The 144179-nt window shown below is 41.5% G+C and overlaps 4 protein-coding genes and 1 long non-coding RNA gene across 6 annotated transcripts; 1 reads left to right on the forward strand and 4 right to left on the reverse strand.

Moving 5' to 3' along the window:
* Positions 1-5974: 5974 nt before the first annotated feature.
* MOS (MOS proto-oncogene, serine/threonine kinase) lies at positions 5975-7024 on the reverse strand (the record flags this gene model as incomplete). Its single annotated transcript, XM_084282359.1, has 1 exon — positions 5975-7024. One exon carries the CDS (start codon positions 7022-7024, stop codon positions 5975-5977), a length of 1050 nt encoding a protein of 349 aa, XP_084138485.1.
* An 11829-nt stretch (positions 7025-18853) lies between these two features.
* On the reverse strand, positions 18854-22620 carry PLAG1 (PLAG1 zinc finger). The gene is made up of 2 exons (XM_084282966.1): positions 22357-22620; positions 18854-21782 (listed from the first exon to the last, which is right to left on the reverse strand). The coding sequence occupies exons 1-2, from the start codon at positions 22596-22598 to the stop codon at positions 20519-20521; spliced, it is 1506 nt and encodes a 501-aa protein (XP_084139092.1). The 5' UTR covers positions 22599-22620; the 3' UTR covers positions 18854-20518.
* A 20-nt stretch (positions 22621-22640) lies between these two features.
* Positions 22641-66286, reverse strand: LOC311207071. The gene is made up of 3 exons (XR_014618248.1): positions 66158-66286; positions 26416-26515; positions 22641-22715 (listed from the first exon to the last, which is right to left on the reverse strand). It is a non-coding gene; the product is annotated as an uncharacterized lncRNA (long non-coding RNA).
* A 205-nt stretch (positions 66287-66491) lies between these two features.
* On the forward strand, positions 66492-71232 carry CHCHD7 (coiled-coil-helix-coiled-coil-helix domain containing 7). Of its 2 annotated transcripts, none has more exons than XM_084306930.1 (4): positions 66492-66695; positions 69248-69321; positions 69904-70002; positions 70829-71232. In XM_084306930.1, exons 2-4 carry the CDS (start codon positions 69268-69270, stop codon positions 70928-70930), a joined length of 255 nt encoding a protein of 84 aa, XP_084163056.1. In that variant the 5' UTR covers positions 66492-66695; positions 69248-69267; the 3' UTR covers positions 70931-71232. The 2 variants fall into 2 exon arrangements, with proteins under 2 accessions (XP_084163056.1, XP_084163055.1); XM_084306929.1 differs by having other exon boundaries at positions 66493-66690.
* A 22091-nt stretch (positions 71233-93323) lies between these two features.
* SDR16C5 (short chain dehydrogenase/reductase family 16C member 5) lies at positions 93324-104990 on the reverse strand. Its single transcript, XM_084282816.1, has 7 exons — positions 104918-104990; positions 102016-102359; positions 97084-97215; positions 95991-96090; positions 94802-94946; positions 94415-94540; positions 93324-93887 (listed from the first exon to the last, which is right to left on the reverse strand). Exons 2-7 carry the CDS (start codon positions 102334-102336, stop codon positions 93794-93796), a joined length of 918 nt encoding a protein of 305 aa, XP_084138942.1. The 5' UTR covers positions 102337-102359; positions 104918-104990; the 3' UTR covers positions 93324-93793.
* Positions 104991-144179: the final 39189 nt, after the last annotated feature.

Consider the following 144179-nt stretch of genomic DNA (forward strand, 5'->3'; position numbering starts at 1 on the left):
GCCTATGTTTAGATTATAATCATAAAATAGATGAAGGTAAAAATAGGGAGTGTAAAAATAACTCTGGATTGTGATTGCTGAAATTATTTGCATTTGGAGTCTGTGGTACATGATATGAAATGTGGTCCACCTCAGAAAGGTCCAGAATTTCTTACCATTGAATACAAAACCAACCCAATAATCTTCATGCTTCCCATCCTGTATTAATGATGCCCCCACCTCCTAGTTATATAGCGTTTTTATTACATGAAGATAGTGTTGTTACCTCTTGCTTTCTGGGTTGAGGTACAGTATCACAGCAGAAAAACAACACAAAACAAAAAAGGAATATGAAATAAGTGGACACAGAAGAAGCCTCTAAGGAAAGAGAAGCAAACAACAGAACATGCCAAGAACGGGGCTACAGGGGCTCCCTGCTGATGGGAAGCCAGAAGCTATGTAACGGTGAAATAGATAACCATTGCCTGCTTAATTAGCAAATTTGTCTAACAGTAATGCTCCCACACCCCCCTAAGAGAGTACTATAGTAACTGCAGTTTATGCCTTTTTAAAAAATAATAAAAAAAAAATGGTTATGAAATATCTGTAGATATATCTGCTTGGAAACTAAAGGTCTTAAACCTTCAGTAATAGCTTATAGGACTGTAAGATAAAAGTAATACAGAATAGTAAATTTACATTTCCTTTTTTCTTTTCTTTTTTTTTTTTTTTCCCTCTCTTCCTTTCTCATTCTTCCCAGAAATTGGTTATCACGCTGTGGAACTTAGTTGATGGTCAGACATGAGACACCTGACACTTACCCATCAGGACAACTGAAGCTTTGTTCCTTCCTAGTCACAGTCGGGACGATGTGGTCACACTCATTTGAGGAGAACTATGCTAAACCAAACAGGGTGTACCTGGCTGGCAGGAGGCTGGAGGGCACAGCCTCTGGATGCACCACAGTGCCAGTGATGCTGCACTGGCTGAATCCGTGCAATGCGGGGTCCCAGGCTTCCCAGTTTGCTAGACCTTACAGAGGTGATCAGGACAAGAATGCTAGTTCAGCCTTTCAAGCTCATTATACCTTTATATAGCCTGCTGAGGCATCTAGTCCACAGATAGAAAAAGCAACGTCCCTTTTTATATTTTACGTTAGGACAAGGTGACACTGATATCAACACTCTGCTTCCACCATAAGCAGTAATAAAAAATTCCTCCCTCCTTTGACCTCCGCAATCCAAACTGGAAATGGACAAATGAGCCTGGGCACTGGCTTCATGAGTATTTCATGCTCAGAAAGTACAGAAAGACGTTGGTAAACTACAATTAACTGGTTGTAGCACTTTCTCCAGGCCTTCAATAAATCCTTTGTTATGGTTGATAAGCTGCAGGTGATCAGTTTCAGGAACGAGGAGAACAAATGAGGGATGAGATATCCCTAAATTCTGTATCTCTTAAAGTTTACCTTGACTTGTAACTGCGACTTACTAACCATTTGGAACATCACATGTTGCATACATACATACGGGGAAGGAAAGAAAAAAAAATCAGCTTGGGGAAAATTTCAGATGAACAGAATTCCACAGGAGCTGTAACACAATCATCTGAAACAGCGCTCTGCTAGCATCATGTGTCCTCTGCTAGCGTTTTATACAGAGGTATGCAAGTGTGAGAGAGCAAAGTGCAATGTGCAGCTCCATTCATTGGCTTTTATGCCAGGTTTAGAAGCAAGAAGGCATCTTCTAGAAATCTGAAGCTTGAAATGAAGAAAACAGAGGATAAGACTCTGGTGGATTAAATATAAAAATATAAGAATAAATGGAAAAAAAAAGTCTTCAAGGAATTAACAAAAAGTTAATTTTTTTTAAACGAATTAACATTTTATAATTAATAAGTAATAATTCATAGTTTTCAGAATATCAAGAATGAGAAATCTGCCAAAACTTTCTGGTAGGTCTACTGATATTAACGCGTGCAGAAAAGAAAAAGCACAAAATTCCAACCTGACCCCCCAAGACAACAAAGGCATTGCTAAGAATCAAAGTGTGCCTTGCATTTATGATGTCCCTAGAGGAAAGAGTATAGGTTTTTGCTAGAAATATTTTTGTAGGAGGACTCAGGAGCTCAGCCATCTATAAGTGTTATTATAATCACAGACTTATTGAGGTTGGAAGGGACCTCCGGAGATTGCCTATCCGATCCCCCTGCTCAGTGCCATGTCCATTTGGTCTGAACAAGGTCTCCCAGGTTGATTCCCCAACCTCTCTGGGTGACCCATTCCAGCATTCGACCATCCTCACAGGAAGAAAAGTTTTGCTTAAAATTAAGTAGAATTTTCTGTACATCAGCTTGCGCCCCTGGCCCTGTCACTGGGTGCCGCTGAGAAGTGCCTGGCTCCATCTTTACTCCCTCCCAAGCCTTTACACAAGCAGGTAAATCCCTCTGAACCCTCTCATTTTTGTGCTTAGCAGCCCCAGCATCTCCCCGAGGCCCTTCCCCATCTCAGCGGCCCCTTGCTGCACTCCTTCCAGTCCCCCCATGCTCTCCTTGCTCCAGCGGAGTCCCGAGCTGCCAAATCAGCCCCCCAGACCCGTCCCTGTAGGGCTGAGCAGCGAGGACACCCTTCCTGGGGATGCCCTGGAGGAGCTGGGGCTGTCCTTGGCTGCCACGAAGATGCTCGGCTGCTGTTGGCCTCCTCTACCACCAGGGCGCATCGCTGGCTCACGGTCAGCTCGGGGCCTGTGCTACAGACCTGATTTCCACAGCCCCCTGGCCCCACTGCGAGTGCCTGGGGTTCTCCTGCCCCACTTGCCAGGCTTTGCAGGTCCTTGCACGGATTGCCATCAGCAGATTTCTCCAGCCTGGAAAGGTCCCACTGAATAACTACACAGCAACCTGGCGTATCACCAGTATCACCTGCAAACTTGCTGATGGTGCCCTCTGTCCCATCATCCAGGTCGTTAACAGAGATAATCAACTGCACCAGCCCCAATAATTGATGCCTGGGGTGCACCACTGATGACTGGCCCCCAGCTGGACATCATTTTACCTAAGGATGTAATGGGAAACAGTGCCAACAGCCTCTCTGAAGTCAAGATAAGCGACAACTACTGCTTTCCCCTCATTTAACAAGCCCATAATGTCATCAGAGAAGCCTACCAGGTTGGCTGAGCATGATTTCCCCTTCTTAAATCCATGCTGACTACATCCAATTACCTTCTTGTCTTTCATGCATTTGGAATCATTTCCAGGGTTATTCATTCCACCACTTCCCACGGGGCTGAGGTGAGGTTGACTGCCTTGTAGTTTCCCAGATCTTCCTTTCTGATGATCTTGCAGATAGCAGAGCCATTTGCCTTCCTCCACTCCTCAGAAGCTTCCCTCACTTGCCACAACTTTCAGATATTACCATGACCTCACAGTGACATCGGCCAGGTCCCCCAGAGTTTGTGGGTGCACTCCACCAGGTCCCATGAACTTGTTGTGTGTGTCCTGTTTGTTTGGGTGTTCCCTAACCTCTTCCTTCCTCTACCAAGGGTAAGTTATCCTTGCTCCAAACTTCCCATTGGTCTCAATGGGCCCAAGATTCCTGAATGCAAATCTCACCATTAAAGACTGAGTTGAAGAAACAATTGACCTTGGTCTTCTCCACAAATTTTGTCACCAGCTCTCTTGCGTGACTCATCAGTGGGCCCAGATTTGGCCTGGTCTTCCTTTTGCTGCTGATATGCCTGTAAAACCTTTCCTGTTGCTCTTCACGTCTCTCACCAGATTCAGTTTGAGATGGGCTTTGGCTTCTCTAAGCCCATCTCTGTGTGTTTTGACAGTGACTCTATATTCCTTCTGAGTGAAGCCTATAAAAAAAAAAAAAAAAGAGAACATTGTTATGACAGGAGCTTCTGATGTTCCTACACCTTCAGTACCTTGCAGAGTTGTTACTCCAGCTTGAAAAAGAATCCAGTAAAATCAACAGAGACATCTGCACTGCTGATTATGCTTCAAGAGTGGCTCTTGGCCATCCAATACGCTTCTATCAAGAATAAGAGACAATTTGAAGGGCACTGGGTTTTTCACAGACTCAGTGGTATCAATAAGCACAAAGCACCAAGTTTCTGTCAGCTTAATCAGTATGTTATCTAGACTGGCAAAATAAACACAACACTTGTGAGCATCTAGGAACTACTAAAAACTTTTTTTTTTTTTTTTATTTAATGGTATTCTTTTGAAGACTGGATAAAAACCTCTAAGGTTTGATAATAACATGAGGCGTGCCAATGGCTTTATCTGACAGTTTATCTTATGTGCCCTCAGCTAATCATTTTAAAAGGTAACTGGCTTATTATGATAACTTTTATAAGATTTATTGCTTATTAAAAAAAGTTATGCAACATGAAAAACAAGTTCTCGTTTTATAGCATAATCATTTTGACAAAGAAAACACAAAGGAAGGTTATTCCAACATTTACCTTATTTTTTTTTTCTCAATTTGGGCAGGCATTTTATAGTTCAACTAAAGAGGGACAGAAGAGCAAGAAACAGTTAAGCTTAGATATGCTTTATAAAACATTAATTTCAATGAATGAACAACCCAAATACCATAAAGACCTACAGAATCATCTCAAATTCACATAGTTGCTCATTTCCAGGATTTCACGGGGCTGAGAACAGATGTGTGTCAGAAACCAGGAAACTGGCTCAATTCCTTTGGGATTTTTTTCCAGAATGGAAGCAAGGGGGAGGAAGGGGAAAGAAGAAAAACAATTTGACCAAAACATCACTCTTGCTCTTCTGTCTTAGAAAGCAAGAGAGTTTTTGAGCAGAATGACAACATTAGCTACAGCAGTCAGATCTTCATAGTTCCAGACAAGGGCTGAGATCTAGACAGATCTATAATTATTGGTTTTGATAAATTAAGGATCAGAGCTCTCTGTCTCTAGCATTGCCTAGAGCACTTCCTCTCCCAGACATGTTACAACCAGATTAGGAAAGACAGTAGATAAGACAAACAGTGCAGTCATGAGCAGAGGATTGTTCAATGGTGTACGCTTCAAGCACTGGCAAAGTATCATTATCGCTGCTTTAAAAAGTCTTCCTTTTCACTGCTTTCAGTATCTTACCTGGTACTGACCCATTAAGAAGGGAGCATAATTTTTCCCCTCATTCAGTTAATTTTTTTTTTTTTTTTTTTGTATCTATGCATCTCCCTTATAACTCATACATATATATTTTTAATTCCCATTTTACCTCCAAGATCTAAGATTTTTCTATTCCACACAAGATGTTCTTGTAATACTTCAGATACTGCAGTTTACAAAATACCAACTAGCAAGTCACAACAAACACCTGGTAGCATGGAGAGTTTATAAAAGCACAGGTTGTTAATGTGTCTATCAACTTATGCTCAGGAGTCTTAGAATGACAAGAAGGTCTCTTGTATCAACAGGGAGATCAGGTAGGTTACGTGTTCCAATTCAGAAACAAAACTACTTCTAAGAACAGGAACAGGAAAAATAAAAAAACACACACAGACACTCTGCAATCATTTATGAAGAAAAGTTTAAATACAAAAACTGAATTAGTCTAAAGAACAATTCGTATTTCATATTTGGAAACACCAAAAAACATTAGGTACAAAACCTCCCAAAAGCAGTCTTTTTTTTAATTATTATTTCAAAACAATTATTTCTTTTGCTTGTCCCATTCCCCATTTTTTCCCCTTAAATGAGGCAGTGCACCGGAGATCAACCAGAGTCATATTCACCAATATCTTGATCCTTGCCTCTCTATTCCCCTCCATGGTTTAAAAACCCCAAAGTCTAGTTAAATGTCTTTATTTGTAATCTTCTTATAATAAACTTTTTTTTTTTTTAATATAAAAAGAGCAACAAAGTCTTTGGATCACAGAGGGGCTAAACCCATCACGCTCACAGGGAAGGTGAAGGGAAAGACGAGCTGCCAATAAAAAAAAAAAGGAGTCATCTTCAGTTTTTTCCTAGAGGCTCCCCTTAAGGGCCCTGAGGCTGGGCAGCAGCTGGGCAGCACTGAGGCGCTGCTCCACGTTGGCCTTCCAGCAGCAGCTAATAATGCTCCGTAGCCTTTGGCCCGCAGGCAACTCATGGAAAACTGCAGCGGCCAGAGAAGGGCGCAGGTTGTAGGCCACCACGGCGTAGAGCACGTGCTGCCGCTCGCCCAGGTAGGGCTGCTCCCGCATGACCATCTGCCAGAGGGTGACAGCAAAGGAGTAGATGTCCGCCTTGGCGGTCACCCTCTCGCCCTTGAGGAGCTCGGGGGCACGGTGCGTGTAGGTGCCCCCGTGCTGGGAAACGTGGGGGCTGTGGGACAAGCCGTCCTCCAGTTTCTGGGAGCAGCCGAAGTCTCCGATCTTGCACACCCCCTGCTCCGTGATGAAGACATTGGCAGGCTTCAGGTCCAAGTGCACGATGCCCTGCGCGTGGAGGAAGGCCAAGCCCGTGGCGATGTCGCAGGCATAGCGCACAGCTTCCTCCATGCTCAGAGCCTTCCTGCTGCACCCACCTTCCTCGTCCTCCCCCTGCCTCCACGCCTCGCCGGTGCCATAAATAACGTGGTGCAAGGTGATGTTGCCCACGTACTCCATGATGATGGTGCCCAGGCTGTTCTGGCTGGCAGGGGCACACGTGCTGGCGGCCACCACGCGCACCACGTTCTCGTGCTGCAGCCAGGCGACGTTCAGCTCAGCCCAAAAGCTCTGCCGTGACGCCAGCCGGTTTTTGCTGCTCTTCTTCACCTGCTTCACAGCCACAGTCGCACCATGGTAGGTGGCTTTGTAGACGGACCCAAAGCCCCCAGAGCCCAGGGGCTGCAGGAGGCAGAGCTGGTCCCAGTCGATGGAGCACCAGGCCAGGCGCGGAGGCAGGCGGCGGACCCTGGGCGTGGGGGTTCCTCCCAAAAAGGCCTTCCCCTCTTTGCCGGGGATAACTAGGGGGCTGCTGCAGGGCCTCAAGTCCACAGATGGGGAGAGCTCCAAAGGAAGAAAGCAATTAAAAGGAATAGGTGAGGGCATAATACGGTGCAGAGCACAGCAGGAGGTTACTTGGACAAAGACTGGAAAGCTTCCCTGAGAGAAAGAACCCTGCACTGCCTTCCAAAGCCTCTTTTATCCTCTCCACAATTCCCCCTCCCACCCCCAGATGAACTGCATCTGTCACAGCTAGCTGAACCCCAATCAGGCTCACCTGAAAACATTCTTCTCTGACCCTGAAGTTAATCTCTAGAAAGTCACGGCATATGGATTTTAAACTAAAATATATTAACTCACGTGTATTTCACATAATTTCTAATCTCAAGAGAAAAGACGGATGTTCTGTCCATTGAATGCCTGTAGCGAAATGCCCTGGCAGTAAGTAAACCAGTGACTGGTGAATGCGTTTCCCCTGGGCTCCAGGCAAAAACAATCATCGTCAGGTTGCATTATCACAGCATCGCTGAATGGTTTGGGTTGGAAGGGACCTTAAAGATCACCTAGCTCCATTGAACAGCTCACAGTCATGCTCAGAGGAAGCAGCTGAGAAGGTGAGTGCTAGCATTTGATTAGCCTGCGCAGCCACAACTAAATTTAAAAGTGCACTTAAAGAGACCTGTAACTTAAACATGACTGGAGCAAGGGGACTGGTTTGGCTGCTTATGTGTGCCTACACAGGGCAGCAAGCCTGACAGCAGCATAAAGGCAGAAAGCGCTCTGTGCCATCCGTGGGGTACAGCAACTGCCATTATACTCAGGGGCTTGGGCTTGTCTTCCTGTCACACCCCATGCAGTTTGGACAGATGTCTTTTATTTCTTGATCCTCTGTAGTAAACTCATCACTAAATTTACAGAGCTGTTCTGGCAGAAATCAAACTTATTTTTGCCTTGTTGGTCCCGGTGCTTTTTGCAGAGGAGCTGTTTACTCTTTTCACCCTGTTTTCACACATTCACGGTGCTTACACTAATTGCCTTAGTGTTTGGTGCCTGCTGTACTGCCCCAGCACCACAGCATCCCTATGGGACTTTTACAGCCGAAAGCTCTTGAATATCCCAGCAAGTGTCTTTCTGCACTTGCAGACAAGTATCTTGGAAAAATAGGTCCCTATTTTGGATCTCCTTGCCCTTCAAAACTGTCATCTTGGATGTCAGCTTTGCCAATACAGACCGTACTATGAGATTTCAAAGATAGGTCATGCCTCTTTCCCCAGAGCTTAAATCTGGGCTTCACTGGCTCTGCAGACAGCTCCTGTGGCATTTTCCAGGTGCTTTGTTCCTTTTGGTTTGCTCCCTTGCATATGATGCAGCACAGGTGCTCTGAGGGAGGAGGTTCCAGGGGTGCTCAGAAATCTGCAAGGAGATCTGGAATCTCCTCCACCATAAGAAGGGTTTAGCTCTTTACCTAAACAAGCAAAAGTAATGTCCCAAAGAGGGCTGACCCTGCTTGAACTCTGGATCAGCTCAGCCAGGTGTCAAAGGCATCACCCTCTAGTGAATGAGGGACAAGATCTTCCCTGGTACTCGAATTTGTTATCTCAGTTCACAGGGAAGCCAGCTTGGACAAGAGGTGAATAAAAATGGGAAACTTGGGTTATCTTCTAGCAACGTGAAACAGATTGGCTGGGGAAGATTTAGATAAATAGGTGCTAATGCATGGTAGGGGCTGTTACTGAGTTAGAGAACAGCGCTAGGGATGCCAGAGGTGGCCTGGGGCACTGCTCCAGTGACGATGATGGCACATCAGTTGTGCAGGGACACCTTGGGGCAGTGGGGGCAAAGACCCGAGGAGCTTTAGTGTTGTTTTAAGCATGCCACGATGTAAGCAATGTAGACAACAGGAATTTTACGCTCCTTTCCCGAGCAGCACAGTGATTTTATGTTTGCATGAAAAAGTCTTCACTTAGAATCCACACAGGAAATGTATTCTGTGCAGGTGAGTTGTGATGGCAACAAAACGCTGCAATGAGCAGATCCGTCTACGCTGGTGAGAGAAAGGATTTTTAGGCTTATTTTCCAAGCCATTAAAGCTCTAATTCTGGCACAGACTTTTGTGCCGTAGAGTATATAAAAACAGCAGAGAGACAATCTTTGCTATTGCTCCATGAACTTCAGACTTATCATGGGAAAAGTGAACTTGTCACGATCTCTTTTCAGTAGACTGAGGTTGCAGAGAAGCTTAAAGGGGAAGTTGGTTGAGGGAGAGGCATTGGCAGAAGGAGGTGTGGACAAAGGGTCTGCGAGTGGACCTGTTAAGCAGGCAATTATAGAAGAATAATTACATGAGATTTTGATTGTTGCAGAAAATGGTAACAAAAATATGTTCATAAAACTGAGGGTTGGTATTAGGACTGCTCCCAAATTTCATTGCTTGAATTCTCATTTGGAATAATAGGGCAGATCTTCCATATTTTTTTTTTTTCAAACTCCATGTCCTTTTTTAGTAATTTTCCTGTTTTCCTTTTCTGCTGAAACTTTTCTATTTCTCCCCTCTCGTGGCAAGGTTGTTGTATTGTTCTTTGGGAACCCACTGAATTTCTGAGCAGGAAGAAGGGCATTTTGGGGTCAAAACAGACTTACTGTAACAAACTGCCTTGTCCCAAGCTGGCTGCTGAGGGGAGTATCCAATCTCTTCCATTGTGAACGCAGTTAAAACAGATTTAAAATCAACCAGGCTTTTATTCTTAATAAAATGTCTTTTCCCGTGTTCCCACTGATGACACAGCCCCATTGCTTCCTGTAAGACACAATCTTTGTGTCTTTTGGTGTTACCAAAGTAACACCAAAACACATAGCCTGCATCCTGAGGGCTGCGATGTGACAGCAGCAATAACCCATGGCAGCTACCGCTACGTGCCAGGCTCGTGTGTTTTATTCTCCAATAAAACATGGCTGGGCGTCCGGTGCCGCAACAGCTGCCCAGCCTCATCCATGCCTCGAGCTGAGAGCCCACCCGCTTGCGTTTCAGCTATATATCAAGAACTCTTTGTTTGCCAGCACTGTCAGTTGCTACCGCTCTTTGGGGATCTGCAAAGCAGGAGGCAGACACCGAGGGCCTCCCAGTCTAACGCGCGGGTGCGGATGCGACACACCACAACAGATACGGACCAAATACCCGCGTCCCTTCTCGCAGAGCAGAGCTTGATTTTGATCAAGGTGCATCGCTGTTGTGCTTCTCAACAGCCACCTTTTTTTCTAAACCATGAAAAGGACCGGGGGTCGGCACTGATTTCAGAGATTTTAAGAGAATATAACTATGTTCCTCTCCATGATCACTGCTTTATTTATTTGTGCATTTGTTTGGGGTACAATGCACCAAACCCTTCAAGGCCTTGGCATTCAGGGGACGCTAAAAACTGTTTTACAGCATAAAGCTAGCATGGTGTTTCTACTAAATTACTTTCTGATCACCCTAAGGGAGACAAATTTACCTCCTAAGTACTTAAATTAGAGTCCTACTCTGAAAGCGACATGGTTCCTTAGCCTGTGTCTCAGTGACTTCTGAGAGTTTTCTTTACCGGTTCTAAATCAAAGTTTTCTTTTTTCTTTTTTCCACTTACTGTCAGTCTCTGTGATCTCAGTTTGGGGTTTGGTGATGAACCTACATTCTTTCTCACTCGTTTCGCATTTTACAGTCCCAATGTTGCTTCCAGTCACACCCCATCAACCTCAAACCATACTCTGAGTTGCATGAAAGCAGTTCTGATACAATCAATTGCGCAGGTGGAAGCGGTATCATTATTTGAAGCCAGTCCATACACACAGCTTGCTCTGAGGGTAGGCCACCGATTAACCATTTTTTTTTTTTGACTGCAAGCAGAAGCCAGAAGAGAATCCAGTTTGTAATTTAGAGTGTGCTTGTTTTGGTGTGACAAATGACACCTCGGAGAAGCAAATACGACCAAGTTTCCATTAAAGCAGTCAGAGGTAAACCTAAATGCCAAGAGCAAATACATCTGCAAGAACTGTGGTGCTACTCTACAGCACATCTTTAGAGCCATAATAATAAACATTTAAAAAGGTTAAACCCCAGTTTATAAATAATAAGATCAAGTTTCAAACACACATTGCCAAACAGTTGCCTGATACTGTTTTTTCTTCACAGTATGATTACTCTGTGCTCAAGCATGAAGCAAAGGCTCTCCTTACCAGAAAGCTCCGAGGTTTTAACCAAACTTGCAAGGCAGGTGAGGTTTAGGGTAATTTACCCCAATATCCTTGACCATAAATGGATCAGGGATAACAATTGGGGACCTGTTGCTGTGGATTAGTATCACAACTGCAGAAGAGCACCTCGAGACAAGCTAATCTTAGGTACGAAGATGATGAAGTGTGAAATACCAGCTCTGACCTGTAGCAATCAATAGTTTCTGGCAGTGCAAAGATGGGTGCCTACCCTGGCAGGTTTACTGCTGTCATATGGCAGGCCCCTTATGCAGTGTTTTCAGTCACATTGGCCAGGAGCGTTTTTGCAGTCTTGCCCCTGTAGCAGTGCTGACAAACATCCTTCCCGGGTCACGGGGAGACAACAGAGAGCAGTGGTGGAAATTGAGACTTGTAGCTTAGGGACTAGCAACACCCAGTCATAGCAAACACAGCAGCTCTGCAATCACCACATCATCAGAGAGCTGCGCAGAGGGGCAGAGGCGGGAGGATCAGCTAAATCCAGCGGCTCTGAATAGATGGGCTCAGCACTCTGGTGGGCCACAGCGAATCATCAGCAGTTGCCCTAAGTTAAGGGGCATTAAACTTGCCTGATTAAAATGGTTCATACAGTTTAAACACATATTATGTGCTTTGTAGTAGTGAATAAGCAGAAGCTTCTTGCAAAAATACTGCTGAATAGAAATATGCCTAGGCTGAACAGAGCACACAAGCTATCGGGCACTGATGTAGCACTTCACTGGCATAACACTCCAGGCACTGAAAAAGGAGACATTTTTTAGGTGAGGACAGACTTCAGTGAATTTTGGGGCTTAGTCTATGCTTACATGTCATTAGTGTTTGATATCCCTACATTAGAGCTTTACATTTCTCATTTACGGCAAGCCCCCTTAACCGTACAGAGTCTACATTTTATTTTCATCTTCAGTGTAAGTACTTGTGAGGGAATTTACAGATTTGCCAATGACCACGCGTGTAACAATTTAATAAAAAGGCAAAAAGCCAGATGTGAGCTTAATTTCAAAGGCACAGCCTGCACAACTTTTCTACTGAAATTGTATCTAATACTACACAAGGATAGCTGACAAACACCTCCCTCATGGGAGTCTGTGCGCCCTGCAGATAAATTGCTGTCTCTCGTAGATTAATCAAGTATTTGGTAGAAGCTCTTCCAACTTGCCTGGGAAACCAAGTGCTGTGTTAACCAGGAGATACCTTTACAAACCACACGATTCACTTTGGACTTGAAAAACAGAGAAACTTAAACTTTTTGAAGGGAAACAAAACAAAATAAAATTAATTTCTCAACTTTTCCAGGTTTGATTGGCTCCCCCCATGCATGCATACCCATACATACATACGTGTACACACACACACGTTTATATACGTATATGTATATATACAACAGTTTAAGCAATATGCTGATTTTCAGAAACTGTCACTATTCTGGTACTCTGCATTATTTTATACCCATCAAGCAGAGATCTGGCTGATTCATATGAAAATGACACTAAACCATTCTTCTTTGTACAGTGTAGTTCAGTGTGACAGAGAAAATCAGTGCCATGGGCAAACCATCAATTCAAATGATTTTCAAACCAAGCACAGCATGCATTATAATCCTGTTTTCAGAGCGCTCAGCTGTTAGCTGATGTCTTTTCAATCCGCTGTGAGGCAAACAAGCTTTGTAGCTGGTGATTTTATGACACAAACATCCCTGAAGGAGACAAAGCTGCAGAATGACAATGAAGAACACAACTGTTAATTATATTTTTTAAATACTTATTTATCAGAAAATATTGATTTCTTGAAGACACACAGGCCATTACAACAACAACAAAAAGTATGCATATATATAATACACTGGACAAGGTGTTACACACTGTATTTATTGTTAGTTGGAGAAGTTTGTAGTGAATTACCTGGGATACAGCACGCGAGCAGGAACTTGTTACTTCATACTACTGTGGTCTGTCATTCTCAGCATCACTTATCTCCGCTGTTGTTCCAAAACTTGTAACAAAACATTGCTGTTTATGTGCCAGAGGCCCTAGCCAGTACCGATAAGCAGCAGCTACTCCTCTACTACACATCTCAAACTTTTAAGCACAGACTAAATTTTGTAATCAAGCTTATCTTGCTGACCTACTTGCTGCCTCTTTGTGATGGCAAGCCCTTGCTGTGCCAACTACAGCAAGTGCCACTTTGGAAAACTTAATTTCTATCTGCCTTAATACAATGTTTTGATTTGCAAAGCAGGGAAGCCAAAAGCATGTAGCTGCTCAGTTCTTGCTAGTCTAAGCTCTGGATCACAGGTTTAGATTTCTCTGCCAAAAACATTCTGTATGCTAGGGTCAAGAAAGAAAAAAATAAGTGAATAAACATAAAGTGAAGAGGGGAACTAGCATAGTCTTTTTCTTCCACTCCTGGAGGACAGAGAGGCCAGACATGCAGGGCATACTGAAGGGCCATCTTTATGTACATTCATACATGAGGCTTGGAAAAAGGTGGTTACAGGAGAGAAAGAAGGGATGGATGGCTGTGTTTTTGTACAGCTCCGGTGATCTTTCTGAATGTCCCTTTCCACAAAGCATAATTCTTTTCCTTGCCAAAGGAAGAAGCGAGATAAGAAAATCAAAGAGCTTGAAAGCCCCTCAGCACTAACTAACGTAAAATCCTTAACTTCCACCATTTTGTCTAGCTCTGCCCTTCCAGGAATTGATACGGGACACCCGGCCTTTTTACCCACATGGGCACTACAGAACAAAGAATTTACTCCCTTTTTTAAGGTGCAAGAAAATGCTGGAAGGAAAATTAAAAAAAATAAAAAATCCCCTTCCCTGTTGAAGATGTGCCAGTTCTCATGAGACATATTAAAGAACAAAGGTTCTGGCCATGCTGAGAATATCTACTCTTTGGTTGGTTCGAGCTAACATCCAACTCCTCCAAGTCTTGGAGGAAACCCCTGAATTTAACAGGGAAATGTTTGGAGGGACTGTACCAAGAGATGCCTGAATGCAGCATAGATACCATCCATGCAAACACGTCCCACTTATCAGGGTTTTTAGAGGGTGTCAGTGTGGAAGGACATGTTAATCCAGTGGTGGTGGCTGACACCATCTACAGTAGTGAAAGAATTGGGTGGTTTTCTCTCAGGGGAAGTGGTGGAGGCTTTGCAGAGTATTAAATACATCAGTAGCCTACTATGGATCACGTCTTCATCTCCTTTCTACACCTTTCAAACAAATTTGGATAATAAACAGTTGAAGACAGGAGCCTCCTCATCCTGCAGCTGTACAGCTTTTGATTCTCAACGTAACACAGCCAATCCTCCCAAGCAACTTAGAAACCTGTGACACAGAAGTCATTAAGTCAGCTCAGATGAAACAGGTAGGGATCACGAGGAAGAAGAAATGTCTGTGTATGATAAAGCCAACGACTCTGTAACGATCATTTCTCTCAGACGGGGGTACAGGAGGAAATCTAAAAATTAAAGAATTGGAAGAGAGAGGAACCCAGGAGCAGGAAAACACAGACAATGCTGAGGGTATTTCCGATATACATTCTGAAAAGCAATGAAATGTGAATTTGAAACAGCTACATAGCAAATGCTAGTCGTTTACTTTCCTGGCAAACAGTCCATGCTAGGGAAACAGCTATATGGAAAAAGAACAGAGGCAACTTTCTGCAATTGTGGGTAGGCTGCTTGTCTGGTTTCGTGGTACCTCTTCCCCCAGTGCATTAGTCAGGCTTCTCAGAGAGGCTTCAACAGCAAGGTCACGGGCAGACAGGAGGTCTGTGGGATCAAAACAATGAAGTTTCTCCTGGAAGCATTTCAGAGAGACAACCCACATACTGTGCCTGTAACACACACCACACCCTTAGAGTTTACCCTAAAAACTATAACAATCAACGCAAATTACTTGCATTAATCCGAAGTGATGGAGAATCACTTGCCTGCTTCTCCCGCGTGTAGTCCCACCATGAAAACCCCAAACTCACCTTCTGGTTTCTGACAGCATTTCAAAGCGCAATTTGATGGCAAACAATTGCTTCCTTCAAGTCAGATCTGCCTTGTCACAGACACAGTAGCATCATCCAGCCTGTTCCTTGGTGAAATCATGAAACGCAGACATTTATGCTTTAAGATTTTTCTGAAAAACTGACATTTTACCAGTCATAAATCAGAAATAGTTATACCTTTGCAAGATCAGAGTAAGTACACCCAGCAAAACTAGATGTATTTAAAATTACTTACTGTAATCCCAAACATGCAGACCGAGATTATCTATTGAAATGCCAGGCATAAGGTATTCATTAACTAAAACCATTCTGTAATTTTATTGATATATTTTGTGGAGTTCACATATTTTTGTACAGCAAACATAACACTGTAGGCCACAAGAAGCTGCAGCACTATTGTTTAATAGCAGCAAGGTATATTTTATAATCAGGGTATGTGGACAATAAATAGTCTGTTTCTTTGGATGTGAATGTTTAAAATGAAGTTCTGCTGCAGCTTCATAATGTGATTGCTATTTTACAGAGCTTATACACAAAAATATATATGCAATCTTTTTGTCTATATTTTATACAAATACAACAGTAGTTTGTGAATACATTTTAAAGTACATATACATGATAAGCAACTCGATTTCCCATATCACAGGATAGCAAATTTTAAATGCAAGAAACATATACAAATTCAGTCTGGAATGCAGGGTTTTCTGTGTTCTTTTTTTTTTTTTTTTTTCTATATTTTTGACTCAAAACTTTTATCATTAAAACATTTTAGCATACAAGTCCAAACAATTTTTCCACTAGCTAAAAAATATAATTTCAGCAATCCGAGTCAGGTTTGGGTGTGTCATCATTCCCCAATATACTTTTTTTTTCCCCAGTTTTTGTCTAAATTCAAAGGCTTTTAGTAATATACGGTGTGTTCTTCACTCCACACCGTACAAAAAGCCCACGTTTAATTTTAATTAAGTCATCTATTTTTGTGAACAAGAGCTGGGCTTGTCAGCGTTTAAATTTGCATGTCCAAAATTTTACTTTTGCAAGTGCATATGAATACATTGTGGTGTTGTACAAAGTTCATTAATGACAAATTAAGTCACAGTATAAAAATATATCATACAACTATAGGTCTAGTATAGTCCTTTTTTCTATGGGTAAAAATACATCTGAATGAGACAGGGAGGTTTGTAGCACCATGAGAGGAGTTGTATCCCAAGTTACATTAGCAGCATGATCCAATATAACAATATTGCAGGAGTGTTTCTGAGGAGATAAACATTCACTCTGGTTCAACTGTACCACTGAAGCTTATACTGAAAAGTGTTTACATATGATTAGCAATAGTTCTGTGTCACTTCCAGGGCTAGATAACTGTTATCAAAAGACACTGCCTTCCAACAAAGTAAGACACCCTTATTACATAAAAAGCTTTGGGACTATCCAAACACATTTTGAGCTACTGTGGCATTATTTGCATGGTGAGGGTCATGCTAAGTAGGCTATGGTTTTAATGGTACACTGGGAAGATGCAGGATGGGCAGCTAAGTCTATACAGTTTACTACATAACAGGTAAGTACATTTATTTCAGAGGCTTATCTAGAGACCGAGAAGAATACAGGACAAGCTGCTAAACCAGTGTATGAGACAGACATAACGAAGGATGCAATCCTGCTCCCCTTGACGCTTATGGATGCAGGATCAGGCCCTAAGTTAACTTCAGACAGCAGCATAGCGTTGATAGCATAGGATAAAAAAAATCTGCATCAAATACTGCATGTAAGTATTTCTGCAATAGTTTACCATCCAGAACTCCAGAGGACACAGTTTACAATTGGTGAGGACAAACTCCTAATTTTTCTTTTTTTTTTTTTTTTTTTTTGACTGGTATTCAAAATGGCAGTAGAAGACAGTGTAGTTTGAAACATGTAAACCTAGTAAAAACCATTGTAAAACCCTTAAGAAAGACACACTGGTTCTGTGCAATATAGCAAATTGATAAGAAAACACTGTAAAAATGTACCTGTTTAAAATTACAATGTCTACCATTTTGTACACAAAGCATTATACCAAAGGCCTACATATATGTAATCTAATGGCACTTGAAACAAATTATAATAAAAGGTTTTATAATAAAAAGCATAACCTGTAAGAAACTTTCTTAAAAGGTTTAGGTTTTTCTTTTGAAAGTGCTATATCTTGTAATATGTGTAACATAGAGGTTGACCAAGCTTTATTTTAAAAAATATTGGCCTATAATACATGTTTAGCTCACTAGGCAAATGATCCTGAAAATATGTACTCTTAACATTCATTATTAGCTTAATAAAGCAATCAGCTCTGGCTCATGTTTCAGTCAGTATATGGTTTTTAAAAACCGCTACTGCCAAATTAACAATAAATCACTCTATTCCACAATTTACTACTAAATAAAGCACAAGCAACAAGTACACAAAAATATATATATTAAAGAAAAAAAAAAAAAAAAAAAGACCTTACTAGAAGAAGTTGCACAAAGAGTGGTGCATGATCGGCCAGCCCTCCCCCCTCCCTCAAAGCATCAATTTGAAACCTAGAAAACAGGGTTTAAAAACTGACATTTTAGTAGTGGCCAATAACGACTCTGCCTGAACATTATTCGAAAGCACGAAGGTGTTAATATTGCTTACAGCGTCAAAGCTGCTTCCACGTAATCATACATCCTCGTTCAGCGGCACGCTAACCTGGCCGACTGAAGCCCTGACTGAATGAGGTTCAATATCTTGTCTGAGGTCCCTACTTCTCGAGTGAAATGTACGTCTACCTCTGAAGTGAAATGTCAACCCCTGCTCAGGAAGCTAAGGCACTAACCAAGTGGTAAGGACTCCGGCTAAGTACTAAGAACTGGGTGTTGGCCGAGTGTTTGTTGTGATGTGTGTGTGTGTGTGTTTTTTAATCAAGTCTAATCAGAAACTGAGACTGATAAGCAGGTGGCACTGCCTCTCGCTGAGTGTTAGATGGGCCACATCAAATCCCTTCCGCCACTAGTCTGGCAGAGCATCTGGCAGCAGCAGGTGAGATTAAACTTACTGGCGACGCCTGAACGAGCAAATTCCTCCATGCCATACCAAAAACTTCAGCTTTGAAGCTCCTGGTGCCTGCACATTTCTGCTGCCAGAGCTGCCCGTGAGATGCTGAGCACTCGCAGCTTCCCCCTGCCAAGGGGAAGCTCCACGCGGGGCACAGCCCACCAGAGGAATGAAGTCCACTGATCTTCATCCCTAATTGATTTAAAAGACTGAGAGTGAAGCCAACGTCTCCCTATATGCATTGTGGTTGCTGATTTAAACCAGAATTACATTCTGTTGCATTCACCTTGTGCTCTGTTCACCTGTGTTTTTCTTTCCTTTATAAAGGTGACGAAAAAAAAAGCAATATTGAACAAATCATTCAACTAAAGATGTAAGTAAGCAAGCGATCTGTTTCATAGAAACCAGAGGAAGCAGTCATGAAGCAGAGCTAAAAGCCCACTTTGAGATAACATGCTCCTAAACCCAAAATCTAGGAGTAGTTTGTAGAATTTCAAAAGGTATTTTCCTTATTAATACATCCTTATTTTAATGCCTTTGGAACACAAACACATTTATAAAAATGTTATCTTTCAGTAATAAAATTTAAATACACATATGTATAAAATAGTAAAACTACACCTGCATATTGCTCCTAGAATTAAAAAAAACAGTAGGAGCTACTGATAAAACATCTGGAGCATGAGCTCCTTAAATGGGAGCAACTTTTGTTTCTGTGAAGTATATTCAGTTTAACCACTTAAAACCTTGTATGAATCCTCATTATTGTTTGAGAGATACTAATGTATTTGATTTCTATTTTTTAATTCCTTGTGCAAAAATGACAAGGAAAAGCGCGTTATTGTTGAATTACAGCAAATCTAGTTTGCTTTCATGCATCACAGGTTTGTTTTTTTTTTTTTTTTTCTTTTTCCTCTTTTGGTTATTAGGGGTTGGGGAATAGAATATATTGCATTAGGTAAAAGTGGTGTAAGCAATATGCTTTTACTTCACTCCTAAGAGTCCTGTCTTTAAATCTTGGCAGTGGGCAAAAAGTCCCTAACCAAGTACCCAGGTGTAGAAAGTATGATTAACATCTAACTTGTTGCTTAGGAGGACATAACACACCATGTAACACAACTGAAAAGTTCATTCCAATAAAAAAAAAAATATTAAAAACTGGTATTTGCAAATTTACATTCACTCTCTGACTGCACACTAATATTGAACTGAAAATAGATACACACTTTCTGGCTGGACTCGATCCACCCTTTGGCGGTGGCAGCTGGGAGAAGACTGATGCCTACAAATGTGAATACGCTATTGGAAGATTCCTATGCAGTATTCTTTCTATGCTACTAAAGAGAAAAAACAGCAAGTTAAGAATTAAAACAAAAACTGCGACAAAATATTCTGCATTACTAAATTACAACACTTTTATATTTCAAGATCAGCCATTAATTTTGCCTGTTTTCCTCTACCAGAGTCATGAAAGCACAACACAGTTCCAAATTCAACTTGAAACTTTTGTCATTTAGGCAAGCAGAGATTCTCTGTTGAAATTCTGTTCAGCCACGATTTTACAAAATTAAACTATATTTTTTCTTCCAATATTCATAACAGGCCACAACAATTTAAGCCAGAAAATGGCAAAATTTGTAACACCTTTTATAATGACTTCAATACAAGTCAAAATGTTATATATATGTACATGTGTATATATGAACTTCTATATATACACATACAAGTTTTCAGAAAAAATCTGAATTCTATATTTATTTAAAAATTTAGAATTGTCATTATAGAACAGATCAGATGTCACCATTTGGGAAGAGGTTTTTTTTTTTGGAAAGGGACTAGGCATTTTTTTTTCCCAAATCTTTAGGAATCTTTGCAATACATGTTTGAACTGGATTCTTTGCAAATGCTATAATATATAAAAGGTAAAAATGGTAGTTCCACCACTGACATCAATAAAACAGAGTGGCTGGTACGGTTGAAAAAGTTTATAAAAAGGGATGCGTGTTGAAAGTTTGCTTGGGATGACTTTCTAGTGAACATTTTAAATGTGTCAATTGGCAGTGAAAATGAAAACAATATAATGAGACTTTAAAAAAAACAAACAAACAACAAAGTAAACACAGCTGAGAATAAACACTTTCAAAACATTAAAAAATTTCTTACTGGCTTCATGAGATTGGTACTGTACAAAAGCAGAGAATTTATAATGTCTTATAGTAGGCACTAAGTTAAAAATGGTCACCTAAGGCATTTCTACAAATAGACAGTAACAAGCCAGCTTTGTACATCCTATTGGAAAGCTTGATGAAATCGTGGTAGGGTGGTGGTTGTGCTTAGACTGCTCGTGAAAGCTGCTGACAATGAGTGCAGAGACCCAAGACCTATACTATTGCTAGGATCTTGTGGATCCTGTGTTTGTGGTGGAAGTTGAGTCATAGAAGAATGTGCCTCCTCCTGCGTATAACTCATTCCAAGGTTTCCCACTGAAACAGAAGGATTATAGGGAGGGCCATTTACAGGTATGAAGTTGAACAGCTGAGAAAAGTCCAATGATGGGGTGTTTAGAGGTTCACTAATAGGAACAGAGCCCTTGGAAAGGGAAACCTCCCCAGACCCATCATCTAGTGGCCCTACTTGTGGATCCAGCCCTAGTTTTGATGAAGATGCTTGAGAATCCTGGGATGAAGAAGGCATACCACTTTGCAACTCCATTAAGTAACTTTCGATTTCCCCTTTCAATGGCTGTTCTTTTTCAGGCATAGAAACTGCGTATGAGGTAGAACTGAGCGGATATTTCAACGATAGCTGGTGAGAAGGGTGGACAGACTCCATATCTATTGGACAAGGCATTCCCAATGGTAATGATGTGGCAACCATTTGGTGTGCAGATGCAGAACTCTGCATGGACTGAATCTGAGTGTTGTAGAGATTTAATTGCAAAGTGTTTGTAAATGGCTTTGATGTCAGTTCACTGGAAGGTAAAGACATCACTGGAAGCAGCTCATCCTTAATAGGCACAGAAACGTTGCAGGTAAAGGGATCTAGAAGGTCCATTGGCTCTGTTTTGACCTTCAAAAGTTCTTGGTTGTGACTTTTCTTCATGTGGCGCGTTAGGTGATCCTTCCGCCCAAATCTCTGTGCACAGTACTGACAGAGGAAGTCCTTTCTTCCAGTGTGCACTACCATGTGTCTACGGACATCCTTTCGGGTGTAGAACCGACGATCACAGTGTTCACACTGGTGTTTTTTCTCCTTCACTCCACCCGATGACTTGCCTGCATGAGTTTTTAGGTGCTCCAGCAGCACTCCTGTGCTTTCAAAAGTCTGCAAACATACCTTACAGGTGAGGTCACCGCTTGTTGCTGCATGCAAAGCCAGGTGACGTTTGAACCCAAGCTTGGTATTGTAGTTCTTTCCACATTCTTCACACTTAAAGGCCTCTTTGTTGGGATTGTGTGTATGTAGGTGATTCTTTAGGTGATCTTTTCGGTGAAACATTTTCTCACAATAATTACACTTGTGGGTTTTCTCAGGAGAATGAGTAGCCATATGCCTTTAAACACAGATATATTCTGTAAGTAATTATTTTGATCAAAAAACACACGTGCTCATTTTTTAATGGCAGCTAAATACTACACTAAGGTTGCTTTGCAACAGAACCTTTTAACTGAAAGCATGACACTACAAAGACAGTTTGACAAATTAAAATATAGCAAAACACGAGCCATTTCTCTTAAATTGACACTTTAGTTTTGGTGGGTTTTAGCTACTGTAACAGGGGTATAAGGGCAAGTATGAAAGTACTTGTGTAAAAGTCCATAGCCAAAAAATTTCAGTCCATACTCTTTTCTTGTGACAATTCCTTATACAAATGAAAATTCTATTCTCATTAAGAAAACAAACAAACAGAAAACAAAAACAGAAAACAAATTAAGAAACAAAATCAAAGACATTAGCTTGCAAACTTATGTAATTTAGATTTCTAGAAACAATCCAATGGCTACTTTTAATTAACACATCCTCTCTGCAATCAGCTGAAGGCGTACACAAATATATACTTTTACACGGCTTAACACGGCCAACATAAAATAGATAATATAATCTGAAAGATAAATAGAGTTTAATACCTTAGTAATTTGTACTTAGAAACAAAGGCCTTGGTGCAGTCTTGTTGTGTGCACTTGTAGGGCCTCTCTCCTGTGTGAGAGTATGAGTGAACCTTTAATTTCTCAACACTGTTAAAGGCCTTGTCACACAGTTGGCAAGGAAAGTTTTTTCTTGGTTTGGTTTCACCACGCTTACGTTTCCCTGAAGGGACTTTCTGGGTATCTCTTACTTCTGACAAATCACCAGGAATGACAGTGGCCATCGCAGCCTAAACCAGGCCTTCTTGTTGGACACTTGGGAATTGCCCAACTCCACTAAATGATTTAGCTTTAGATGGCTTCTCAAGTTTCATGTGGTCGTAAAAGAAAGCAAAAGGGGACTGGAAAAAAAAAATAAGAAACAACTAGTTTGTAACTAAACTTAAATTTTGAAGTTTACTTGCTATGTGATGCTTCTGAATAAAACTTAAAAATAAAATTAGGTTCAGCTGGTCTAATGTAATACCTGTAGGTTTCTTTACACTATTTGCTGCAACTCTTAAAATGCATTGCTCAGGATGAACAGATCCACATATGCCCTGAAATTACACCTCACAACTTTCCCCTCAGGCATTGATGGAGAACAGCAAAGTTTCTGTCAGGTTTCAGGAGGCATCAGACAAAGAACTCACTTCAGAACACATGAAGATGGCTTTTGGCAGCTTCAGGTTTCAAAGGAATTAAAGCTGTGCCTGTGGTGTTTGTACGGACATACACACACATGCACGCACACATGCACATACACAGTTATCAGAATGAAAATCTGCATGTCTTGAGATGCAACTGGGTGTTTGAAAATCGATGTGAAAAGCAGCGTTTTGACAGCCTGGGGTGGGGGGGGCGGGGCGCAAAGCTCATATTCTCTGATATACTGGCTCATTTTGGTTACTGTCTGTGCGCCTATTCTAGCAAAACGCACACGTTTCCAATAATTTGTAATGCCAAGTGAAATTCTCCTCTGCTAATGGAGGCTCAATGTGTTAATAACAGAAACCTCACAGATTAGGCTTTTTATCAGCCTGGCACAGGAAACCCACATCCTCCTCACACCACCCTGCAAGGCACAAGGGTTTTAAGCGTTGAGGTTAGCTCGGGATGAAGGCTCCTGGTCCTCCAAGAGGACCCCAGCCCCTCCTGGGGTACTGCACGCTGGGAACTAAACCGGCAGCCTTCAGCTCCAGGAGGTGGGTGATGCTCTCATCTGAGCTGTTGCCAAGAGCGGCTTTAAACTCGCAATCTGGTAACATATAGTAGCAACTGGGCGCCTGTGATTACAGGGTACTCAACAATCCTCCATTGTCAGAAGCCGCTGACAGCTTTTATTTGATCGCTGGAGCGCAATTGCTACTTTAGATACCCAAACCGGTGCTACCCGTGATGGAAAGGGTCAAACGCGAGGTCTGCAGTGGCAGGGGCAGAGAGGAGGACGGCGGAAGGGCAGCACCCAACACAAGCAGCGGGCAGGGCCGAAAAGCCCCCAGATTTGGCCTTTCTCTGGCAAAAGCAGCACCCCCCCCACCACGCTGGTGTCATGGCCCTGCAGCTGCCACCCTCCACGGCCTCCGCTGGCACAGCTGTGCGAGAGGAGGCCAAGCCGGGCCCGACGGCAGCAAGGCCGGGGGCAGAGGCAGGGCTGGGGGCTCGGTGGCCGGCCACCCCCTGTCCCCTGGCAGCAGGGCTGGGGAAGCCGGCAGCTGTTGGGACAGGTGGAGCAGGGCGGCCAGGAGACAGGCAGGGAGCACCAGGCAGCAGCTGCTCCGGCCTGGTGCCACCTCCCCAATAAGCACAACAAACGCATCCCAGCTGGCAGCCAGGGGAGGCTCGGTAGCTCGGAGGTCCCTGCCATAGCCCCAGCGTGGCGCTGGAAGAAAGCGGGGAGGAAGGAAAGCCTGTGTTTATGTCAGGACGCGGCAGGACAGGACATGAGGGGTGGGGTGACAGGAGGGGGAGAAGGGGGTGTGCCTCTTTAATATCTGCATGTGCATTTTTAAGAATGCTTCAGATTCGAGATTTCCATTTGAAACGCATATACAGAGTATGTCTTTGTCTATGCCTCTTCCTCCCTCCTCCCCGTAACTTCTCTCTTGTCTTTGTAAGAGGAGAGAAACACTGGCAGAGCAAGATGGAAACCTGCTACCTTTCAACCCTACAGTCTTTGAATAGCAGATTAAGCTATACTATACTCTTAAAGCAAGAAGTTTTGTAAGACCACCTTTCCTCCCCCAAATTTTACATGGAACCACTAGCCTCTTTAAAGATACCCAGCAACAGAAAAGGTGTTTCTTTAAGGACTCTTATGATTTCAGATTTGTCTCTGGCCCATTCCCACTCATGGGACGAAGCGTGGGGACAACAATTCCACGAGTGGGAATGTGCACAGGTCTTCAAAGAATCAGCTTAATTTCAGTTTCTGTCTCATAAGTGACATTCTTGTTTATAAGTGAAAAAAATTACTGTTGTTTGGAGACTTGAGACCAAAGTACTTCTGTAACAAAAGTAAAAGAAAACCAATTCCAAACACTTCAATGGAGCTGCCAATGTATTCAAGAGGAGGATCTCATTCACATCAAGGTTGTGATAAGTTTATAGGTTGAAAGATTTTTCAGTATACACTTTAATGAGAATCTGGTAACAAAATTTATTGTGCCTTCCATAAACAAATACACCGGTCTTCTATGCACATTGGCCTGAAGATAGAATGAAATCTCATTTTAGCCTGTTTTTTCCTGACAACTGAAGTTCTGAGGGAGAAAAAAAATCCAGCCCCCTCTATGTTTACATACAGCATACCCATGCCTCGTGGGCACCTACGAGACCTGGTTCCCAGAGTGTCCTGAAACACCTACTGCCTCTCTGTGGGGAAGCAGTGCTACCACCTAGTGCCTCCCAGCCAAATCCCCATCTAGCCTGAGCTACAGGCAGTGTTAGTGACAAAGAGCGAAGGAACTACCTCTAGTGCTTGCTGTATGAGAGCATGATTAATTTGACCATGCTGGGTCACAGCAGCAAGTGGCTTCCATGCCAAGCGGATGACAAGAGGAGAAGCAGGCACAGCTGGCGGGATGCAGGCAGGGTGATACTGGGTTGAGACGGGACAGTGGACAACAGTAGGGGGGTGGGCAGACAGTTGTGGGGAGCACTTCATGGGGGTAGGAACATCTATGGACAAGAGGACAAGGTAGTCTGGTAATGCTGAGGGGCAGGTGGGGAGCTGAATGCATGTTGAACTCGGAAGACACAGCATAGCAGGCCATGCAGACGGGCGATGCGCAGGGTCTGATGCGAAGCCAAAAGCAGCGTTTGTTGTGGAACAGCATACGGAGTTTAGCTGTTAATTTAAACAACCGCCAGCTTCTCACTCCTGTTCTAAATGCAAGGATCACATCTCAGGCTTGAGGCCATCCTATATTCAGGCCAATATTATGTTACTTTCATCTTCTCCAAAATTTCAGGTGATCTAGTTGCTGAACCAGATGCAACTCAGCACATTCATATGGATGACGAATTCAAGTTTTGTTTCTTTATGATCAAAACTAATTAAGCTGACTTTGAACTGTGTTTAAGTGTCCTTAAAATGCATTATTAGAACAAATATAGTATGGATTCAATCTTTGGCAATGACAGTGTTTTATTAAAAAAAAACATGTAAGTACTATTATCTCAGTATCATTTCTCAACAGATGAGGCAATTAAGAACTTCAGTATTGATTTCTGAATAGCAAATAACCACTTTCATTTTTTTTTTCTTGTGGATATATAGACTGAGCAATGGAGATAAAACTTAAAAAAACACTGATCCTCAAATATTACACTTTCCAAAGACCAGCTGAAAGAATTTTATGAGTAATATTGCCTGTCTGTGTCTCAACACAATATCACTTAAAATCCTCATTCTTATTGGTGCTTTCACAACTGCAGGATGAGTGATTATATGCAGTATCAAATATAACAAACACATTACACAAAAGCTCATATATCATACTATTTTTAAAGAAGCATATACTTAAAACAGGAATAAAGCAGCCTCTGTTCAATGCACACCTGATGTTTGCCCACTAAAGTCCTCAGATTTTGGTCTTAACCAGTTCCGCTGACTCTTCTTGGAGGAAACCAGAATCCAGTACTTCCCATTTTTACTGGTCTGAAAAACAAAAGGAAGAATGGACTAGACTCTAGTGAAACCAGTATATTCAGAAAGTCTGGGATGTGGTAAGATTGGGGGTTGAAAAGGATCAGAAAGGAAAAGTTAAAAGGGAAAGAGCCAACCCATGCACAGAACATTAAGTACTGTTAATTATAAACTGTATGAATCAATTGCTCTTGCATTATCAGTAGCAATTAATGCACTTCAATTTCCAGCATACTTACATCATTTCAACTAACTCTACGCTGGACAGTAAAAAATAAATAAATAAAATTAGACAAAAGCAGAGGAGTTTTCAATAAAGTTAAAACAAACCAAGAAATCCACAGACCACAAATAATTTAGAAATAGCAGTGAAACATGTAAAACGCTGGGCCCAGACTTGAGTTTCTTACTCAGAAAGGACTGAATAAGAGAAGATTTCTGGATTAGGCCCAACTTTACTAGAACCTAATGCCTTCATTCTGCTTAATTATACAGGAAATAGCAGCTTAAAAGGTGACCTGCAAAGGAAAATAAAATTAATTTAAAAAAATAATAAAGCATCCTAATGATGTACGCGCTACAGGTAAATCCCACTAGAGGGCAAGTCTAGGTGTGCCTGAGCAAATCCAGAGGGCCTTTCTGGAATTTCCCTTACATCCCCCTTTTCCCTGCCACCATCCTTTTTAAAATTGCAGTACATCTTCCTTTTCTTGCCAGAAGGCCTCTTGGATGACACAGGTATATACTAAAAACATGCCCAATGCCTAATTTTAGTGGAGAGGTTTATCCCCTCCAAATCCTCCAGGTATGCAAGGGCAAAGCCCTGTATAGAGCACGTACCCTATGTGACCTATTCGGCTGAAGGTATCTGGTAGGAGCCCTGGAACAACACAATATTGCCCCCCACACAGTTTTCCCGTCTCATTTTCCATTCTCTCTGTTCAAGTTTTCTTTATTTTGATACCAAAAGCAGCTTTGCACAGCCCCAGCTTCCTCTGCTGGGAAGCACAAATGTAAGCAAACCAGCATGCTTGAACACCTATCAAAGGCAGAAGTGCTTCACAGCAACCCACTGAAGCTGTCTGGCAGCCGTGCAGCATTTACAGGGGGCTTCTTACATACAGGCAGGTGATAGAAACAGCTCCAGTACCCAAAACAAAACTGGAAGCTTTGTTTTCAACTAACTAGAAAGAGAGGAGACGCAACTCTCACCTCCTCTTTCAGAGGTCCCCCCATCACTCTGTTTTGGGGAGAAAATGCTGATGATTTCTTGCTCCATCTCCCAGCAAGACCATTATAGATTAGTTACCCTGTGATGCCTATCTCAACATATCCCACTGTCACAGCAGAAAGGAAGTGCTTCATTATCCAAATGTTTCTCCTAAAGTAGCTCACAATAAGCAGACAGCATTTCAGACAGCCACAAAAATTTAATGAATTAAGTCCTAAGGGACTTAGTCCCTTCACTATTGGTATTCACAGACTATTTCCAGTTTAAAAAAAAATAATAAAAAAGTGTAAAATAATATAATGAATATAATGCTCTCTCAACTGTATTCAACATTTTTCACTTAAATGCTTATGGTACCGAATTCTCACATCTGAAGGAGCTCTAGCAAAAAGCAGATGACCTTAGGGACAGGCCATCAGAGGCATGGGAAGACTATCCTATCAAGGGGAACTGGAGCAATGGGAACAAGTAGATAAGGAAGGTAAATGCCCGATGTACTTAAAATACTGAACAGAATGAAGAAGGAAAGTCAGGCACTCTTATTCATTACCTCACAAATATAGCTAAATTGCAATGCAGTGGATCCAGATGAGGGCAATGCAGGATCTCAACTTCTACAAGACCATTATTAAGTCAAGGAGTTCAACAAGATACATACAAAAGAGGAGATATTTGAATGAATGGCAAGAAGATCTGCCACATTTGATGAGATCAAACAAAAACACAAGATAAGAAAACTATGCTTCATGGCAGCAAGTCAGCTATTGGATAAAGGACTTTCTCTTACACACAGAATACCACAGGTGTCCATTATAATGCTGATTTTCAGACCACCTTCTTCAGAAGCTTTTGGCGCCAGAAAATCTCTGAGGCGGAATACTGAACAAAGATTTATCGTTCTTCTCGTAACTGCTTATAGTGTTACTAAGCCTTCCTCTCAACCAGGTGAGATAGGAACAATTTTTAATGAATATTAAAGCTCAAATTATTCTTCACGTGAAGCAGAGAAGCATCACAATGCAAAATGTACTGTTACATGCACATACATGCCTGAAACCCACGTGGGAATTTATAGCAAAATAGACTTCCATAATTTATCAGATTATAATTCTTAGAAATTATCAGATTTCTAGTATCCATGAGGCGTTAATTTTGCCAACCCTACAAACATTCAGATAATTGCCAGTTAGACAATATTTTAATTTACCAGATCTAAGGAGTCAAAGGGAAAAAAAAAAAAAAAAAAGCCCCCAAACACTAAAGTAAATCACTTGTTCCTGCTTTCGAAAATAAAAAGAGGGACATTTGTTTTTTCAAAATTCACAGGTCATCTTTAAGAATCTGAAAAAATAGCTGCACTTGGAAATGTTTTAAAACATGATTTGTATATGTAAACTAAAAGGATAATGAAGACATTAAACAAACACAACCAAGAATCCTCCCCCTAGCTTGCATGTCTTACATTTGTTGAGAGCGTCCAAACACAATAAAGGAAAATGTCAGTGTCGTGGTTATTTTCTTTCAAAATAAGGGAGTTATAATGAGAACACAGTATTGAGAACACAGTATCTGTCAGCAAGTGTCATTGCGTTTTGAATACAGAGCAGTGCATCAAGTTTTGATTCTTGAAATTCACCAGTTTGTAAAGCAGAACAAAGGTCCTAGAAACATTAGTGGTAATAATGACAGAATTAAATATTCAACAGCATTACAGAGTCATCTTGGGTTTTAAATATTTATTTAAGGAAACAAAATGAAAAGTGGTTACTTACCCTATGGAAACTGTGATTCTTTAAGTGCTGTCCGCACAGATCCCAGGTGAGCAAGTACTCACGTGAACAGGACCAAGTTCTCTGCAGACAATAATGTCCATCCAGGCTGTGCCTGTCAACCCTTACGACTGTTACCGTCAGTGGTGTAAGGCAAAAGACTGCCAAACTGTGCTGTGCACATCCTTACAACACCCAGCGTGGTGTGCAGCAAGAGCATCTCCAGACTCTGCTTTCCAGTCACGCTGTGGGCTAAGAGCCACTCTGTACACACTGCCACCAACACGCTGCTTTGAGAAGTGGCCACCTCCAGCTTCTGCATCTGCTCCTGGGTGGAAACAGTGTCTGCTGCAGCCCTGCCAGCCCCAGTCCTGTCTCAGGAGTTTGGATGCTGGGTGAGAGGGGGCTGGCAAGGTTTGCGGTGGCTGATGAAGGAGTCAGGCCCTAGCTTGTCAAGGAGAGGGAAATATGTGGCTGGAGGTCGATGGCCTAGCTGGGAGTGTGGTTTGAGGGCAGGAAAGCTGAAACACGGACGGACTTCCCAGTTTGGGAAGATGGAGGATGAATACGTGTAGCCAAGGAAGACAGGTGATGCTGCTGCTAAGGATGGCGATGGAGAAAACCATTACCAAGTTTAGGATGGCCCAGTCTGACCTCCCTCAGATTTGTTACTAAGGAGTAAAAAGATTCCTTCAGAGTGAAGGACAGATCGCTTGTGGTGCCTCTGTGGAGAACATGTCTGGAAGAACCACAGTTACTGTAGCATAAGAAGCCACTTTTCTTCTTTTCGTTAAGTACTGGAAGAGGAGCAAAAATATTGACTGAGGAAACCTGCTCTGGCACACCGAGCAGTCAGGCGATGGCAGTGGTAAGGGATAGCAGGGGGAGCAGAGCTGAGGAAGCATCCAGTGGTCGATGCAGCCACTTCCTTTGGTGCAGAAGAGCCAAGACAGCAGTCAGACAGCACCTCCACTGCCAAGCAGCAGAACTGAAATACGAAAGTCCTCACCAGGTCTGCCTGTCTCAGGCTGGGCCATCAAAACCATGCAAGCATCATCAGAGCTCCTGAAGATGAAGGAATCTAGTGCTGGGTTAAGGCAACTGAAGAAAGATCACCACTTAGCCTCCTCACGCTTTCCTTGCTCTGTGGGCTTGCACACATGTCTGTCATTAGGCAGTTCAGTTTGTGGAGGTGTGGATTTAACCCTCCTTCCATCAAACTCTCTGCTAGGCACAACAAGGGCGTGTAGGCACAAGTGGCAAAGTACTTGCAGTGTTCCAGGACAGCATGCTGGGACCTACAGGCCTGCAAGGCTCCGCCATCCTTCCTGGATCATCAAGGGTCACCACGCCTGCTGCACGCTTGCTTTGACCTCAGGGCAAGCGGTAGGTCTCAGTCCATCTGACTTGGTAGAAAGACGCTTGACTTTTGCAGGAGACTTGTCTTAAAGCAGATGTAGGTAGCAGGTCAGCCCCCAACCTGGTTCAACCAAGGTTGAACTCTTGGTCCAACCAAGAAGTACCTCTTACTGAGAGTGATCATTCAGTAAGGGAGGGTCTCAGCTGGAAAAGTTGATGCCACCAAAGGAAACAGTCAGGCACGTAAGAAAAATCTGGCAAATCTTAACTGGCAAAGATGCTGAAGTATTGATGAAGTATTGATGAGGGGTGCCTTTCTCAGTGTTGAACTAAAATCAGTCTTCTAATTTTATGCAAGGGTCTGAGACGCTCTTCATTCGTGGCAGGTGATCTGATACACATTTATTTGAACAGCATGTCACTTTTTAAAGGAAACAGCCAGTAAAGCCTGCTCACCTTTGGCACCCATGTTTAGAAGGACAATCCTGTCACTGGTAGGAAGATTCTCCCCAGTTTGCTCCAGTGAGACTGATATCCAGAAGGTGCATTAATCAGTGAGCTTACCGAGGCCAGGAGAGGCTCATTTCTGCATTTCCACAAAATGATACTTCATTTAATTTTCTGCTTGCTTTATTGTGTAATTTGGAAGAGATTTGAACAGCAAACAACATGTACGCACATGCTTCCCCCCTAAGCAAAGAAGACACCTGGCACGACGGTCTATAAACACGGCACTGCCAAATGGCAGGAGGGACAGCTTTCAAACCCCCAGAGCCCTGCCTTCAGCCATCGTGGCCTTTTGTACGGGATGCAGCAAGAGGAAGAGAGCCAACAGGTACATTACCTTGTAGTAACAGAGAACTGGTTGAGGTTTTTACAGCTGCTGTTCTCTCACAAGCCTACGGAAAGAAGTGAAAAGTCCAAGGGATCCACCCAGAGGCCCTCAGGGTTGGCAAAATGGCATTGACAGGTGGGTCTCGATGCCATCAAACTTGGCATTTTACAGTTTTGGACAAGATATCATAAATAATTGCTCACAGATGTAGACATTGGCCCTATTGTACAACAGCATTTCACATAAAGGGAACACACACACATATGCGAACTACTCACAAAAGAACTGATAAGTTGTTTTTTTTTTTTCTAATATATATACACAGCCATATTTATCTTATCTTGAACTTCTCCCCACAGCAGGAAATCAAGTTCAGAAAAACCCTTTTCCACAGAAGCAAATTCTAGTCTACTATATGCATGATCCTTCGTGGTGGGACAGCAGTGAGAGCAGGCATGAGCTGCGGTACAACAAGACAAAACCCAAGCGCGCACCAGGAGAATTGACCATTAAAGCTACTGCAGGAAAATGAAATGATGTGGGAAAAATAATGAAAATACCTACCCAGTGATCTTGGGTATAAGCACGAGAATGACTTAGAGATAACAATACAGAAGACTTCACCCCCAGGGAAACCGCCTAACAGCTAAAACATAAGGAATTAACATGAGCACTGAAACTAACACCAGGCAACCATCGCAGTCTAACGTTAGGGACAGCACACTGCTAATACCTAGCGTGTGTGCAACAAAGATCATGCTGCGAAGTGTACTATGCACAAGGCAGAAAAATACAAGAATTAAGATACTTCATCGAATTCAAAACTTCAACAAAGTCTTTTTTCTTTTTTTTTTTCCTTGAAACACATCCACAAAATAGAGAAATTTGCTGAAACTGCATAAAATTGAGTGGGGATAAACAAACATATCCTTCCAAACTAGTGTGAAAGATGGGTAGGCAAGAGGAACAAATGTGCTCACTAAGATGCCCAGACCCACTTCATGTTTCTGTGAATAAACAAACAGATCTCACTAGTAAACATTTGTTAAATATACATTTTTTTTCTAACTTAATAAAGGAAACATCTGGGAGAAAAAATCTAAATTGCTGTGGAACAATGGCCACTATATGAAGATAGCATTCATCTAGATTTGACTACTACATACATCGCTTTTTTCCTGATCATGAAACAATCTGCAACTCTTAAAAATCTGTACTACAGTCACGAAATATGGACAATCAGTTTTTTAATTTTAGAAAATAACTCATAACATGCTAGAGAGAGTATTATAAAACTTTTTTTCATAATATATAAAAAATCCTATCATGCTTGTCTTTTTTTTTTTTTTCTTCTTAAGTTTCTGGAAAAGTAGAAAACAAATTCACCAAAGTTTATTTTATCATGACTTAATAGTCTGTAATTTAAAAACAAAACAAAACAGAATTTCAGAATGCTAACCAGCATCTCTTTGTGGGCTTTCCATATTTTAAATTACTTAGGTCCACTTTAAATCTTGAGAGCTCAGTTTTGGTTACTAAATGTTCCAAAGGATTCCGAAGAGCTGCCTAGAGTTTAACCCATCTGATGCTTGTGGTTTTATGGGCTTTTTAAGAATCTCCATGGCACTGCATAGAAGTTTCTCTAAAAATTCTGGAAAGACTGTGACACAAACAATGTTGATGCTATAATTATTTTTAGAATGTTTAAAACCTGCAAAAGTACTTTTACGTATTTTGGAGTAAAAATACGTAAAACACACACACACACAAAACACACACCAAAAACTACCAGGAAAACGATCTACCTTCATGATGCTGATGGTGCTTATGTGAAAGCAAACATTGGAAACTACATAATCTGCACATAGGAATATGGCATTTTTATAATAAACCCTAATCAAAGGCAAATTCTGCATATGTACAAGCAAACACAGATAGGAAATGTGCCTGAAATCCTACACTAAAACAATTAAGAATTAATTGATGTCCATATAAAACATTATTTTCCTTTGTCCCAAGAGTAAAACAAGACGTTCTTATATCTAAAAAGATAAGAGTAAGTGTGTGGGACAGATTAATGGTACACCTAGCCCATTATTCTGTCTCCAGTAATAGCCAAAAGAACAGAACAGGTCACAACTGCGTGACATTTCTTACCAATACTCTTCTGACCTGCAACTATTTTCATGTCAGGGGCCTCCTGAACCATTATATAGTTTCTGTTAATTTAGCAACTTTCAGCACATCATTCTTCCAAGCAGTAGTTCAGGCTCCCCTTAGAAACCACATCCCTTTCTAATATCCACAGCATACTTTGGAAAAGTCGTCCCACAGGTCTCTCCGCTACCAATTTTATGGAGAACCTTTTGAAGGCTCAGGAGCAGCCTTCTCCCTTAGCTTTGTATGCTCTTTTTCTTGTCCTTCTACTGTTCTTCACAGCTGGCTCCCTTCTCCATAGTAAACTTGCTCACCCACTTGCTCATCCCCTAACTTACACCATTTATGAGTGTGATGAACAACACAGATCTCTGTGGAATCTAAGTGGGACACTCCTTTAATTGAGAATTGACTTTTTACTTCTACCCTTTGATCCTACCTTTAATACGTCATTTATCTGTGCAGAGACCTAAAGACACTCCCTCCTGCATTATAGCTCCTTAGTTGCCTTAAAAAGCCTTTGATATAGTTTACTTGGGAGTTTTGAACCAGAACATCTTTAATTCTCACTGATGCCTCCAAATAACTCTAACAGGACCTTAAAACAGGACCCTAAGAGTCTTTGACTCTTCTCAATTATACCTACCCAGATGGCCACCGATTCTATGCTTTATTGTAGCTTCTATCAAAACTGACTGATGGAAATTTCATATAACCTGCTGCAGGCCTGCCTGTCTCGGACCACCCCCAAAACTGTTTTACATCCTTACCTTTCAGAATTTTTTTCTAAACCTGCATACTTTAGGATATACCATTTAAACAACATAATTAGGTTGCAGAGCATAACTAGATAGACAGAAATTTAAAAGCTTTACTTTTCTGAGGTTCATCTGCCCTGAAACACAATACAAGATGTTTTTAACAGTTTCTATAATCTGTCAAGTAAAAGGGTTCCTGCTACTGTGGTCTGCCAGGTGGAATTCACAATGACACTGGTGAACTGAAAACAAACTCCACTCACATCTATTACCATACAGCATAATCTTGTGCAGCTAGATCTTGTCCGGCTCAGCCGGAGAGAGACAGACCAAACTGGAACAGCACAGAAAAAAAGCAGCCACCAGTCACGCTACTTTGTGCTGTGCTCATCATTTAAGCTGAAAATGTAAAACTTACCAAAGAGCTCAGCAATTTCACTTGAAGGTCTGCTATGCAGACAGCACAAAGGAACTGGCTGTACTGGAGAAATTAACAGGGTGCCAGAAGGCAGGGACAGGTTTTAAATAGCAAAGTCTGTAAAATAAGCATGGGCTAGAAAGTCAGAAAACATTGGACTACAACAGTCCAACCAGTGATTCATCGTTTGGGCTTGGAGAAATCCTCTACCCCACCACAATTTTTGCCTGTTGAAGGAAAAAAAACAAACAACACCTATCTCACTAACACAGGCTCAAGAGGGGCAAGGTGGTGGGAGGAAGTGTTTGAAAAATTGCAATACCATACAGAAGCTGAAGTGACTGCAACAGGGAGAGACCATTCACAGGAGAGTTAGATTTGCCTCATGAGGTTAGGTTAGGTGGTTAGGAAGCTCACACGTGGGACAGACAACTCCTAACAGAGAAATAAAGTGACTGAGAGAAGGGTCATCTCCCCCCAGTACCTATGCCACATTCTGAGTTTACATGGTGTGTTATGCAGCAGCCCAAAGAACACAGCAGAAACCCAGTCCTGTCCTTACTCACACAGCCTGAACAACAGGGGCTGGGGCTCAAAACTGTGACAGAAAAAGCTTAGCAGTGCTTTTTTTTCTTCTTCTTTTTTTTTTTTTTAATAACCTCAGATTTTTATATGACTTAACGGTGCTATTTCAATTAAAACATTGAGCACGACTGCCCCCATCTCATCTGCTTCTTTTCCCAGCCCCCAAAGTAAAGCAAAAAGTATGAAAAAGAGTGCTCAATTTCTAAGCAGCAGCAAATCCTCCAATACACCCGACAGTCAACGAACTGCTGCTCTATCTGAAAAGAAAATAACTTCATAGATCACCACAGCCTTACATTAAATAAAAAGTGTCACAGATAGTCAAGATGGCCTTTGCTACTGTTGCTATAGCTCTGATGCTGTGTGACTGTATCATACAACCTTATGAGCTAAAACACAAAAGCCTGAGGAAAGGATAAGTAAAGATGCAAAATACTTTAGGTAGAAACAAGACTTATATTGAGAGATTCAATGGGTTCTGCTGCTTGACATCTCAGGCGATGGCCTAATGCCACGTGCACGTGAATGACTTAAAAGAGCATGGAGCAAGGGACAATATGCAGCAACAAAGCAAATCCCTCTTCAAACTGGTCAGTTGTCTGCCTCAAAGCTGTTGTCAGTGAGCCTTTTGCAACCTGTGCAGCGCAGGCACTGCAGGTATTTTTGATTTGGTTCATACAAACCAGCTTCATCTACGCAATGCTGTTAGCATACACGCAACCAGCCTGCTCTGCTTATGCAGAACCCACAGAGTGCTTGCATGCTGTTAAGAGAGCATCCTTGCTAACGAGGTAAAGACATAGCCCTGCATTCGTTCCCATTTCCCATTTGGTGTGCTGAGCAGTTGGTTCACAGTGCTCTGCTGCAGTTTGTCATGCAACGTGCTTTGGGGTGCATACCTGAATCTCTAAGAATTGAGATGTGACGCCAGATTGCTGAACAATTAAAAGCACTCATGTGTAATTTAGACCTAGACAACTGAGTGCAGCAGAGGGAGGTGAAGCCAGGCAGTTAGTATCCAGAGCAGCCACCTGGAGAGCAACTTTTGGGATCAGGAGACTGGCAGCAACTGCTAGTTTCAGGCAGCAAAGGCAGAACTTCCCAAAAAGTCCATACAGAGCCTGCCCTGGAGCTACAAGACTAATCTGGGAGCTCCTATCAGTCTGATGAAATGTCATCAGCATGTAGTCACCAAACAGTTTTGCCATTAATCACCAGATAATCAGCTCGTTACTGGCAGGGCAACCAAGCCAGGAAGGCTCACAGCAGCGTGAGGAGGTTGCTCCACGGCCCGTCAATGCGCAGGAGGTCACGTACAGCTCTGGAGGGATAGGGCTGCTCGCTGGCACAGAAGCAGGTGGCGAGAGACAGACCTCTTCCCTGCTCGATGCCCATCTCTGCCTCCCAAACACACAGATTTAGGACTTCATCAAGACAGAGTATTCCCTCACAGTCCTGCCAGACACAGTTTATCACAGTAAGCATTCACCAGTACTAATATTAGGCGGTCTGTGGTGAAAAATCTGCATCCTGCAAAGTCGCTTTTGCTCTCCACAATCCAAGACACCGGTGTAGTCAAGAGTTCTCTATTTTTTTTTTAAAGCAACTTAGTTCAGCTTCCCTGATTTCTGAGCCTACGTGAAGTGACGGTAGAAACACACACACATGACTTTGCCTTGAACAGCTGCAGGCTGCCAGCAGGGCAGGCTTCCAGAAAGGTGGAAGGAAGACGGTGACAAAAAGGATGGAATAAAAACAGTCTTATGACTGTATGGTATGCAGCAATGTTTCACGCACGTTATGGGAAAAAATCCTGGAGGGCAGATGGAAACATGAAGTGGAGATGCTTTCGCGAGTCCCAGAGTACATTCCTCTAACGAGCTGTCCAACAAGACGCCTGAGCTCCTTTCCTGCTGCGGGAAAGTAGCTGTAAACTAGTGAAAAATTTGCCATCAAAAAGGTATGTTTTACTTTACTTTTATTTTTAAAATGTTGTGACAGGGTGAGCTTTACATTAGTCATGTACTCAGTTCGTGTTTCAGACGTGTTCAGAAAAGGATTTATTTACTGATTTCGCTGATGGTACTTTTTCAATAATAATAATAAAAACCTTTAAAAACAGTAGGTTGTGCAAGGAGTGAGATCCCAAATACTGTCAGGAAACACTCCTAATTAACTCAGCTAGCATAGTGGTCTCCTTATGGAGCATCATCTATGCTTTGCTGGGTGCTGGAGGTAGATGTGAAATGCTTGGTCAGTGTTTTGCTACAACTGTTTATGTTTAGCACCTTTGTATTGCCTGTTTCTTGTCCCCTTCCAGAACTGCACAATCCATTTCAGTCTTCGGGGAGTTCTCCAGGAAACCCTCCTTTCACCATTCTGCCTTTGCCACCTCCCGCTGAGCTGACAATTTCAAGGTTCAGATCCACCTTTCATTTATCTTCTGAAATCTGATGGCTATCTTTTAGCTAATAACTCCCCTCTTCACATGGGCTGCAGCTTTTTACGTGCTAAGAGAAATCAGAAAAAAATAAAGTTACCACTCACCCCACTTATTACAAGCTACTTCAATAATGCTGACTGGTTTCTTCCCTCTCGACCACATCCAAACTCTTTTCACCCCAACTTTTCTTTTCACCGTGTTCCCTTCAAACCTGCAAGATGCTTTCCAAATTACCTCCACATACTACATGTACATATGCTGTCGTGTTTTTTTTTTTTTTTTTTTTTCCTGGGGCATGAGGAATGGGTTAAGTTGGTTGCTATTGTTTCAAAACTTGAAATGGTCAGGCACTGCTGCATAGGCATTTGAATGTAAAGTTCTGATTTTTTATTATTATTATTTGTATAGAAAAAAAGACAGTTGGCATTTTATTTGTAACTGTGCAAACGTGCAACTAACTGTCCTTATGCTGAAGGGTATTACTCCCTGGCAAATTCCTGGGAAGTGCAAGGGCCTCATTTATAAAGACAACAGGCAAAGAGGGATAATGCACTACAAGGTTACCTGCTAACAAGATAAATGAACATTTCCTAGAAGGAAAAAAAAAAAAAAGGAACTCCTTTACCTTGCCATATTTGTGTCAACCCCCCCTCCCACACACTCTTTTTTTGTGGTTCCTACAAGTTACTGTAAAGCACAGTGCAAAATTAAGAGAAATCTGTCCTGGTTATTACGTTTCCACAAGCCCACTATGCTAAATAAGGTTTTAGAAAAGCAAAGCAGTTTGAAATTCCTCGGGCGCTTCACCCTCAGCACGCTAATGAAACTCAGCGACAGCGTGGCTTTAGATTTGAGGCTGCATTAAGATTTATAAACACTCTGAGCATGACTAAGGTCTGGAGCAGGGGGGCAGCATAACCAAAGCTGGGGAAGGCTGTGATTAGTGAGGAGGAAATGAGAGGAGATCAAATCAGCTGAGGAAAGAGGCAGAGAAGCGCAACTCGTGTTTGGGACTTGGCACAGCAAAGAAATGAATTGTTAAAGCTTCAACATCGGCCTGAGGAGGAGGATGCCATTTCAGTAGGTTGGGGGGCAGGAGCAAGAGAAAGAAAACCACACGATATGAAAAATGCACAAGTACCAAAAAGCGTGATCAAGAGCTCTTGTATTTGTGGGGTCTGGTACTGAAGAGAGAAATCTAATAATCCCCATGTCACCGGCACAGATCGTCACAGATGGCACTGACTAGGAGGAGGTCAGACCCACTCTTAGAACTGAAGGGCAGCTCGCATGGGCAGAGGTGAGGGGCGCAGACAGCAGGAGGCAACACAAGTCCCATGTAACACCACCCATCCTCTGTGACTGTGCCTCCCCCCAAAACAAGCTCCCCTCCAGCCCCCCAGTCCTCTCTCCTTCCACCCATGTGAGGGGCCAGGATGCTGGAGAGCACGGAGGCAAGCTGTGCTGCAGCTCAGCTGTCGTGGCTTTGCTCCTCACCACGTCTAGCTTTGTGCCTTCCCCACACAGCCAAGCTCCCCAGGGAAGGCAGGGAGAGGGCAGCGTGCTCCCAGGTATGTCAGCACCGACAGTGGGGTCACCCCTCTGGTCCTTCTAAACTCCTCCAGACAACAACCAGGGCAAGGTAGATACAGGATGGAGACCTGGGCAAAGAGGTCTCCATCCCACATCATGCCACTCCTCATGGGATGGGGCTCTTACACAGAGGGTAGGGAGTGTAGGTAATAGGGGAAGGAGAATTGGAGGTACAAGGAAGCTGAGACAGCAAAGCTTCCAACAAGTCCTTCAGCAAACCAGGACTGACAACTAGGCAAGGTTAGCTGAGTGAACGAGCCGAATTTACTGGGTTGGATGTGCAAGAATTTGGGGGATGGCAGGGAAGGAGCACCAACTGTAAGGCTGTTATTCTCTGGCTGAGGTGGTAAGAGAAAAGAAGACACGCAGGGGTCAGAGCTGAAGCACAGAAGTTTGGAGGTGGCCGGTGAGAGCACATACGTGTGGATGAGGAGCCCGCAGCTTATAAAGACACGTGCCTGCTCCGAGCTGAACGGCGAGGGGAAGGCTGCTACCTGCGCCAGGACGCTCCAACCCAGAAAAAGGAGTTTAAAACCCTGCTGCGAAACGATTGTGCAATTGGGCATGCAATACTTACTGGATCGGTTTCCTCCTCCAGCCTCTGCAGGATCCTGTAGCTGTTTCTTGAGTATTGTTCGCATCTGATGAGTCACAGTGCTTCCAGCAGGCCCAGGCCGGGCCGGACAGTGTGGCATAGGTGAGGCTACTGACCTTTATTTGCTGGGCTTTCACCTGGTTGCCTTGGGCCTCTGCTGTGGCATTGTGCACCATCCGGGGAGAAAAATAAATACATCACTCCTGGACTTGGTGGCAATGTCACCAGCAAAACCCCAGCCTGGGGACTTTCAGAGGGCACTCATTGAGAACCCCGCTGCGTTCCCTCGCCTTCTGACGCACCCTTTGTGGTCTTTTGCACTGAAGCTTCCCTGAGGCCATGCCCAGGTGTGCCCTCTGCCTTTCACTTACACGGGCAGTGACCTGTACCAGTCCATCCTGCAATGATCCTCCTCTGAGTAAGGTCAGACCGGAGGCCACATGATCCCAGAGCCTTTGCAGACCCTTCGTGACCAGTAACTCACCACAAGCAACCTGTTTACAGCCATTACCACAAGTACAAGCCAACACGCATGGTGCATTTACATCCAGACTGGACAATCCTGGAGCGAAGGAGGACACGGACAGGGAGCCAGGTGGGAAGGAACAGAGTGCAGAAAACAAACTAGCACATTATAAGCCAGTAACTCAAAGAAACCTCAGAGAGGAAACTAACTCACTGCTATGTGCATTTACTGCACCGGTAGGCCTTTTTGATACAACTTCGAGAATTAAGTTCAGCACACACACGACACTGACAGGAACTAGTGTGGTCAAGGTAACATCCTACTGCAGACAGAACCACAGTAGATTGTTAATTATTTCCCAGTGATCAGGAGTCCAGACATTCTTTCTCACTGCCTCGATTTTAAGGTTTACAAAGGGACAGTTCTGCACGTTATTTGCTTGACTGAATCCTACGTTTCCGTACTTAGGAAAGCAAAACAGAAGGAAAAAGAAAAAAAACAGTAAATTTGTCATGCCGTTTTGATTTGTTAGGACAAATCTTTATTGAACATACAGAAGAATATCATGCAGAAGGGAAAACAAAACAAAAACAACAACGAAAACCCAACCCCCTCCCCCAGATCATTCCTCATCCTCGGACTTTAACAGCCCACTCTAATAGGTAACAGGAACGGGTTCGGGCACCTGCACTGACTGTTTCCAAGTGTGTCTTCTGAAGCCACCGAGATGCCAAAAGAACAGGTCAGGTGGACACACATCTCAGGTCTGGTAGGCCCCGGTCCCGTTTCTCTGATACCACCTCTGTATCTTTGAGCAGCGGTGCTCGGATGTGCTGCTTATCAGCTGGTGCATTTTTATCAGCCTCCAATCCTCGCTTAAATAAAGGAACAAAACCACTTGATCGTCTGCCCCTCTGAGGAGTATTCCCTTCCCACGCAACCTGACCTGCCAATTCCTACCCCCGGGGCTCCTGCAGCTTCCCCAGCACAGCGCCACCATCCTCCTGCAAGGATTTCACCTCGAAAATGGTAAAACCTGAGCTTCATTACCAGGCTGCAAAAGCCCGTAGGCCACCAAACGTTCAAGTTTTCTGTTAGATACACAGGCTGCTTTTTATTTACGAAGGCTTGGGTGTTGAGCTGACCCCACCACAAACAAAAGGGGTATTTATTTACAGATATCACTAGCAATTTACAAGAAAAAGTAATAAACGGGTCGCACATGAATGTGAAGATGTCTGAGCAGCTGAAGCGCTGAACAGCTAACAGGACATTTCAGCTATCTCAGTCAACTTCAGTATTGCATCCAATGCTCTACGAGAGCGACAGATCGCTAATGCCAAGTTAGTCATTTTCAGTAACAGTTCTCATGGAATTTTTTCCTTCTAAATAATCAAAACAATTGGTCATTGGACCTTATAAGGGAAAGTGCCATCCCGAACGGAATTTCATCAAATACAGCTGGTCTAGCTTCGTGGTTCCCCCTCCAGCGCATCTGCAGCACCTGAATATTGGGGCTGTGTTTTATTTCGTGATTTAAACAAGATAACAAGATCATACTATTAAAATAATTAGCAGTAGACTAACTTGGTCACATAGTTTCAACTCTTCTTATGACAATGGGAAACATCCGATAATACCACAGCATAGCGATTTTTAATCTAGTAAATAAAAATACTTTATTTTTAACAGCAAAGTCTTAGCCTGTGGGATGTACTGCCAGGAGGCAACAACGTACAGTCAGGCAGACAACGCTTATCTCTAACTGGATCATCCCGAATTGTAATACGATTTTAAGAGGGCTTCAGAAAAAATAATAGCAACCCTCTTTTTCCAGGACGGGATCCAAACCAGCAGAGAGTTAAGAGAGGATTTGCTCCTCTGCGTCTTACGGTTATACCACCCCCTGCAGCATCTGATAGCTGCTAATATCAAGACAAAACACAAGGACTAGACAGAACGGTAGTCAGAATTCCTGCTGTGTCAGATCTAGAGAGGATAACACCTTTGTGAACTCCAAGCAGCAGCCTCCCATCGCTCCAGAGCGTCTCTTGAAACACGCAGTTGAGCTCGCCTCGAGTCTAGCAAAGTATATGTTTTAAGACCTCGGGCACTGGGACACCTGCCAAGTCACAACAAATATGTATACACAATCTAATCTACTTAAATTTTGAGTGGAAACTCTGTGCCCTTTAGATATATCCCTCAAGGCTACGAATAGCTTACTTGTTAGACAGGATGAAGTTTCCCTGTGTAAGTAATAACCCAGCTCGTCTGGCATCTAACCACGCCTCCCGGCTCCTTCCAAAATCAAAGATCGAGGAAGGAGGAGGGATGGGGATGAAGGTGAGGAGATAGACGAGGAGATAGGGGCGAAAGCAGAGTAAGGAAGAGGAAACAGACAAATTATAGGTGGATTAGGAACAACAAGGCTCCCGTAACAGAACAATCATAAGGAAGCAATCGCTTCCCTCCCCTTTATTTGGCAGATGACAAGTCGGTTAAAAAACAAAACAAAAACGAAACAGGGAATACTGTGAACGGGGGGAGGAGGCGGGAAGGGGGGGGACTAGAAAGCGAAGTGAAGCAAAGCAGAGGCAAGGCAGCAAGGTTTAGCTGCAAGGCAATGCTCACTGTCCAACAGATCTGAGCACAGAGAGGATTATTCACAGCCTTGGTATGGTCACCTTTTCTTAGGAAAAAGTGTCCAGAAAGCAAGCCAATGAAATCCTTGGGAGCCCGTGCTGGCTTCTGCAGCTAAAAATAAAATTAACAGAAGAATAATCAAAAGAGTTTAGTGTACAGATGGATGCAAATGAGCAGGGGCACGTCGCGCCAGCACAACGCGGTAGTTAAATAACTGTGGTGCTTTCTAAAACGAGCTAATACTACTGTTTTTCTTTAGAAGCAGGTGACCATTGTGTTTGAAATTTCATACAGCACTTGTTTTCATGACCTATGAACCCTCTGCTAAGAAAAGCTAAACAACTGGATAAATTTTAAATAAGGGATCTTTGCATTTGGACGCTCTGAGAAAGTTTTCACCGGCAGCCTTGTTTCCTACCACTGACCAATCCCTTATAATATAATAACTATTAATCCTTTAAAAACCTTGGTCTAATTGCACACAACAGTGGATGGGCTTATCTGAAGTAAACCCGGTGCGATTACACACTACTTGTTTTAGCAGGTTTTATTCTACTCTTAACAGATAACATTACAACTCCACGTTTCCCAGTGCAACCGCCCGGCTTACACAAATCCGAGTAGCAGAGGGCAGGTGAGGGAGATGTGGAGGCTCACGCCCATGCCACCGATGTTTGTGAGTGCACAAACCTGCAACCTTTAGGAGAAAAGAAAGGGTTCATGACAGCGAGCACTGGGTAATCCAGTCTGACAGCACGACACCCACCCAAGCTTTCCGTCAGCAGCAACACAGGAGAAAGTAACACACAGAGACTTGGCTGTAGAAATTAAGTTTCTTTCCGGCCTCCTATCATATCACAGAAATCTGCATGAGTAACGAAAGGTATGCATCCCCTCCTCCTGCAGAGAGAGCTGGAAGCTCGTCGGACTGAGCCACGCGTGCTACGTATTACCGACCACACGCGAGACACTTGTTTTGTCGTCCTCCTCACCCCCAGCTGCTGAAGGGATGGGTACGCAGCGGCCAAAGAGAGGAAGGGTTGTGTGGAGGAACGGCTAAGAAAAGCAGCTCAGTGCCGGGAAAAAAAAAAAAAAAAAAAAAAAAAAAGGTAGAAAGGCCTGATGATTTCCGTGTCCCCTTCTGAAATCATCTGTGTCCCTACAGCAGGGAGGTGCTTTTGGAAGGGCCTGTATCCCAAACGGGAGCTGAGAACATCAGACGTTTGTATTTCAGCCTCACTGTTGCATCAGTTGCCACCAAAACTTTGGGGTTTGTACCCGAAAGGCCGTACGTGCACGGATGAGGGCTGCTACTTCACTTCAAATGCAGGGCTGTGGGAACCAGCACTGAGACACCTCATGCTTTTTTTCCTTTTTTAATTTTCTAAAAACAAAACAGTGAAGAATCACTCAGCGCGGGTATAGATACGGTACAGATAATTGCTGGCAGTTAACCTCAAGGCCTGATTCCTCATCAGATTTGATATCTGACTTGGCAAGCAGCTTCAGCGGTTACGTTCCCCTCTCTGGAGCGGTCCCAAGAGCCGAGCAGCTACCTCCAGCATTAGGTAACTGCGCCCAACCAGCGCCTTGTTTACCGGGCCAGCCGCGGGCAGAGGACACGGTGCCCAGCCCGTGCCCCGGGCTGGCCAGACACAAGCCACCGCCTGGCTGCGGGCCGGGGCGAGGCAGCACCAGGCTGCAGGGACCGCAGGCGGCTCCGAGGACAGCGGGATGGGGGAGCAGCACGGTGCCTGCAGCTCAGCAGGGAGGATGAGAGGCACTGGGTGGCTAAATCCATGTCACCAGGGGCACAAGCACTTCCCTGAATGAAGCCGGCCTGCCAAACGCCCACAGCAACCTCTCACTACAAGGAGAAGCAACAGCAAGTGTTTCAACTGGCTACTCCCACTACAGGGAAAGTAAGATAGAGGTTCACAGCCCTCGGTTCGCAACCAGAGGCTGCTGCCAACCTCTGAGAGCAACACGGGGCCTTCTGGAAGGTGAATCAATGAAAGAAACCCAAGTATCTGGCACACGGCCGTAGCACCACCTCTGATATTTCAGCACTACCTTCTGATTTAACAGGAAGCAACACTCCCACGTGATGAGACGGGAGGGTCTCAGAACTTCATCAGATCCAGAAAGGCTTTATTTCTTTGGCCTCAGTTCAATATTGAGGAAAGGTAGAAAAAAGTTATCAGGCCATACTATACCTGACGATAGCACGGCCTCCTGCTTGGAGCATGTTTGGAAAGAAAGAATGAAAACACAAAGGTAGAGAGAAAATAGAATAAAACATAACATGATTTTTAAAAGCCGAACAATGTCAAACATCCAACTTTCCTTCAACATGCCAAAATACTCGTTACACAAAGGAAGCACAACAGTTGTAGTCTAACTCAGTCGGACAGCTGATATACCACCACCTGAGCTGCAGTTTGCTGAGCCGAGAAGAGGGGTTAGTTCCAGGATGGCCAGGCAGGAAAAGCAGCAGATCAAGAGGAGATGACAACAGATTTCTCTCTGAAAAGTGGAAGGATGTTATTTATGGAGTGCCGCCAAGACTGGTTGTCAGTCTTTTTTGATTCAACATTTTCATTTCCATATGTACTTTTTTTATGCCTGTACGTGAGCACTACCAAAATTTGTGGAAAATGCAAACCGAGGTACCAGAAGCTTAGTACAGACTGAAACAACCCATAAGGAAAAGTGCGACAAATCTTAAGGACAGCTGTGACAGAAAGGGGATGAAAAGTTGCAACAAAAGGAGAACTTAATGCAGTTAGAAACTTGTGACTTGTGCTGAGAAGTGAGGAGTCATCACCTGGAAGTAGCAGAGGAGGACAATGTCTGTGTATGACCATCCTATAAGCAGCTATTAAAAGACACTAAAGAGAGCTGTTGCAGAAGAAAGAAAATAAAATGATTCAAAAAGCATCAGTATGTCCAGTGCAGAAGGGGACATACAGACATTACTATCAGAAGCTTGCTAGGAACACCATGTACAAATCTGGTAATACAGATTTGCAAAAGATTTATTTGGGTAGCATGACAAGACATCTGACAAAAAAAAAAAAAATCACAAAAGGTCTTAATAATTACACCAAAGACAGTCAGAAGGCTTGGCATAAAAGATAAATATAAGCTTACCATAAGTAAGTCTAGGCTGGAAATTAAAAGGGTTTCTAGCCAACAAAACACTGCTTTTCAGTTTACATGTCGAAAGATGGAGGAACACATAACTAGTTTGCAGGTGGACCTACACCGGGTCACAGACAGACAGACGGATGTGATTCCTGGGACAGCCAGCCACTCATCTTAGCCAGGGCAACTTGGTCCAGTCCCACGTCCGAGGTCCCAGCACAGCATGGTGATGGACCCTGCAGGTCAGGCCAGGGGCCCTGCACCAGCCAACAGCAGGCCACGAGGAAAGGCAAGCACACAGTATTTTGGGGAAGTGTCACTGCTTTCTTTTAGCTTATTCTGAGCCAACCTCCCACTATTTCTCTTGCCTTCTCGATAGTTTTGCTCCTCCTTCATCTCATCTACCTCATTCATGATTCCTTTATGGCCTGTGATTTGAAACCTCTACTGTGTTTTGTAGTCTCTTACCAGGCTGAAAAATCCAAGTCTCCATACACCTTTCCTGTGTGGAAGCTGCTTCACTACTTTGTTCATATTTACCACCTTTTCCTGTATTTTCTCCATTCTACATCTCTCTCTGGAGTGGTATTCAAGACAGAGACACTGTGGCTTGCTGCCTGCTTTATGGTACATGGTCTTCGCATGCTTCTGCTGGGGAACGTCTTGCAGCAGGGTGCTCAGACGCTTGAGAGGCTCAAAAGGTCACAGGAAAAAGTTCATGGAAAAAGTCTAATAAGGGTTGGTAAATAAAAAAAAAACACCACATCTGGCCTTTGACCAGCAAATTACTGGAGACCAGGAGAATACTCTGGGAAAGCTACAGTGACGTGCTTGTTCCTGTGCCTGCCACTACACGTTTGGTTTTGCCACCGTCAGATACAAAATGATGGGCTTTGATACACACACTGGTGTAATCATTCTTACTGAACAGATTTGATCAGCACTTATCAAGCTGATTAAAAGCAGGATTCTTCATCTCAGGCCTGAGTTGAAAGCAAGACAATTCCTCTGTTAACTCACACACGAATTGACAGTGCTGTCAGTAGGTGCACGCGCTAGCTCAAACCCAGCATATTTTACTATTGGCAGAATTAGGAGTATCGCATTTCACGATGCTGCCAAACACTTGCCATCATAAGACAAACTTCTCTACATAAGACAACAGATGGCTCTGCCAAACTGCCGTTGTTTGGGCTGAAGTTTTACAAGTTAGTGTCTGCTTCAGTATTTTGTTTCTTTGCTTTTTATTCATTCAAAACAGTACAGACGTTAAAAAAAAAAAAATCTAAGGAAAAAAAGTTTTGCCTCCATCAAAAAGCTCTGACGGATTTTTCCTACTTAACCTTCTCCTAGAGTTTTGAACCCCTGTTCTTTGGGATGGAGACTTGAAATCAGACAGAAACAGTGGTCAAGCTGTGGTCATTCCTGTGACTTCTGCCCAAATCAGGCCAGACGGATTTTTTTTTTCCTCAATTACTTTTTCCACAACCTCTTTAGTCATTCAGAAACGAATCTTTTGAGTCGGATAATTGAACGCTGTCCTGGAGAACTCAGAACCTACCGGAGATCTCTGTCATTTAAATCGAACACTATAGAAGAGGTCATTAATTTTCCAGGTCCTTGGCATGGGTCTCCAAGGAGCGATTTGCAGAAATACTTAATGCCTGCAGTTGCAGTGGAAGGCAGCGAAGGCTGTGTTCTCAAAAGATTACGAAAACAATAGTTTTGAAAAACTAGGCCTAGTAATCTCAAAACAGGTTCTCCTGAAAAAAAAAAAAAAAAAACGCCACAGAAACTTGATTCTTAATAAACAACCCTCAGGAAAACCACAAGAGCCGTTTACTTTATTTTCACGCTGGATTTTACCCTGGCCACGCATTGCAGGCTGCCTCGTTTTGGTATCGAAGTGCCTAAGGTGCAGGTCCTGTGGCTCTCCACCACGAGAGGCAGAAACGATGTACCACCGCGTAGGTAACGTCGCGAGGGTACGGGCTGGGGCTGCAGGGCAGGGTTTCTCCAAGTATCCAGAGCCTGCGGCAAAACATCAAATGTGCTAGGGAGCATACCAGAACTCTGCATAAATATGTTCCATTGTCAAGATCCATGTATAAGTTTCCAGCCAGCAAACTGGCTTGTGAACTCCCATCTGCGGGATATATACAGCTCCGAGAACGAGCATCCCGCTGGGTACGTGCCTTCAGTGATCCAGGGCCTGAAACGCAGGGCAGCCCCGGAGCGCACATGGCAGCGACTGAGAGGAACGTAATGTGGCTTTGTGTAAACGGGGGGCAGAAGATTTTACCACTTGGTTTAACAACAGGAGCGTCACCCACCATCGCTAAAGTGACACACAAAGTTGAAGTGTGCATATATGCAACTGCAAACACTTTAACTGCTTCCCCCCCGCTTTCCTTTCCGCACTTCTCAGCTCAGCTCTGTAAGCCTGACAGGGGAAGGACAGATGCCTGCTGTGTTTTCCTTTTCAGCCTCTAGCACACTGAATCCTAAAAATGGATGCTATTTTTTTTTTTTTTTTAAAGCACGCGAACAAAGCAACACAAGTCCTAAAGCCTCCTTTAGCTCTATTTATTCTTACACGGTCATCGGTGCTTAGAAACAAACATTCTTCCTGTCCACTGCTCTCCCGTGAAAGCCCACAGTATCTATAGTTACTGGAGAAGAGTGCTTCAGTTATCTAGGCTCCGCTCCTTCCCATGCTTTACTTGCAAGCTTGCCCCAGAAGGCTTCCTTTCTCAGAGGATACCAGAACCACGATTTCGCTTTCTAAAGGCAGCGGCTGAAAGTTCTCTCTCGTCACTGGGAAGCTCATCGCTCCTTAAAAGATTCAGATACTGCGATCACGTCTGAGACCAGAGATCTAGACCTGCTTCTGATGGATTTAACAGCTTTCGGCCAACCCACCAGGCCTCCAGCAGTGCAAGAAAAGTTGAGAGACTGCAACTCTACCCCTAAGAAATGCTGCTGGAGAGCACAGGCTGAGAACAAAACAACAAACCAAAATGAAACGACAGCTACCAACTTCCCCCAGACCATTTTTTCCTACTTAGTTGTAGGTCTTCCTGTCAAAGGAAAGCATATGGGGTAGGTGGCACACACCACCAGAGTAGCACTGCGAAACTCTCAGCAGGACAGAAATAGCATCAGGAAGAGCACCTCAGCTTCCTTCAGAGTGTCCATGGTTTTCTAACAGCCCTGAAAAGCCAACACCGCAATGACTCCCCTCTAAAGAACAGAGTGGCATGAGGGTGCAAGAAGAGAAGGACTGTATCAAGCAAGATGCTTTCCTACCTTTCTTAAGCACACCTGCTTACAAAAGGCAATCTCACACAAATATGAGATACTTTGGGCTGATTTTACTGGGCTGATCCCCCTTGGCCACTTGAAAATCAAATTTTCTAAAGAACATTTTGTATTTTTAGATAGAGGTAGCTTAAAACCATTCCACTTTATGAGAGGATGCTTCCCCCTCATTCAATGGGGCAGCAGAAATTTGTGCCTCAGAAATTTGGGGCACAATTCTGAGAGGAGCAAACAAACAAGCCAAAGTCCAGTTCATGCAAATATCCTCCCAGGACGGCGTTTATACGATTCTTCCAGCGGTGCACAAGGTGCTCTGAACAAACAGAGCACACTGCAGGACACAGGGAAGCAGTCCAGAGCAAGCCACGCACTGTAGCAGAGCCTTTCCCTGGTGTGCGAGGTCAGAGCCCAGGGAGCTGCTGTTGTACAGGACACAGGACAGCAAAACCCATGGGCTGAAACTCTGCTGGGAGATGGGCATTGCTGGGAGCTCAGCGAGGAGAGCAGACAGGAATCCTCTGACGCATACACGTAGTGTATCTGATGCATTTCAGAGGATGATGCATACTGCAGGTATGTCCTTGGTCGCAATCTGCCAGCATTTTATCTATGAGCTCCTCACCATTAGACAAATATCCCTGGGTTTCCTAGTGCTCCTCTGTCACAGAGCACCATCCAGCTAAGCAGGGAAGAAATAAGAACACAAACATTTTTCTTTTGCAAAGACTGAGTAATGCGTGACAGAAAAATGATGAAAGCAGGGCAGAAAAGCAATTTGGTACGGAAAAGTACTACATTACAAATAGCAAGGAAAGATTCAGAAGAGTTTGAATCAAAACAAGTTAAAAAACAGCAATTGAAGAATGCCTATAAATCAAAGACTTCAAAATACTAAACAGAAAGAGACTCCATTGTGAAGAAAAATAAACAGAGAGACAAAAGGACCAGATCAGATCAGTAAGATGTTTTATAGTGCTGTTAAAACAACAGCCCACCTTGAGAAGGTAGCTATCAGATGCACTGACAACTTTGAACAATTTTGTGCTCTACATTTGTCATTAGAAATATAAATCAGAACTGTTGTTGAGGAACAGTTGCACAAACTTGAGATAACTTGAGTAACAATATAGGAAACAAGTCATTTTTAGATGGGCAAGGAGAGAAAGCAGAAACCCAGAAAACCTGAAGCAGGCAACAAAACAGTCTGCTCCTTCTGAAGGCAGTGGGATGCAGTGATGATGGCTAGGAACACACACCCTGGTACTCTTTTACTATAAGGAATTTATCAAGGGCTTGACCTCTTGCCTGCCTCGTTGTTTCAAATACAAAAACTCCTCTTTGGCAAATACATCCTCGTCTGTAAAACATAATTACGGTCTGAAAGTTGATGCTAAAAATAACTCTAAGGAGCTTCGCATTCATGTCTTCTTGATTTCTGTATCAATTTACTTGATTGCAACGGTCAAGTGTACACCCTCTGGTCCTCAGGACTGAAATGAGTCCTTAGGAGGTTCAGTCCTTCAGAGGTGTTTGACAGGGTGACAGTTTTGCATTTACATCTGTAAATAATAGTTTAAACATTTGTGTGCGACTGTATACACGTATCTATAAAGGACAAAGCATTCACAAATGTTTAGTAACTTTCTTATGAAAAGCAAGCATCTGAGTTTAAAAAAAAAAAAAAATTAGATTAGGGAAACTTGAAAAAAATAAAAAAGAATACATATTCTACTAATCCATACTGGCATGCCAGGAAAACTTAAAGACAATTTGGAACGAACTTCACAAATTCTTACAATTAGGAAATACATGAGGAATAACATCATGAATAAGTCTTCAAATTAGCAAGTGACCAAGAAGTACACACTTTGCCAATTTCAGTTCAAATCAAAATACTTCATGATACAAGCATATTTTTAGTACTTTTACAAATAAATGATTTCTTTGGAATAAGATTCTTCACTCACTAACATTTTCATTTTTTCCTGCAGTGTCAGAAACAGCCATTTCAGGATGACTTTCACGGATCTGCAAATTTAAAGGGACAATAGATATGCAACCTCACACAAAGTCGGTGCGTCAGGAAAAAAAAAAAAAAAAAAAAAAAAAAAGGGCAAAATTCTTTTAAACAGAAATCTTGAAAAAGGCATTTTTCTTCGCTCTAAAGACTGCCTGAAATGACCACGGGGCTAACCTGATGACACATCTATTTACTATATTTTCTTATGCCCGTTACTCAGTTGTTGGCAGTAAGACAACTTTCATTTAGCAATAGCTTGGACCCCTCGTAAGGGAATGTGTACATAGTAGCTCTCTAATCTCGCTGCCCAGCTGCTAAGACAGTCACATGAGTCACTTGCTGCCTTTAGAGCAACACACACCACTTGCTGAATTTAGAGACAGTCTCTGTTTCTGCACTGGCCATACATACAAACGGAGCAACAACTATCCTAATCACACACCGAAATGTCTAGGTATTGTTTTCTCCTTTTTGTTTGTTTTGGTTTTAAATGTGAAAGTGGTGAGCCAAAGCACAGCTTTTACTAATGCAGTTAACAACCCAGCTCCACAAAACGATTCGGGAGCTGTTTTTGCAGCAATCGTTTCCACACAAGTTAGGCGAACTCCAGGAATCGGTTCGAAGGTAGGCAACTTCATCTAATTGCTGAGCGAAAATACAGCCGTGGTGGAATGAGGGACTATCTGCCAGGACGATTAAGTATACAGCTGCAGGACAAAACAATTTACAACAATTCCTTCCTTATCAGTTTTTCAAACTGTGGCTGTTTGGAACACCATCTTATTCAGCAGTGGACTTAAAAACACTTTACAAGAAGACTGGCATAGCAACTTCCACGCAGCTCCACCAAACTCCGCGTTGCAAACATTACAATCACCAAGATAATCTATACGCACCGCATGGGATGCATTTTCACACACAAATAGCAGACAGCCTAACAACAAAGCACAGTTCTTTGGGCTGTCATTGCTTCCTCAGTGTAGGCCCTGTAGTGTTTCATTTACCCTGTACCACGTACTACCTCCTCTCCCATATTCTCCCCGTCTCTCATCCTGGCACTGCTGTTTGCAGGTGGCTGGGTACGAAGTGGTCAGCAACGCAAGGCATGGAGCTATGGCTGTGTGTGTCCAGAGACCACTTGTGTAACAAGCACAGAACCATACTTCAAGTTACAGAGCTCATCTCACCAAACGAGGACTCTCTTAAAAAAGATTACCCACATCTCTGGTGCAAAATACATTGGCCCTACTTGCAAAAGGTGTTTCAGTGTCCCTAAAGAAGCAGCGTGTCAAACCCTACCTAACTCTATTAGTTTCATGCACGGCCAAGTTTGTCTCAAAGTGTTCTCTGCAGACATCTTGCCACTAGGAAATCACAGTAGGTAATGTCCCAGCTCACCAGTCAAGCAGCAGCACATTTTCAAGTTAAATACTCTAATTTGACAGATAACATCAAATCCAGCTCCATAACTAGCCAGAACAGAGTATCAAGTAGTAATAACTAAACATTTCTCTCATGTTGTACCACTCTGAATTAGCATTAGCAAGAAGAAAATGAAAATGGTTATTGCTAGGCTGTTCCAACAATTTTTGCACTGTAATTCACCTAAGTAAAAGCAAATTGCTTGCCTTACTATCTAATAACTAAAAAAAATCCCGGTCACTGATGCACCCAGAGCAGCAGTCAACCTACAGCCAAATTTCAGTTTCACACACATATCTACTGTTCTTCCCAGTAGCATCGAGCAGTTCTGAAGTGAAAAGATAAGACAGAACTTAGTTTTCAGCTGTACTTTGTGTGCTTTACAGACCTTTCTGCAAAGTCAGTATTGCTGTCTCCCACCTTTGTGTGTCTCTCTACACAGAGACAGTATAGAATTACAAACACTGAATGAGGAAAATGCCACTTCAGGAAACAAAGTGTCAGAGGAACATGGAGCAAGATTAGCAACTGAAACGGGTAATTCCCATGAATTTCCCAGTCTCCAACCCATCTAGCATAAATTCTCATTGGTCTTTAACCTCCATGTAATCAGTAAAACATTCCTTTCAGGTGTTTGCCTATCACCATCTAATATTCTACATTAAAACTGGGAACTGTTAATGCCCCTATGCAGAGAAAAGGGCTTTGCATTCACCATTTTTAATCATCAATTTGTCTCAAATGGCCAGAATGCTTTAGATCAGGCCAAAGCAGACTGACATGTAAAACAATTCTTGGAAAAAAGGCTGCAATTTGATAATGCACGTGTTACACATACTATTGAAGAAGTCTCTCTCCTGAAGAATTCGAGTTTATGGGTGTATTTCTGTGATAACCTGAAACCTCTCAGACTGACTCTAGTAAGAGACAGCTGCCTGGTATAAAAACATTCCCTACAGAATGATGTACGATGGCTTAGTGGATTAGCATGTTAAAAGCATAATCTCTTTTGACACAGCTATTTTTAAGCTGTTTAAAAAAAAAAAAAAAAGTAGAAAATATTAATTCTGTTTTCCAACAAACATAACTTTTGATCTGCTGAGTCAGAGGTGTTATGCATGATAATCACAGCAGGAGTACAAGGCTATTTGTGTTCGCTTGGAGGAAAAAAAGACGAGCACAATTCTGTGCAAATAATAATAGTAAAATCACAGAGCAGACTTCAATTAAAAGCAAATACACCAGAGGGAAACAGCAATCCTGACAAAGCAAAATACTTGTATTTCCTAGGAACACTCCACGGTACTAGAAAGCGAAGTCCAAAGCCACGTAACATTTACATTCAAGTTTTATAATAAACACTCTTAACACTGGACTAACATGCCAGGTGTTACCGAAGTCAGTACCACATCACTTTTAATTCTGAACGCTAAGACACAAACCCAGTAAGCTCACTAACCATAGAAAGCACATCATCATACGCTGTCTGAATGTAGTAGAAGTGCTCTGTGCTTGTACAGCTCCCAGAAATAGTCATGGCAGGATTCTCAGTACCTCTGCCTGTGTAGGTGTCTAGCCGTTTTTTTTACCTCAAAAAAGGTTATGGATGTGTACAACTTTTTTTCATCAAGTTCTGATGGTTTTGTTACATAAAACTAAGTTCCTTTAAATTAATAAAAATAATATGTAATGTTCATTTACTACTAGAATACACATTTCCTTTCTGAGGGTTTCAAACTATTGCTAAATGAACCCCAACATCTAAATATTATTTCCTTGGTTGAAAAACATCAGATTAGTATAGCAGTTATTTTTCTTTGCTTTCAAGACCGTTCAATACTTTTCCAATATTTTTATTGAAAGGATTTTTGTCCTTTTCAAAGCATTCACTTCACATGTGGTTACATTTAATTGACCTTTCAAGTCAATGGAGTTGTAAAAAATTATCCCGAAGTGTCCAATTTTGATACTGCAAGAATAAAACAAACTGAAAACGTTACTTAGTGAAGGATCTTATTCCAGAGGATTCATTTATCTGTAAAAGCCAGAGTAAAGCAGTTCTCTGTTCATACTGCAGAAAGAGACCGCTCCTTCACTGCAGGTCTGCTCCTCCCCAGCTCAGGACATTGCAGTGCCATCATTAGGCAGCGTCCCCTGCCGAGAAGCACATGACTCCACTGTTCTATAACATGCCCTGAATGACCACCAGTTGCTGAATGATGCTAAAAAAAATACTGACTTTAACCTATAAAACCCTGAACAGTTTGATACTTGGCAACCTGAAAGATCACCCCTTTTCACGAAGGCCATCTGAAGCCGTCTCAAATGCACGTTGTAATGGAATAGAAATTAAAAAAGTGGGGAAATATCCTTTGCTCCCCAAGAAGCATGTCAGCTTTAGCACAAATCTCTTGCTCTGAGAGAGGCTTACACGAACCATGCAGTTACTACTGTACTTCTACAAGTGACATAGCCAGAATTTGACAGATGGAAATCTTAGATATTTAGAGATAATGAACTAGAGGCTGAATCTTGGAGGTAGTAGTGAAGAAGTACTGTCAGCATTCAACTGGATTTTAAGCTTTGCCAGAGGAACCTGGGACATGCGTTTTTATGGACTTTTTGTTCAACTTCATTTGTTTTGATTTATAGCAAAGCACTGCTGAGGAGGCCAAGGAACCATGCAAATAAATGTGGTCAGAATCGGAAGGAAAAAAAGTCTCCCTCTTCCATCTTCAAGTTTCGTAGTTCAGAATTTGTCACTTAATAACTTTGCCAGCCGCTGTAATGTACTTCTCAAAAAAAAGTACCGAGAAACAGACTTCTTAAACAACTGAAGAATGCAACAGGTGAAGGAAAAAAAAATAAGAACAAATTTCTGTCTCTGTGGAACCAGTCTAAATACCCACGGCAAGGAGGCAGAATACCTGATATCGGGTTTTGACTGCATATTTTCTCAGATATGCCCTCATCATGAAATCCTATCACGAATTTACAAAGTTGCTAAATAACAGATTATCTCCATCCCCTAGACCTCTTAGATCTCTTACAAAGGCCTAAGTTACAAAAAGTTTGGACATATGCACGTACGGATGCCATTCGGAGCACTGTCAGCATCAGAAATGGCCAATTTTATTTGTATTTGGGGAAGAAGAATTAACGCATCAGTTAAGCCCCATCTTCTCCGACCTACAGGTCTTACTGTCTCAATGAAACAAGTAAAACTTAAACACTATTGCACATAACAGTTACAGAGCACTTGCAACTTGGTAGCAAATTCCTGCCTGCCTTTACACTTTTTTTCTCAAGCTATTTCCATAAAACCTTTATGATAAAACCACCACCACCAAGTATCAAAGTACTGCCTTCGTGATGAACGATGGAAGCTTAGCAGAAAAGATTATTTTAGCTTCAAACTCAGTTTAACAACTAAAACTACAACAGGAATATCCTCCAAAGTTTAGGACGTCCCTAAAGACTTTGAGGGTTTGCTCAGAGAAAAGAGACTTTCTACGGCTTGATTCCTGATGAAACGTTGCCCACATTTGAAAAAACATCACTGTATGCGAGGACTTAATCAGACAAATCCTCTGGGGTCCACCTAAGGAAGGACTACAGAGTTCATCTCACGATAACAAAACGTATCATGAGTTTCAAGGTTGCAATGGGACTGTGCAAGTGAAACCAGGAATTGTCATAATTAAAGAGACCGAGGGCCAGCGAGTGGTTTAAGTCATCAGAGCCCTTTCGTGACCACTCCTGCCTTCTCACTCAAGGCTGGAGGAAAGATCTGGTCTCCTACATTCAGTGCTTTTATGAGGCTAACTACAGCAGAAATAGAAAACAACGACATGTTCAACCTCCCCAGAGCGAAACACCTTTCTGCCCCAGTCAAATGGACCAGTGATCAATGCAGTTAAAAGCTTCTTAAATGCACTTTTCTTTCAGTACAAATATTTAAGTGTAATGAAGAGTATGAAGTTTGTTCTACATGAGGCACAGATAAAAACTGTACTAGAAACCAAAATTAATACTCGAGATGGACTTAACTTACTTGTTCTCAAGTATTCTGAAGTGGCCAAGTTCTCAAAGGTGAAATAACGTTATACTGCGGGGGGTACCTCTAAAACCAGTGTTTTTTGAGGAAACCGATTCCACAGTTTACTATTTCCGAAAGCACAATCTAGATTTCTGTTTGCCCTCTGTGACTGATTCTCATAGAGTGTTTGATACTGTTCACCACTTATCTGATCAGTGCTACAAGGCTGCAAAACCTGAAGTCTTTTCCTCATAGCTTAGTTTAACCTTCATCCGGTCTGGGGCTATTCCCACCGCCCAAATGCCACTACCACTACGTTTGCCACGTTACTCTACACCCTGCTTTTTACACTTGTAGCATCACCAGCACAAGTCAGTTCCCCAGCACTCCTCAGCACAATTTCTGCAGTACAAAAACGATCAGTATCAACCCTTAATGGGACACAGATTCAATCTGAGAGAATGAAAGAGATTAAAGCAAGCTGAAGAAGTGCTGGGATTTGAACCCAAAAGGAGAGGAAACACTTGTGTAGGTAAGACAAAACCTCTTTAAAAAATTACAACTGGGAAAACATTACAATTTACAAGTAATGAGAAATTAAGCTAGTTTGATATAAATATTTCATATATACTTTTTAAAGCAATTTCAACACATATTAAAACCAGCCTGAATAATTAGGATAATTAATATATTATGATTCTCAGTAACTTTTTAAGTAACAAATAATGTAACTGTTGTTTAGGAATAGAGCTGATTTCATTGTACTGGTATGCTTATAACCATACTTAAACACCATTTAAAATAGCATGTAGCAACACCATCCTTTGACATATGCAATAATATTTTTATTACTTTTTCTGAAACTGATTAAAATATAGCCATAAGCTATATGTTTGTGCTGGGGTATAATTAGAAGTGGTTTAGTCTAAACACAATCCCAGTATTCAAAAGAATTAAGGAAAACTGTCAAGTCACAGAGCAAGAAAAGAAGTCTGCATATCCCCATTAGCTGGCATCTATTGTGATCAGCTCTGTCCAGGCTCTTCCCTAAGCTACGTGGTTGACAGTTTCTTAGTGTCCTAGATGAAACAAATTATGCTTGCATTGACCACAATAACTTCCAGAGAACAAAATAAGCTTGAACAATGCCTACGTTCAGCTTTTAAGCAAAGTACAAAACCCCACAGGAATTCTACATTGGTTTTATTTCAGCTGAATCCTCGCTCTGCTTACAGGACTTGCGAGGGCAAGAGCACCAGTACCTGATAACAGGTAGCTAACACCATAAATTTACACCTCTGTACTGCATCATCGTATGAAAGCATAAGGATAGCTGTAGGCAATTTCTCCTTTTACATATTTATACTGTATCTATACCTCCACGTGATAAAAGCTGTATTCTTGTTCCGCCTCGAACGTAGGCAGCTGGACTAAATGCACAATTAGTATACATGAGAATTCCACACGTGACAGTAAGAGTTTGAAGAAACTTAACGTTTACAAACTTGTAAATGTTTTATTACTAACTATACAGGCTTGATTGAAATTTAATAGTAAGCTGCCAGAATTTTTCCTTCTGCCTTTTCTTTTTGGTAATAAGATCACTGGTTTCTTTTCAAAAATGTCTCTTTTCAAAAAAATTCCTATATTACAACTGATTCAAAAGACATGGCATTCTTCCTAACCAGCCAGATGTTTCCTTCAAATATGTATACATATATATAGTGCATATATGTACCATTCGTGATAAATACGTACACCACACAATAAACAGTTTTATTAGAAGTGACAAGCACTTGGTACAGTAAAATCTAATTTGCATACACAGGGTTTTTCCTCCTGTTCAAACATTTAGTGTAATGAGATCTCATTAATTCAGAATCAGATGACTTGCAGGGCTTTTTAAAGTACTCATGCCCTGGTAAATCTGATACCCTGTAGTATACAAATACATACTCAATAAGTGAAGAGGGAAGATAAGCTTTCTGACTTTTTCCTTGCTGTTTGATTACTTGGCAATTCACAGTGAATGTGCACAAGGCAAAAACCAACCCTCTACATCTCATTTCACGAGGAATACTTTGGATTTGGCAGCCTCAGAAGTGCAACGTGACCACGACCATAAACAGAAGCTTTCAGGGTAAAAGTCAGCAATACACAGCACTGGGCTGCCAGGTAAATTACCTGGATGGTACGAGTAAGGTACAGCCCCTGTGCAAGCTGCACAGCTAAATGGCATGAAATAGAAGTATTCTTTACACAAGTATGGAGGAGATTATTATAAGTTATCCTAACTTTGGTAAAAAAAACAACTTCGACAAATAATTCCCTTTAAACACTTTCTAATCTGATTTCTAGGGATATTCTCCTCTGAGAGGGGAATTTAGCACATTAAGTGCAAAAGAAGCTTACAGCAATACAGTTTACTGTAACAGACACTTTTTTGCATTTTTCCAAGTTTCATTACATAATTATTTCTTAATTGCATTTGATGGCAATTCCAGATTTTTCTTTCCTGATTCCCACTTGACTTCTCAAAAACTGATTTGAGCTGTTTTACTTTGGAGTTTTGAGTTACTGTGCTGTGCATTATAGCCACACTTGTCTACATTGATTTGTTTTATCTGTCTCATTTTTTGGTTTTGTACTAGTTTGGTCCTGGATTTTTTAACTTTATTTTTCCATTTTCTTTCCTTTAAACAAATAAAATAAATTTATGCACATCAGGGCACATTCTACTCTCTTCATGCCCTTGCAAGTCTATCAGAACTGTCAGGGTTGGGCAAGTGTAAATTTGTCCATCATTTTGGCCATGCATTTGGATGTATTTGACAAGGTACCTATGCTCTGAACAGACAGGGAGGTAGAAAAGGAACAGAATTTATTACAAAGAAGGCTATAATATAAATCGATTTATTCCTTCGACATAAGAATAACTGCACAAGCTTTCCCACTCCTAGCTGTCAGCTCTGTACATATGCTGTCATCTCAAATCACTGCTATGCACTGTGGTTAACTTTAATGCCATGATCCTACAATAACTGTTTACAAGACACGCAGGGTCCATTTAAATACTAACAATTTTTTATATATTCTATGAGAAGGCCCCATCATTTATAACTACTTTTCAAAGCATGTAATATCTCGTTAAATTTTTTAAAAATGTAATTCTCTTAATTTCTGCTAATTCAGCCCTATGAGATGAGACAATAACAAGTGAACAGTGATGCTGAAGTAGACAAGAACTACTTTAACAAGCCTGTCTAAATAAAACACTTGCAGTAATGGTGATCACCTTTATTCAACATTAGGTTTTCATAACCTGCACACAATTAGAATTTTTCACATTTGATGCTTGGTGGACAACTTTTCCCTGAAAATTCATTAGTATTGCAGTCTGCTCAATTTCAGGCAATGGGCCACTATGTTCCTTGAAAAATTACAAATAAAATATAGGCAGCTGCATAAGTGATTCTGCTGAGGGCTAATCAATATGTTTTACAAGCCAGTTACAAATTTGTACAATTTTAAAAAATCAATATAAATTTAATTAAATTCTAGATGTGATTTTTTGATTAACAATTAAGACACACAATTCCTTATGATCAAAATACTCAGAAAAAAATTAAAAAAAAAATCCCTGATACTTCAGAAACTTAAACATTTTACTTTTGATCAATACAAAATGTTACTGTGCTCTCCTACTTGAATTATTTTTAAATAGTTTTTTAAGGCTACCTAAACATTTGGTAATTGGATAAAGATGCTCAGCAGTTCAGTGGATAGATGCTGCACCTTTCTCTCAAAAGCCCTGCAAGCTAAATCCTCCCTAGCTGCAGATATTTGGAGTACCTCTCCTTGAAAGCAAGTGCTCTATCACTTCGGTGGAGGTGGCTGCTAGCTCCTTTTAACTCTACACTGCCTTTGAGAATGGCCTCAGTGCTGCAGCATACTTCACATTTTCCAGAATATTTTTCCCTTGGTAAACAGATAAACTTGTTCAAGAACCTCCCCAAAAGGTATTTGCCTGCTCACAAAAACTAGTTTTAAATACATAAGAGGTTACAGACACAAAATGTAACAACTTTGTTTTAGCCTCTGAAACAAAACCTCCCTTTTAACAAAACAGCCTTAAACAGTTACAAACAGTGGTTTATTTAGTGCCTGAGTAGTGCCCTCTTTAACCCATTAATTTTGAAACATATGCACTGCCCTGAAAGGAGGAGACTTAAGGGCACCATTTTGACTGACTAACTGCAGAGATGGACGACCATTAGAAGTGGCTGCGCTTTGGGTGCAGTGGCTTTTTGAATTTAAGAAATTCCTGCAAAGTTTCTTAATTTAAATCTCAAAGTTCTACACTGGAAAAGTCATTTTTCAGGATTCCTAAGTAAAATGTACACACCGAGAAACACACTCGAACTAAGCATTCAAGACTAGTTTAATGCAGGTCAATTTAAATTCCTCTCTTTGCTGTACTGTTGTAGAACACCGCAGTTATTAACTTTTAAACATTATTGAATAGGATTGAGAAGTATCTAAAAAGGTTTTAAATACATTTAGAACTCCCCAGTTCGCCTACAAGAACTAGGGTAACTTCACCAACAACAGCCCACAGTATTTGTTTCTTCAGGTGTTTCAATTTTAAAAAATATTCAAAAAAATTACTGAATCATGTATAGAACCAAAACAACATATAATAGAGAAGATTAACTTAACTCTTAGAAGTAAGGAAGCTTTGAAAATTACTTCTATTTTTATTAAACACCACATCATCCCTGTAAGAAGAATTCAGTTTTCTTCAAAAAGAGAGTAATTAAGTTTGTAAAAAAAACAATCCTAAACAACATTTAGCTTCTGCTATTATCATCATCATCTGGATGACACCTTAAAATTAAGCCCATTTAGAAGAGTATCAAGTTCTGTGAGAACACCCTTCCCTCCTTCCTCCTCCCTATGTCCTGAGTTTTGCACTCTGGTTGGGCATACCGGATTTACTTTGCAATGCATCGCTCTAAGTCAAGAGAGAGACTCCACAACATGTGTGCCTTTCATGTTGTTATGATCAGTGCCTATACCTTTTTTTAAGCACTGCTAAATTAATGATTTAGAAGCTCTTGAGAGGGTAAAAAGGTTGTAACATCTTAAATATTTTGTACTGCTGGTCACAGATGCAGTATTTGAGGAGTTCTTACACACTGCTCTCAGCACCATTAACTAGTTTATTAAAGGCAGTTCTCTAAATCTGCCCATCTGCCTACCTACCCTGGCACATTAAGGAGAAGAAAAAAAAAAAAAGAAAAAAAAAAAAGAAACCACACAACAACAGATGATGTACTGTTATTAATTTATCAACTTTCTATAAATTTTAGGATACTGTTCCTTCGGTCAATAAAAAGAAGAGACCAGTGTAAGAAATATTTGGAAAGGAACTTTGAAGTAGGAATTCTCACTAACTATAAAAAAAGGTCTTCAAACCATGAAAGACAGCTCTGGAAAAATGTTCAATTTCATTTCTTTATACAAACTGATTAATCTTTCTTCCTTAATGAACTTCTTTTCTAGCCTAAGAGTAGCTGATGTGATTTAATTTTCACAACTGTGACTCAGTGGAAAACTTTGAGATTTCTTCCAAAATCTCTAACCACAAGACTACACTAGTCAACAACTACTGTACTACAGCTTCTTTGGCCACACTTGCAGAAAAGGTAGAGATCACTTGTGCACAGGCACTGTTAAACACAGAGAGCTACCACAACTGATACTCAAATCCCAGAAGTTCAAAGAAAGCACTTGCTGGAGCAGCCTCCCTGCCAGTTTAGTGCTCCATCATCCCTCTCTAGAACCCCACACCTGCATTCAGCTTTTCATCTAGAAGCAGATACAAAGACTGCAAAAACAAAGGGTGTGCAAGGGAAGCACTGAAACTCCTCATAAAGCTATCGGATTGCCAGGTTAAGAGGCGATGTTAATTTTTTTAATAGGATATTTTACTGAAAATTGAAATCCATAGGAGGTAATTTGAACAAGCAGAGCATTTCACATCATGACAGTTAAACACTTCCAAGTTAAAAATTCAGCAAAAAACTGTACCAGGCAAAACCCATGCTAAAAGCACGCATGCACACACACATGCACACGCATACCATGAAACTAGACCTCAGTTAGGATGATTTTTCTCTTTTTTAAACAAAGCCAGAGGCGATTCTTCCGAGAGATGCTATAATTACACAGGTAAGGTGTACTTGTAAAAAGCCCCTAGTTTGGCCAATTAAAACCTGCAGTTATTTTCACCATTTTTGAAACCTTTTGGAACTGTTCAGAAGAATTGGGTGTAGGACAAGCTCCCCAACACTTTTCAACAAACCCAGGTGCCCCCAACAAAACTGCATTTATTTGAAGTAGAAATAATGCACCCCGCAACTTTTACAAAATGCCTGCGAAATCGCACTGCACACATAGGTCTCCTCCCAGGGAGGTCATAGCTAGCAGAACAGCACTAGGTTTTGACATAACAACCTGAGACCATTTCATTTCTGCGACACCCTTTCCAAAAAAACGCTCTCCAAAACACAGCATTTTAATTAGCACACCACGAAAACTCCCCTGAAGACTTTGCTACGCACAAAAGAATTGCTGCGATCCAAACGAATCTGCACGTTTCCCCCTGTTATCTACGATTAATTTCTCAGACCAGGGCTGATTTGAGACCTTTCCATTAAAAAAAAAAACAACAACGAACCACCCCTCTGCTAGAGGCAGAGGTACTGCAGAGGTGATGATAACCATAGGAAAAGAGAAGCTGTCTCTTTAAAATGCCCTGATCCCACGTGGAACCAACATCAGCAGCACTTTCGCATTAACTTCAATGTGAGGCAAGATGAGGCATCATTATTTTATATAAATAAAACGAGGAGACTGCAGAATACATTCTTTGTGGGACACAAACAGGTGAACTGGCCGTGCCAGGGAAATCAGCAGCCACCCGCAGGAGAGGTGCCCTGCCCCTGAGCACTCCGAGCTTTCCCTATGGAGCATTACCTCAACCCCATACTACCCTGAAGAATCCAGTTTAAAGAGAGGAGGGAGCCACCACGAAAACTGGAAATTCAAAGGCAACGAAAATGCACTTTATAAACCGGAAAGGTTCACTCTTTGCCTCACACATCCTAATTAGATCAGGAAAGTGACACTACAAAGGCTTTACATTCCGGTCCGAAGAGAAGGGAAAAAAAAAAAAAAAAAAAAAAAAAAAAGGAAAAGGGAAAAAAAAAAAAGAGAAAAGACAGAGGAAAAGAAAGGAGCCCCCATCTCCAAAAGTCCCCCAAAGACACAAAAAGCATTAAAAAAGGAAGTTATAAAGCAGCATATAGAGCATTTATCTTATCTAGGATCACTGCACATTACCCCAAAGTTATGCACTTTCTGCACTATCATCTCCCCCTACCTCTCTCTCCTGAAAGGGATTTTCACGTTTTCTCATTGTCGGTGGCGAGTTATAAGAGGCTTTTGCCTTCCCAAAGAATTCATCAACAAAAAAAAAATAATAAATATTAACTCCTTGCTCCCTGAAACCTTAAAACGGTCTCGGGAAGGCAGGGGTTTTATTCTGTTCCCTTGAGGAAGAAAAGGGGGAGCAGCCCCGATTTTTAGGTATTTTTTGGCATTTTTTTCTGATTTTTATTTTGTTATATGCCTCAGTTCTCCCTCCATTTTGGTTGTTTATGATACTGACAACAAGCTGTCCCTGCTCTCTCTCTCTCTCTCTCCGGATCTCTCCTGCTTTCAGTTAGCAAACCCCCCTCCCCAATGCAACGCGGCTCAGCACTTACTTGGGTTCACACTTTTCTCTAAACACACACCGATGGGGAAGGGGAAGGCTTCTGGGCCACTCGGAGGGGGAGAGCAGGCAAATTCGTTTCTTTATTACGAAAAAAAAAACTTTTGTCCAAAAAACCACGGGGAAGGGGGGTCGAGCGCCCCAAAGTCCCTCCGGATCCCCCCCAAAGCCGCGGCCGCCGGGTCCGGGGGACACCCTCCGGGTAGCCGGGTCCGCGGGGGAAATTTCTGTGCGAAATTCGGCCGGTTTGGGGCGGGGGGCGAATTTATATTAATTTTTTCCCTCATTTTTCGGCCCCGCGGGCTCTTAATGTCTTCCGCTCCCTCTTCGCCGCTGTCACTGCCTTCGCGGCACAGGCTCCGCACAGCCCGGGAGGGGGAAAGGGGGGCGGCCGCCAGGCTCCTGCCCCATAGCCCCCCCCCCCCTCCCCCTGCCCCCTGCCCCCTTGCCCCCCGGGCCCCCTGCCCCGGGGGTCGGCGGCGGGCACCCCGTTCCCTCCTCGCCCGTCCCCCGGGCAGCCCCGCCGCCTCGCCCCGCTCCCTCGCCGAGCACCAGAGCGCCGCGGGGAGGGAGGGGAGGGGAGGGAGGGGAGGAGTGGAGGAAAAAAGTCCGGGGAAGAAGGTTTTTCGCTGAAAATCATCCCTTTTTCTCCCGGCCCGGGGAGGAGGCAGGGGAAGGAGGGAGGGAGGGAGGGAGGGAGAGAGAGAGAGAGAGAGAGCGGAGGGAGGGAGGGAGAGAGAAGGGGAGAGGGGGGCAGCGCTCGCCGCCCCTGCCCCTGCGCCCCGCTCCGCCGGGGGGGTCCGGCGAGGGCCGCCGGGGGCCGGGGGGCGCGGGGTGGGAGGCAGGGGCTGGGCAGCACCAACTCCTCGCCGCCGCTCGCCGCTCCTCTCCGCTCTCCCCCCCCCCCCCCCCCCCTCCCGCTCCTCCTCCTCCCCCTTCATAATTTAAATAACCCTGATATTTCCCTGCTAAACCCCGGCGCCTGCCCCCCAAACCCGCAGCAGACTCACCGCGGGAGCCTCAGCATCCCCTCTGCGCCCCGTTTCCACCCTTTACAGTGTTCTCCGATTTTTCTGAAATTTTTTCCCCATATTTCGGGCTGGACGCGGCGGGCCTGGAAATTGTTTGCTTTCCCGTCCTTCCAGCAGCCATTGTAGTGTATGCGCTGCGGTGCAGCCCAGCCTGCCGCACACGCCGCGCCCACACCGCCCGCCGCCCACACGCACCGCGGGTTGGCCGCCTCCCCCCGTCACTCAGCGCCGCGGCCGCGCCCCGCCGCCGGCGCCTGCCGCCCGCGCCGCCCGCCCCGTTGGTGGAAGGAGGCGCCGCTCACGGCCGGGGCGGGCCCGCCGCCGCCGCCATTGGCCGCCCGGCCCTGCCGCTCAGCGCCGCCGGGGCGTGGGCGGCGGCGGCGCTGGGGCCGGGGGGAGCCGCGAGGCCGGGAGCGGGGTAGGCTGCGCCCGTACTTAAGCGGGCTGCCCGCAGCCGCTGACGTCTTTCGAATTGGAGACGGGGCTGCCCCGCTCCCGCCGCGCCGAGCGAGGTGAGGTGAGCGCCGAGCCGCGTCCCTCTCCTCCTGCCTCCCTTCCCTTCCCCTCCGTCCCCTTCCCTCCTCCTCCTCCTCCTCCTCCTCCTCCGTGTCCCCGCCGCGGCAGGTGGGGCTGAGGGGAGCCCGCGCGCCCGGCCGTCAGCCGGTGGTGGGAGGGGAGGGGAGGGAAGAGAAGAGAAGAGAAGAGAAGGGGAGGGGGGGGCTCCTCCTCAGCGCCTCAGGCGCCCCCCGCAGCCCCCTCGTTGATGGGGGCGGTGAGGGGCGCCCCGGCTTCCCCACCGCGCCCCGTCCCCGGGAGGCGCCGGGGGGGGGGGGTCCCGCGGGCCGCTCCGTGGGGTTTGGGGTTAATAAAGTGGGGGCTGTTAGCCGCGGTGTGGTCGGCGACCCCGTGCGTGGAGACGTTATTGTTAAAAAATTACTGACTAAAAGCGCGCAAGAAGTCACCTTTCGGCGGGGGGAGCCCAAAGGAGAGGGAAAAGTGGAGCTGAAGTGAAAAAAAAAACCCCACGGGGAAGGGAGTGCGAGCAGCAGGCGCGTGTCTGCGCCGCACGGTCTCTAACTCCCCAAGTTATAGCTGCTAAAATCATAACCCCCAAAGTTATAATTGTTAAAGTTATAACTGCTAAAATCGTAACCGCCAGCTCTGAAACTGCAGCAGGAGAGCGCCCGGGTTTGGAGCCGTGAGCCCAAAGCAGGGCTGTGGGGAAGAGCCGTGGGTCAGGACGGTGGCCGCCTGCCCTTCCCCTCGGGTCAGGCTGCGATCAGGGGCGGTCAGACCTTGTGGCAGTGCGGTGCTCTCTGCCTGGCAGTGTTGGCGTGCCCACGGCTTGGTGGGAGCCTGAGCTGCCTGCTCCTGGGGTCTCTGTGTGAGGTGCAGGGGGCATCGAGGCTTAGTCCGGGGGTGTCGGAGGGCTCCGGCACTGCGATCCCACCGAAAATGTTCGCCGCCGTCTGTATGGCGAGCAACGGTGGTGGTGTGTCCTGTGGTGATTAGTCTTTCAAGAGGGGAAATCTGAAGTCAGTCTGACCCCATACACTGTAAGACACGCCTGCTTTTGTAGTACTTGCACTTCTGTTACCAGTGTAACACGGAGTTATGGTTCAGATACACGCAAACATCTAAAAACTTTGTCCATAGTACTGATGTGGGTGAAGTATCACGGTGTGCTTCTCTTCTCCTCTGCCTCCTCCCTCTCAAAGGCTGGGGTTTTGCTATTGTTCTGCATGCACGTGTTTCCATTTTAGTTAGGAGTTCCTGATCAGAACCCTCCTGCACCCACCAAAAAACAAACAAGCCTAGCCTGTAAACTTAGCTTGCCCAGTGGATAGTTCTCTAAGGAAAGCAGAAGGTTTTCCTAATGCTGTTTTTTAAAAGGCCCATTTGCAGGGAGTTGTCATGTGCCATGTAGAAAATAATGCAAGTGTCTGGTCAGTATAGCTTCACAAGAGGTGACAGGTAAAGCTTATTTACTTGAAATAGCTTACTTTTAGCCAGGAATGAACCTTCATTTAAAATACCCTGTGAGCTACTAAGAGCAGTATTTGACTTGTTGGTAACTGATATCAAGCAAAACTGGCTGTTTTATTGCAGACCTGCAGTTATCATTTTCCAATGGGAACAGAACAAAGTTTAAATTCAGACTTAGCAGCAGAGTCTTTAGGCAAAATAAACCAAGGTCAAGTGAGGATGCTGTTCCAAAGTCTCTTTAATAAACCGTACATTAGTTTTCTGCAAAGATTTCTTATTCAGTCCTGCACTTCTGCTTCCACTGTCTCAAATATGTCATCTGGTCAAGGTTAATTCATGTTTTTGGTTAGAACTTTTCTTGTTTTGAAGAAAAACCCGCATGACCACATCAGTGCCAGAGGTGATGTATGGGAAGCAGTAAAGGGGGTGTGGGTCTCTTACTCTTCTCAGTGTCCTCATCTTGGACCTGTGTAGATTATTGGCACTGAGAGATCTCAAGCTTATGGTTCTTAGAGCCAGGGTCAGACTAGGTGAAAAATGTGATAGAAGCTGTCACGCACAGTGTAAGGGGGTCTGGTCTCCTTGTGGTGAAACATTTCTGTTTTGTTAAATGTCTGATACAGCAACACAGCGGAAGGCTGGGCGCTTCTGTAGACCTGGGTACAGGTGATGTGATCCAGCTAAGGAGGAGACACAAATCTGAGAAGGTTCATTAGTGCTTTGTTCCTGAGGCCTGTTAACTGAAGTATCTAAAGTGCATTGGTTGTGAACTGTTTCTATGTAGCTGGTGTGGTTGCTTCCTCAACAATTCCTCACCAGCTGAGAAGCTGGTGTAAGTCACCTCAGTGGCTCCGTTTTCTGTAGGAACTTATCCAGGAGTAAGGTAACCTGATGATAAACTAAACTTGCCTGAGCTGTCTTGCTGATAGTGCTTTTAAAACTTTGGGGAAAAAAAAAATAGTAAAAAAAAAAAAAAAAAAAAAGCCCTGTGCATTGAAGCCCTTTATTAGATGCTGAAGTTCAAACTTAGCACTCGGTTACTATTAAAAGCAGATGCTTAACTTGTTTCTTTTCTGTTTCTAGCCAGGGTCCAAGTGCCTATAATGTCCAGGCATGCACAACAGCTTAGAGACCATGACAGAAATCCTTGCATAGCGGTAAGATGATCAATTTGGGATTTCTGTTTCTATGCTTCTAGGTTAAAATGCAAAAATAATTCCTCTAGAAATTGCATTATGGATAGCACTCCTGCATTGTCATTTTGCATTACAGGTTCCTTAGACTCTAAAGATGGGAAAATATGAAAATCATGTATTAGAGTATATGTAAAATAGCAACCTGTAATTCCATATAAATGGGAGTAATACAACTGATAGTAACTGCTTTGTTTTTCTGTCCTTAAAATCCGAGCCTGAAGCCCTGTTTGGACAAGCCCAATGTTATGTTTTGTTTTCTAAATAGTCCTTTGTGGGTTATACCACAAATCTTTGTAAACAATTATTTTGTGGACTCTATCCTTTCTATGTGAAGAATATAATGTTTGTTACAATTTCCAGATGAAGTCATTGCTTGGGGATTACTGATTATCTGCCGGGGTAGACATTCCTTTGCTCTCTTTGATACCATGCTCATCTGAGGAACTGCCTCCTATCTTCATAGATATTCCGGGACTTGTTAGAACATTTAGACACTGATACAGTGACTTCACTCAGCTCTGAAGTTTGTTTTTCCTATTGAAGGAAACAGATGCCTCTAGAAAATGTATGGATGACAACAACTATAAAAAGGATATGTGTACAGATTATTTTTTGAAGTACAAGAACTGCAGAAAATTCTGGGTAAGCAGGTTTTCATAAGCTTCACAGATTTTGTTCCACACCTTGCTTTAAGTGCATTACTTGTGTTACAGTGCTTTCTGAACTCTTTGGACTTCACTAGTGCTGGCGGCTGCTGCTGCTGTTTTTAGGGTGACTTAACAGACGTTGGTAGAATTCCTAGGTAGTCTCAGTATGTGTTGCTGGAAGACATAAGGAGATGCACATCAAAATACTCCACTTTGTTTTCCAAAGTTTACCCTCTTAAATTGTGAGTCAGTGTTCTTGTGGTATGTTTCTCTCTAAATTAGTCAGATATTTCTGGCAATAAGTTCTGTTTTGCAATGTGTGCAAGGCTTGTGTTCTGAGACATAAGACAAGTTCATCTATTTTTTTCTGTTCTTATGGGTCATGTTCACTTTAACCTAAGGTAAAGCTCAGGAAGAGTTCATTATTTGGTGATTATTTCTTACTTCTTTCTGTGTTGTGGCAGGAAAGTATCATTAGGAGCTACGTGCAGTTAAACTGTTTTGTTGTCATTCCACATGCTATTGTAATAGGCTTTTAGCTTATGCCTTTAAGTACTTGTGTAAGCCACCAAAAACCTGTGTACAGACAATTGCACGTTAGTCTGATGTGTCATGGGAATACTGTAATCTGAAGCAGCAAGGTGAGCTATCAGATAGCTTCAGTTAAATACTAGCACATTTACTTGTCAGCTAATCAGATCGAGAATATCTGGCTCCTCATATATAAAGAGCACTTGTGTTGAAGAATCTCATTTAGTAGGAGCTCAGAGGCAGAGACTTCTGAGAAATGTGTTCTCATGCTTGCTTTCTTCTATTTTCAGCATGACATAATGATGCAAAGGAAGAGAAACGGTGTGAAACCAGAGATGCCCTCAGCAGAAGAGAGAAGGAAAATCTTGGAATCCATGGAGAAGCCGTACTGACTACAAACTGGCACTGTTTTACTGTTCTCACTGTACATATGGAGACCGGTCAGCAGCAAGTTGGCCTGTTATAAACCGGACTTCGCTGTTGCCATATCTTGGATTAAAATCTGCTCCTAAATTTTGAAATGTGTGAGCTTTCTGGGATAGGACTGGTTCTGTTTGTACTATTCCTCATGGGAACTCACTGGAAGACATGGGTACCAACGCAGTTTGTCTAGACACCTTGGAAGCAGAAACTAACTTGCTGTGAAATGCTAAATATTAAACCAGTGGGACTCCCAAAAAGTCTGTTGGAAGGAAGGAGGGCGGGAGGGGGAAGACTTAAAACGTAATCCTAAGGGTGGGGGAGGCTTAGGAAGATGAGTATGAGCAACACCTCTTGTATCCAGCTGTTCTGATTAACATCCTGAATTTATCATGTGTGGCCCCATCACTGTTCTCACACGAGTTGTATTCCGTGTCCCTAGTTTAAGTAAGACTGTTCATCAACTAAAATCCCAAATCCAACGAGCTGTCATGAGGCTTGCAACTGCGCTCCTTGGTGAAACTGGAAGGTTGCTGTACATCAGCTGTGCAAGCTTGGCTTGCTATGAGGTTAGAGAAGTTGGTGAAGATGGACGTGAACTCTCAGGTCTGAACCGAGTAGTGCCTTCTACAGATAGTAAACAGATACTGGGGGGGGGGTTGTGTTGGGGTGGGACTTGCAGGCATGTAAACATGCACTTGGAGTGACATAGCAGGTTTAACTATAGTACATCTAAGACTCTGGACAGCTGAAGCTCTGCGTTTGGAAATGCTTACTCATAGGAGACTACGAAGCTCAGTCTCCTCAGGCACTCTGGTCTTAAGACTGATTCCTTGTCTAAACCGGATAGCTCGGTTGCTGCCTGAGAACACTTGTTTTCTCTACCTTGAGTACTTCTTGGTGTCCTGGCTTAAAAAAATCACACCCTGTGGTAAAAGAGGTAAAAAGCCACTGTCATGAGCTCAAGTTCCATGTGAAAACCTTTAAGGCTCGCTGTGATTAAGTTGGCAGAACGCTGGCTGACCTCCTGGAGGATGGTGTAAAAGTGTTGTCTCTATTTAGACTGTTTTGGAAAGACTTCATGGCTTCCTGTTTCTCCTTCTGTCTGGCTTGTCTCATCTCTTTCCACTGGAGGCCTATTTCTATGCTTAGTGGGATTTTATGCTGTTTTCCCCTTCCCTCTTGTCATTTGACCTGACCTGTAACTAATAGAGGTCTGCTTTTCTTCTCTTTCTTTCTGGCCTTTCTCCTTTTACACCTGAGTGTTGGAGTGGGTCGATCGTGCCATTTCTGTTACTGGAAAGTGTGTGTAACTCTATGCCTTCGGAGTGCACAGTGCTCTGAGCATAGCTGTCCAGCCTCCAAACCATGTCACAAGTTTTCTAGTGAGTTCCTGGCAAGGGAAATAGACCTCCTTCAATAAAGATCATGAGATTCTGTATTTTGAAATGTTTTCTATCTACTTAACATTTAAACTTTGCTGTCGCTGTTCATTGTGGTTTTTAGTTTGGAGCAGAGGAGAAACTTTCAGAGCAGACCCAAAGGCTCTACCTTGCCCACCACTTCTAACTTTGTTCAATATCCTCCTATTTACCAGGCTTTTCTTCTGAATTGGCACCGATTCTTCCTTTTACTGGTTTCAGCATTTTGGCCTATGTTCCAGTTCCAGCATTTTTCCAGTAGCTCCATTCTTTCTCTGCCCTAATGTAGTCCTGCAATGGCTTTCTAGTACAGATCTGCTTCATCAGGATCCTCTGCTCTCCTGAAAGGAGGATCTCTTGCTTTCCTTAGTCAAGCTCAACCACGGTGCTTCCTCATGGGCTGTGCCTCTCATTAACCTTCCTGTTCATCTGCAGTGCTGGATGGAGGAGCTGGCTGTCCGCTTTTCCTTAGGGTTGTATCTCTCTGGACTCTTCTGGCGTTGCTGCTGTGCTCATCTCAGGGCACCTTCTCTCCCACTTGGCACATGCTCATCGTTTGGCACCTCGGCTGCATCTTTGGGCATGGTCTCTTTGCTCCTATGGCTTTAGTTGCTATTCTAGTGCTCGCTGTTTTCCTGTTGCTGCACTCAAGTTCTGGGATTATGCTTAAATCTACCGTATGCTTTAATTCTTTGCAGCAAAAACAGCATTTCCTCTTCGGGATTATGCTGATGCTGTTCTGCATGAGCTCAAGTCTCTTGAAGCCATCTCATTTATTCTAGGTTATTTCAGATTTTTGACTGTAGAAATGCCCCTTCTAGTTCTGGCATTTACTTTTTATTTTTCCTGCTAATGTTTGCTTGGAAAGCTTCCACTGTTTGTTTTCCTTTGGAAGATGATTGACTCACAAAGCTGTGCAGGGTGTCTGTTATACTGTGTCCTTACAAAGAACTAGGACTGGACTTCAGAAAGCCAGAAGAGGAGATGCATTCCCTGCTGGAAGTATTTCACAGTGTAAAAATGTGGGATTGCAGGACAGGCTAAGGCATATCTAATACAAGGACAGTTTTTCTAACATTAGACCATCTGACCATCAGTGGACACACACGGTAAGTTCATGGGTGTTAGGGCAAAACTGGTTTTACTGAAGATCTGAGGGCAGTGTAAGTAGTGACCTTGTGCATTTCATTCAGGTAATCAATCATGTTTTATTTCCATTCACTGGAGGTTGCTGCTCCTACTTCTGAGGCTGAAGGACGATAAATTAATAGCCAAAACATAGGGTCTCATGTATGAAATAGTTTGTTTTTATTATTTTTTTGTTGTTGTGTGTTTAGCTGTCTTTGGTTGTAAGCCAAAAATAACAGCCTTTTCCTCATATCTGAGTTTGTGCTCCTCACTTCACTGAGACACTGAGGTAAGCTGTAGGCTGCCAGCCTTACGGGGCAGAAATAAACTGGGCTGGGCTCCTCGTCTCTCTAAAGCGAACACATTCCTGTGCACTAACCCGGGAACATATCATAAAGGACCAATGCAGTTCCCTCAGAAGGGAAAATGCCTCCTGTGGGTTTTATTTAGCAGCGTTAATTCTTAATTTTGTTTGTAGTGCAAGGGCCCAATCTGGACAGTGGTGGTAGGCTGTTTCATTTTTTGTTTGACAGCTGGATGGTGCTGTTGCACAGCCAAGACTACATGAAAACAAAATCACTACACCTACTACTGGCTTTTTCTAGCTTTTTTAGCTTCTTCCCACGGAGATAAAAACTTATGCAGGGGAAAGGGAGTCTTGCTGTCGTCTCTACGCTATAAACAGAAGGGAGTCTGGAGTCTTGGCTGCTGGAGAACAGGGTTTATGTGCAGCATGAGAAGCCCTGGAGTACGGTCCTTCAAAGAGTACTTTCCACTGTGGTCACTTGATCAGAGCGGAGCACTGAGCCAGCAGCAGCTGCAGGCTCGCTGCCAGGCCCAGGTAAACACCCAGACCCGCATCTGTGTGTTTTACCAGCTTGCATTGCCCATTAGTCTTCAGCACGAGACTTGCACATTTGGTTCTGGAGCTTTCTGCTGCTGTGATTGGTATGAGTTTGTGCTCCCGGAGGTGTCAGTCATCTAGCTCCAGTCCTGAAAACCTCTTTGGGTTTAAAAGGTGAAGCTTTGCAAGGCAGGGAGTAGTTCTGCAAGTGTGAAAGGTAATAGAGCAAAACATGCAGACTTTTTAAAAAATTTTTGTTGCAGCCTATTTGAGAGGAAAATGCAAAAGGGATGTACTACATTTATACCTACTTAATGCAGTGGGTTATCAAAATAAAGCTTTAGTAAGTTCATATATATGATATTGTGTACTTAACTCAGACTTCTCAGATTTTGAATAAATAAAATCCCGAAAGATGGAGAAACTGTCTTGATGCCTTCTGTCTCCAAATCCTTTTCTGACTGACTGCAGTTCTAACTCCTTCAACACAGCAATCTTTAAGTCACACACCTCCTTCCGTTTGGACACTCGAGCTGCTAAACTAAATGTAGCTGCCTTGTTATTCCTGTACACCTTGCCCATCTCCCTTTCAGCATCCCCTTCGCTAATTTCAACCTCTTGCCTTGCACTAGTGCTACATTCTGCCCCATGGACTCTTATTCTCCTATTACACTAGTTTTGTGGATTTTTTTTTTTTTTTCCCCACCCAGGTACAATGCTATTTCGTCTCCTGACTTCTCTATCACTTACTTGCTTTTTATCAATTGCTTTGCCTCCTCACTTGTCTCATAACTTCATCATCACCATCCATGTACAAAGTGCAGTTTGTTGCGGAGGTTTCATTCTGCAGCTTTATCTTCCCTAAGTGTCTTTTGCCCAGTCTTTTGTCACAAGCTAGTTTCTGTTAGCTCTGGCTGGGATATCGTCCTTGCTTATCTGTTGTACAACTATTTTTCTTAACATTACATTTTCTTAGCATGCAACTTTTTTTTTTTTTTTTTTCCCCCTAAGTATTTCTTACAACAAATTTCTTACAGTTTCTTTCACTTCAGCCCCAAAATGTTCTTCTATAGCTCATTTCTGGTGATTAAAAAGAACAGGTTACTCTAGCCTACATCTGGGAATATCTACATCCATATACGCACATATATATATAATGTTAATTAGGTCACTAGTGAAAGCATCTCAATATTTTTTAGAAGTTCTGGTAGCCCTTTCTCAAACAAATAAAAGGTTTTGAGTCTCATTTGTTGAATGGTGGTGCCTTGTGTTTAATGCAGGCTGTCGGCTCCTTCAGCAGCAACCTGCTCTTCTGTGTTAGTCTGTGCAATGCTCTACGCAGTCTACGCAGCCATGGCACTGTAGGAGCAGTACAAATAATACCAGAGTTTGTTAGACTGAGAGCTACAACTGATTTTTGTATCTTTGCAATCCTGAAGTGGTATGGTAATGGACTGGTTATTAATTATTCCTTCCCTGGATAATCTCATTTTAAGAGACATGAGGGCTATTTTGTCATGGAGCATCCTGAACTGGAAGGGACCTACAAGGATCATTGAGTCCAAACGCTTTCTACTGATGCTGTCTGTGGGAGTAGTCACTAATATATATTATTTAACAAAATCAGACAAGCTGGAGAGGCGTGGCTCTTCCATAAGTAGGAGAGAGGCTTCTTTTGGTGGTGGTTTTCAAAGCTGATAAAATCTTTATTGCCCCTGAAGCTAGGCATACACCTATTGTTTTCTGAACACATCCTTTTAAAATCAGTTTTTAGAATTGCTTTTTTTATTTAGCTATATATATTGTTCTGTTTTTTTTTTTTTTTTTTCTCTTTTACCGAGGTAATTGAAAGATTTGCATGTCTAGGTCCATTATTAAATCCAAAATAACATTTGGATTCACAGTCTGCCTATTTCAGGGGCTAAGCATTCAATGTGAGCAGATTCTGTCTAAAGCTCCACTCCTAATCTATTCAACTCTATTTGCAATTATTCCACAACCTGCTTTTTTTATTATTATTATTTTTATTTTTTAACATAGCTGGTGAATTAGATTTTTTACTGTTCTCCCAATCATTGCTCTTTCTTTAAAAGCCCTGGTACCCTTGAGCTACCACTTTACTTTCGATACTTCGATAAGCAGATGTACTCTGCAAACATTTCCTGATAGTTAAGTGCCTTGGCAGAACGCAGACTTGAAACTGAAATGAAAATCTGTAATTGCTCAATCTCTGCCATTTTTCTAACAAATAGTTTTTACTTTCATTTTCAAAAAGCATCTTACCTCCTCTTATTTCATATTTCCTTTGGTTACATCAGTGAATATGAGCTATGGTCCACCTTTTGAAGCTGCTAAATAACAAATGCTTTCTGTTAATGCCAAATTCGTATTTTACCTGGAAAATGTTTTTACCCTTTTACAGTAAACACTACCACAAACACCTCCTGTTTTAGCTTTTCCTCTGACCTACACTTCTCATTCCCTTTTTGTGAAGGTATCTTGTTTCTAACATCCTCATTGGTGCTGAAATGTGTGCATCTTTGACTACCTGGTTATCTCAATGTTTTTGATTTACACCTTCCCCAATATGCTTTGTATTTTTTTTTTCCTCAAAGGTTTTTAAATTCAGCCTTTGCTTTTGGAAAGATGCTGTTAAATTCTTGGCTTTTTTTTTTTTTTTTTTTTTTTTTTTTCTTGTTGTTGCTTTGTTTTAACACTTCATGTAACACTTTCCTGGCACAATACCCACCCTGTGTGCCAGGGAATATTAATGTCATCCATTGTCCTGTAAAATAAGAGTAATGGCCCTCATATATTGCAAAACACCATTTCATGCATGCTATGGATCAGTAATTTGAAATAAAGTGACCAAGCTAGAACAACAGCAAAAAGTAACCCTCTTTATAAATTTATTACTACTGGAAGGGATGAAAATGAAACATTTCTTTAGCTTTTTTTTTTTTTTTTTTTCCATCAAAGCAATTGCATATGAATGCTGGGTGATGTTAATAATAATAATAAAGTACTCCAATCTTTGCAGTTTGGAAACTCTATGGGTTGGGTATCAGATTTTTGTCATACAACAAAATTGAATTAGGGTCTATCAAATATGAGTATTGCCTGCGTAGATAACACTATACCATGTTATATCAGTGGGTTAAAAATTGTAAGCGGTAAAGATACTTGCACTTAAAAGTTATTCCAAAATAGAAAATGATTGCAAAATAAACAAGAAAATGTACAATGACGTAAAAACAAAAACAAACAAAAAGCTTATGCTCAAGATAGAAAAAGTACTACTAAATATACTAAAAACAGTTCACACTTGTAAGACAAAATTAGACTAGTAGTAGAAATAGGGCATGTCAGCTCAAGCTTGAGAACAGTTATATGCCAGTGAAGAATTTAAGCATTTTTCTTTGATGATAAAAGATTGCAACTGTTCTGTCAAAAATGATTTTGCATTATTTTCACAAAAAATAGCCTGCCTGTAATAGTGTTTATTATGACACTTAAGTCTCAAAATTTGTCCTGCCTTGAAATGTGTGAACCCCTAAGCAGTCCTTAGAGCTGGAGTTGCACATAACTGATTAAGTGATCGGGGACAACAAGTTTGCATACAGGAATTAGGGTGGCAGGAGTCATGCTTGTGGTGTTTTCTCCTGAAATTTATTATCAAGTGGAATTGAATGAAGCTGCTGCACTGGAATATCCTAGGAATATTCAGTGCTTGCTTCAATGTATAGGTAAGGAGGAGGGGATAAAGGGACAGATCCCAAGGTAGGGTGTGCATTATGAATTTGCTTTATCCTGCAGTGTCAGTCTTCAGTAGTTTGGCTCTAAATTTCCTAGTGGCTGATGGATTCAAACAGACTTTACTGATGGCCTAAGAAATGCTATTCTTTAGTATTCTACTTGACAAGTTCAGCAATTCCTTAAATAAAAGATGGCAGCTTAAGATTCTGGTCTAGTCCAATTCCAAATGGAAGAACTGCTTTGACTCTTAAATTCAACACGTAGATCCCTAAGGGCCTGTTTCCTTGTTAGCTATCCGTGTAGATGGTGAGAACCTGTGGGTGCCAAACGCTTTGGTATCAAAAGTCCCTGGTGCTTTGTGTTGTGCTGTGTGCTTTGGTGCTGCTGGGCTGGGAGCTGGCCTCAGCTCAGTGCCGCTGGGACTGATGGAGCAAGTTCTGCCCGTCCTGGGGGTGCTCGTGAAGTCTGCTCAAGTGGGGATGAGGGGAAGGAAAATTATTTTTCTGCAGACTGTTATGTGATGGTTGTGTTTCCAGTGATGCCCTTCAGTAAATGCCTCTCCAAGCCTCTTGTCACTGCCCTCCAGCTGCTCCCGTGTTGTCATCCCCACCTGGTACAGGGCATTAGCTTGAGGAACGTAGGTAGCCACAAAGCAAGACAGGAAAAATGGGGAGAAGGGGAAGATGATTGCTTCCCAGCCCAGCTGGGTAGCTGAGCACTTCACCATGCAGCTGCAGCATCACTTGTGCCCCTGGGCTGCAAGGGATGATGCAAGGTGTCCAAGCGAGCAGCAAAAGACAGGGAGCAAATGCTGAAGCCACTGCTACTATCCCAGGTCAAGAAAGGTGTTTTGTGCTTCCTAAAGGAGGGTTTTGGTATCTATCCCCATGAGTACACAAGGACTGTGATTCTGGAGATGGCAGGCAGCTAAAAACAGATAAAACCTAGAAGGAGCAAAAAACTCCTACTCTCTCCAGCTGGGCATTTTAAATCATCTTCTTGACAGTGTGCCAGTCTTTTTAGCCAACACTGGATGTGATCACATTGCAATTAAATGCTGGAAACCTACATACGTGAGGAGCAGAAAAGCACCGGAAAGGCTTGGTGGTAGGTTTCACCTACCCACGTGTTAAAAGCAATTTTCAGGTTTCTGCCCTTTAAATTTTAATGCTCAAAACCCCGAGAATCAATTATGTTAATAAATACTTTAACACCTCAGCTCTTTTAGGGTTGCTGAGGGACAGGAAGAGTTCGCAACGTGTTTTGATTTTCTGTGGTGTAGAGAAATTGCCAGCCCGGGGTTGGCAGAGATCACCACTATCTCTCTTGGTCTCCTCCAGTAGGCAGCCGCAGGGGATTGGGCTCCCAAAAAAGCTGCTGTAAAGCCGCCTGTGGACATCTACAAAGAGCCAGCTGGTCCTTGTGGTGGGGAAAACTAGTTCTCAGTTTGACCCAAATGGGTACAGATCTGCCCAGTTTTGTGCTGTTCCAGAAATGCAAGTTTCTGAGTGTGCTGGTGAGGTCGCAATGATTTGGCATGTGTAAAACAGTGACTAGTTGATGATGCTGTCTCTGAAATCACAGAATCTGACATTTTAAAATATTAATGGCTTCGTCTATGTCTTGGTTTTTAGTCTTTCATCAGGTAAAGAATTTCTGTTGACTTGTAGTGAATGACATTACGTTCGTGTTTTTCCTCTGATTTATCTCCAGGTCCGTATTCATGCTGTTAGATTCTGTGCAAACCCAAGAGAAATCGAATTCCACTTTCAGTAGGGGATTAATACTTCTCCTGAGATGTTTCTGACGCAGGAGGCTTGCAGATGTTCTATTACAAGCCTTTAAAAGGACATTCAACATGTGGCATTGCAAGAACAGACTCAGCAAACTTTAGGTAAGCAAATTGGCTTAATTTAATGAGCCACTTTTCATCAAGCTAGATGGGGCCAGATCAAGTGCCTTGCCAAGAAACTTACTTTTATTGGTGCAGTGTAATTCGGTACTTACTAAGCTATCAGTTTTATGCAGTATTTTTGAGGAAGAAAGAGTGGAGCTGTTGGAGTGGGGAGGTTTCCCACCGAAAGAGGGCGTGATGGGGATGGCTCAGCTGAGCACAGCAGGGCTTATTGTGAGCTGGTCATTCAGGTTTTCAAAGCAGAAGTTGATACAGTGCTCCACAACCAGTCTGTGGAGCTCCAAAATCATCATCTGAAACGAAGCCCAAAGCAACGTGAGCTGTTTCATGTGCCTGCCTCACTGCTTTGTGTTTCAGCACAGATAAAATCTTAATCCTAAAACAGGTTGGAGTAGGAAATCGTCACAAAACCAGAAAGCGTCCTGGCACTTCTCATCCCACAGTAACTTCTGGGGGTTTCTAACAGGGCAAACCATTCACCGTGCTAAATTCACGTGCATAAACCCTTTTGTGGGTAGTGAATATTTTGGCAAACTCAGAGTTGCTCTTTTGAAATCTGTGTGCAAAAGGAGCTTTTGACATTTCTGTCCATAAGCTCAGTTCCCTGCATCCTGAAAGACCGAGAATGACAAAAGTTAGGCATTTCTTTTAATTAAAGCTGTGAGTACTCCAGCGAGAGATGCTTGCACCATCAGAAAGGATTTTATTTTATTTGTTCCTCCTAGAAACTGCCCCCCTGTATCACTTTCTCTACTGTGGGATGTGTGTAGGTTTTAGTTTGCTCTGTCTTCTCAGTGGGTCTTTGGAGGAGACCTTACTGACGACCTGCTTTGGATATAGTCTGAAACAGCCTGTCAGGCAGCTCGCAGATAACATTGACTACCACAGTATTTAACCAAATGGCCTTAAAATGACCAAATTGACTTAAAATGACAAAGTGTGTGTGTGTCCCCTCTGCACCTCAAGCCCCAGAAGAACAGCATAAAGATCAGGATTTTTTGAGAAAGATGACTTTGTTAATATTTTCTTTGCTTATGTTACAGCAATTGATTAATTTGTCCTGCTGTCTCTGGGCATACAGCACTCCTGAAGCATAAGACACAATTTATTAGACTATTTCATACCCTATTATGAAGGCAGGTCCCTTACAATTGCTTTTCTTGGGTCAGATATCGACAAGCCCCTTGTTTCACCGCCTGATTCCATTTCAATACATCACTTGTGCCTTCATCACCCAGCACATGCTGACTGCTCTGTTTTCTTAGGTAGGGTAATAAGTCTTCCCTCAAAGTGTGAAATAATCAGGCAAGCCATTATTAGATGTCACTACTTCAGCCACTGGAGTAAAAGCTTTGTTATAAAAGTGAAATAGAAGTTAATTTTACTTTGAAATATTAACACTTGGTTGCGAGGGCATCTGCTTGCCAAGTTACTTTATATTTCTTTATATTTCTAGACTGTACCATTGTTTCCTGGTTTCTGAAGCTGAAACAATATTGTTTTTATCAGTCACATGGTTTCTGTTAAAAGGGAACTTTGATTTGGTCCTCTTAAAATTAGAAGCATATTTTGATACTACTTGATTATTTTTAATGTTAAGCAACCCAGAAAATAGAGAAATTTCTAAAAGCAATTTCTTAAAAGGTTCTGGACATTTCCAAATAAATATAACAACACTAACTAGTTGTCTTTAAATGATCTCATTGTGTTTTATTTTCTCTTCTATTTCTTTTACTGTATTACCCCCTAATATATCCCAATAAAGGCATTTCAATCACCATAATCGTAAAGGACTCAACTTATTAACACACATCCATATTCATACAATCAAAAGAACAGCCTACATCCCTGTGACGGCTCCTTACTTTCACTGGTGGATCAGAGGGAAGCTGTTAGGGCTGAGCTGCATTGCTGAGCCCTGCTGGGTGGTGGGTGAAGGAGATTAATTTGTGCGAGGTGGGCAAGAAACGCTTAGACTATCAATACCTGGAACATGTAAGAAAATGTTTTGCTTGTGTCAAGGAGTTCAGAGGTTATTCTTCTTCCAAAAGAACCTCAGAATGTGCCGAGACATGACGATAGCAGCCTTTTGAAACTCTGTCTCTTTGCTAAACAGAATGAAAGCTGTTTGAGAGCGATCCAAATCTGGCAACCTGCTTATTAGCAGGTGTGTCACCTGCTCCTAACAAGTTACCTGGGTGTAGAGCAAACAGCATCCCTAACGATCAGCTTCACCTACAGACATTAAAAGAAAGCATCCAATTAACTCTCACCCAGCAGAGTTAAAGTACATTTTGATTCAGCAAAGATGCCGATAGGAAACCAAAGTAATGTTTTCTATTCCCAAGAAGCCAGACTGCATAACTGGTACTCTCCTTCCTCAGGAACTCCAAAGACCTAATCCTCAAGAGAAAAAAAAAAGATAATAAAATGATGTCAGCCAAGATTTTATTAACTTAGAGGAGAAAAACAACTTCCAAATTCCTCAACACATACCATGTTCTACCAGCTGAGCTGAAAAAATGATCCAGGGAATGCCAGTTAGTGGCACTACTGAAGAGGACATCTCACCCTATTACAAAGACAGGTAATTTCCCAGGTAAACCTATCCTAAGTAATTTTTTACTTAATTTTTCAAACTTCTAAGCTGTCTTCATACTTCGTGTGCAGGTTTTCTCTCTGTTGAGGCAATCACATTTTAGTTCTCAAAACCAGAGGCATATTTTCCCCTCTTCTTCGAGACCTGTTTAAACTATTTGGATGTTATTAAGCTAAGTATCATTTATAAGGATAATTCAAGCAGCAGGAGACAGAATGGAAAAATAGGATAGTTGAGAGTATTTGCAGACTTTAAGAAATATATCTTGCTTTAGTGTTTAATAATAAAATTATGTTTTTATCTTTAAAAAATCCCCTGGAAAAGGATTTTTTTTATTGCCAATATAAAAAGATCTAGGCCATAGCTACTTCAGTCTTGAATAACAATTAGAAGTTGACACACACCTGTAGCATCAAAGCTCCCAGGTTAGCAAGTGAGAAGATCTGGCTGATACATGTGGGCAGGGAGCACTGCAGTCTCTGCCCTGTTCTTTGTAGACCTGTGGCATCCCCAGTGAGGCCAAGGACTCCTGTGTTTGTAGACCCAAGCCCAAAGGCTATGAGTTTCAGACAAGGTTTTCAGAAAGGAAAGCTGTGATTTCAGTCATTTTCTTCCCTCTAAGTGTTGGGCTCTCTGCCTATGTCTCAGGCTATGCTCACAGTATGGAAATGTTTGGACACTTGATGTGCCTCAAATCATGATGTTGATATCACACTCCTGATGCTTTTACACCTTCTTTTAGTTTCATTTAGCTTCATTTAGCTCAAGAACCTGCACCACATGCTAAATTCCCAACTCCTCCTCCTGTCTGGGGAAGCGGGGTCAAAAAAGAAGAGGAGATCTGGGAATATCTTGCCTCCACTCATACACTCTTCCAGAAACTGAGCTAGTTTGGGAACCTGGAGCCTACTTCTCATCCAATTTTCTTGTCCTGAGGGTAATCCAAAGATAGTCTTCCCTTGGAGAAGATAAGTGTGTCCTCTCCCCCCACCCTGACCCTTGATAGTAGAAATTCACCCCAGGCCATGTGGTCAGAGTGGAAGTGCAGGGGATTGTCCTTTGACACAGAAATGACCGATCAGTGTGAGCTTCAAGGTATATTTTTACTGCAAGCAAGTGTGCTGGAGTGTTACATTGTCTGTGAATTTGGCTTTTCTGCACTGTGGGTTAATGAGTAATCCACCGTGCACCTTTATCTTGCAGACTTTTGTGTTTAATTGTTGGTTGCACCAGAAGGAAAGGAACTTACTTTTATACTATTTAATACTGATATATATATATATATTTTTTTTAATGTGGCAGCTGAGATCAAGAAACAAACTGCTCTAAAGTGAGTTAAATTGGAGGGCTGAGTTATCTAACAGCTTCCTATTGTGGAAACGTGGAGATCCTGCCCCCTTTCCCAACCCTTCTTCCCCTTGCCCAGGGACAGGCTCACCTTCAGCCCGCTGCCAGTTCTCACATGTGCGGGATCCTTCCCTGAGCTGATCAAATTTGCTAACCCAGCAGGTTAAAGGGAACAGCTTCTGTGGGGTTAACGGCTGGCTTTATGTAATTTCACGCTTAAACAAAGTGATTGTGCAAGCACTGGGACACGTGAGCCGCAGGCATGACACGGCATCTGCTCACAGATGATCATTTGCGATTGCTTCCCCTCTCTTCAATTATTAACATTTGGGCCAAGAGACCTCCCGTTTAAGCCTGGGTTACCACAAACAAAATTGATGAGTCAAGACTCCGCAACAGCTCATATCCTCTGTGGCTCACCAACGAGACCTCTAACACCAAAAGACTCCAGTTGCACGACACAAGGTTCAATTCCAATTTTCCCATCTAATTGTTTGACTTCTTACCAACAATAGTCTGGGAAAAAAAAGGCAAGAAACCAATCTTATGAGTATTGCTTCCTGTTTTCTGAAGCTGACTCCAGAACAACAGTTTGTGTAATGATGATGAACTGTTAAATATAATTAGGTCTTTTTCCCTATGGACTTTGTAATAAAAATTGTAAACAATATTTTGCAAATAAAGCTGCAGGCCTACAGGCTGTCACTCCCAGATGGCATGAATTAGCAGAGGAAGATTTGTTGTGCTTCCTTTCCCCGGCAATCCACCCCTCCCTTGGTTCTGGATGTGCTAGCCTTGGACAGGGATGACTCAGCTGCTGGTTAATCACCTGCTGAAGTGCTAAAAGTGATAGCTTGGCTCCCTTTCCTTAACAGTGAGCTGTCAAGGCAGACCAGCAAGAAAACACTTTCCTGCAGCCGGGAGAGTTTTCCTGCCTTCCCATCTAGGTTCAGTGCAATTAGAGGTTGGTGCCTTCATCTGCACAGGTTTTACTGTGACTTCAAGGGTCCCTGTTGAGATCTTGTGTCATAAAAGCTTCCTGGTGCATGAACTGGTTGTTCATGATAGAGATGACTTTTTGCAAGCATCGCTGTAAAACTTTCATTAGCAGAAAAGCAACTGACATGAACAGCTCACCTACAATGTAACTGGAGAGATACGGGGCAAGGATGTTTCACTGTTTTATGGCTGGCAACATGGAAAGTGAAAAAGGATTTCCAACCAGAGAGACTGTTCCTCAAGAGAGGTCGGGTGTAGAACCACATTCCAAAATCTTGCAATTTTAAATTACTGCTTTCTGGATTGGTGATGATAGAGAAAGACAGGAAAACTACAAACCACATGGGAAACTACCAGCCCCTACACCCCCAAGAGGCTGTACGTGTCCAACAGCTGCTAGGGAGAAAAACAGGGAGAGCCTATGGTTGGGTTGTGACAGGTCTCAATGTCTAAAATACTGTTTACAAACAAATTGGGACAGCGTGAGAGATACAAGAGCCCAGTTTACCACACTCAGTTTTAACTAATGCAATCCAAGGTCCTCATGGACTGTTTGTTTCGGTGTCAGTACCTTCTTCCCCTAAACATTAGAAGAAACATAGTGTGTGAGCCAGCTGCCTGCTCTCAGCATTAGTAACACCAACCACCCCTGCTGACAAGTAAGCAAATATTGTGAGAAGATCATCTCCAAGTCTCTGCTGTGAACCTTGGCAAAAGCCAGGATGTGCTTTGTGTTCTCCACCTGCTGCGGTGCAGATTTGTACTGCTTAACCTAACCATCAGGAAAAAGGAAAAAAAATCTAAGCTTTATTTACCATGGCAAATATTTTGCTGGATGTATTTTACTTTGGCCTTTGTTGTATGACTGAATATATTTGGGAGAATTGGCTCCGTCCTCAAGAGAAGAGCCTCTTCAGCTCTCCTCACTCCCATGGGGATGGCAGCAGTAGTATCACAGCCCCTCTTCAGCTGGTTGACCAGATCACCCATTCCCAAGAGATATTTCCCATCCTCTTTGTCAGGGTCCTCTGAGCCAAAATTCTCCTGCAAGCCCATGGTTGCACAACGCTGCAATTTCAGTCCTGGAAGGCAGAGAAGACAGTGCCAAAAATGATTATTCAAAGTTACAGGTCTGTGTAACTTCTTATTGTAGCAATGCCATCATAGAAAAAAGTTCACCACCTGGCAGGGTCAAGCTAAATGAACACATGTAATTCTTGTTCTCTATTCTTGATTCATGTTTTTGGAACAAGTCTGATTGTTATTAACATTTTTGTGTAGGAAGGTCCAAGGACATGGCAGAATCCCATGCCAGGTTTGCTCATATAATCGTGCTTGCTGTCTCTCAGCAAATTTAAAAATTAGTTGTGTGATAAGCTTGTTGTTTGAGAAACAGATCTCAGATTTATTCTCTCACATATTTTTCCTCAATGTTAATGTGCTATATTTAATATATTCCATATATTAAATTGTCTGGGATAGTGAATGTTGGACTTGATACTATTTAGGATTCTTACCTGCAGAGTTAATATTCCAAAACATCACCACATACAAAATGCAGATATCCAAATATCTGCAGAAAAACAAAAGCAAGGGCACACATACATCTCTAAATAAATGGCATGTAATACTGTGTACTCCAACCTCAGCGGAATGCCACTGCTAAGCTGTGTTCTTTGATGGATGACAGCACATGCGAACCTTAAGAGCCAAACAAACATTATCAACATTGTACTGACTTTTTTTTCTGGGAGGGGGGGTCTTTCTCAATTCATTTTCAAACCATTGGCCACAAGTGCTGGAAGTCTCCAGACTAGCAAAGCTAACTATTTACCATTCTTTTAACTTCATCTTAAAATTAAGCACAATGTATGTGTATGTAGGCTTAGTTATTTTTTTCTTATGATTTATTTTTTTTAAGAATGATCTTATTCCTTAAGGGATTATACTCCACTTACACTCAATCTATTTTGCTAATCCTCTTTAAAATATCCAAGATAACAGCAATCAATTTATAGCAATTCTTGTCTCTACACAGACAAAATACAAAGGTTCTTAATATTTCCAGCCAAGTTTCCTTATATTCCAGCTTGGGAGTGGCAATAGGATGAGAGCCAAGGAATTTCCAGAAATCTTGAAATGCTAGTAAGTCATTACTGACATGGTGCCATGAATATTTAGTTGAAAAAAGTTAGATGTAGGATAATTCTGACCCTGATTAGCACTTACTATCAATGCACCCCACCAGAAGTCAAAGCTTGCTTTCACAATGGGGAAAGAAGAAAGGTAGCTACTTCCATAACTACAGAATAAACCTAGTGTTTTAGCATTTTCTGACCTCTTGTAGTCTCCGAAAGAAACTGCTTTAACTACTGTCTCTTCTGACTCTTCGTCACTACAAGTTATTACGGATTTAGGTTACATTTTTATTATAATATGGTTTATTGATGTGAATCAATGATTCACATCAATATGATTTATTGATGTGAAAAGGTTATTTGAAAATAGTTGTAGGTATATAAAATCCGGAGAGCAGTCCTGTGCTAGAGGATATCTTCCAAAGCTGATTTCAGGGGAGAGAGGGGTAGGAAGCCATAATGAATGCAGAACTTCAGAAGCTGTAATGGATCACACTTAGAAGTGTAAGCACAGACAGCGTAGATTTCTTCAGTGTTTACCTGGATTTCAAAGTGGCTGAACTAGACTCTTCAAAATAATTAAGAGAACTCATATTTGGTTTGTAAAGGCCTGATTTGTTGTTCTATTAAATCGCCTCCAAAATCCTCAGCCAAGGAATGATCTCTCTCCTAGCTTTTCCCCTAGATCCATGGGTATTTTCAGTGCTCCTTTTTGTTATTAAGAGAACGTTATTAAAAGGAAAGAAAATATATAGATCCATATAACTCAGATATGGATGTTCATGGTGTGAATTTTGCCTTCTGGAATATGATAAAATGCAGTAAGACAAAAAGTATGTGTGCAAGAAAACACAGGACAGGCCTCCACAGCAGAAATAACACAACACTTTCTTCGGATGTGAAAATCCATTATTTCTGCGTGGCATTATTCTAATATATATATATATATATATATATATATATATATATATATATATATATATGTATATATATATGTATATTAAAGAAATAGGAAAAAGGCTAGCCTTTGGTTAATATACGATTATGTGAATATGAAAGATATTCATATGTCAGTGTCTCCTTAATACAGGTTCTTAGCAGTCAGGGTGCTACCCCACAAAATGCCTGCTGTTTTTAATGAGCACAAAGGCTACTCATCCAAGAAGGAAAGCATTGCATAGATAAGTCTCCATGACATCAGATGTAAAGCACTAGTCTGCTAGGGAATAGCAAATTGCAAAGACCAGTTTAAAAGACTTTGAATAAAATCAAGTAATAGTTCTCCCAAATCCTCTTAAGATAGTAGTTGTTCAAGGCCTAGAGGAATCCCTGTTCTTCTATGACTTGGAGATGATTTTGTTTTGGCCTCCGATTGCCTTAGGCTAGTTATATCACTGTTTTGTCCACTGGTCTACAGAGATGTCACCTGTGGAATTAGTGGCAGTTCTTGTAAGGGCATCACACAGCTTACAACATGCTCAGATCATTTTTGCCCATTTTAAAGGTGACTGAAAACGTTGCATTTTAACTGCATAGAAAAAAAAAAAAAGTATTGAAAGTAGAGTGATGTACCTATATTTTCTGAAAAGAGTTGAAACTCAGCCAAATAAATTTTTACAGCAACGTTTCTAATGCTCACTGGGTAACCTGAAAACCTAACCCACTTTAGATGGACAGAGTTACAATCACTTGCAAATTAAAAGCAAATATATTTTTGTCTTATATTATCTGAATACTAAGAACCAATCTACAACCCTTAAAATGTTAACAGCAAATTTTTGCAGATAAAATCTGCTGTACTGAACAGTACAATGGAAGGTTGTTTGCCATTTCATTGCATATATACATATAAGTGGTAGAAACTAGCTTTGTAGGTATCTTCCAAGTCCTTAGCTCGGAAGCAAGGTTGGACACAAATTTTGGCCCGTTACTGCAGGTGATGATTAGATCTACAAGCAAGCTCTGCCTGCTTCAAGTATTCCCTTCATATTTCCACTTGCATTACCCTCCACAAGTATTACACTACACTGCAATGCTTGTATTACATTCCCACTTTGTATTACAGAGCAGAGTGCTCACGTGGTGAGTTTCTCATTGTCCACAGGCTCAGAGATGTAAGCCATACTGAAATACATGGCAGCTCACCATTTTTAGTCAGCTATCTTAATTTTGCCCTCTTGCATTCAAATAAGTTTATGCTCTCAATTGCTTGAGAAGCAACTTACATTGACATCTACAGATCAAAGACTTGAGGATGAATTAGCCCTAAAGCACATTATACAGTATTTTTTGTCACAAAAGTAGCAGTTGCTATTCTTGTCACTATAGAGTCACATGAATTGTCTGTAGCAGATGTAACGGTAGCCTTAAATTCAGGTGAAACTATATTTGCATATATGTAGAGCTTAACTATCCAGTGTGATCTATACCAAGGAAATATAGTTACAGTTTAGAAAAACTTTGAGCTCAAAAATAGTGTTACCTCAAGGTCATTACATATTTTACTATTTTGTGAGCATACGTGTTTAAGATTAACTTGGCATTCAGTTTTAGGAAGCTGTAACACAGGAGATTTCAACTACATACCTTGTCATTTTACTCTCATCCGCTGTTGCAGTCTGACTCGATGCCAGAGCAGGGAAGCTGTGTACTTCCTGAAGGAAAGACTTCAAACAAGCACCTCACCTGGCTCTTCTGCTGGGATTTGTTCCTTCTGCAATTTCCTTCTGAGATTTGTTCCTTACACAACCATTACCCACATGACTTCTTGGAACTGACAGCTCTTTCTTGAACTGTTAAAGGCTTCCCAAAACACAGGTATGTTGTTTTGCAATAACTGCAGCATGTCTGGAGTCAGATCTAATATTCAGTTAACTGTACGTGGTGCATTGTATGAATTTTGCCTCAAGGACAAACATTAACATACCAGAAATATGCAGACAGATCAATAAGTAATTCAAAGTGTATTTTTTTAAATTAATATAGAGAAGCCCACGATACCTGCTCTCCATTTATTGATGATGCTCATTGAAGCTTTCACATAAAACAGGTACCTCAACTATCACATCTCTGCGTTAGTCTCTCAGCAAACTTCTTTTATACCGACAGACTTAACACAGATGATGCGGACTCCCTGTGGGGCTGCACCATCACCAAGGTTTCATAGCTTACAAAACTTATTCTGCAAAATTTTTGTTGCTGCTGCTGCCTGCATCTGCTGACAGTGCCATTGCCGCTGCTCCTCTCCTGCTTTGCAGTCCGCATAGCTGTCTTCAGATGATCAACTGCCAAAAGTTACCTCTCTTCTGGTATCTGCTCAGTTTCTTCCTAAAATGAGATCAGACCATGATGATGACCAGCTACCAAACGGATCTGTGCTGCTCTGGAGTATGATTACCAAATTCATAAAATTATATAGCTGGCGTCTCAGCTGCTAGCTTTTCGTTTTCCTCTTCAGTTGCATTCAGAGGATCAAGTCAGTGCCAAGAAAAATCATATTCTCCATGCTTTGAAGCATTAGGGAATAGTAAGACATTTGCTACCACAAGAATATAGCTCAAATGGAAAAGAAACACAGCAGGCAACAAAACACCATGCCCTGGATTGTCTTTGAATCACTGTATCAATGACTGTCAAGCCAACCTTGCCACCCCAGTCAACTTTGGGATCCAGTTATTTTGTTAGAGACTATTTAGGGTTCCAAGGAATGGCCATGAAACCAGTAATTCTGGTAGGAGCTGCCTGATGTGAAAGCAACTCATGGCGCTGTCCCAACTGAGATACTCTTTCATGTTCTACCTTCTTGTCTGAGTCTCATGGAGATCCTTCTGTGAGTTTTCTTGCTGGGTGCAGGAGGAATGAGTACTTCTGGGCATCAGGAAATAATCAGAACCACTGTCATGCTGGAAGTCAGCCATCTGTGATCCTGAGAAGTTCATATGGTGGCAGTTCTCCACACTCGCCTCATATCTCCTCCTGAATCCATGGGAGGAACCCGTGTTTCTTAACTTCCAGGGCACATCTCTACACATCTGTCATTCAGTGTCAGCTGATGTGCTTAGTATTCATGGGAGATCAAACCACCAGCAGGATACCGTATTACCTTCCAATCACAAAGTAATCATCACACATGCTTTTGCAACATAGTTCTGTTTACTTCTTGCCACTATTCAAGCCTACCATGGGGATTGTCTCTTTACAGAAAGACACGCAAGCTGTAGCCACCTGGATCACTATCACACAGCATTCATCTCCTCCAGTTGCACAGGTAGATAATAGGGACGTTATATTCTACTGCAGGACAAGTAGGGACAAGATCTTTCTTTTGTGTCATCAAGCAGACTGAACTGATGCATCAGATCCCCCTCTCTAAAACGCAAACCTGGACTATGGCATGGCTTGAGAAGCAATTTACACCTACATCTACAGATCAAAGACACTAGTTTTCAGTTTGTTTTCTTTCATGAACAATACTGCGTGAAGATATTGCTTGTTAAGGAGACCAACAAGAGGAAAAAAACACAAAAATGCATTTTTTTTTTTTGCTAGATACATAAATCTTAATTACTATCATGCAGCTGAAATAGCTTCAAGTTTCTGGACACAAATCTTGCTTCATTTGTCTAATAAAAGTTTTACCATTGCCTCAGCTTCATTCTAGCTGGCTCTTCCCTGCAGAATTTTTAAAGACCTGTATCAGACCTTAGTGGTATCCAGTGAAAGGACAAGAGGCAATGGCAACAAAACAGAAAAAAATCCATACAAGCATAATTTAATTAAAAAAGCGAGTGTGGTCAAACACTGGAACAGGTTGCCTGGAGAGGTTGTAGAACCTGCAGCCTTAGATATACTCAAAACCTGGCAGTACTGAGCAACCTGCTCTAGTCAGCCTTGCTCTGAGTCGAGGTCCCCTCCAAGCCCAATGATTCTCTGAAGCAGGAACAGCTCTATGGAGATACACTTTTCACGCACATTACTAGGAAAGATCCTCCATATCTTTAAGAGGTGAGGAGCCTGCAAGAAGCACATACACCACACAGCTGTAGTAGTTGACTTTATTACCAGCAAACAGTACTATGTACATACATATGGGCACAATATAAGGCATATCTGTTTACCAATTAGTAACTTTAATTTCCTGAAGCGTCCTGCAAAATGAGCAGAATTTCAGAGACAGAAAAAGACACAGATCTGAAAGAACAGTTAAATCTTTTCTTCATCAGTCTGAATTCTACACCTCACAATCTGTCATATCTGTAAGGCTATTTTTAACATGCTTGTTTGACCCATTGTTTCTTGCTCATCATTAGCAAAATAGTTCTATGTAAACTTTTCTCAAATCAGTAAATCACTAAGTGTATGGACAAGGGAAATAAAAGTAGCTTTAGGCCATCATGGGACTTTTTAAAATAAAAAATCACCCTTTTCTTTATACTGTCTGCAATTTATTTCATACCAGAGAACTTTATAGTCATAGTTTGTAGGTGTTGCCAATTGCCAGTGGACTACTGTGACATGAGATAGGTTTAACCAGCATGTGCAGAAATGGCATACATTTAAGGTATAATCTTTTTTCTTGTTTGGGATTTACCTGAAGTCATGGTGTCGCTTTCATTTTTCTTGGGGTCATTGTCAGAAAGGGCAAGGCTTCCTCAGCCTACCAGAGGACAGTCCAAAGAGTAAAGGGAAAGTAAAACAAGTCGCTGTAGGCACAAGGCAACCTACTGCCCAATCCAGAGGAATAAAACATGATTCTGTTACTCAGGCTGGAGCTGTAGAGGTCCCACTGACTCCAGTTCCATCAGCACCATTCCCTTCTGAAATAATCCCAGGAGAAGCCCTGATTATACCACGCAATACCTTTGCTTTTAGTAGCTTTCTTGGCAAGATGTTTGATAGCCTACCTAGACTGTTCGTCTTTTAAGCATACTCCACTTAGGAGGCAAAAAGTTAAAATTGTTCCTAAAATATTGCACTTAAAAGGTATGTAGAATTCTACTACAAAGTTGCAGGCATAGTATTAGCTTTTAAAATAAATTAGACAAAAAGTCAATTAGCAGCACAAATGTCATTTACATTCAATCCTTCCCACCCCAACCTCAAGACATGCATAGTCGTCTGTGAACCCTGAGATCGCCAACCTCCCCCAGACTAATACATTACATTCATTTTGCACCAACAGAGCACGTTTTCATTGCATAAAACTTCCATTTGTATAAACTTGAATCTGTTGGTTCAGGAAAGTCTTGAGTTCCTCAATTTACCAAGGAATGGTAATGGCACTAGTAGTACAGCCCCTCCTCGTGGTCCAGTGAACGACAGAGGTCAGGTCCATTAGAGGCTCTCCTGGCTCCCAGCCAATCAAGTGATGTTTCTTGGTCCCATCTCCCTCCCCCAAAAGTACCAATTATTAATTCGTGAAGCAGAATAGTATTTAAGGCATTATAATAGACCACCAAGGGAACCTATTTCAATTAATCTATTTCCATAATGAGGTAGAAAGAAAACAATTCGTTGGATAAAAAGTTCAGATGAAAACAGTTAAAAGCTAATTAAAAAGCAATTTTCTTAAAAATTGTTACGAACTAGAAGTGAGGCAACTTAAATTCACAGCTGCTACAGAAGCAGACCTTTCCTACCACCACCTGTAACAAGCTCTGCTTTTGTGTTGCTGAATTTTGAGATATTTTCAGTCCTTCTTCCCACGACCTTTGAAGTTATCCATTAAATTGTAGGCCCCAACAAATTCCGCAAGGAGAACAGAAACTTTCACTGGCAGGATGCTGTAAGGCAGAGGAGTAGGAGAAGAGGAGACAAAACCAGAACAGTTTAGAACAGTTGTGCAGTTTTATCACAAACCATTTCACCTGGCTAATACTGGCAAAGAAAGTATAGTCTCCAGAATACAGTGCCACTGGTCCTCTACTGGCCCTCTCAAATATTGATTACACTCATTTGGCTGCCTTCGTTGTTACCATAGATCAATTTCCTGGCTCTTGCAAGCCAGGCTGGAAGTGCTCTATAGCTGGGGCAAGAATGCCAGAGGGGCACTTCCTGAGGGGCTGGCCCAACCTCTAGAGCCTGCAGTGACACCACACCCCAGTGGAGTGAACAAGCCAGTTAGACATTGCTCTGTGGTCCAAGGGTAGAAGAAATCCCTAGAAACTAAATTAAAAAAGAAATCTCCAGAAATGTGGAGAACTTAATGAGAATGCATATCAGCAAGTAGAAGCCTAGTTTGCATTTTTAGTCAGAAGTCTTCAGTCTGGACTGAAAAAGGGGGAGGAAAATAAGGAAGGATATGACTTACTTTTTCAGAGCAAAGAAAACATACAGGCTGCGTGGTATGAACAAGATTTCTTGGTCTCGTCGAATAGCAGTCATTATCTTTTCAGCCACATACTCTGGCTCTAAAACAGGAAGCAGACGTGACCACCTGAAAGAGAAGGTGTTTTCTTATAACAAATTTCTTCGGATTCACAAAGAAAACAATAACATTTCATGTTTCAGCTAAAATGAATAGTAAAGTACCAAGGGCTTTTGTCACTTAGGTTGCCCAGTCACTGAAATGTGAGGCCCTAAAGATAATAAAAGCAGAGCAGAGTCTAGCTTGTAAGAATCATAAAGGAAACAAACATGAGCACGCAAGCATGCATAATGTGGAAGTTGCATAAAAAGATCACAACAGCTTACTCACTTGGTCTGAGCGCCATCAAACATTCCTGTGTTTATGAAATAAGGACACACAGTTGTAGTTTTAATACCAGTCTTTCCCAGACTTCTCATCTCTATGTCAATAGACTCCGCAAAACCAACCGCTGCAAATTTACTTGCACAGTAATCTGTAAAATAAAACAGTAATTGCAATTAAACATTTTAGCTTCTTAATTAAACCTTACTACACAGGTTCAGTGAGTCCTACCACTGAACGTGGTCACAAGAGCAGTAACAGTATTTGACAGACTGAGGACAAAACTATTCAGTTTTTATGGTGTGCAACACCAGCACTACATTATAGAAACTATACACACACTACCTGCAGAAAATTACTGTCAGATAATAACACTTTACAACGGAGTAGGAGGCATTTCCATAGGTTACTAATAAAACTTGTTTGATGTGATTCATTCTTACTTTTCCTTCTACTACGTTCACTGTTGTAGATTGGCAGACAGTTTCCCATCACATCCCTCTCACCTTCTTGCTTGCTAATGAACAACAGCAGATTAAATTATCTTTTCGAACCAGGCCTTATCATTGCTTAAAAAGCTAGTTCATGGATTCAAACCCAAGCTTTCAAAACTCTCTAATGTGGTTTCAGCTTGCATCACAATTTGTCTTCATTATCACTGCCTTGAAGCTAGATTTCTTTTACTGCTATGCCACTTATTTCATTTTCCTCCCCACTTTGCAGGCACTTTCCAGGAATTCATTCTGAATATGCCCTGATCTCAACACTTTCACTGTGTTCTCTTGAATGAACGGCAGAGAGAATGCAAAGTGAGATATCACACATCTACCGCTGTACCACATCTGGATTTAGTAGTTTTCTGAGTTAGGGAAGCCTACACAGGACCCTGATTAGCTTGAGAACACATCTGCAAAGAAGTGGTCTCTTTCTCATGAAATACCTTTAGGTTATCTTTGGAAACTGAGAACCACAGTGTTTGTTGTTAAAGTTCTGCATGAAGCTTCTAGATCCTCTTATTGCCTTGTCACAACACTGCTGAGCATCTTGAAAACCTTTCGAAGGATTGCTCTATATAAGGTCAGCTGATTTGAAAGTATCACCATTTGCTTTATCTATTCACAAAGACTCAGGAACTCAGAATTAGGACTTTAAAGCACACTAATTGTCTAAATGAACATTAGCTTCAATACACTACCTGCAAGACGATTGACTCCAATCAGTCCCGCTGAGCTTGCGATGCTAACCAAATGTCCATGGTTAGAGGCTATCATTGCTGGGAGGAAGGCTTTGCAAGTCTGCAACATAAGTCAGAGTTCCAATGAAACATTTTAGCAAGTAAGCTACCTGCTAGAATATTTTGAGGATTTTACTTAAAGTACAGGCAGAATTTCCCTATAAGTAAGGTGTCTTCTCCACACCCTCCATTATACAAGTGGGGAAAAAAAAACACAGGAATTTTTTGTTTGAACTCTTAACCTAAGCTGGAACCTTGCAGGTCCTACCAGTATTGTATTGTTTTTCCCTCAACACTTGCTGAAAGATAAAAACACAGCTTCAGCTAGCTGTTATTTTTTTTTTTACCGCAAAACTCAGCACTGTATTGTTTCAAATGGACATTAAGCCCTCACTACAAATTTTATAAACCAGCAAAAATTCAGATTTCATGTCTTCCTTCTATTAAATTTACTTAATCTTTATGATTAAGTTTATTTATGAAGAAACTGAAGCATGTTTTAATATCCTGTTTGCAACTCCTTAATGGTAAAAACACTGTATAGTGATCATTCTTTCCTGAAAGGAAGAAAATTATTCATTTTGGACAAAAGCCCCACTTACTTAGCATAAGAGCATTGTCTGAACATGTGGTATTTCTTACTAAAACTATCATAACCACAAAGCAACTAGAACAATAACAGAATTGAACACTTCTGTTACTAGAGCAGCAACCTCTAGGCGGGGCCTGCTTCACATCAATGAATATTGAGGGATATCGCATCTGACTCGCCTCAGAATTTAGCAGATGGCAACCTTCAGTTCTTAAGAGCATTTGTAAATGCTAAGCAGTTTTGCTTCCACCTACCTACCCAGAAGTTCCCACAGGATCTATTCTCCCACCTTTTTTTAAAATCTCACAGACTGCAAGGCATAGAAAATTTCTTGCATTATTTTTTACCGAACTGATGGGAGCTCTATATCCTTGCATATTTTACTCTATTCCAAAAGGCAAAATTAAAACTGTAAACATATCAAGAAGATGTTTTAATATGTATCTATAAGGAGAGCATTACCCAGAAGTGTGCCATTGTGTTCACTTGCATAGTTTTTTCCACAAGCGAATCTGGAGACTCGATAAACCTCTTCCCAGTTACAATACCAGCATTGTTGACTAGGATGCTAACGTCGCCAACTTCTTTTTTAACCTAAAAGAAAAGCCTTAAGATTATTATGCAACAAATAAAGTGTAACAAAAAAATTAATATATAGAAATAAGAAACAGAAGTGTTACACATCACAACCAAGGTGAACATACTAATCCAAATCCCCTGTGTTCTTGCATGTTCTCCCTGTTTGGAGCTCATCTCACCACCAGACTTTCCTTGGAGCCCAGGAGTCTCAGCTCCAAGGGTGCCTCTGCCTTTCTGCCTTCAGTACGTACAGTCCTTGCTATGACTGTTCCAGCAAGCCCCTTCTGCAGAGACCTTTGCTAATACTTGTATTTTGATACGTGAATCCAGTCTTAAAACCAATGGATGATTCGGTATTTAGGGCCATTTCCATGCCATGCTGTGAGGCACAGTACATAAGTTCTCATGCTAGGTGAGCTAGCAACTACTTAATAGCATCTTAATAGCTTGGATATTTCAAGATTCCCAAGGTTCCACTTCTTCTGACTGCACTAGCAAGCATTGCACAGCAGCTTCTCCTCTAGCAGTAGCTTCACATGTATGCCACAAGTGTTACCCTATTAAACCAGACCTCCCAGCACCATTGTAGAGGAGCAAGGGGAGTTCCCTACTATGTGGGGTTAGAATGAGCAGTCACTTTTGATGATAAATATTCTGCATATTTATAAGCAGTGAGAAAAACAGCCTAGAAAACTAATTTCTACCTTACAACCATCTCCTTTATTCAAATACCTTGATTACTTCAAGCCACTTTATGGATCAGGAATTAAAAAGTTTTGTGTTTTTTAAAAAAAAGTTTATTTTCCATGAAAGCAGCCTGAAAGAACACCACAGTTGCAGTGATGTTAGGTCTCAAGGTAACACAAGAAGTGAGACAGTCCTTGGAAGGACACTAGTTTGTTACAAAAATTACACAAAAGCTTTAGGGATCTTTTATTTTGTCTTCCTTATAAAAGGAAGCTTTTATTCAGGCATCTGCACTTTAGGTGAGGGAGTGAAAAAACACACGCATTCACAGAATGCAAAAGCCTTCGGAGCCTTCCGGGGCAGGGCATGGTGCAGAGGCTTTGTTTCTAATTTATTTGCTTTGATTCTAACACCAAGCCAGAATCCTTTTGAAATGGTTCCAGAAAATAAGTTGGCTAAACAGTAACCTCTGTGCATGTAGTTCAGTAAGAGGAAGCACAGTTCTTGTTTTAGCTCCAGAATGAGAGCTTCCAGGAATAGACTCACCTGACAGGACAACTATAGGCCAGCTGATATCATCAAGATATTGTACCAGCACAATTAAAGTATTTAATGCAGTATTTCAAGTACAGTTCATTAATCTGAGCTATCCAGGAAATAGGAAGTGAGTTCACTACTTCGGTTGAATTTGCACCTTCAAGTGCTAAAACAGGTGGTGATGAGTGGATTTGGGAAACTATGTTCTTATGCCCTCTAGCCACCCAGCTCCCGATCACAGGAAATTCATTTCTTGATGGTGTCTCATCTCCTCCATAAATACATAAAAATGACTGAGCAGACCACAGAGGGTAGGGTAGCCTGTATAACAGTAAAGAATTGAGTTCACCATTTATTCTCTTAATTTCCCTGTCTTCCTTAAACTTGTTCCAACTTCTCCATGTTCATTAAACCAATAAGTGTTATTAAAAAATAAAAAAGTAGCCTTGGTAGGATTATACAGAATAGCTTTGATATAGCTCCCTAAACCAGAGCCCCTCTCCACCTCAGTCATCCCCCCTCAAAGTGCTGCCATATAACAATTAAAATATTTCTGAAGCAGTGCCACATGATCTTCGCAGTCAGCCTTAGACGAGTTGATCCAGTCACCGACGTATGCACTCCTCATTACAAGTAAAAAATGAGTCTGAGTTCAGAGACAGGCAGTAACCATTAGTAAATGATGCTGCAGTACAGGCTGCTGCCTCGGGTCAGAGGATCTTAGCAAACCTGGAAGCATGGACCCATACCCTAGGGTCTACCCTTTAGGGAAAATAGATACTTGAATAGACAATCACGCTGTTATTGTGCACAGGCACGGATGTGGTGCACAGTTTATAACTTGGAGCTTGAGGCATTCAGGTTAGAAGGAGATGAAAACATTGTCAGACAGCAGCAAATAAGAACAGCCTTGATCACCCAACTCTAGCCAGGGGCAGAAACCTGAGCAATCTCTTCCTTTACTCATGTTTAGGGATCGCTGTCTCTACCAAGCTTTCCAAAATACATTCACACTTGGGAGAGAATTCAAAGCAGACCCGAGTGCCTTCACGCAACCCAGACAAACGCTTCCAGCTTCACAACACCTTTGGTCGTGCTGCTTCCCTGCTAACCAGATGTGGCAGCTCCTCGCTCAGAGGACTGGCTGTTTTAATCCCCTTCCCCTCTCAGCTGAGTGGTTTAGCAGGGCAGGGAATGTCAGCCTTCCAGAACTGTAAACCTCTCCACCGTGCAGAGCAGGAAAGCACGTTCTGAGTGTTTGCATAATGCTCAGCTTACCTAGGCTTAAAACAAACTGCTGATCTGGTTAAGCATCTTTTTCAAGCATAAGCGCTATTTCCTGTTTATTTCTGCATTTACATTTACTCTTTATGTGGGGAAATTTGGTAGTGACTAATTCCCATGAATCACGGACAGCATCCTGAAGTATCTGCTTTCTATGAAGGGAGCCTCCCCCCCCCCCCCCAGCTGCCTCCAAATTTTGGAAGAAAGCACTGGGCGTTTTATAGGCAACACGAAATATCACCAGGAAGTGTTTCTGCTGTGCAAAATAGCAACAACAGAAAAAGTTCTTAGGAAAATGGAAAACTGGCTGCAAACTGTCGTGTTGACAAACAAGCAACAAAAAAACAGCACACGAGCAAACCAGTAACATGTAAGGGACCCTGGAAGTGAATGTGAGCCCAGATGCAATCTTACAATGCGATATAGTTCTGAAAAGGCTTCTTCCCCATAAATTCAAAGCCCCCATGCTTAAAGGCTAGCTAAACTCTGGGGAAGGAGGAGTAAATCAGAGAAGGCCACACTCCTTTTAGGGCTGGTAGTACTTCTGCAACAGGGATGTTATGAACACATCTTAAGGCATAGCTCTCGGTACAGGACAGTAACAAGGACACCGCATACCCAGCATTTTTGGTTTTCCTACTGAAGTGACTGGTCTGTTTGGTCTCTGTGTGACTGATGAAGTACCCGAAGCAGGTAGTTAAAGGTCATTTCATTTTGACGTTGAAACTGTTGAAAATATGATGGGATATTGCTTTGCATGGCACAATGTGTGTGAATTTAATTCCCTATGGTCTTATACAGCTCCAAGTTATTGTATACAGCTGAATCACAGGAAAAGCAGCCCTGGAGCAGTCCTGCCTCATTTTGCAAAGGGGGAGGCAGCACTCTGAGCCAACACCTACTACACAGCAGTACATAAGCACTATTAATCAGTATTCGATGCTGCTATGGTCTTACTGTTGCTAATAAGACAAGAAAGCTTTCAGTGTGGTTCTGTAACAGCTGTCAGCAAAACACGATGCATCTGAAATAACAGTGGTAGTGTGTTCTCTTCCCTGTGGATCAGCTGTTAGTGAACTGCTGACAATTTTGTAAAGAGAGGAAGGAATCATGCACTGACAGATTACGGACCCTTTCACCACCTCCTCACTCCTGTCTCCCTCTGCTTTTATCATCCTTAACTCATGCCACATCCTCCATACTCAGCCAGAAAGGTTCTGCTGCTGCTTATCTCCAAAAGATGGGTCAGATCAGGTCTCTTCTTCATTCCAGTGCTCTGCCAACTACAATACTCCTTCCTCCTCTCCCAGCTCAGCCAGAAAAAGTTACAGACGTGGTGAAACGTGCAACCACTCTGCAGGGATGGAAGACACACACCTCAGCCAGCAGAGCAAACCTGCAAGGGCGACTGCAGGCAATTGGCATTACCAAAAATCCAAGAACAATGGTGTGAGCCTCTAATAAGCTGCAAGTCAATTTAGAAGCTTTACGTATCAGAGAGCTTGTTCTACGGTCATTTCCAGACAGAAGGAACACAGAAGGCTAGAGCTTCTTAAGCAGTACTTTAGGGGACAAAATAGGAACATTATTTCAGCCAACAGATGTTCCTAAAGACAGCTGAACTTTTTTCTTTTTTTTTTTTTAAGAATTCATCCTCAGGCAAACACTCACTGTGGAAATTTTCTAGTCCAACAGTTAAGTTTAGCAACATCTTAAGCAAATGAGAACAGGTTGTTATAATGGAAACTGTTAAGCAATTTTAGCTTTTGGCATTTCTGCTAGTCCTGCCCAAGATATCTAACCACATGCTATATTTACAAAGCTCTTTAGAAAGGAAAATAATATTGAAGCCTTCAAGACATTTAATAAATCTGTTCAAGTGCATTTGCAAAAATCTACTCACAGCCAGGAAGTTTGTCTGAATTTGCTTAAGTCGTTAATCCCTTGTACAAGGTAAGGTCTTTAGGGTTAACTTTTTGGAAAAGATTTCCAGAACATGAAATACTGCTTTAGCTTCAATAAGCTGACTTTCTGTATTTGCCAGTAAGTGCTTGCTGAGTATCTGGATGCATGTGAAGGCACCCAGCTGAAGTTATTGAAAGAACCAGCTTTTTTTTTTTTTTTTTATTATTTTTAAAGGAACAAAAGGTATACAACTCTAAAAAAAAAAAAAAATCTGTATTCTTAGAATGCATAGCACATGCAATAGATCAAGTGAATTAACTTCAATCTCTTGCTTTGAAATGGCTAAAACTTCTATCACAAACACTTCGGAATAATGTCAAAGCCACAAATGAGATACTTTACCTGATCTGCTACTCGGTAGACTTCCTGCCTTTTGCTGCAGTCGCAGATGTAAGCATGTACTTTCACCGCTCCATTTTCGCCAGCCAGCCTGCTTGTCTCGTGGAGCCCCTCTTGATTAATGTCCCAAAGAACCAGCGTGGCTCCAAGTTTGGCAAATTTTATGGATAAGAGTCTTCCAATTCCACTTCCTGCTCCTGTTATTAATACTATTTCACCACTAACACTCTTCTTACGTTTCGGCACAAACAAAAACACCAGCGACTCCAACATATAGTAAGTCGTAAGTCCAAGGACTTTGAGCAACTCCAGGAAAAAAATCATCTTGAGGCTATTTCTTCAGATATCTGATAAGAGACAAGAATTAGTAGATAAATCAGCTATAAAGAAGCCATGTAAACGTTAATATTGCAGAGCTGAAAAGCATTTTCCAATTCATTCTATTTTTGAAACAGCACTCAGAAGCAGGCTAGAAAGTACATAGGCTTACTGCTGCATGTCTGACCCATTTATCCTGTTCTCCTTTTGTTCCCAGAACATTTGTACTCCCCTAGAATGCAGGACAAATTGATTTACCATTTGGAAGAGATAGGGAATACCTGCCTTAGAAATAACCCATACCACACAACATGTGAGTTTCCAGCTCTACTCCCAAAGACATCCTAATAAAGTGGCAAGAGTTGCCCCTTGAGTATCTGGAGCAGAAATAGCAATTACAAATCAAAACTCATAGCTTGATCAAATCGCTTTAGTGCTCAAAACCTATTACTTTAGGTCAGGAATTTTTTTTTTTTTTTTAGGACCATGGCTTTTTGTGCTTGTAGGTACCCCTTGTTGTCAAGCAGCCGTGCAGATAGAGGTACAGTCTCAACTGTGTTGAAGAACTGCCAGCATAGGAAGCTTCAGAATACCTAAGATCTTTAAGTCTTCTTACCAGTACTATTATTTAATAGTACTATAATTACCAGTAACATCATTATGGTTCAAGTGCATAAGGCAGGCTCTCCTCAAAGTGTTTTACTTAGGAATGCACTCTACAGCTGTTGACTTTCTTCTTCTCACATGAAGCAAGATGTCACAGGCTTGAATCACATCATCTCAGGTATGTGTTTACCTGCACACTCCATACTCATCACAGCAACTCTCACAATGAGCAGGTGTTTAAGTCCTTAAAAGAACACTACCTATTCCCCAGCATATGAATACTATGCAAGAAAAATGTCCGTTTTTTATTTCTAGTTACAGTATAAAGGATTAATAGGCAGGTTTTTATCTCTAGGTACATTATAAAAAGATTAATACCTTCTTTCTGAGCCAAAGGTAGAGCATGCTGGTGCTTACACTTCAACCTTTAGCACTACATACCTGATTTGTTCACATCTTAGTTAAGACTGGTATCTATGTACATAGATAGCCATGTCTGACAATTGCCAAAAGATAAGTTACTTAGGTCTCAGCTATGTTTAATGAACTTTGCTCAGGGTAGCATTTGGATGTACATGTTGTCATGAGTCTCAGGTTTTGGTGCATGGGAAACAACTCCATTCCTGCAAAGGGACAGACAACTTCAAGGACAGAGCAACTTTTTTTTTTGTAAAGTTCAGAAAACTTTACAGCGCAAGCATTAGGACATCTTAAACTATTCCAGTAACAGGAAAAAAAAGCCAAAACCATAGTGGGTAGGGAAACAAGTTCCTCTTTCTGCAGATTAGTTACAGGGTAAGTGTTTTCTGTTCTCAGTTCCTTTTAAAAGGCTACAGAGCACTTGCAGGAGTTCTAGCACAGGGAAAAAGAGACAGTAAAACTGATTCTGGAATTTCTTAACACACTGTAATATTTTCCTATAGACAGTAGTGACATTTGCTGAAGTAGACTCTCACTGCTGCAGAAGTATAACAGATATATGCAAAGCTAGGGTTATATGGAAAAAGTATTATTAACTTCCATATGCATAAAAAACAAGTTTCTAGAAACTTGAGTTCTTTGCTGGGCCTAATACAGAAGCAGTAAGCCTTCACAGTAGAAGCAGTTGCTGAGTTTAGCTTCATCGCACTAACTTAAAGCAATGCACATAAGACACTTCGTTTGCACAGAAGAGATTGGCATCTCTGGAACAGATACCAGTGTTTCAGGGACCGCGATGCAGTCCTTAATCCTTAAGGAAAAGGCAACTGAGGTAGCTGCCTTCAGAGCAAAACATACAGTTTGATCTCAAAGCAGTTTGCAAAGGGTGCCAGTAATTTATTACGATAATCAGCTATTGGGCCTGTCTGGGGCAGAGGCACACCAGAGCTCAGGGAAAAGGCTTCCTTTCTCAGAGAAGTGCACTTGTTTTAGGGTACAGGCTGCTAGGCTACTCACTCCAGACCCCTCAGGAGATGCTAATTTCCCACTGCAGCTCCTAGCCAAGCTCTGGCTGAACCAGGAGTGCCCTGCTCTTGCTGGCTCACTGCATGGGTGCTGCCCAGTTTCCCCAGTACATAAGCACAATGCCACCAGCACAGAGTTGGTGCTGATGCTCCCCGCTGAGCAGCTCCCACAGACCACCAGGACAGAGCCTCTGTTAGGGAAGGAGCCCCAAAACCGATCCTTCAACCCCAGGCACAGCGGCTGCCAAGCATGCACCCACCCCCTACCCCCGGAGGGCTGCACCCCCTGCACAAAGCAACCCTATAAACCAAGGCAGGCCGAGAACCCCTTAGCACATCGCTATACGGTCACCACCCCACCCCACAGACACCATATCTCCCTATAGACCCTATCCGTCCCGCAGACCCCACCCCACAGACCCCAAAGACCCCACACCGCCCCGACGACCCTTCCCTGGGGGGAGGCAGCGCACCCCCAGCCCCGGGGGCAGCGCAGGGCACAGGTCCCCCAGTCTTAATCCCACAGCACCCGGTACCTGGGCTGTAGGGGAGGAAGGCCAGGACCCACCGGGGAGCAGAAAGGAGCAGAAGAAGGCGAAGGGGAGCGGGACGGCCCCGCCTTTATGCCGCCCGCCCGCCCCGGCTCACCGGATGCCCGGGGGCGGAGCGGGGCGGGCCCCGGCCTTCCCCGGCCGGGCTTTGGGCTCGGTTTGTGCTCGCTGTCTGACACAAGGGCTGGGATATCGGGGAGCACTGGGCAGCTGCAGCTTCGGAGAGAGTCCCTGCGAGCAGAGGATGCTCGGTTCCGCCGGGAAATACACGACCGACGGCGTTTCTGTGGCGCTTAGGTCCTCTATATTCCACCTATCAAACCGGTGTGTTTGTGTTGCTGCTGCCCTTGTGTACAGGGCTAAATACTCAATACTTTAATTCCTTCCACAACATCTCCTCCACAAAATATTGCTGAAAGCAGCCAAAAGCTCTTTTCCTTCATGTATACGGTGTGGGGCCAGAGCCTAGGCTCTGCACGGAACCTGCTGCACCCTCCAGAGCTGCTTGCAGAGGAGAAACTCGGTCTGAGTTAGGATACCTCAGTGGGAGTTAATGTATAATTGTAATAATGTAGCACATCCAGGGGGCTGATGATAGCCAAACAGTAACAATGATGAAGTTTGGTTTTGGCTGCTGCTTGCCTTTGTGGATTGCATTGCTTGCTTAAAACAAGGAAGTGTGAAAAGCCATTCATATTCAAAAAGGTTTAAATAAAATATGTACTTTGTAGTTATACTTGTAAATTAATAATATTTAACATAGGGACTGACCTGATGATCAGAGTAGGAGGCTAGAAATTGGGATCCTTGTCTCCTTTCCTCCCCTTCTACAAGTATTTGCTATAAACAATACTATCACCGAAATCAAACTCACCCTGAGGAGGCTCAGGGGCGACCTAATTGCTCTCTACAGGTACCTTAAAGGAGGCTGTAGCGAGGTGGGGGTTGGTCTGTTCTCCCACGTGCCTGGTGACAGGACGAGGGGGAATGGGCTTAAGTTGAGCCAGGGGAGTTTTAGGTTAGATGTTAGGAAGAACTGCTTTACTGAAAGGGTTGTGAGGCATTGGAACAGGCTGCCCAGGGAAGTGGTGGAGTCACCATCCCTGGAGGTCTTCAAAAGACATTTAGATGTAGAGCTTAGGGATATGGTTTAGTGGGGACTGCTAGCGTTAGGTCAGAGGTTGGACTCGATGACCTTGAGGTCTCTTCCAACCTAGAAATTCTGTGATTCTATGATTCTGTGAAATAAAATGCCTGAATGTCTCCAGTTTGCTTATCTGCATAATGAAATGCTAAAGTTAGCCTAAAGAATACTCTTTTTTTTAGGACTTTCGAGTTATTCTCTACCATATTTTGGGGTCAGAGCAGACCCACGCAGAAACATCATTCTCAGTTCAAGCCCAGAAGCAGCACCGCCCTCATTTTTGTTAGATGAAGATGTCTCCCATGTGCCACACATTATCTTCAGCCCAATTTGTGAGTGCTCGCAGGACTCCAGCAGTGCAGAGCTGGGCCTGGCGTTGTTTGTGTGTGTACCATCACACGGTGTGTGTTCAAAGGAACCTGAGGTCAATCCAATCATAAGAACGAGTTTGAGCAACTTTGTAAGTCTCTTTTGCTTGCATGTAGTATTTGTGCTACTTGAGTGTACTGCAACTCTAGCAGGTTTGTACTGAGGGCTGGACTTTATCTTGGCCTAGCTTAATTTCCAAAAAGCTCCTGAGCTGCTTTTCATGCCTTACATGAAACTATGGTAGATTCTTTATGGCATTGATCATGACTTCATCACCGTTTAATCTTGACTGTCACAATGAATGAGTAAATGAAGTAAACAGAGTAAGGTTGGTCTAAGCTAGATAGATGCAACTGCATGGTGACTAGGACACTCATCCTCACCTCAGCATAAAACAACAGCGTGACTTGCTCAGAGCCATGTTTTGAAATTGTGCTCTTCACCCAGACAAGAATACCTTCCGTGTGAAGCCTGTAACACCTATTTTTTTTTGCTGTGAAAGTAGGTGACTAAATCAGCTCTTATGAGTAACCGATGTTTGTTGATGGTAAAAGTGGTATATGCCCTTCAGTCATGGAAAAGTGTGCCAGTCTGTTTTATGGGAGGGTTATGACAATGATGGTGTGAAGAACTTAAAACCACATTTTCCACTTCCCAGGAGAACAGGAGAAGTGTTGTAAATCAAGCCCTCATCTAGCAGCTTCATATTTTCTGATCCCTCCACTGGGATTTTATTTGCTAATACACAAGCTATAACTTTGATGAACAAAGAACACAGATAATCAATAGCCTGCCATGGTAAGGTGCAAAGAGATGGCTGCTGTGTAGCTCTATGCTCACTGCTTTTTTATACTCCTTTATGTGCCTCTAGTACATATTCCTCATGGTACCTCTAGTTTTAAGAGAACCTGCCTTTATATTAGGTAGGTGGAAGTGTCCCACAAGAGATTCTTCCCTCTCCTCTGTGCAAAAAAGAAAGAGTTTGGACTGAAACATCACTTATAATAAAGATGTGTACAAGGTGTCAAGATGATTTAAAGGGAGAAGTTGGCAAAAAGAAAAAAAAAAAAAGCTAATTCATAATAATGTAATTCTGAATAGTAAACAGAGTAACGCTTCTTCCTACCATTTGGGACTTTTAAAACTTTCTTCCTAATAAAATGTAATGCAAGGTTTCTGACATGGAAAAACTGGCATGGAAAACAGGGAAACTCAGCAGGAAAGCAGAATTAGCAAACGAGCTCAGGGGTCTGTAGTGGTGTTTGGGAAACGAGGCGGCACTGTTGATGGCCAGTTAACAGAAAGAAAAGTTAGCACGGTTTTAATTAATTGAGTGTATGTGAAAGCAGTGGGTGGGAGAGTGTGTTCTAATAAGGGAATAAGCAGGGACTGGAGGAGAACTGGGATGGGAACAGCAGGGCCTAACAAAACTAGGGGCTAATTTAAAACTACATATACTGGAGGGAAGACTCCAGGTGAGGCTGTGACAAGTACCTCGTCTGGGCTTTCAGATCTATGCACTGATGGAAAGTCAGAGAAGTAGGGTCTGTGTGTGGAGATAAGTGATAGGGGAGAAGAAAACCTATGAAAGAGGAAACATAATGAGTCTTCCTAAGACCTTGTCTTCACTCCTCTGCTTTTCCTCCTTTTCAAATACTGTTGTTTTTCATCTTGTTTTAGATGGTAAAGAGTCTGCAGGCAGCGAGGGGCAGAAGTTTTAGGATACTCTGATGTACTCTATAAGACATGGCCACAAATTCTTTGAGTACTCAGCCTTGTTCCATACTTGTGACATTGCAAGCTACTGTAAAAAAAAAGGAACTTGTCCTTTTGCCCCCTCATCCTTTCATTACTTAATGTTTTATTGGCCTCGAGGACATAGTTTCTACCTTTGTGCACACTGATCTCTTACACACCAGCTGATGTGATTACTAAGCATCAGGGTTTTGGCTAGTCTGAAGTGCCTCTCAGCAAGAAGTACCCTCTCTCCCTCTTAAAGAAACTCACCTTTGCATTTGCCAGTTTTGGTTTAAACTTAAGTGTCACTCCCCTACATCTACAGATTCACATTTTTGTAGTCCACTTAATAGTTTCATTTAAGTGGAGCAGCTGCCCAGAGGAAGGTGTGGGTATACAGGCTTGACTTCCACCAGGTGGCTTAGGCATGCAGGGTGTGCCTTGGTAGTACACACTTATATTACATGGTACACACGATGCTATGTGCAGTGCAAGTGCTGTTTTCATGATGCAAAATTCAGAAAGATGATTTGTGTTCAGGATTTTGATGTCTTGAGTGCTCTACTAACCAGGCTACTGGCCTGTGTAGTGCTGCTATGTGGCTTAGAAAGTCAGAGAGTATAAGGAAAATGAAATTTAAAATATAAAACTAGGGAAAAAAAAAAAAAAAAAAAAGCCTGTCCAGCTCTTTTAGACACATATCCCAACACTTTTGTAAGTTGTACTACTTTTCAGTGTGTATTAGTTATAATAGTTCCACTTTGATGATTTCGTTACATCAGTTTGCCTGCATCCACTGCATTTTTGAGGTTTGAAATGCATCCACTGCATTAAATACATTTTTTTTTCTGCAATAAACTGTTGTGTTCATATGTGTTATATATAAATTTCATATTTAAGGTATTCACTGTTGGCACACAGAAATTCTGGTTTTAATGCCCAATACCAAGCTTTTGATACATGAAACTGAGCGTCCTGTTGTTAGGTGACAAAGGGCTGATGCATGTGGTATCACAGCAACACAAAGTGGTATTATACAAAATCTCACATTTTAAAATATACCTACACCAATGAAGTTTGTGAAGAGAAGGTCTCTACAGGAGATCTTTACTGCCAGCTAGCTCTAAGGAAAAAAAATGCTGCTTTTGTAGTCCTTTATTTTTCATTGTATTTTATTCTAGAAAACCTTGAAAAACAGTGTTAAATTAAAAGATTTTTCTACATCTGACTTTGAATAGCCATGGGGGATTTTAACATTTGTAATTTATTTTATTTTATTTTATTTTATTTTATTTTATTTTATTTTATTTTATTTTATTTTATTTTATTTTATTTTTCAGACATCACCTGTCTAAGTGTTAAACCTTACCCACAGAGAATCCTACCAAATCAACTCAATTCTAGAGGCAGAAATTTTTGCCCTTTTCTTTTGGTTACTTTAGAGCTCAGGATACAATCTTAGCACTCACTGTGGCATTTCTCATCTATCCGAATATGAAGTAGGTTCCTTATATTTCCAAAATGGCTGTATTTCATATTGCTCATTTAATTTCTGAAATATTTTTCTGTGCTACAGTTGAAATCTATAATGTGTTAATTCCATACCTCAAAGCCAAACTAAACCATTTTTAAAAAGCTTTACTGTTGCCCATTTAACTTCCTGCAGTTGAAGGATAGTTCCACTAACGTTATTTTCCTCAGCCTCCTTCCCCTTCCTTGAAAATTATGGTTGGACAAAACATGACCACTGAGACTGCTTTTAGACTGCTTCTAAAATGTAAGGGTTTGGGTTAGTGCAGTTGGTTTACAGCATATTTTCTGGACTTTGTTTCACAATCTGTCAGGCTGATATAATTGCTTACTTTTGAAACCCAAAACAAGGGTCTCTGTACTGGGGAAAGAGTTCTGGAAGCACTGTGAAGAATTTAAGAAAAAAACCTGAAATGAAATGATATTTTTCAGGGGAAGAAACAGAAATAGAAAACAATAATCAGTCCATGATTTAAAGCCATAGTGCACCTCTGTCTTCAACACCGAGTGAATACTAATCCCCCTGCACCCTCCCCCCATTTCAGAAAGGATCTAGTAGAACTCAAAAGGTATGCAGAAGACTGATAAGGATGGTTAAAGTACGCAATAGCTTTTGCTTAAGAGACTTTTCAATCGTTTGGAAGAGAGTTGAAAGGTGACAGGTATGACGTAGAAATATAAAATCTCTAATGATGTGGATGACATAAATTCAATTTCTTACAATAAATAAATAGGTCACAACAGGTGAATGTCATCCTCAAATTTCAAATGAAACAAAAGAAATTGCCCTTCTTCTCAGCACCCTTGGTCCCAGAAAGCTCTTTTCTGCAGTCAGTTCATTTACAGATAAGTATTGGGCATTTTAGAAAGTGATTATGGAGAATATTCTTATTCTTCAGAGCAGCAGTTTAAAGAAAGAAGTATTTCATTTCAGAAAGCTAAGTTACATGGTTGATCTGACATGACTGATTCATGTGTCTGTACAGTACTGGCTGTAAAATAGTTCTTTACAGAAGAACAGCCATACTGTATTAGACAAAACATCTATTTAACCCAGTATTTTACTTCTCAGGTAACCAGCAGCACGTACTTAGGAAAACAGTATAAGAACAGGGAAAGCATACAAGTGATATTTCCCCAGTGCATACAGACACACTCAGTTCAGGGACTTCTGAAGCCACAGAAAATAGTTTTGTGTTTAATGGTCCTGATGGATAAATGGAGCAAAGGCTGTTGACATGTTTGCACATTACAGCAGCTTCTGAATAACTATGGAAACATCGCTTTTCTGCCTTTTGAGCTCTGGATAATTTGCGTGCATTTTGGGGGGAGAGGCGAGGAGGAAGGAGGAAAGAACTTTTGAATGCAAAATGCATGATTTCCATTTATCCATATTGTTATGTTACCCATGTACAAAAAAAAGTCTCATGTTTTATTTTATTTACCTCCTTTACAGGCATGAGAATGTAGGTATATCTTTATACTGTAGCTGTCAAGTGAAATCAATAATTATTGAAGGCACCCGGTACCCCTGAAGTGCAAAATTTACCCTATCTGTTACATTTGAGACTGTGATCCATGGCTTGTATAATCTGTGTAACAGTGTAAAAAAAAAAACAGTGTATAATTGTGTAACAGTGTGACAAGGGTAACTAAAAACGTAAATGTCTTCTTATTGAGCTTAATTTTGCCATATGGGGACATGTAGCTTCACTGCAAAATTTCTAGGCAGCTGCAAATTGAGATGGAAAAAAATATTTTCAGAAGGGAAGATCAGCAAGGAAAGTGGGAAAAAGCTTCCCATTGTGTTCATTTATTTTATTTTATTTTATTTTATTTTATTTTATTTTATTTTATTTTATTTTATTTTATTTTATTTTATTTTAATTAATAAATAATAATAAAACATTATATATTTTTATTTATTTTGTATCCAAAGGGCCATCCAAACTTCTTGAAGGAAAACAATGATCTAGTAACATTTTGAGAAAAGAAGAAGCACAGGGCAGCTTGTGCAGTTTTGTTCCAATGATTTTCAGTTAGAAGCAACCAAAACTGAACCTAAGATCTGAAGATTCAGTTCTTATTTTCCTGTTGCCTGCATTTGTTTATTTGCACTCCCAAATACTTGTGGGTGTGGTTTTGGCTTGCTTGTTTACAGTGCTTTGCTAGCCTGCCTTTTTGTTTTTGGCATAACATAGAGAGAGAAAACATTGGTCAAGAAGGTGTGGCCAAAGTGATGGTCCAGCTACCGTTCTCATGCTCCCTGTCTTTTCTAGAGAAGACCAAAAAGCCCCAAGAAATGAAAAGACATGTGATGAGCCTGCAAATCTCATGTAATGCAAGAAGTGGGCTACACAAGCCTTTAGGGTGAGAACAGTGCACAACTATAGCCCCTGCCTCCCCAGGGCTGAGCTTTCAGTCTGGTTTGAACAAATGGTCATAAACGTGGTAGATAGGCATGGTAATTCTCTAGCAGCTGTTCCTCTCCAGGATGTGTGTGGTTACAGATATCATAAATTTAATAAATGATTTTCAAAATCTATCTTCTTAGTACCAAGCCCTCAGAAGGCAGGGACAGTTTCCTCCATGTAACCACCTGGAAGCCAGCTGAGGACCTCCTCATTATCACTGTCACTTGGCACTGCCATCACTGGGCTCAGCAGGAGTAGGGACTGAGTAAGTGGCCTTGTTTTTCTTTACATTATGCAGTTACAAAACCCAATCCTCTCCTTTCGTATGGTGCACCGAGCCACTCATGCTCCACTAAAACTGGAAAGCAGAGGCAAGGGACTGAACTCCAGACACCGCTGCTGTCACGCACCGGCCCCTCTAAATCCACATGCAAACACTTATGCGATAAGCATTTACACAGGTTGCCGGCAGCGGAGCTTTAATTGCATCTCTAGGTGCCTGTTGGCCTTTGTCAACTTAAACTGTGTCCTCCCAAACCCAGGGAGAAGAGGCTGCCGCTCTCCCATCGTGGGCAGCTGTCCCAGCGGCCCCCGCAGCGGCCATGGCGCCTGTCGCCCCCAGGGCTGCTGGGAGATGTAGTGCCGGGGAGGGGGGCAGGACATGGCGGGTTATCGCCCAGCTCTCGCCTGCCTTCATAAAGCACCGGGGCGGCTGCTGGCATGGGCCGAGCTGAGGGCAGCAGGGACATGGCTGCTGGGGCTGTCACCCAGCTGCAGCCCGCCCTGAGTGGCCAGTGGTGGCAGCGAGGGAGGGGAGCGGCTCTCCTGGGGGAGGAGGGGGGCATTGGGGCGGTTGTTCAACAAAATGGTACCTGTGGGCTGTGCAGGCACCGGGAGGGAGCCCTGGCACAAGCAGCACAGCCTTCTGGTGCTGAACTTAGCAGAGGAAGGCAGCTGGTAGTGGTAATCATGTATCCGAGAAGAGATTGGTTTTGTCTCATGAATAATGGCAAGCGAGTAATGCTACCTGATAAACTGGTACATATCAGATGCACCAACACCACTCCTGAGAGTGCTCTGTGTACTTAGGGCTTAGCCGTGCCACTGTGATGAAATCTCCCTGAGTGGAAAAAGCACCTGGATGTTTATTTCCACTCCCCGTTTTCACAGTGTCAGGGTTCAGCATTGCAGGCCACATTAAAACCAGACCTGCTTCTCCCTGCTGCCAGGGCGGTATCTCTTTTTCCACATTTGTGATGCTTATGTCTTAAGTCATCCACAGTTCTGCAGCTTGCCATGTGTTCCTAAGGCATTTGCTTTGGCATCTTACTTGCATCAGAAACAGAGCACAGTCCTTCCTTCTTTAGGAGAATCCTATGTACTCCCAATTAAATAGTTTCTAGATCCATATCCAACCTGTATTTACTCTGTGTTGCAATTCTTGCAGTCTTCCAAACATCATTCTTGGATACTAGGTTGTATCTCATACACACCTCTTTGAGGAATGAGATTCTTAGCTCTTCTCACCATTGCCTTTTTGAGAATGACTACCTCTTGTGCTCCCAAAACTCAGCAGTCCTTCCTATTCAGCAAACTCCCTGTTTTATTCTTGCCCCCCTTACTATCCATTTTCTCTTCACTTTCTTTGATTTCAACTCTTTAAATATCAAAATCAATCCTTTCCTTACTGGTTGCATTGCTGCAATGGTTATCTGCATCTCAAACACTTCCCATTGACTTCAGAAGTCTAAGGATGGACTTTTCATAGAGAAAGTTGCCCAGACACTTTAATATCAGGACAGGGAAATGAGTAGGACATTATGAGAGGCTGGTGGCAGATCAGTTCCCAATATAGCAAAGCCAGAGGACCTCTTAAGCGTCAGGGATATAAAATGTGCCAGAATCCATTGTTAATGGCAGAATCTACTTCTTTCTTCATTTCTACTGTTAGAACTGGAAAACTGGGACAGGGGGACCTCCACTGCATGCACATCCTGCCCCCTCAGTGAAGTCTCTGCAAGAAAGGGGAAACGGCAGTAGTTAAAGCAGGAAGAATAAAGCACATTGAGAACCTGCTTTGCCAACCTGACTTCTGAAGGTCAGGACTGCAGCACATGAGAGCCTTTTTCTGCATGGGCCTGAGCAGGAGCTAGGAGGGGAGAGTGGCAGCAGCAACTCTTTAAGGGGGCTTAAGTCCTTGATTTCTTTTCAGTGGAACTGGGAAGGGGTACTGGCCTGAATGATGCCAACCGTTTAGTTAAGTTACCCACTATAATTGCTGAAAGTTTACTGTAAAGTGCAGAGCTCCTCTAACAAGAAATTACAGGAGTACCTTGCTCACAGGCTGAGTTCTTTCCAAACTTCTACAGTTAAAGGCTCATATTACTCTTCCCACATCTTGCTAAATATTCAAATATTGAGGTCTGCCTCCACAATTTGCTAATGATTCTTGTCCAACTCTTCATTATTTCTGTTTCTGGTGTATTACACTTCCATAGCATTGTTTTTGGGTGTAGTGAAATGTGAATAAAATTTAAGTAGGAGGCAAAGTGCTGCAGAACCATTCACTCCGAGGCTTGCTTGCTTTGTGTTTTTGGAGAAACAAACCTGTGTTTCTTCATCTACCAAATATTTATCCTGGTATTATGGTGTTCATATGTGATAGGAAAGGAAATCCATTAGGTTTTGTTTCATGTGCTTCCCTGTAAACCTCCTTCACGTTTGGCAAATTTGCTTTGCTGTGTGGAAAATTGGACTGTAAACACTTTGAAACTAGCTCTTGTCTTTCTAACTGTTCCTCTGAAGCATTCCCTAGTGAAGCTTGTAATACTGAACACTATTTCCTAATGGCCCTATAGTGGAAAAAATTTTTTAAAGCTTTCTGAGTGCTGTGACTCAGAAATAGTGGCTGTTTGAAGGGGATGTAGTCATTAGGTGCTGCTGGAAATCATGTATGCTTGTCTTTTAACAGCATCTTTTAACTAGATGGAGACACAGAAAGCCACAAATGAATCACACAGTGCAAATCAACAACACTTCATTAAGTAATGAAAACCAGGGAATGAAGAATTATGTTGAAAAGTCTAGTTTTCATCTCATCCCTATATATTTAGACTTATTCTCTTGTTACATGAACTGTCAATAAGAGGTCTAAACCTGGGGACAATTGACTGTATGAAGGTCAATGCAGTACACGGGTTTCAGATTTCATAGGTTAATATGATTCACAGAACAATCTAATTTTAAAGATTTATTTATACTAGCATGGAGGAATTTCCTCCCTAATTTAAATAGTATAGTGAAAACGACTGTGAAAACATAAGTGAAAATCCTCCATGTTGAAGGGCATAGAGCTCCTTGAACAGTTGAGCCAGCAGTTGAGCAGTTGTCTGTCCTGAACAGCTGAACGAGTGTTATCTAGTTTTCAGATCTAATGCCCAGACTGCTAATTAGTCTTTCCAATTGAGCCATTATTTGTCTGTATGTTCTCAGAATTTTATCACTGTTTCCCCTTTGTAGAAAGTCCCTCTGCCAAATTTCTACTTCAATTTTATTTCTCCGGTTTCAATGTATCCCATGAACTTCATCTTGTGTGCTCTGCCACCTCCTGCATAGACATAATGATGCATTCCTTCATCTGTTTAGGGCTTGTAGCAACCAGGGTACAAAACAAGCATTGTAAATATGTGCAAAGTGGAGCAGGCACTATGTTATATAGAAAGACACAGTACCAGGTGTTCTTTGTGAAGATTTGATACCCTTTTACAAGTCCTGAGCACAAGCACATTACAGCTTCATAAACTGAATAGTAAAGGTATTCATTGAATCTTTTCCCATTTGTGTGTGTCTGTTCAGGTTTCATGTTGTCTGATTCACAACATTTAGCATAGTTGCAGGTAGAAACTGAAGGTGGCTGCAGTCTTTGCAGGAGGTTGTCTTCCAATATTCCATGTCAGTTCTAATACATTCATACTGCTCTTTAGGGAAAAATGTTCATATTTTACACTCTGTGGAATAGTTCACATAGATAAAATACAAAGTTGTTAGGCTTATGACTACATAAATAGCCAACAAGTGTACCATACATAAGCTCTTAAACCAGAAAAACTGGGCCAACAGTGCATTAAAGACTTATGAGAGATAAACCATGTCATTTTATTTCTGAATGTAATGGCCACACAAAGGAAGAGAGGCTTGCATGCAGAAGGGTGAGGAGGAAGCGGGTGAGCTTGTGATTTAAAAAGCTTATCATTAGTTCAATAATCCTGCCAGTTTCACTGCAGAAAAATGTGTTAACACATTGTTAAAATTGCTTTGTAATGTCTCATGCTATTTCAGGACATGCAAGTCAGTAACACTCTGATCTCTGAAAACTGGAGAGTAAGGAATTAAGATACTTTCTAATACAACCTTAGCTCTGCTCCTGAAACTGGCAATAATCACTTGGAATTATCTGCTGGTATCCAGCTGTCTCCCTAGTCTTAGGTAATGCTGAATTGAGGGGTCAGGGGATTAGCTGGAACAGCCTGAGAGAGCTGTTATTGAGATATCATCAATAACATTCATGAGATTGGCACGAGATGATTTACCCCATGTATGATCAAAAGAAGAGAGATTCCCTAAGGAATCCAGGATGGCCACAGCCAAGTTGTATACAGGATGTCAGTGTGGACTCCTGCTTTCTTGTAGGAGCTGCTTATGTACAGCACAGAGTGGGTTGTGGGGGTTCATGGCGGGCCTGTGAAAGTATAGCTTTGTGTAAGAGTCATGTGGCTCAGAATAAAATAAATGGTTGCAAAATTTAGCAGAAGCAGGGTTAAATCTGGGTACCAGACTAAATGTTTTGAGTACATAGATGTGGGGGACACTTTGGTTTAATATGTCTCACTTAAATACGTATTTAGATGTAGCAACAAGATGGAATCAGAGTAAGAGCCTTAATTTTAGAACAGGATGCATAATCTTTAAAGGCAAAATATATTTATGTGAATTAAAATACAGTCGCTCAGAGAGAGAAGAGCTAAGGTGATTTGGGAGTTTGCTCTCTCTTCTGCAGTTACTCTTGCCTGACTGCAGAAGTGTGAACGACACTGAACACAGCGCGTGGTAGTGTGTGATCCTGGTCTGATCCCTTTACGCTTGGCTATAGTGGAATGAGGCCAATGGTCATACTTTGAAATAGCTAGAATATTTTACAGCCAGTGAGAGAAATTAAAAATTTGGTCTACCTCTGCCAAATCCTGACAGCATATTGAGGACATCCCTCTCCTTTTCACTTGCCTTCTCACCTTTCCCTGAGACTTTTTGACCACTGGCAGTATTCCCAGCTCACCCTCTTTAATTCCCATTGAACTATTCCCATTGGACTTTGATTCCCACTGAACAGGCAGTGAAGCTGTAAGTGTGTAAAAAGCTGTTGTTTTCCATCTTACCTTTTCTGTTGCTGGACACACGCCACACATATCAGTTTGATTTTGAGTTCAGTCATTACAGGCTACCTGAGGTACCCGATGTGCTGTAGTTGGGTGCAGCTGCCTTCAGGCATTTCCCAGGCACACTTCTTTTTATGAAGGGATAATTAGCTTGTTTGTTTGTCTTTGAATAGTAAAGATGAAGCTCTTCTTGTGTTAAGCCTATTGCATTTGTACCAAGATCTGATTGAAGAAATAGAGAATGCATTGCAGTACTTAAATCACTTCCTCAATCCATTTAGATCCTTGTGTTGGGTGGAAGATGAGCTCAGGCCAATGGCTTAAGTAATTTATGGATGGCAGAGGTGTGCTAGCAAAGAGATCGTGATCACTATAGTCACCCAAATTATTTATAACCATGTGGTTGTAAAGTGCTCCAGGAAAGTAAGAAAGTAAGAGGTCAAGATTTTCTGGCAGCAGCTTCTGGAAGGAACAGAGCCAAGATCTGCAATGGCTTGTGAGCGCTCTGTCTACTCATCTGTGGTGAGGAGGAGACTTTTTAAATCTCATGGAAGTGGAATGTGTTGTAGTTCTGTCCTTCCCAGTCTGAGGGTTAAATTTGCATTTCCTTCAACGTCTCTCCAGCTAACATGCAAATAACTTCCATGTGTCACTTCTTTTCTCTTTAAAAATAGTTTGAGTTCCTTCTAAACTATGTTCAGTATTCTGAATATACCCCCAAAATACAAATGTCCCGATGCACTTGAATGTAGTTTGAATTTCTTCATTCCCATATATCCTTGAGTTAGAAGACCTACTCTGATCTCTCTTCAGTGCTAAAGAACAGTAGTCTTCTAATACATAACCAGTGTTGTGTCCTGTAAACTCCAGATACCTTTCTGAGCACTAGTTTAGATAAATTATTTCACTTTTCTTTTACACAGACAGAGAAACCAGGAGTGGGATGAAGTCACTTTGTGGGGAGCACAGGGAAAGCCGCTTCTCAGTTTGGGTTAGATCCCCAGAGCTCTCATCTCACAGGCCTGGTTTCTGATCACGCTGAACCATTACAAACCAGGCTGTCTTTTTGGCTGCCCTGCCCGTAATCCGTTGGGTGATCTCAGGAATATTTGGCAGAAGGACACAGAGGTTACATTTCCATATTTTTGTAGACGCTTGTAGAGAGACGAGAGTTGAGCTGAGGGAAACACAGGAAGAATTGAGTCACTATCTGCTCTGAGAGGCAGCTGAAGCTTGGCCAGTCCTCCAGTGCTCTCCGGAGAGGGCGCTGCCAGTCCCCAGCCAAACAGGCAGGCGGCATGGAGGGGAGACAGCCTTGGGCACTGAATGGGAACTAAGCATCCTGAACTAGGAATACAACAGTGGGCTGAAGGTATTGCAGGGTCCTGTTGGTGGAGAGGAGTTGGGACAGCTGCGCTATGGAGCAAAAAGGAGGTGGGAGAGAGAATAGAGGGTGCAGTGGTGATGCTGCTGGGGAGATGCAGGGCATTGTGCAGGACCCATTAGTTCTGCTGCCCAGGAGCAACTTACACTTTCAGAGCTCTGATTACCATTCAGGGAAAGAGATGAGAAGAAAACAGGGGTGACAGAGAAAAGTTTTGTTTTCCTTTACGATACAGCGGGATTTCAATGAAAGGCGCAAGATCACATCTAGGGCCAATAATAGCTTTGCAGGCACTTTCACCAAGAATGTTTTTGTTTCTTTGAAGATGAGATTACTCGATTCTGTCAGAGCTGTTTGTCTCCATGGTAGCAGAGCAGGCTATGAAGGGAACAAATGCAAACCCAAGTTTTCACTTCATCTGATGTTGTTTTCTTAGGACTTGTCTACAGTTGGATGCTTAGGAATGTTAAAATGAAATAAACTAATGCCCATGTACTAAGTTGCATTAAACCTCTGTGTGGACGCTGTCAGTCATTGTAACTTAGGTCACTGTGTCTTGGCCTACTGTGCAATAAAACTGCCTTTCTTCTGGATGTAATAAAGCCTCACTTATGTACATTGACTGGTTAATTTGTCTTGACTAGACATTTTCCTTAGTGTCCCCGTGTAAACGAAGCCTTAAGTGAAGACAGTACTGAGGCCACATTGTTGGGCAATGAAGATCCCAAACTTAGCTGAGAATGTTGTAAGGATACGATAGGACCAGACACCAGCTTCTCCTTAGGAAGCCCTTGTTAACACAAACCTAAAAATATCTTCTTCTTGATGCAGACAGTCACATCTATTATAAGACATTTCAATCTGCCTTTTTGAAAAAGTTTATAGTGAGGCAATTCCAGAAATATTTGGAGGCTTCATATTTCCTTGATCCCAGCCAAATTGGTTTCAGGCCTCATTATGGTACGGAAACTATATGACTGTCTTATTAGCCTACTGCCAATAGCCAAAGACAGAGTTTGCACATCAATTATCTTCAAAAAACGGGGTCATGAAGTTTGGGGACATCCACGGTAGACAAATACACTTCATTAGTACATATGCTTCAAAAAATATACTGGCACTTCTTTCAGTGTAAAAGGTCACAGTGAAAATGTCAGTTGATCTTGTGTTAGAGGATTTCTTGTATGATGAATGACAAGGTAAGGTGAATATGGGGTCTCATCAACACAAAATATTGTAGAAATGGCTTCACTAATTGGTGTAGCTTGCAATTTCTTATCTTGTTATGATGGGTATACTACAGGGCTTGAACTGCTTGAATACTTGCATTTAAATTGGTCATAATTGAAAATACAAAAAGTTGCAAATACGCTTTGTCAGTGATCACTGCTGTAGGTACTCTTGCTTTCTTAGAAATTAAATAGAAATGTGTTTGCCACAAGAACAAGAAATAGGGCAATTAAGATCTTCAGTCAGCTAAGAATGCATTTCACATTTTTCATATCAAAATAACTTACCTTGTTGTATTGAAAAGGGCATTTCCACGGGATGACAAATGTAGGTAACACCCTTGTTCATAAGCGGGGGCTGATTGTATCCTAAAAATTAATTGAATTCTGAAGATAGAGATGTGGCAGAACCACGAGAGTTAGCAAAAGCCCATTGAAAGATTTAGAGCTGAAGATTCCAGGGACTGGTGAAGTTTGTCAGCCCATATGAGCATGTCTGTCTGGACGTGGATAATATGTCATGTTCTTTAAAGAAAATAATCCTCTAAGCCCTGAAGAAAGTAAAATGAGAGGTAGAGGGGGAATCAAGATGTATATGGTTGATATCTCTAACCAGAGCAGGACTATATGGATTTTGTTTGTTCTTTTTCCAAATTGTTAGTTGCACTGTAGCAATTGAAATAATTGTTTTTAACCAACAGCAGAAGAATAATACTTAAATACTTAAATAGCTGATGCTGAAGTATCGAAAGTAAATGATAAAAAGTAGGAGATTCCAACTAAAATAAAATTGTATTGGAAAAAGTAAAACAGAATTAATAGAAGAGAGTAAAGAAATGCATTATACACTGAGGCCACCTACTGGGTATTGTTGAATTAGCAGAGAAAATGTAATCAGTTGGCAGGAGTGTTAAACAAAACAAGAGCGCTATCTTGCTCTCAAAAGAAAGGGGGGGGGGGGGGCGGAGAGAGAGATAATAAATTTATGTTATGGAAACTCAGAATTTTCTGACTGCACTAATCAAGAGCAACAGACCTTGTTATGGAGGTTTGTTTTGTTTGCTTGCTAGTTTTTTCCCTGTGGCTATGTCTTCTGAAGGGACATTATCATTTTTCCAATGATAACATCATCCCTTGTGCTCTTAATAAAACTGATATGGCTGAGCTTGTGCTTAGGGTAGTGAGACTCCTTGCATCTGGATTCTGCTATCCTAAATGAAAAGGTTATCTTCATCTTTCTCTTTTGTAAATTGAAGTAGGTTGTTCTAAAGGAATTTTGAAAACAACTTTAAAATAGTTCATTCGGATGTTATAGACTAGTTCTAGTCAAACCATCTAGTAGAGTTTATTCATGATGGTATGGCAGGAAAAGTGCATTTTTATTTCTTGAAACCTAATCAAAGCATTAGAAATAATGGCTTAATTATTAAAATGAATTTACTGTCTGGATTTGCTAATGGCAATTTAAGATAAAGTTGCTATGAGAAGAACCTAGCAGTAAAATCGGTATGTGGTTTAGATTTCATAAAATGGCCTTGGTATTCGTTCTGTCAATTTTTTTTTTTTTTTTTTTTTTCCCAAACTGTCAGATTTAGTATTTATTCTTCATCCTTAAAGTACATCTTTTTCTGGGTGAGTTCATCAGCCCACAAAAGTCTCTGAGCCTTATTAATGGTGGTGAAGAGTCAGGAGATTATGGCTGAGTGTAATACAATTTCAGCACCATCTTCAGGGGAACTTTGTGTGAGGACAGCCTGACTGTAAAACTGAAATATTTACAAATTAATTTTAAAACAGCTGAAGGTTCTTCATGTACGATCTTTTCTACCATTTGACTTGCAAAAAAAAAAAAAGTGTCTAAAAAGTAGAAAATTTGGGGAACAAGAAATGCCATCACTAGAAGATACCTGCTTTTTAGGCACTTCTCCATTCCTTTTACTTTCCACAGTTCTTCCCTCTGTTAGTATGGAAAAATGGGAATGACTGAAGGATGTGTAGAAATTTGGCCATTCAATGCAGATTTCACAGAGAAATATAATCTAAACAGAAAACTATTATTCTATCACCTGTATCAATGCAATCGATAGCAATGAATTATCCTAAATGAAACACCAGATTTTAAAGAAATCAGGGCAAAATATCAAGAATTTGGCAGAGGAAGTGAGGAAGGTGGTGCTGAGCTAATGTATGCATGAGAAATGGGCTTTGGTGTGTCAGCGGGTAAAGCAGGCAATGCCTTTTGAGGTTTGGCAGGTCTGAGAGAAATGTATTTGAGTGGGATGAAAAGACAGCTTCATGGCTGGCCCTTTTAGGGACTGCGTAAAGAGCTCTGATTAAGTCATTGTGGAATGCATTAAAACAGAGTGGGCTATGAAATTTAGGAAATAAATAAAACTGAACTAAGTGGAAAAGAAGATCTTTCAGCCTTCCTGACAGCTGATGCTTACTTTTGTGATTGCCCCAGGTGATGGGGTTGGAGGGAGCACAGTGCATTGCCTCCTCTCAGCCTGTATGCATTGCTCAGTCTGATTCTGAAAATCTGGGTGGGGGGAGGCTGCTGAATTCACTGGGAGTTCACCTACCAGCTTTACATCTGATGGTACGACAGGGCAAGAGCCTGCCTGGTTATCCAGCAAAACCTGGGATGGTTTTGGCCTCAGTTGTCATGATTTCTGTTTCTGATTGTTTTGCAAGTAAACAGAAATGGAGAATACAGAGCTCAAGAGCTTATTTCACAATTAAAAAATACAATTAAGCATGGGATAGATATGGCTACACTAATGGGGAGAAGTCTGAGTGAAACACATGCAGTATTTACAAATGATAGGGGAGAGGCATGATCTGTCACTCAGCATTTGAGCAGTGCCCTGTGCTTGCTGATGCTGAAACATCAGAAAGGGGGAAACATGCTGTCAAGGCTGAAAGTCTGCTGTATAGTTTTCCAGGCTTTTCACAGTAGATTTATAGTCAGTAAACTTGGCTTCAAAATTATAGGGATGTATTCAATTTTTTTGCTGGCCTCAGTATGTTGCTGATCTTCTGTGTATATTTTTTTTTTTCTTCAGAAAAGTTTCCAGGGAATGGATTGTAGATTTAATTTTTTTCTAGTATATTAGTCTTTGACTGGTCTGCAAGAGCAAATCTAACTTTCAACATATATTCTACTTAGTATTTACTGAAACCAACTATTAAAGAGATTATGTATCACAGCCTTATAAAGCATTAACCAAATATACTCACAGACCCATTCAAAAGCTTTTCGTAGATTCATAGAATCACAGAATACCCCAGGTTGGAAGAGACCCACAAGGATCATCAAGCCCAACCCGTGGTTTCACAAAGGACCACCCAAAAAGCAGACCATGTGTCTGAGAGCATTGTCCACAGGCTTGGTGCCATGACCACTGCCCTGGGGAGCCTGTCCCAGCACCCAGCCACCCTCTGGGTGCAGAACCTTTTCCTAACACCCAGTTGGAGTCTCCCCTGTCCCAGCTCCATGCCGTTCCCTCGGGTCCTGTCGTTGTCCCCAGAGGGCAGAGCTCAGCGCCTGCCCCTCCACTCCCCTGTGATGGAGCTGCAGGCTGCCATGAGGCCTCCCCTCAGCCTGCTCTGCTCTGGGCTGAACAAACCCAGGGACCTCAGCCACTCCACATATCTCTTCCCCTCCAGACCTTTCACCATTTCCATAGCCCTCCTTTGGACACTCTCTAATAGTTTTATGGCCTTTTTATGTTGTGGTGCCCCAAACTGCATGAGTGCTCAAGGTGAGGCTGCACCAGTACAGAGCAGAGCAGGGCAATCCCTTCCCTTAACTGACTAGCAATGCTGTGCCTGATGCACCCCAGGGTACGGTTGATCCTTTTGGCTGCCAGGGCATGCTGCTGGCTCTTGGTCTACTTACCATCAACCAAAACCCCCAGATCCTTTTCTACGGGGCTGTTCTCCAGCTTCTTATCCCCAGCCTGTACATATATCCAAGGTTGCCTGATCCCAGGTGCAGAATCCAGCACTTGCTGTTGTTAAATTTCATGCAGTTGGTGATTGTTCAGCTCAATAATTTGTCAAGATCTCTCTGAAAGGCCTCTCTACAGAGTCAGCAGCTCCTCCCAGTTTAGCATCATCTGTAAACCTTCTCGGTATACCTTTAAGTCCTGCATCCAAGTCATTTATGAAAACATTAAAAAGCACTGGCCCTAAAATAAAGGCCTGTAGTGACTGGCCGCCAGCCTGATGTAATCCCATTTACTAGAACCCTTTGAGCCCAACGTGTCAGCCAATTGTTCACCCATAGTATTATGCATTTATCTAGGTTGAATGCTGAACATTTTGTCCAGAAGTATAGTGTGCGAAACTGTTTTGAAAGCTTTACTGAAATCCAAAAAGATTACATCAACTGGCTTTCGTTGATCACCTAGATGGGTGACCTTGTCATAAAAGGAAATTAAGTTTCTTAAGCAGGACTATCCCCTCATGGACCTGTGTTGGCTGTGGCCAATGACTGCTTTGTCCTTCAGGTGTTTTTCAATAACTCCTGGAATAATTTTCTCCATAATTTTACCAGGCACTGAAGTGAGACTGACAGGCCTGTAATTACCAGGCTATTCTCATTCTGAATCAGGTAAAGAACAGACTAGTGACAGTGAACAACCGTTATCTTGTCATCAGACTGGCAATTTTTTACAATGCTTGAACACTAGTGAACACCTCACTCACACATTTTTATGGGGTAAATCCATTTTCTATTTAAAAAGATGAAAAAGATGATAGTAGAGAAGATTAATATATTTGAATTGTTAGGAACCTTATTTTCAGAAAGCCACAGTTTTGCACAGGAAATGTTAAGAAAACAGAATTGTGCTTCTTATTCTGAGCCATTTTCTGTGCAGTCGGTTAAATGCAAGGACAGATGAGGTCTGCAATAAGTTGTCCCAGATTGGGTTACTGTATGTCTTACCTAAATGAAACCATAGTTGCTGACCCATCTGTTAATTCACATTCCTTCCATCTGAACTTTGTCATTAACTATGTCACAAAAAGTCTTAATTCCATTCAATGTTTGATTTTATGGTGGAAAAAATAACTTGTCCATTTTATGGACTCAAAGATATTCTTCTGTATCATCAGATGGATTCTTACTTACAGGCTGAGCAGCAGCCCTGATGGACAACACCTGGTTTATTGGAGTGGACAGATAGGAGTCAAATATGAGCCAAGACTGTGTTCTGGCTGGCAGTATGGCAAACTGCATAGTGGGCTACAATAGGAGGAACGTGGACAGCACGTTGTTGGAAAGTGTTGTCCTCATCTAATCGTCTACTAACAAGGTGAAGTAACCATGGACTGTGGCCTGGGATGTTCAGGATGCACATTAGGATAAACTTCTTTATTAGGCTTGAGAATGCAGCACTGGAGATTGAGTCCAGGAAGGTTGTGTTACCTCTTGATTTTCAAAGCTCAGATAGCCAAAACCCTGGCTGACCATGTAGTGCTGAACAGAGCTCCAATTTGAGCAGGAAGTTGCGTTACAGACCTCCAGAGATCATAGAATCATCATAAAATGGTTCGGTTTGGAAGGGACCTTAAAGACCATCTAGTTCCAACCCCCCTGCCGTGGGCAGGGATGCCACCCACTAGATCAGGTTGCCTGAGGCCTTATCGAGCTTGGTCTTGAACACCTCCAGGGGTGGGGTTTCCACAGCTTCTCTGGACAAGTTGTTCCAGTGCCTCCCCACCCTCTGAGTCAAGAATTTATTCCTTATATCTAATCTAAATCTCCCCTCTTTTAGTTTAAATCCATTCTCCTTCATCGTGTCATTATCTGAATGAGCAAAAAGTTGCTCTCCATCTTTTTTACAAGCCCCCTTGTAAAGGTATTGAAAAGATACCTTCTGGCCAACATCTCTATGAGTTTGTGATAAGTCCTGTGAAAAAGAAAAGATAATTCTGCCTGCATGAAATGAAAGTTGGCAAAGTTTGGCTTCACTTAGTACAGGCCATAAGTATTTTTCATGTGCTTTAGGAATTATTCCAAATACAGTGACATAATTCACACAACTCTGGACTGCACAATGGCTGCAAAAAATAACTGCTATCATTTTGGCTGCTGGTAGATACCTACAGGGGCACAAATTTAAATAAGAAATGTCTATGAAGCCCCTACAATCTTCATCCCAGGCTACTTGCTGATACATGCTCCATAAACAAGATTAGAAAACTCTTTTGTTCTTTGAGTTTATTAAATGGTTCTACAGCAAGTAGCCCGTGAGTCACAAGAAGGAAGTGGTCAGTCACCACAGCCTTCTCTTGCTCTCCTGGCACTGTGCAAAGATGCATCATACCCTTGGTTTTCCTCTTCTTCTATCAGCGCCTGCATCTGTACTTGTAAAGAAAACAATGTCAGAGCCTGAATGCTTTCCTGTAGTCATCTGTGGAATTATTAGTGTCATGCCTGATGTGGTTTTTGTCTTTACCAGTCAGTGTTCTCCCAAGTGTGGCTGTGGTTTTGAGGACAGTACAGGCCTTGGGTGGTTCCTTGAGGTCACCCTGTTATTGAGGAAAAGGTACTTTAAGTTTATAGACCTTAGGCACTAGACACACTTTTTATTAGTATGCTTTTTGCAATACAAAAATGTCCAGAGTTGTGTATGTGAAGTAAGAGAATCTGGTTTCTCAGGTTACTCACTAAACATAAAGAAGATTCAGTCAGTGGCAAACATTGAAGTATTGTTAATAGATTCAAATAGCGTAAAAACTGCTCATTTAGTGTCTCAGATTAAAGAGCTTGCAGATGTCCTTCTGATTAAAACCAAAGTGTAATGATACATGTTTTTATCTACAGAGCATTTTGTTTCTAGTACCCTTTGATGCCTCCCAGATGCTATATTTGGTGAAAAAGCAGAGATTCTCTATTTACCCTCTCCATGCCACCTTTGATTTCTGTATCTCTTACCCTTTTCCCAACTGTCTCATCACCAGGTTTTGTCATCCTAAACTATTCTACTTCTTTTTAGAAGGGCCACTCTGAGGTAAAGTCGTCCTTGCTAGGTTACTCTGTACCTTTTCACTCCTGCTGTACCGTTTCAGTCATGCTCTTGCTATTCATAATATACATATTGATTTTACACAGTGGCATAGTGACATTTTTTTGGTCTTGTTCAGTATTAATTTCCTCATAACTCATAGCATTTCTTTTCATTTTTTGATCATTGTTCAGGACTGAGTTGATATTTTCATGTAACTACCTATTATATCTCTAAAACCTCATTCCCTAGTAGTAATAGCCAATCTGGGGCTATCATTAAAATTGTATTCAATGTTAGGATTGTTTTTTATGTATCATTTTACACTTGTTTACATAAATGTGATTTCCTCTGCTCTTTTAGTGCTTAGTCACTCAGCCTCCCGAGGCTCTTCTGTGGTTCATTTTCAGCCCTCATTCTTACTCGTGTGGAAGCATCGGCAGCAAACCATGTCACCTTCTGAGTCACCCCCTTGTGGTCATTTTAGATAGATGAACACCTTGGATGTAAGCACAGGTTCTACAGATGCTCCTGGTTGTCTGTGACAGATAGAGTTTATTCCTATGTCTCCTATTTTTTAAAATAATTGCTAATGACACTTAGTCCTTGTCAGTGTACTTTATTTAATTGTTTCAAATGTCTTCTTTGAATCTGGATGGACTATGTTAACTTTTTTTTTTTTCTTTTTTCTTGACCATATGATTCTTGATTCTATCAAAGAAAAACAACAGATCTGTGAGGCAATGTAGTAGTTTTCTTAAAATATAAGAATTTCTATCTTTATTCTGTATTGCTGTTGTCAGTCATTTACAGGAAACAGATATTGTCTATGCTTATTGTGTATAGAGATATATTAAATGATATGAATGGAAATGAACTCCTGGAAACATGCAGAAAAAATATTTCTGGAATATATAATTGTTTTGCTTTGTTTTCTTTAATAATCCTGTGATAGAATTGCAACAACATATACATTGGATATCTGCCATTCACAGTTTCTTCTGTCAGGAAATATTGTTGTTGTGAGTTATATTTTCTCATTAAAAAAATCCTGAGTAGTTACACAATGGCAATTACTCACTGGTAAACAGATATTATTACTTTTTTCCTATTCCATTGCAATGAAGATATGCAAAATATAAAGCAATGCTACAGAATATCTGTTTTGACTGAGCAGTAGCTTGTTCTGTAATGTGAATAAGAAAGTAAAGGACTCTCATGACTGCAAAAGAATTAGAAAAATAAATCCTCACAGGCTCATTGTGGTTGAGTCATTAAATCTTCAGTCTTTATTATGATGAATTAACTGTAGAAAATGAAATGGCAGACATTACAGAGCTCAGGTGTGGAATGCAGAGGAGCCCCCTGTGTATTCCAGCAAGCAAGCACCTACTCTGCAGAAGAAATTACTTGACCTCAGGCCTGGCCATTGACCTACAGAGCCATTTATCTTGAATGTTTAAATGCCACTACCATTAATGGAAATGAGTACATAGAGAGAACTAGAACTCTCCCACATCTGCTCACAGCACTTGCGATGGTCAACCATGAAAATATGTTGTTTATTTCCTCTGAAAGAGGTGGGAAGGAAGCTGGAGAATGTACTAAGCTGCTCTGAGTCCATTCTGCAGGCTTGTGGTGATGATGAATAGTTGCTAGATACGATCGGACTGCTCACATGTAGAGTTCAAGAACAATCTCTCTCTGATGTTTTTTATCATCAGCCTAAACCAACCTGGTGGCATAGACTCAAGTACTAGAAAAAGGTGGATGATGCACTGCTCTACCTATTAGTTAATCCATACGACAATGCTGCTGTTTCTGTCCTGTTGGCTCTGTGCTTGGACAAGGTTAGTCCAAGGATGAAAAACAGCTGTGTGAAACAGAACCCCTGCAAGAATCATGAAGTGAGGAAAGGCTTTCTGAAGAGTGTAAAATGCAGTCTACTTTGGAGTTAGTCAATCCACATCTGTAATTGATCAACTGAATCTATAATTTAGAAGTCCTTTTGCATTCCTTGATTGTGCATTCCTTGATTGTGCTAAGTTCGGACATAGCATTACCCATGAGTAATGCTTTCTATGAGCTTTGATTGGCTAGAAGACCCCATCTCATGCTGGCAGACAGTGACACGTTACTCAGTTATTCATGCTTCACTTGCTTCCTGGCTGGACTACAAGAGTCTGATGTATTTGGTCACCAGGCTTTTCAGCACTTAGAACAATTCACCTAGAATAAAAAGCCCTCAGCCATGCTGTTTATTTTGAGAGTATCAGACCTGTCCTCAGCTGTCTACAATCTCTTCCAGCAAAGAAATAAAAGGCAAGATTTGGTCCTTCTCATCGCAGCAGGGTTTCCCACAATGGCCAAAAAGCATCTAGAGCTTCGTGTTGACAACTACACTCATCTGTCTTTGTAGACCATTCCCTTTGCTCCCAATCTCCACCTCAGTAGGGGTAAATGCTGTCATAAAAGTTGTCTGTCCAGGAGACAGAATGTTCTTGGAGACCACTCTGGGATTGTGAAATAAATATCCTGGGATATAAGGACAGTCACAAATCTGACCTTCCATGCAAAGAACAAGACATGTTTATTTGACTTTGCTAGCAAAAAACACTAGGACAACATAAATATTTATAATCAAACCATCTCTACCAAAAGATGACACTTCACTGCTGAAGCATCTTCCCTTGGGATGAAGATGAGAGAACAATCAGCATGTGCAACAAGCGAGAAGTCATGCTTTTTAATGTATTTTGGATGACTCTCTAATGCCATGCTAATGAGAGGCATAAAGAACTCTTGCAAAGCAGAGCAGAAAGGCACTTAGAGCCTAGTTCCCATGCTGTAAGCTGGTCCTGATGCAACCTTGACACCTGCTTCTTTGAACAATATGTAAACGGCATTGAGAATGTAAATGCCAGCTTAAAGTGCACTTGGTTCTGCCATTTGAACATTTTGCAATACTGTCAAAGGGCATGACATACAAACTCATAATTTTTCTCTTGTTAAAGGTTTTATGGTTGAGGACCAAAGCCTGCAAAGAACACTCCCATCTTTTCTCTGTGCTCAGCCCCCAAATCCTTACTCAACGAACTCCAGTCTCTGCTCCCTCTTCCAGATGCCTAATTTTTTGTCAAGCTAACAGCTTTCTTATCCATGACAAGAGCTCTTAGGCAAACTTAAGAAACACAACAACAGACAAACTAAAAAAGTGATTGTCATATTGACTGCAAAACATAACAGTAATAACAAAGCCAAAAGAAGCCAAAAGATAGTGCCTGCATTTTTATTTTCCACCTTTTACAAGAATTCATCTTCTTTCATCTTCTACTTCTAGAGAATTCAACAGAAAATTAATAATATTTAACATTTAAATTGTAAGGCGTTTTAGTGATAGATAGAGTTGTGTGCACTTAAAAGAAGAATGTGCAGTGGAACTAGTCTTGGAAACCTGGTGACAGAGATTCCTAGATTCCTGTCAGAGTTTCATAAAGGACTTGTGATATTACATTAATTTCCATATCTCATTTTCCCTCATGTATAAATAATTAGGAACTCTGTCTCCCTACTGGAACACTTTTTTTTTTTTTTTTTTTTTTTTTAGTGGTCGTTTTTACCACTGCAGACAGTGACAGGCAAACACAAGGTATAATTGGCATTTGTTACTCTTTCTCTGCAAAAATGTAATTGCACTCTCCCCGCAAAACATTCATAGTTTAGCTGATAGTTTCACAGCTTCATCTGCTTAATTAACTTAACTCATATGGAGTTTCACTGAGCAATAAAGGCCAGACTGAAGATCACACAACTGGAGCCTTACATAATACAGAAGGTATTAAGTCTAGCCACCATTAATTTAAGCTTATTTTCTTGTAGACTCTTAAGTAAATTCCAGAGTCACCACAGCATCTTTCCTGGCACTCTTCTTGTTCTTTGTATGTTCTTACCCTTTCCCAGACAGTCTTCCTATGAAGCCTACAGTTTCCTGATGTTCAGGAGGTACCAGCCCTCTCCACCACCTTTGCATGCCATCTTAACTTTCCAGTTTCTTAAGGTGTGCAACAGTTTGAGATGGTAAAGCCGAGGGGAATGCTGTCAGAAGGCAAATCCAGCTAATTGGTTGTCTGCAGCCCTTCACTGAGGCAAGATTTTGCTTTTGCAAGAGGCAGTTTCTCCAGTTTTTGAAGGTCAAGAAAAGACCAAGACAGTGGAAATTCATTTTGGAAGTTGGTCAGGATGCTATTTCTGTAATCAATACAATTGGTTAGTTAATTTTATGCATCTAGAATAATATGTGACAATGACTAACGTTCTCTGCATTTAAATGTGAAATTAGTGTGCATGTTATTTGACCCTTTGCATAACTGTGTGCATATCTGTCCACACTGACACGGAATTTGCAGCTGAATGCCATAACTCAAGGAATTCTTTTTGTGATTTCTTTCCATCACATTAGAATATGAGAAGTTACAAGTAACTGGAAAAACACAAAGAAATTTTTATAATACTCTTTTTTAAAAAAGAAAAAAAGATAACAGATTAAAGAGGGAAAATTGCAGGGTAATAGGTTAATTTTGAATATGTGTTTTTATTTGTTTTATACTTAAATCAAATGAGAAAACTAGCTTCAGGAGAGGAAAGAAATTATACTAACTCCATAAGAGCATATTGTCTCTTTCTTAGTTCATTCTTTAATTATATTAAAATATTTTCATATTTTCATTGTTTGAAGGTAGTTATCTAACACCCTATATGGCTACATACATCATCGAACAGAAGGCAAGAAATTAGGAACAGGAAAAAATTCTAAATTATTTACCGACAAATAGAGTACACGATTTATATAGATTACACAGAGATTAATTAAAAATAACCCAGTCTGAAAGTACCTCTTTTACTTTTTTACATGCAATGTGTAAATATATACAAAATTAACTTGCTTTCTTTTATTGTTTTATAAGGAAGAACTAAGATTGCAGCTAGGTTTAATGCTAGACACAATGAAAGCTATGTGCTTTCTGAGACCTGCATGCGTGAAAGAATGAAGAGCAATTTTCACAGCAACACTTCATTTAACAGACAAGAATAACATGTTAAGAATAACATCCTCAAAAATTCTTAAATATCATACACAGAACGTTACCTAAAGGAGGACCAAACCTAAATAACCAATGAATTCTGCTAATGACTAGGGAAGTTCAAATTCCTAGTATTAAGGTTTCTAAAGCTGTGTAGTTTTAGTCCTTTCTTTCCTGATCAATGATGTTATCTAGGTGGTTGAAAATCCCAGTATAATTCACAATAAACATTATTGTTTTCCTAAGTACAAAACAGAGATGGGAAATATAAAACTTCTGTTAGCTCATAAAATTGTGGGAGTCACCTTCTCCTTTATCCTCAGTAATTCAGTTTAAAATCAAAATACTTTTCATAATTCACAAGTGTTTCTTTAAGTGTCTGTGTTTTGTTTTCATTTTTTGCTTGCAAGGTTGTACAGGAAGCAACAAAAATAGATGAATTCATATGGCCAAGAACACAAGTTGATGCAGCCACGGAACTTGATAAATTGCTGGCACTGAAGATCTTCAGAGACTTATTATATTATTTAATCTTTTCTTTTCATTGAGTGAGTCTTCAACAAACTGAGTAAATTCACTCAATGAAAGACAGCAAGGTAAATGAAAGATTAGCACCGCTTCTGAAGGTGCCAAACCAAGGAGAAATTTTTAGCTAGCCCTGAATATATTATATATTTCCTTCACTAATGGTATCTTAAAAAAATAAAATAAAATAATAATGCATGTGTGTGTGTTTTAAAACTGTTAAATTCACCATATCTTCATTAATATGGTTACTGCAATAAGTTATTTGGATATTCCTGCAATACTCTCTTATTTAGTAATAACTGTATTGATAATTGCATTTACATTTTTGACACAGTTCTTCACGATGTATTTGACTTTCTCAGGTTGCAAATGAAGGAGTCCTGTGCTTAAATTAAGGCATTTACGCGACAGAGCAGGCAGTAATAGAGGCTTCAGAAACTGGGAATTGTTGATTTCTCACTCTGAGGGCATTTTGCCAAAGAATTCTGCTTGAGACTCATGGAAATTCTTGGACTAAATATATGCATACATGGGACTGGAAAAATATATACGAAGCATGTGTTTCTATAGGAATCCTATTCACCTAAAACATAACAAGATTTGAAAACACTTTTTTCTTTGTGAATCATATTGAAAATGACTGTGAGCTTGACAGTCTGTCTTACTGCACATTTTTACAAGGTTTGTAGTAATCGATATTTGCTGATCGATATTTGGCAGAGAGAAGAAAGAGACCATGAAAAGAAAAGACGCATTCTTAAGTGTTTAAGTAAAAATGTGCATGCGTTTTTCCACTTAAACTTCAACTGTGATCCTTTTGATGGTGCGCTCTATGTCTGAAATAGAAAATGAAAATGAGCACCTGATAAAATAACAAATGTGGATCTCAAAAAAGTGCAGATTCACATTTGAGTTCCCTTTTTTTTTTTTTTTTTTTTTAAAGATATTTCCGTATTGATTCTCCAGTCTTACAGAGTTTCCTCTCAATAAAATATGTAAGAACAGCTGCAGACATTGTGAGATTTTAACAATGAATAAATTACACTTCCTGCAGCACTACTTCCAGAGCCCGATTAAATTTATAGGACTTTTTCCCACAGTAACTGACTTGTTCAAGAGTTTACTAATTCATGCTATATATAAATATTCAGACTTCTGCTTTTGTAAATGCATGCCTAATGTGCGCCAGCTGAAGGCGACTCTCCATGCTGTCTCCTGCGGTGATACGAACACTTGTCTGGGAAGGCAGACTTTATTCGTACTCAGATGTATGAAGAAAGCTCAAAATCTCAGCAGAACTTCAGACTAGTTACCTTCTTTCAGCTGTCTTTTCTTCGATCTTTTCACTGACTGTGTGTGGGGAATATGCTCCTGGAATTACAATTGACAGTTGTGAGCAAATTCATTAAATATAGTATCTTAAAATATCAGCTCATGGCTGATAAGTGGTACTGCTGGGACAGCCTGATAATACCTGGAACATATCAGCATTACCTGCCTAGGTAACTAAAAAGGATGCTAGAGTTCCTGGAAAAGCCTTCTTTCTTTCTTGTCCTACATGATGCACATCAGGAGCTATAACATGCTGTGAAATCCGTGTGCCTTCAACTGGAAATTGAAGTAAAAGCATGAAGAATTGCAATGCCATTTGATGGGGCGTTCAAACTGGATCTAAATTCTTTTGGGAGAAAATGCTTATTCTTTGAGACTGAAGTGTATAGGTAGTGTACAAAGATTTCATTACAAAGGGACATAGCCACACAGTGGGTGTCTCTCTGCACATTAGTTCCAGGCTATCTGTACGGTTGTTGTGGCTTGGACGTGACTGTAAACTATCCACACACTGTGCAGGCTTTGCAGAGCCAGAGGGTGTCTGTTGGAGCCTGCAGATGCCTGCATCTGTCTCACAGTGTCTGACTCTCTCAGGCAAGTGCACAAAACACCTATGCTTTTTACACTGCACGTCTGCATAAGGTTATATCTTGCTTCTGTTTCTGAGGATATTTGCAATGTAGCTATTTTCTACTGCTTCAGGAGAAGCAAAAACTACTTCTTGCTCAGCACTAGACCTGCACCACAGGGACATCACTATTTTTCATCTCTCCTGTATATCCTGGATGTTGTCATATTTACAGCAGGTGAAAATCTCCAGTCAGAACATCTCAGCATATAATGCCAATGGAAACTTGCATTGCAGTAAGAATGATGGGAACCATCTCCTGCAGTAAAGCCTAAATACATGACTTTTCAGTGTAGTTATCTGCTTCTTTACCTTGTGCTGGAGGACTATCTGTTATGTGTTCATAACTGTATCTTCCCACTTGTAGCATAGTTAATGCTCAGGGTGCTCCTTCCCCAACTCTTCTGTATTTTTCTGTGTTCATCCTTCTTTTCCCTCTGTAAACTGGGCATCCTCATCTGCTCCTGTTATTTTATGTTAGCAAGGACTTCCAAGTCTGGCTCTGAGCCATGTCTGCTCTCACACATCCAGCAGTCTTCTGGGCATCTCCTTTTAAATAGCTTGCTGCCCTTCAAATGTGACATTAACAATTTGCCCTTCTGATTCCCCTCTTGTGCTCAGTCTTTTCTTTTTGCCAGGCTTGCAGTTAATGAGGGCATTATTAAGGCTGCCCTCAGACACATTAAAGAAAACAAACACAAGAGCAGCCCTAGGAATATGAATAACTATGGGTCAATTTATAAGGCGCGCATGATTTTTCTGGTACATAAGGCAATTTTCTAAAGAAACCCCCCCAAATGCTTTCAGCCCACAAGCATGAAAGCCACACTGAAATTTTGAAACATGCATGAAGAGGTATTGCTTTGAATGTACAGATGTTTTCCCTCAGCAGAGGGCATCTCCTGTGAGCACAATGTCTGTGTGGCACTGAAGAGACACAGGCAAGACCTTAGAAGCGACAGCTGGACCTAGGATCGTACAGTTTCATAGCAATGTCATGGAAATCTGTTTCATTTAAAATACTTTATTTCTTTATGAATCTATCCTGCCTTTGAAAGGTACACTGCACACTTCGGGGGGTTGTGTAGGCAGCAGGTAGAAAGCGGCAGCAAAAAGAGAACTGACAGTGTCTTATAAAGTGAATGGTCTCAGGATAAGTGTGTGCCTTAGTTGGGAGGGGAAATAGAAACCACTGGCAGCTTGGAAAAAGAGGAAAAGGGAAAGAAAAAGAGGGGAAGGGAAGGGAAGGGAAGGGAAGGGAAGGGAAGGGAAGGGAAGGGAAGGGAAGGGAAGGGAAGGGAAGGGAAGGGAAGGGAAGGGAAGGGAAGGGAAGGGAAGGGAAATTTGAGCCTTCTGCCTTTCAGGTTTCACGCCAAGGCTTGCAGAGGCCGCGCCGTGCCGGGGCCGCCACCTGCAGGCTGCAGCGGGCCGAGCAGGGGAACGGCGGCGGCGGGGCTCAGCGCCGCCCGTGCAGAAAAGGCCCCGGGGATGTGAGGGGGATTGCATGTGATAAGAAGGAGATTAAAAAAATCCAGAATTTGAACCCAAACTTCGTGTCTTCATCAGTGTTTTTCAGGACAGGTTTGCCTTTCCAGAGATGCGGATGAGAAATGGCAAGCAATACATCTAGCTGGGAACACGTTTGCCATGGCTTGTTCAGAAGCACTCATTCCCAGCCCTGAAAGGATAATGTCCTGTAAGGCATAAACATCTTTCCCCTGGCATTTATCTCTGCAGAGACTGTGATGTGAGGCAGATTTTACCAGAGGAAGGCTGCTTACCTAAAATAAATGCGTTTGAACACCTGCAGCTAATTCAATAATCATTGGAAAGACTTCAGTTGTTGTAATGCTCACGCTGCCTGCAGCATTCACCTCTGGGTCTATTGTTTCCAGTTTGCCCAATCATTACAAGTGTATTAATTCTATATAAATGCTAATCAATGAAGTGAAGAAAGAAGGAAAAAACAAACCCATCAACAGCATTGTGAAGTTTTGGTACTATAGATTTAATTTTTAAGACCACATTGAACTTGCATATAAATTGTTATACAGTGATGCTTCCTGTCTCTTTCATGATGAATAGTCAAAGCCCAAATATTTGAACTCATACCCCTGAGAACATAGAGTGGAATTCCTCCACCCCATTTTTAGCCATTGAAACAAACACTTTGGGACAGGAAATTCATCCAAAATTCTTCATTGGCTGGTAGAAATAAATTGCTGCAGAAGGATTTGTGCTGCCATAAAACAATCAGGCAATGAAGTGGGTAGCTTGGGTCTGCCACCTGTCCTTTAGCTAGTCAAAATCAAGTGAGACAAATCACATACTTACTTCAGGTGGGAGAACACAGATTAGTATAAATAAGTGCTGCACAATTAGATTTTCAGTTTAGAGTGTGCTGTAATTCTGTGTAATATACTTTGAATTTAAACAAGCATCACCAGCAAATGTTTCTTCTGCTATTTAAGCTCAGAAAAGTGCTTCAGTGATTTCTGGTGATGAAAAGGGAGACGTTCATGTGAGGATGAAGCAAATGACCTCATAATATTTAGAAGGAAAAATCAGGAAAGACTCCAGTTCATTTAAATGGTATTCTTCATTCTGTGTTTTTGTGAGAAAAATAGGACATCTGAGAATAGATGCCATAGACTCACAAACATTTATTTATTAAATCCATTTCACCTTGACTAGTTGAAAAAAGGGAGTCTGCAAAAAGCACCCCTGTGTTTCTCCCACTTTGGGTCCAGTTGGGGAATTTTGCTGACAGTGAAGACAGCTTTGCTGCCTCTCAGTGTGGTGCAGCAGCTCGCAAAGGAGCAGTTTTCAGAGGAGGTGTCCTTGCTTCCAAACAAAGGCAACTACTTTTAATGTTTGGTTTAGTTTGTGCTAAGAATGGCAGCAGCCAGCTTCAGACTGACTTTTCCTTTTTCTGAGTCACCTACTCCTCCCGTGGTCCCTTTTCCTCAGAATCATGATCGGAATAGTACACTGGGGACCAGCAGGAGGCTACGGATGTATCAGTCTTGTGGAAACACTTTTAGCTCACATGGAAATGTGTATAACCACTTAATTAGCCATTTTAATGGTTATTTCTATCAACTATTAAGTTGTTTGGGGCTATGGTGTCACCCAAGGCCTTTCTAATAAGGCAAGACTACATATTTCTTAAAATGATTGGAAGCTCCTGATTTTTCTTTCCCATATTTTTGGGGAGACAGGAGGCCATTGGTATCACCAACTGAGTTGTGACAGTGTATACTGAGGGTTCCTGAATTAAAAAAGATTTTCAGCCTGGTTGATATGAGCTAAGGCTAGTCCAGTTCAGAGGACTAGTTAATCAAATGGGACAAGTTAATGACCATTTGAATATAATTTGATTGATGCTAAAGAAGGAAAATGCTTTACAGTAGAATGTATTATTTTTTTTTTTTCCCATAAGCTTTAAATTAAGGGAAATGCTAAGAATCTTTGCTTTTTAGATCAGTCATCTGTGGGAAGACTGGCTCTTGTGGCGAGCTGAAAGCCCCAGTGCTCTGGGAAGAACAAATCATGACGTGGATATCAGCCTAACCTCTCTGTAGCTGTGGAAAGGTACCCAGGCATGGAGAGATCTGATGCCAGCCGCCTACCTGGTAGCTCCATGTCCTGAGAGAAAAGTGGGAGGGCAGTTCTCTGTTATTTGAAGTGACATAAATTATAGGTATCTTTTCTAATGATTGGGGAATTCTGAGCAGTTTTACATGCTCTAACATAAAGGACTGAAAGAGTGGATGTGTGTCTGCATTTGTCTGTGAACACTGACAGAAAATGTTCCCATCGGTGAGGGACAGGATGGAGTTACTTGGTCAACCTCGAGCTCTCTAACAGCCTCCACTGTGCTCTGGATCTCACCATACTTCAGTAGGGGTCCAAATCTTCTGAACCTCTGCAGAGTTTTGGTGGGGAAAAGAGGTATAAAAGGTTAAGTGTCTTTCTATAGCTGTTTCTTACTTTCCTTCCTGAGATGCCTGTCTGTAATGCAGAGGCAGTAATTCATTCTGCTGTCACCTGCTCAGGATAAATCCCCTTTCTTCCAAATTGTTAGCACTTTCTCCCCAAATTTGCCATGCGACTGCAATTCCTTGCTGTCCTTTGATAAAAGTCATGTCTCATGAAGGAAAGAAAAATGTTCTCCCACACCTTACAGTTTGCAGACTGGTTTGGCACAGATGATAAAAACAGTTTTCCATATAGCTTTCTATTTTGTTGGTTTTCGTTACTCTTGTTGTGGTTTACAGTTTTAGGAAAACTGGTTAGTTCTTTCTGACTATGACAGGCTGAAAGAAATATGTCTGGAAACAAGTATTCCTTATAAGAAAGAGTCTTTGAAGTCTTTGCCTCTAATAAATGGTTTGATTTAATAGTCAGGAGGATTTGAAAATGGACCTTTTCATGTCTGCAATCAGTGGAATATTATTTTACCATTACGTTTTAGCAGTATTTGGGACCCCTCCAGCAAAGATGAGGAGGAAGTACACTTAAAGAGCAAAGCGGGGGCTAGCCCGTGGTATGTGCCTGTGATGTACTGCCTAGTGAACATCACAAGCAGAGTTTTACACCTATTCTGACAGCCAGGCATAAGTCATCAACTCAGTGGAGAAACTAACGCTGTCCTTGTTTCTAGTCATCCCCCGAAGCATTGCACCGCTCATATACATGTACATTTGACTAAGCATAGAGGATGAAAGCAGAAGCAACTTCCCTGCTTTTCTTTTTTTTCCTTGGTATCCTGTTAAAAATTTTGATTCTCAGGAAGCCAGAAAAAGCATAAAACTTCTATTTTTACATGTAATTCTGACCTTGGACCAGAGCAGCTTTTGTATTTTACAGGAAAACTTAGGTGGAACAGCTTCCAAGGCATGTTAGGCTATTCATCACAGACACAGCTTAAATATTGTCTACAACTTCTTTGTAGAATTAGAAAAATATTCTCTGTTGTTAATCACCTTTTCCAAGTGTCACAGTTTAACAAAACATAATCTTAAAAGATTTACTCTTCTGCAGAACAACATATAAGCAAGAAATTCTGTTTTACCCTTCTTCTAGGGTAAAAATGCTAGGACAAAAAAGGATTTATGTGTACTGAAGAGCTAGAAATGTCACATCTCTCACTTTTGCATGTAATGCTATTTAATGCTAAATACTCCTTCCTTGTATTTTCCCAGAAAGTTGACAATTCCCATTAATAGTACAAGAGAAACACAATGCTGCTAGTCTAGTATTCTCAAAATCTCCTAGTGTTCATAATCCACACTTTCTACTTAGATTTTTAATAGGTTATATTGATAAGTATCTGAATGCATTTATGTTGCAATAATATTAAAAGTATTTTAAAGTATTTTGCATTTGGTGGAATACTAACCACTGAATCTAATCAATCAGCATTAGTGTCATTAGGTATGATGCCATCGCCAAACTGGAAACATGCCTTTCGTTTACACAGTGCATGTGATGAGAACGTATTCAAACAATACATCAGTTGCAGATATGTGTGGTTGAAATTACATATGTTTTAAATTGTGAGAAATGTACCATTATTCCAAAATTATGTGGGTTGTTATCTAGTAATTCTGTTTAATGCTTTTGTTGATAAACAAATAACATTATTTCTTATATACAAGAAATGGTATTTTTCTTCTTGCTTCTTCATTAGTTATTGCAGTGGTTACTAACTCTCTAAACTAACTCTAAAGTTGTGTGTTCTTTGGAAAGGAAACAATAAAAAATGAAAATTGAAAGAAATCATTAATTAGAAAGCCACTGTAAAGTCTGCATAGAAAGCAATCAGCTATGATGAAATTAATGTCATATATATATTAATGAATTATTTATGTATTAAGTATTATGCATTATTTATTAAGTAACATAGATATAAAGAATATATTTATATATTAAAGAATTACGCATCTTAAGGTAACATCACCAGTTTATGAGATGGCAGACATAAGGAAAGCATGGTCCTATGTAACATGGCTTACATATTAAACGGGAATATTTTTTTTCTAATTTCCACTTCCACGTGGGATTACAGTGTGGGAGCTCACCTCCTGAGTGTGAAGGAGGCATGATTAGAAACACAGTTCTGTTCTTAATTTAAGGTAGTTGATTAATTTTGGGACTCTCAAAATTTCCACTTTAGCAGTAAAGGCACAACTATTCCTTTAGCCTACAGGAAAATATAAGCTATAGGTACTGAAGGACTTCAGATAATGAAGGAGCCATCGGGTCTAACCCAATTTCCTACTTTACGGTTATTTGCTGTCAGGATCTCAGTATCTTTCAAAGACTTTTTTTTTAGGACTGCCACTCTGCCTCCTTTCAAATCCGTTTCCTGTTCTGAAGGAGGATGCATCCTCTTTCTTTATTTTCTGTTGCTTCCTAGCATATTATCCAACAGAAGACACTGATTACACTTTAGCCTACTCTATCGAATCCCCTCTATTGCAGAAAGGAAAGCACGTAAGTATAAAATAAGAATATATACACTTGCATCTGCATGAAATTTGTATTTATTTTAATTACATGAAAAAAAAAAACAAAAAACAAAAGTTAGAAAAGAAGCATTACATCATGTTTTTTAAAAATACATCTTTTTTTTTTCTTTTTCTGTAAAAGTCAGTACAGGTGACTCAACTGGAGAAATTTCAAGAATTAAAAACTTTTGGCAAAACCACTTCTGGATATACATAGGCCAACAGCTACAACTACACTATTGATATATTTACACACACACACACATACCCTTTCATATTTTGATACTTCGCATTAATTATATGTGTGCTCTCCTTCTACTGTACTAGACTAAAATCACTGTGTAGGTCAACTGAACTTTGTGTATATTGTCTAATGTCAAAAACTCAAGAAGGACTTTAAAATACATTATAATAGAGCTGAAAATTACATCAGGTCTTTCTTGATAAAATGAAAACCAAGGGGATTTAGAACCAAACTATTAAAATCTATTTTGGATATTGTCTTCCAGTGATAAAGTACTGCAAAAGTTTAACTTTAGCGAGGCACATCAGAGCAGCCTGGCTGACTATAAGGTCCAAAGGAAGAGTAAAATTCTCCCCCAAAACTGTGGGACACTGGTCCCCCAAAACATTGGAAAACGGCTAACTAACGCATGGGCAACATTGACAGCAGCTGAGGTGCTACAGAGCTCTTAGCGTCTTAGAGCATGGAAGTATTTCACAACAGTTGTTTAGTCTTAACTACCAGGTGGGGTGGTTTAGATAATGAGGCATTATTGTGTGTCAACATCTCTGTTATTTGCACCTGGCCTATCATTGCTGCTACTTTGACAATACACTTTCTAGAAGGAGCTGAGTTTGCCAAAAGATAAATCATTTAACACTGTTATTTATTGAGCAATTTCTTGATATGGAACTAATAACATGCCTGACATGCCTGTACTTCATAAAAAAGTACTTCTAAGGCCGTAAGTTTATAATTAAAATGCTAATGGTTTTAAAACGTTAACAGTGAAAAAATATTTTTCAATAATTATCAGAAATGTTCAGTTTTTAAGATTTGTATTTGTTTGTTTTGACTGAGAAACAGGAGAAAGAAATTAGGAATAAAGCAACGGTTTCTGTCCCGATATCATCTCTTTATCTCTCACAAGTGAAAAATAGAAGCAATACCTTTACACACATGTCATGTCACTTTATTTTCTGTGCTTTCCAAATTACAAGTGTGGATATCAGAACAGCAACTATGTTTTCCCTGAATGTCTGAACTACTAGTAACATTGAACAATTTTATGAAGAAATACTTCTAATCATCAGCCCGTGGCTTGGAGGAATGACAAGCAATGCTTCAAGTGAAGAACTGCTACAATGTGCAGTGAAAAAAATACCACTTGAGTTTTCTGAGTCTTCCCTCTATTAGACAGGAAGGCCACCCTGCTATATGGGGAATTCATTTAACCCAAAGGAAGCATCTACAATATATACACCTGTACCTGTACAATCTGTCTAGGCTCTTGACAGGCAATGCAACATTGCTGGGTAGGATTCATCTCATCCTAAACCTGACAGCAATAAGAAATCAGGAGAATGATGAAATAAAGGGCACTCAAAATGCATACTGGAAATATTACCATGTTCATTTGTTAACAACATTTCTGTGAAGGATGTAATGGACTAGGTGATAGAGGAGCTGCTAGAATGGCACTTCCACCAACACAATGTGTTTGATCAACGAACGTATGGGAATCATGGAGTTTATGAAATCATTGAGCAATGCCTTGTGACTGTTTAAATCACTGCTACCTCAGGCAGTACTATCAGCTGGGATTAGTTAACAAAATGGATAACCACCTGATCATCTACCTGGCTTCAGCAACACTTCTGTGCATTTGTTAAATGGTGATTAGATATGTATTCATTATTTTGTAAATTAAAACCATCATTTTTTATTAGCAGTCTGTGGCATTCTGGATTATCTGAAGTATTGAACAGAGACACTTTATTGACTGAAGAAAGGAACTAGAAAAATCTATAGTAGTAATCAAAGTAGAATTTTGATCTGTTAATAACTGAGAAATTTGGATTGATTTCAGCCTTTTCTACCTCAAGAAATTATATAAAGTATTGAAAATTGTGACATAATATAGAGATCAATAACATTTTTTGTCTGTATGAAAATAAAGACATGAAGTTTCTACTTCTGGTTATCTGAAAAATTGTATAAGCATGAAGCCTCCTTGTCTACAGCTTGTAAGAGTGAAAAACAGAGACAATATTTGAACTTTATGTCACTTTAACTACTTTTTGTCCTTCCCAGGTTAGAGATGAGGATATGAGAACAGTGGGATTAAACCATTTAATCAAATATAAAGGCTACATCCCCATCTCCACACAATGTCTGTCTTCACTAGAGCTGTGTATTTCAGATGGTTATCCTGAGCTGGCTACGACTGTGCATCACATACCCAAGAACTACATGCAGACATTTTAGGTCTGGGTCTAGAATGGTACTGCATAACAATGTCTATGGTATACATAATCTCACATCAAACAATATACACTGGTTTCTACAGATGTTTTTAAAAAAACTCTTCTTCCAGAAGGAGCTTTGATGTGGGACAGGAACTAAGCTGCCCTGAGCCATCCAGCCTGTGGATGTAATGAGACAAGCTGCTGCAATGAGCCTCTCTCTGCTTGCTCATCAGGGAATCAGGAGTCAGTGTGTATTGTGTATGGCCAAGACCACCTGAGCTCTATCTGAGGTGCTCAGGTAGTGTCACAGAGTGGCACTGAAATGTCCAAGATACTACAGAAATTGCTGAGAAATTAAAGTTGTGTGTGGTTGACACCAGTTTATTTAAAGATTTTTGTTGTGTTACAAAGGGACCTAGTATTCAAATTTTCC

The sequence above is a fragment of the Netta rufina genome (assembly GCF_964035555.1).
Source record: "Netta rufina genome assembly, chromosome: 2".
In the NCBI taxonomy this organism is placed as follows: Eukaryota; Metazoa; Chordata; class Aves; order Anseriformes; family Anatidae; genus Netta; species Netta rufina.

Excerpts from the sequence above, each read along its gene's own strand:
- PLAG1 (XM_084282966.1), bottom strand. The coding sequence starts at position 22,598 with ATGGCCACTGTCATTCCTGGTGATTTGTCAGAAGTAAGAGATACCCAG. Across the intron at positions 21,783-22,356 it reads TCTAAGTACAAATTACTAAG|GCATATGGCTACTCATTCTC; the intron begins GTATTAAACTCT and ends CTGTGTTTAAAG.
- CHCHD7 (XM_084306930.1), top strand. The coding sequence starts at position 69,268 with ATGTCCAGGCATGCACAACAGCTTAGAGACCATGACAGAAATCCTTGC. Across the intron at positions 69,322-69,903 it reads ACAGAAATCCTTGCATAGCG|GAAACAGATGCCTCTAGAAA; the intron begins GTAAGATGATCA and ends TTCCTATTGAAG. Across the intron at positions 70,003-70,828 it reads AGAACTGCAGAAAATTCTGG|CATGACATAATGATGCAAAG; the intron begins GTAAGCAGGTTT and ends TTCTATTTTCAG.
- SDR16C5 (XM_084282816.1), bottom strand. The coding sequence starts at position 102,336 with ATGATTTTTTTCCTGGAGTTGCTCAAAGTCCTTGGACTTACGACTTAC. Across the intron at positions 94,947-95,990 it reads TGGAGTCAATCGTCTTGCAG|ATTACTGTGCAAGTAAATTT; the intron begins GTAGTGTATTGA and ends TTTATTTTACAG. Across the intron at positions 94,541-94,801 it reads TTTGATGGCGCTCAGACCAA|GTGGTCACGTCTGCTTCCTG; the intron begins GTGAGTAAGCTG and ends CTTCTCTTTCAG.